Source organism: Thermobia domestica, chromosome 3, assembly GCF_964235325.1.
Source record: "Thermobia domestica chromosome 3, izTheDome1.hap1.1, whole genome shotgun sequence".
Lineage (NCBI taxonomy): Eukaryota > Metazoa > Arthropoda > Insecta > Zygentoma > Lepismatidae > Thermobia > Thermobia domestica.
The window spans coordinates 332959166-333082920 of NC_137456.1; the positions used below are offsets into that span (position 1 = coordinate 332959166).

Consider the following 123755-nt stretch of genomic DNA (forward strand, 5'->3'; position numbering starts at 1 on the left):
TACAGGATTTATTACTTTTTCATAAGACACAGGTGTATTTGTGTACCAATCTTAAATTTTGGGAGGGGTACATTTCTTATTGTCATATCAATAGTTGGTAATTGGATAGTATCTCATTCATTGGGTAAATCATTATGATCACGTGATCAGTTATTGACCTATGATGGGATTAGGAGTCCAGGACATTGGTACATTTAAACTTTGTAGGATAATTTGAGAATGCGTCATTGGTATTGATTATTACAGCCAAATATAAACGTAAGCAATACGATGTACCACGTGATTGACCTTGATGAGGTAGTGTACAGGGATACATAGCTAACCTTATTCAATCTTATGACTCATAGTCTTAAGGGAATACATGCTACAACACTGGCAAAGTTATTGTTGATGTAATTTGATTGGTTGATCACTATCTTTCGTGCAATCTGATTGGCTGATAACTATCTTTCGTGCAATCTGATTGGTTGCTGATTTTCAAATCTTTGCTGCATTCAGTTTTAAGTTTTGTTTAACATTTAAAAAGTTTGAAACTTTGGTTTGACATTTTTTCGTTTGATATTTTTAGTTTAAAAATGTTTGTTTCAGAATTTTGTTTGAAATTTATGTTTCAAAATTTTTTGTTTGAAAATTTTTAATTTTTTGTTGCAAAATTTTGTTTGAAAATTTTTTTTTAAATTTTTTCGTTTGAAATTTTTCGTTTTCAATTTTTTGTTTCGAATTTTGTTTTTTCAAAATTTTGTTTGAAAATTTTTTTCGTTTTAAAATTTTGTTTGAATTTTTCGTTTCCAAATTTTTTCGTTTCAAAAATTTTGTTTCAAAGTTTGGTTTGACATTTTTAAAAGTTTGTGCACTCATTAGTAAAGAACCGGAACTGTTTAGAGCAAAAACCTTTGACAACATTGTGGTGCAATAGTACACATCAGAATATGGGGTTGTACTTGAAATGAAAAAACACAATTCATTGAAATGGGTCATTTTATTACACTCCACATACATCCATACCAAATAGTGGTTCTGGATATTGTCGATACAAGGTATTTTGAACTTCTTGCACTAGTTTGTCTTTAGCATATAATTTTAATTCCAATTGAAGTCTTTTAAGGTCTAATGCAATATCAATTGGTGGAAACTCAATGTCCATTTGATCACAAATAAACTGTTTATCAATACAGATATGCACCCACGAACGATGTTGACAACCATCACAATATCTAGATACATGTTGTACAATATGCATAACACATTTTTCAAAATAGTACTTTTTCAGGAATATACTAGTTTTGTTGCACACTTCCACTGCATGTTTCACACATTGGAATACGCTGATGAATTTGTTCCATTCCGTTTGTGTTAGATACACCATGTTGCGAGGGACATGAAATGTACTCTTTTTACGTAACAGCACCATCTTCTCTTCGAGGACTGTACGCAGCACCACTTCATGATTTGAGCCTAATGATTTGACTATGGTCACATTTAGCTCATCATGAAAATAATCGTTCATTTGGTCGATTCGTGAACATAATATTTGCCATTCTTCACAGGTCAGTTGTACACCAAATTGTTCTGCTTTGCCCAATCGAATTACTGGTTCAAATGTTCTAGCACTGATACCAATCATCACATGTTTTGTTTGAAATATATTTATTGGATAATAGCTTGCGAAGATGAACTCTTTATCGTTAGAAGTACACATCTTTCCTCCTGCAAAGCACTTGCTCAAATGTTTTCGTGGGGTGACAGTGTATTGGTTGATTTATAGAACTACGGCTGACGTCATTGGAAAGGAATGTGCTGACGTTTGAATTCATGATTTCATCAGAGTTGCTGACGTCATGCCGACCAACCAAATTCATACAATTATGTCTGATGTGCTGACGTTTGAATTCATGATTTCATCACAATTGCTGACGAATCTGGCTGTGTACTAAATTCAAATTGATGGCTTCGACCCAAGAATCCTTTGTAACATAAAGATACAGATCCAGTATTTAAGAAACGCAGCAGTTCTTCTTGTTTTGATGCTTCCATGGGTAAATATCTTGCTGGTAAAATTATATTCTTATCATTTTCAAGCTTCACTACGATTCTTAATCCAAACTTTGTAGGGATCATTTGGCTAGCTAAGATTCTATAAGGTACATTCTGTTGTAAATCAGTAATCTTGGTAAATGATTTCATCACATCACGTGTGTTTAGAAACTGCAGACAAGTAGCCATGATGATGTTATCATGAATACTAACTCGAACGATACTTATATATGATGCAAAACTGATGACGTTGCATTATCATGTTCTGACGTGTACTATTGCACCACAATGTTGCCAGAGGTTTTAGTTCTAAACAGTTCCGGTTCTTTACTAATGAGTGCACAAACTTTTAAAAATGTCAAACCAAACTTTGAAACAAAAGTTTTGAAACGAAAAAATTTGGAAACGAAAAATTCAAGCAAAATTTTAAAACGAAAAAAATTTTCAAACAAAATTTTGAAAAAACAAAATTCGAAACAAAAAAATTGAAAACGAAAAATTTCTAACGAAAAAATTTTAAACAAAAAATTTTCAAACAAAATTTTGCAACAAAAAATTAAAAATTTTCAAACAAAAAATTTTGAAACATAAATTTCAAACAAAATTCTGAAACAAAAAAAATCAAACACAAATTTGAAACAAGAGTTTTCACACAAAAGACTTTCAAACAAAAGATTTCCAAAAAAAATTTCACGTCTCACGGTTAACCGTCAAACTTTATCCGGTTTTTAACTATTCGATTAACAAATAAACGGTTTTGACCATATTTATCAGTGAGTGCAAAATGTTGAACGAAACCAAGATTTTTAAATGTTAAATAAAACTTAAAACTGAATGCAGCAAAGATTTGAAAATCAGCAACCAATCAGATTGCAGGAAAGATAGTTATCAGCCAATCAGATTGCACGAAAGATAGTGATCAACCAATCAAATTACATCAACAATAACTTTGCCAGTGTTGTAGCATGTATTCCCTTAAGACTATGAGTCATAAGATTGAATAAGGTTAGCTATGTATCCCTGTACACTACCTCATCAAGGTCAATCACGTGGTACATCGTATTGCTTACGTTTATATTTGGCTGTAATAATCAATACCAATGACGCATTCTCAAATTATCCTACAAAGTTTAAATGTACCAATGTCCTGGACTCCTAATCCCATCATAGGTCAATAACTGATCACGTGATCATAATGATTTACCCAATGAATGAGATACTATCCAATTACCAACTATTGATATGACAATAAGAAATGTACCCCTCCCAAAATTTAAGATTGGTACACAAATACACCTGTGTCTTATGAAAAAGTAATAAATCCTGTAGTTATTCAATAATAAAGCCGGTCAATAACCTTTAAATTTTGAATATTTGGCCATAAGAGGAACACCAACATCTACAATGGGTCCTAGAAAACGTTTACCAAATTATGTTATTTTATAATTCCCAAATTTAAAAGAGAACATAAACATATAAAGGTAATAAACCATATAACGTGCTAAATACTTATCAAAGGGTCAATAACCTCCGAAATTTGATTTCTGGTAGTTCTTTACCCATGAAAGGGAACGATATGGACCATCCAAATTTATAGTGGTACATATTGAAGACCTGTACGAAGATACCAAATGCTTATATTAAACAATTTCTAAAACTGAGTGGATGAGTCAAGATACCCCTCCCAAATTTTTAAAGGGTGCATCAATGTACTCATGTCTTATGATAGGGAATGAACCTATATACATGACCATATGACCATATACGGTAATAAGACCGCATCAAACGGGATAAATTGGGCCAAAAACCAAACACGTGATACAACATATTGCTTATGTTTATATTTTGGCATTTTTTTTTTACTCATGAAAGGGAACAAGGTGGACCACCCAAATTTATCATGATACATATTGAGGTCATGTACTATGATAGCGAATGCTTAAATTGAAAAATTTCCAAAAATTTAAGGGATTGGCTATGGTACCCCTCCCGGGGTGCATCAATGTACCTATGTCTTATGATAGAAAATGGACCCCTATACATGACCATATAATCATATTAGGTAATAGGACCTCATCCAAGTGAATAAATTAGGTGAAAAACGAAATACGTGGTTGTACTAAAATTTGGCAATTTCGTACCCATGAAAGGGAACGAGATGGACCACCCAAATTTATAGTAATATATATATATATATTAGGGTCTTATACTATTATACCAAATGTTTAAATTGGGCAATTTCCAAAATAAAGAGGTGGGCCAAGGTACCCCTCCCAAATTTTTAAAGGGTGCATCAATATACCCATGTCTTATAATAGGGAATGGACCAATATACATAACCATATAATCATATAAGGTAATAGGACCTCATCCAAGGGGATAAATTGAGCCAAAACAAACACGTGGTACAACGTATTGCTTACGTTTATATTTTGACAATTTTGTACCCCTAAAAGGGAACGAGGTGGACCACCCAAATTTATCATAATAGATGTTATTGTCCAGTACTATAATACCAAATATATAAAATGAGCAATTTCTAAAATTTAAGGGGTGGGCCAAGGTACCAATCCCAAATTTTTAAAGGAGTGCACAAATGTACCTATGTCTTATGATAGGGAATAGACCCCTATACATAACCATATAACCATATAAGGTAATAGGATCTCATCCAAGGGGATAACTTAGGTCAAAACCAAACACGTGGTACAACGTATTGCTTACGTTTATATTTTGGCAATTTTGTACCCCTAAAAGGGAACGAGGTGGACCACCCAAATTTTACATAATACATGTTAGGGTCCAGTACTATAATACCACATATATAAAATGAGCAATTTCTAAAATTTAAGGGGTGGGCCAAAGTACCCCTCCCAAATTTTTAAAGGAGTGCACAAATGTACCTATGTCTTATGATAAGGAATAGACCCCTATACATAACCATATAAGGTAATAGAACCTCATCCAAGAGGATAAATTGGGCCAAAAGAACAAACACGTGGTACAACGTATTGCTTACGTTTATATTTTGGCAATTTTGTAGCCCTAGAAGGCAACGAGGTGGACCACCCAAATTTATTATAATACATGTTAGGGTCCAATACTATAATACCAAATATATAAAATGAGCAATTTCCAAAATTTAAGGGGTGAGCCAAGGTACCCCTCCCAAATTTTTCAAGGGGTGCATTAATATACCCATGTCTTATGAAAGGGAATGGACCCCTGTATACGCCCATATAACCATATAGGGTAATAATACCTCATCAAAGGGGATAAATTAGGTCAAAAACCCCCGAAATTTGAATTTTTGGCAATTTTTTGCCCATGAAAGGGAACGACATAGACACCCAATACTGATTAAGGTACATACTATGGTCCTAGGCTACCATACCAAATTTTTAGATTTGGCAATTTCCAAAATTTAAGGGGGGTGGTCCTATGTACCCCTGCCAAAATTTAGGGGGTGGGCCATGGTACCCCTGCCAAAATTTAGAGGGGGTGGTCCTATGTACCCCTAGGTCATTGACCCCGGCCAGGGACCATGGGTCCTGAGGCAGGGACCCAGGGGCCAAAAAGTTCGGCAAAGTGACGCGATTACTACTGAGGTGATGGAGAAATTGACAAAGGTAAAAAGGGGCATAATGAGATTTTGGTCTATTTTTCGTGTGCTTTTGGCCATTTTTGGTCACTTTCAAATGTTTACAAGAGACCAGACCAAAGTTGCTGGGGGTGAATAAATTGAAATAATAGCAGAATTTTGCAAAATAATTACAATAATTCGTATGTAATCAATTCATGTGTAATTACTGGGTAAAATAGTAGAGGTTAATTCAAACCTCTCTTAACGGGCATCTCTCAATAGTGGAAATCTTTATAAGATGACAAACTTTCTTATTCTTCTATTCCATAAATATATGTGTTGTGGTGTTATTAGAGAGAACTCTTCTATTTAGGGACACCTTTCATTTACCGACAAATAATCGTGTTCCACCGATGTCAGTTTCGAGAGGTTTCACTGTATTACTTAGTTTCATAATAATAATAATAAGAATAATAATAATAATAATAATAAATGTTCAAATGTGCGAACTTACTTTATTGAACCTAGCTGATATTATTATTATTATTAGTAGTAGTAGTAGTAGTAGTAGTAGTAGTGCAATAGTTGCGTAACAAAATATACTGTTTTCTTTGAGTTTGTTTAAAAATTTTATAACTATTCTCAGAGCACAAACCCATCATTTATTTTGCACACACCCTCAAGTAAAAATTTCTGGCGTACTTACTGGTAGAGCAGTTGTCAGTAGGAATTAGATATTTAGACTCAACTCTAAATCAACCCAAAATAGAAGAATTCCTTGGTTTTGTGGCTCTACAGGAACTTAATGCAAAGGCAATTGTAACTGAAGTTTTATCCTTTTTGTCAAATGTGACCTTGATATGTCGAAATTATGTGGACAGGGTTTTGGCGGAGGTAGGAGCGGAAGGGGGTGTGAACAGAATAATACAAAAACAATATCCTAAGGCTTTGTTTCTTCACTGTGCTAGCCATGAATTAAACTTGGTTATTAATGACACTAATGAAGTTAAACACATTCGAAATTCAGTTGCAACTTTGCAAAATATAATCAATTGTTTTCGTGAAAGCTCCGTCAGAAAAAAATCTTGTCCCTAATGTGCCTGACTTCTGTGGAAAATGGTGGTCTGCAAATAGCAAAAGCATCAGAGATTTTTCCATATTTTTGGAAAAATCTCTGAAATAATGAATTGCCTAAAATGGCTGCCCCTGGTGGAAATAGAAGCGCGCAACAAGGTGCTCATTACGTACTTACATTCTTCAGCGTCATCTGATACATTTATAATATCAATGCACATCATGGCAAAATAGTGGTATTTTAGAGCCAACTACAAATGCTCTAGTGACCCCGCGTAGCGTAGTTGCTAACGTTCTCGCCTTCGGTGCGAGCGGTCACGGGTTCGTTTCCCGGTAGGAACACTCGGTCGAAAAAGTGTAAAACGCTTTTTCAGGCCAGCCAAACATAAAAGTGCAAAACGCTTTCTCAGGCCAGTCAGAGTAAAACGCTTTTCCTGGGTTTTCCTCATTCACACCAGGCAAATGCCGGGGTGGTACCTAACTTATAGGTCCCAGTCCGCTTCCTTCCTTTCCCAATCCTTTCTTCCTTCTCTTTCCCTGAATAGTGTACTCGCCGAGGGACGTCATCCCTCAGAACGTGACGGGTTAAATGGCCTTAGATGCCGAAAGCACATAAATCTACACCCAAAATCCTTCAAATGCTCTAAAGGGAGAGGCAATAGATCTTTCTTTTTGGACACGTTGAACTTATTTTGGACACGTTTGAAAATCATCGCTTAGATGTCACCAACTTTCACATCTGGTACATGGGGTCCTTGGTTCGATCCCAGCTCGCGCCAAGTGAACTTTGTTTTGGATAAACACCGTGTGCGTAGGTTTTATCGGGATTCTCTCGTTTTCTCCCACTTTCTTCATTCCAAATTTAATTTATTTCTCATCATCGTCTCCTTTAGCCTAGCCGGCTTAATCGTGGGACGTAAAACTTAAAAGATTTCATTTCATTTGCTTTTACCAACTATACACAGCTACCGAAGCCTCCGCTGTCGCTATTGGGAGTGGAACAAATATTTCTTGCACAGTAGAACGTTCATTTAGTACGTTAATGAGAGTAAAAACTTGGTTACGCTCAAGAATGGAGGAGGAAAGACTCAGTGGACTGTATATATTATGTTCACCGAAAACATATGCTTGTAAATAAGAATGTGTTCATAGAACAAGCAATTACAAAATTGCAAAGGAGGGTCCTCGTCGACTAGAATTTCTGTTCAACAAACACCAGTGAATGAAATGTAGGCTAAGCAGATTATTTGTGTTGTGTCTTTCTCCTGTCAATACTATCCTAATAAATAATCTGTTGATTTTTTTTATATATACAGTATGTTTACTATATACTTAATGAAGATATACTATGTGCTAAAATAATTGATCAGTTTGACATAAAGGATTACGTACATACGTCTTTTGATGTAATTGTGTGAGAGTGCGATATATACAGTAGATTATATATAATGTGTGTGTGTGTGTGTGTTGCCCCTCCTTGGAAAAAATCCTGCGGGCGTCCATGCCGGCAGTACTATCACGCCCTCTTTAGAACCTCACAGAATGATCTACGCAAATGAATGTTTTTCAGCAGTATCGAGTGAATTTTAGTCTGTTGGAAGGTCAGGTGCAGTGGGTAATATCGATTGTTATATTATACCTTTTCAGGGGACCTAGTGTTTTGTTACGAGACCCTGAAGGAGGCTTAATATCACTACTAGTTTCTCCCTGTCGAAAGAAGCATTTACTACTTTTCTGGAGTACCAAATACTCTTTAGCCAATAGTAGACTTTCAAAACTATCGAATGAATTTCATCCATTCACAGGCAATGGAGCAAGAAATTGAAAAGTAACTCCATACGTATGTTCATATGACAATGTTACAAGAAGCGAAAGGTGTGTGTGTGTGTGTGTAAAATTCTACTCCAGGTTAAAATATGAGATGTGTTTCATCCAAGAAATAGATGATTCGATTTAAGGGAGAGTTCATTTATTCTAGGGAAGAAATTATCTGTCAGCTAACCTCAGCGGTTTGTGGGCTAAATTTAGCAATTTCAAGCTCGCAACTGTTGAGAAGTGGAGAATCTGAGTGGCTTTTACTTATCGTAACTGGAATTTTGAAAACTTTCCCTTTCTTCTGACAATATTAAAATCCACCTGTTGGAATTGCTCTATCGATAGTTATATTGTCTCGGCGGCCGTGCTGGCTTCTTATTGAAGAATCAGACACCTGCTGAAAAGCACCTATCAATTATACTCTCGATCTCCAGCCCCAAGTGTTTGGGCGAAATCTCCCAATATAATCCCCTTCCTCAAATGTAATAAAGGAGTCTGAAATTGGTTTGCGACAAAGCCCAGATAACAAGCTCTGAAGATTAGATATTGTTCAATTTAAGAGTTCTTAAAAGCATTATTGTAATTTCAGAGGCGGCTCGTGAAGGAAATCATAGACATGAATATCAACCGCATGACTATGTACGGCCCGTAAGTAATCGAGGATGAATTTTTCTCTACCAATACGTACGGTCCGTACGTAGCTGGTTCTAACGGCTGTAGAGGAAATATTCTTGCGTGTAATAGTCACGAAAACGTACGAATGATTCTGGTCGGGGAGGACCGAAGTCTACGTGTTGTTGTGACATCATTACAGCACGTGACTTTTGCAAGCAATGAGGAAAGCACAATCGTTATGCCATCTGTTGCTGCGAGTACGAACTATTGCTATTTATGAGACGTTTGTTTGTTTGTTTGTTTTTTTTTTGGCTTGTGTATTTTGTATTACGAAAGCAGTAGAACATGAAAATATAGAAATATTTAAGTTTTACGTCCCACGTTTATGCCGGGTACACTAAAGGAGATGGTGATCGTGAGAAATTAAGGAAATGGTGCAAAGAAGAAAGTGGTAGGAAACTAAAAACCCACGCACACGGTGTTTGTCCACCAGAAAGCGGTAGAACATGAGTTCCACGTTCTCACCACTGAACTAGAGTAGACCCAAATGTTAACTTCAATAATTTTAAAATAATTATGGTTGATGACTTGTTTACACTATTTGTTGTCTAATGCTCTCCGTTTAGCATGGTCGTGCGATTGTGCACTATCTACAGGGTTGGAATTCGTCCCACGTTATGCCGGTTAGGCTAAAGGAGACAGTGATGATGATAGATGAGTGAAATGGTGGAATCAGTAGAGAGTTTTTTCTGCCCGTAGCAGCTGGAGGAAAAGTTGCACTTCCTAGTCGTGACGTAATGTCACGTGATATTAGTCTACTTTGCACACAACTTTGAATTTAAAATAATACTTACGCTACAAAACATAGTTGAGCAAGCGTCAGTGGGCGAAGGGGGTTAGAAGCCCCGCAGGACTAGTTTTATTCCACCTTTATCACAATTCACAGAAAAACACCCTTCCCTTTGCAGCTGACACGCCGCCATAATAATACCACATGAAATTACGTCATGATCGGGTGATGCAACTTCAATGTAAACTTCAAGGATGTTATAAAATAGAGAATCTGCCCATACAACATAATCGTGAAGCCATACGTCACAGTTTTGCTACACCTACTACACCCGCTCCGCGCCACAATGTGTCGAGCCAACAATCATGGCGGAAACGAGAGTAGCCAATCAGACGTGTCGGCTCAAACGATGCTCGGTTGTTTCTTGGCTTCATTGAGTTCAGGATTAAGATACGTATGAGTAGATTCTCTATTTTATAACATCCTTGGTAAAGTTAACCTCACCTGGAGGAGAAGAGGTGGGGACTTTTAATAACTGAGCAGTGTTGAAAACTTTAACAGTGTTTACAATATTTCCAGAACTGTTTCAGATATTAAATTGGTGTAAACGTCATTATATTTGCATCTATTAAAAACTATTCCTGTGATTGAACGAGGACTTATCTAACTAGTTTTACGAAATAAAGGCTTTTGAAAGAAAGCAAATTTTCAATCCATTGTAACTGATCCTATCAAAATCCATCATCATTGCATTAGACACCTGACACCTAAAGACATCCAAAAGTGTCTGAAGTTTCTTTCACTTAGATATGCTCATCTCGGGTAAAAAAAATTTAAAAAAAAATAGAAAGAAATGAAAAAGGTAAAAATGGAGGCCCCTAAAAGTAAAACGTAGACAAATTTAACAGCGTTCAGAAGATACTGTCTACAATGCATTGATCAGAGTGGGTCGTATTTGGGTCACAGTAGGTCACGTTCTGTTGACCCACGAGCCACTCACTCTATCTCGGTACGGGGCCTTTGATCCAGATAATCTCCATATCCAGAATGAATGAGTACGTGCAATTTGACTTTTCATATATACGATACTGAAGATCACATTAAGATCGCTTCAGGACATTAGTAGCCTATGCTTATATAAATGTCTTACAGAATTATGGTTATCATAAACTGAAAGAGCACGGTGGCTCACTGATAAACTACTCATTTCTAATCTAAGAGGTCTTTGGCTCGATATCAGGACGTTAGTTTGGTGTGGACATTGTGGTTTTCTCGGAGTTCTTCCGTTTCCTCCCACTTTCTCATTCTTCCATTTTTTGATAATTATTCACTTTAATTAGCCGAATCATTAGTTTCCTTTAGCCTAAAGAACATAATTGTGTGACGTTACACAAAAGCGTTACTTTTTTCTAAGTAGGTTTGAATCCTAAAGGCGAATTAGAAATAATAAACGTATACCTTTTTTTCCGAAGGGCCTAACTGTTTCATTCTATGGTGCGGGGCCTCAAGAGCGAGATCTGGGACAACTGCTTCACTTTCTCCCTCTCCCATAGAAGAGCCCTGGAATTATTTTATAGTTTATACATATTATATACGTATATATAGGTGAAATCAAACCATTTTACCTTAAATAACCACATTTATTTCTGTTTTTTCTTTACATACAAAAGTATCAAAATAACACAATAATATAAATAACTAAACATTCAGCTATATTTTAAGTATATGATCTGAAAAAATATCACGTTATATGCAATGAAAAACTCAGAACATTTCAAAATAAAATTAAAGCTGGACTTCTTTCATAAAATATTAAGTAAAACAAAGAAGAAAAAAAGAAAATTCTGCACTTCAGAAACTTATTTCATTCAGTGCGTGATGATAGAGAGATTTAAACACATTATATTAAACCATTTCCCATTATTTCTTCCACTCTTTCCAAATTGTAAGAACGTGCTAAATCTTTGGATTGTTGTGGTGCATAAACACACCACAAGTTTATGCCACTTGAAATTTCATTGCAATACTTCACCAACTCGAAGATTTAATTAGATATAAAGCATATTAAGAGAAATTGTCATAAAACAAGCAATCTCCTATAAATTGAATACTGATGCAAAAAAGTTTTTGAAAACTTAGGAACCAATTCCCATATCTTTACAGTAAATGCATAAATAAATTATCATACCAGGTGTGTAATAGAAAATGGAGTTTGCACATGGTGCATTCTATGCATATTTGATTAATATGACGCATAAACAGTGTTGTACGAGTAGAGTTTAAAATGAAACTTGTGTTTGATTACATGTATTTCCAAGATCATTGTACTTAACGGTGTTAAGTACATCTGCACCGTATTTGCTTTTTAGGTTTATAAGGAAAAATTCTTTGTTTGAAATTAACAAATTTTAATTGTTTGATTTTACTAATTTGTTTTTCATCTAGTTAGATGTACCTTGCCTTTTCTAAATAAATTTGGATTATACATATGTTTAATGGTTTAAATTAACTTTAGTTTAAAGATGAGAATTACCACAAAATTTAATTTTCAGGAATTAAGTCAGTCATTAAATAGACTATCAACATTTCAGTTCCTTTTTTAAAGTGTAACTTCACATATAATAAATGGCCTAAATAAAAGATGGGAAACATACTCAATACCATTACGGGCCTAGTTTGTCTATTATTAAATTGTTTAACATCCATACAGATAGCTTCTAACATGCGGAGAAATGTAATACAATTACAATCTGTCCACAATACATTATAAGGCATAATCCGGTAACAGACACAGAAGTAAACAAGTTCAATTTTATTACTTACGTTGTCACAACGCTTTTTTTCTTTTTTTTTTTTTTTTTTTTTGGAAATAAACACTAAGCAGTAGAATAATAGAACCAAGGGATTTAGTTCATCACTAGCAGGTAAGACTGAATAAGAAATTTCTAATTTTCGCGGAGAAACTAAGAGCTATCTGAACAGCAAGTTACATTTTAAAACGGCCACGATACTCAGTTACCAACCCTTGTACTGTATGTTGAATCTACTTAACATTAACAATTGCTTCCTTCTTCGTTCAAAACCTAGCTATAATTAACATTATCACATAGTTATGAGATTTAATATACCCACAGCATCATAAATAACATTTCACGTTCCTATGTGCTTCATTGTGAGTAAAGTACCTGATGCTCATATTAAAGCTCTTGAACAATATATAAGAAATATTTCTATACCCTTTATGTATGATATACTTATTTAATATGAAAAATATTTTATTCTTTGGGTTTAAAATACACAATATAAAATAAAATTAGAAGTATCATAACTTTAAAATAAATATAAAACCTAGTACACTGGGTTGATACATACTTTATAACAAAGTTTCATCTATTTCCACACACACACAAAAATAACTTTTTAAACAACTTGAAAGGAAACACTGGATAGATTAATGAACCATAGTGATAACTATGGAAATATTCCGATCACTGGCAATAATTGCGTCTACCAGCGTAGGCGGTATGGCTAGGTAAGAAGTAACAGGTTTCGTAAAAATGTCCGGCATACAAGTATGAGTTTTTAACACTGCATTGTTTTTACTTTTAATCACAATCTTAAACTTATCTTTGGAAGGTGGATCAACAGAGTTCTTCAGAACCACCTTAAATCCAATATCTTTTTCGTAAGAAATGTATACTAATATGTCAATATTGTGGTGCAAGATACCCACACACTGCAGTGGCAATCGTTTTAGAATTCTTACCGGCAGCGTCACAGAAGTGTCCAACTCAAACTGGGGTATTTCCTTATGATTCTCCGTGAAATGTGAATGGAAGCCTGTCATTAGTACCATTGCTCGGCATTTTGGAACAGGGCATCCTACCAAACGGTTTATACAAGTTTGTTTCTCGTGTTCCCCTATTTGAAACAGACTCAGTTGCTGGCCGCAGTTTCTTCTGCACGGAAACAGCAGTAAATCGGCAAGGTTACTGGCGATGATGTTTCTGTTCTTAGTTGCTGTGGTTTGACATTTGGAGCACTTGGCCCCAGTATATCGGCAGTGGCTGCATATCATGTGTCCATTCTTACAAGCATAAAGGATCCCTGGACGAGTAATGCAGCCGACAACAGAACATTCAATCAATTGCCGAATTTCATCTCGGCTCATATTAATTAAAGAACTGCGAAAACAAGAAGAAAAGATTTATATAAATCAAAAGAATACTTTTCTATGATACTTTTCTATATTACATTAGAAACTGGAAACCATTTTTTTTAAATCTATTCACATCTTTATAATTTATGCAACAAAAATTGTGGAGCTCACAAAAACTGTTCGTGTGAATATTAGCATCATATAAGTATCATGAAAAAAGAAGCGAGTTAATGACGACTAATGGTTTACTTGTTTTTACACCAGTACGTACGTTCATAGTTGAATTTTGTTTCAATATACCTTCCATGAGCACCCTGTGTTTTCAGTCAGATGTTTTTAGATCACAAATATGAAAAATTATTTTAGTGTGTTTGTAGATAGAACTGGGAACTTACATCGTGTGCACAGATCGAAGAGGGAACTGAGACATAGCAATCCTTGAGCATAGAACTAATTGGATAGAATTAATTTATGACATTTGGTCGTACCATCCTTGACCAAAATCTGAATCCATTTCTCTGTATATGTGCACAGTCCAGTCAATAAGTTTCGCGACTATCTCGAAATAAAATGCTTAACAACGCTAGAAAAATGTATTACCACGTTCACACCTGCTGGACTGGTCGTAGAGGTTCAGGAACGAACGATGAAAGTAGTCTAGTGGAATACTGTTCAAGCGAATCTGACAGGGGTCCTGAACGCATGCAACATCCTCAAAACCCTCCGCCTTCAGGTCAGATTGGAGCTTACGGAAGAACATGAAGTCCTTGAGGGCAAATTGAAGAACGTTGCTTCATTCAATACTAACAGAGAAACTAAAACGGCACTGAACAGCATTTCAGTTGACTTTTCTGTGGCATTCCAGAGCCACAATGAACGGTCCCGTGAATGTGGTGTACGAAGAGATGAATATAGAAAACTGACTTGGTAATAATTTTTTGAGGCATCGTAAGTATTTTATTTCGAGGTTGTTCCAGAACTTACTGAATGCACTGTTGTACATCATAAACTAATGTCATTGAAATTCTTACCATCCATCTTTGATATCGATTTTGCAGCTGGTTTTCTTAATTACAGTGGCATATGCAAGAGCGTTTCCGGGTTTACTCCCCTTTAGAAAGATATGCAAAAAATGAGCATTTACTATATTAAAATATGATACAAAAATCAAGCATGTCTTGAAAGGATGAGATTAAGTGATTGAACCTACCCCTTCCTTTATTAAAATTCTGTGTACATCAGTACTTAATTTCGTTAGCCGAATTAAACAATCAATCCAGAACTGGTTATTCCTGAAATTAAGGTAGCCAAATAGCTTCCTCGCATCCGATAGTTACATATTAATACCTGAATGAATATGCCAGTTTTGGATATGAAGTGTCCCTTACTTAACAAGACTTTACAACATATTGTTAAACAAACAAACATTCCCAAATGAATGGAAAATTTCGAAGTTAATTATACTACTTAAGAGCCTGGACAGAGACCCCTTAGAAACTGGTGCCTACAGACCAATATGTTTACTAAAAAACATAAGCAAAATTTATGACAGTGTTATAGCTAATAGGATAAACTAGTATAGAAATACACAGAACGACACCCTACAATATGGTTTTAGCGCGGGAATATCGACCGAGGATACACTGAATGTTTTAAAGAACAAATACAAAATAGTAGCTACAAAAAAAAAATATATGCTCTAGTGTTGTTTGTTGACATTGAGGGAGCATTCGATAATTTATGGATACCAGCGTTATTAGAGAATTTGAAGAAATTAAGGCTTCCACAGTATCTGCAAAATGTAATAAAAGATTATTTCTAACACAGAAAAATAGTTATACAAACAGAAATGGGAGATAAAGAAATACAAAATGAAAAGGGCTGTCCACAAGGTTCAATCTTGGGACCCCTGATGTGGGATATACAACTACAGCCTTGCCTGGAGAAAATGGCAAAGAATGAGTCAATAGATAGAACCATAGCCTTTGCTGATGATATTGTAATAATAACCTCGGCAAATTCCAGAAGAGAAATAGAAACAAAAACTAACCAAGTAGTGGAAAGTCTATATAATTGGTGTTTTGAAAATAAATTAAAGCTATCAGTGAAAAAAAAACTAAGTATATGCTTTTTGGAACTAAATTAACTAGGGAACCACAAATAAAGATATTAAATCAAAAAAGGGTAACAGAATTTAAATCATTAGGTATAACAATTGATGAAAATTTAAACTTTGGGAAATATGTACAATATATAGTTGAAAAGAGTAATAAAATTGCCAACAAACTAATGACAATTAACAAAAATACATACAAGTTACCAAATAAAATATTAAAGCTATACTATGATACAATACTATGTGCGACTATAGCATACACTTCAAGTCTATGGGTACATCGAATTTTCGAGAACAAAAATATTAGATTCCATAAAAAAAGGCCTCAAAGAAATTTACTTATAGGACTAAGTGGAGCCTTTAACACATTGCCAAATGAAGCATTATGTATACTACTACACATGAAACCACTACATCTGGTAATACTACAAAGAGCAGCATTCTACTGGCTAAAAAGAAAAGAAAACGAAATAGATCTTCCAGGCAAAGCAGTAACAACAAAGAAGGAGATCGAAGAAACTATAGAAGAAATATGGAACTTAGGATGGACAAACTCAAATCAAGAAGATTATGGGGTATTATTCTAACAATTAATAAAAGGAAAAAATTAAAACATCTAGATCCAAGTCCAGGAGTCATTCACTTTCTAACTGGGCATGGCCCTTATGAAACTTATTTGTATGGAATAAAGGCCAAAGAGAATACAATCTGTGAATGCGGCGAAATAGGAACACCAAAGCACCACATCTTTTGGTGCCCTCTGACAGAAGATGTAATACCAGAGGGAAAATATCAGACGTAAAAATCCAATACAAATAATCGAAAACGAAAATGATTTTAATATCTTAAAGCGAATTGCAACCGTGTAACGTGGATTCCTGTCACCACGGCATGGCGCGTCCTCAGGTTACGGATCGAGGAGAAAGTCTCTAGATATAGAGGTTAGCTGCGAATATACTGAATAAGCAGTCGCGGACAGCCGACTAGGAGTGGTCCTCCAGCTTGGGGGTTTGGGTAGGGCTAACAACCCCATCCTGTAAAAAAAAGCACTTGTTCAGAAATATTCACAAAAGCCTCGGACAAGGACTGATAACTTGGCACGACCTCAGCTAAAGAAAATGGACATGAGATTTGGAACATGGAATATTAGGAGTCTTTATAGGGCAGGCGCGTCAAAAATCCGTAACGAGTGAGTTAGAGAAATACAGGATGGACGTAGTAGGAGTTCAGGAAGTTAGGTGGGAAGGAAATGGATCTGTGAATTCCGGAAATTTTAAGTTCTTTTACGGGGAAGGAAATAAAAATCATCAGTTAGGAACAGGGTTTTTCGTTCATAAACGATATTACCAGCAATTAAACGGGTTGAATTTGTTACTGACAGACTTTCTTTTATTACTCTTAAGGGACGGTGGTGTGATATTATTGTTTTAAATGTACATGTCAAATACTTTGAGAAAATGTAAGTGTTAAATTGATTTTAAGTATGTATGTTATTTCACATCTCAAAATTTTCGTAGTGACCCTCGTAGGGAACGAAAGTCTGCATAAGGAAAGTAATGACAACGGTGTTAGACTCGTGAACTTTGCAACATCCAAAAACCTAATCGTGAAGAGTACAAAATTCCCACATCGCGACGTTCATAAATACACTTGGACATCACCAGACGGAAAAATACATAAATCAAATTGATCACGTTTTAGTAGATAGAAGAAGGCAATCTAGCATAATTGATGTCCGGTCGTTTAGAAGGGCTGATTGTGACACTGACCACTACTTTGTAGCAGCGATAATACGAGAGAGGCTAACGTTGAATAAAGGTAATATTCATTGTACGAAAACGGAGAGATTCAATTTAAAGAAATTAGAAGAGAGCCAGGTAAGAGAGAAATACCAGATTGATGTTTCGAATAGATTCTCGACTTTAGAAGATTCGGAATGAACTAGTGTTGAGGATACCTGGATTGAAATTAGAGATGGCATTAAAATTTCAGCAAAAGAAAAATTGGGACATGAGGAAATACGTAGGAACAAACCATGGTTCGACCAGGAATGCACAAAACTAGTAGAGAAGAGAAAACAGGCAAAATTACGCTGGCTACAAAATCCGAATGAAATAAATACACAAAAGTTTGCAGATATTCGGCGGGAAACTTCCAAAACTTTTAGAACAAAGAAACGCGATTTTCTGAAAGCTAAAATTAAGGAACTTGAAGATAATAGTAAAAGTAAAAACATACGGGACAAGTATAAGGGAATCAACGAATTTAAAAATGGCTATCAACATCGTGCTTATATATTAAAGAAATCTGACTGTACAGTTCTCACTGACACGGATAGCATCTTAAATAGATGGAAAGATTTATTTGACGATTTGCTTAACACGCAACCAAAAACTAGTGTGCGTGGAGAAAAGGAGACACACACCGCAGATCCGTATATTCCAGAACCCAACCGAATAGAAGTAGAAACCGCTATAAAGAAATTAAAGAAACACAAATCTCCGGGTGTAGATAAAATTCCGGCTGAGTTAATTTTAGCTGGAGGCGAAATATTGTGGAACAAGATACACAAACTCATTCTCCTTATCTGGAACAAGGAAGAATTGCCACAAGAGTGGAAAGAATCAATCATTGTTCCAATTCACAAGAAAGGCGACTAAACTGACTAATAATTATCGAGGCATTTCTCTTCTGTCAACATCCTATAAAATTCTTTCAAATATTCTATTAGCAAGACTGACCCCATACGCAGATGAAATTATTGGAGATTATCAGTGCGGATTTAGACGAAATCAATCAACTATCGACCAAATATTTACCATTCGCCAAATACTCGAAAAAAAGTGGGAATACAATACCCCGGTAAATCAACTATTTATTGATTTTAGGAAGGCGTACGACTCGGTTAGGAGAGAATCATTATACAACGTTCTTACAGAACTTGAAATACCGAGGAAACTAATTAGATTAATTAAGATATGTTTAAATGAACCCCAAAGTAAAGTCCGGGTAGGAGAATTTTTGTCCACGAGCTTTCACGTAGAAAATGGCCTGAAACAAGGAGATGCGTTGTCGCCATTATTATTTAACTTTGTTCTGGAATACGCTATAAGGAAAATCAAAGATAGCAACCAGGGCCTACAGTTGAATGGTATTCACTAGGTTATGGCATATGCTGATGACGTAAATTTAATAGGGGATGATAGGAGAACAATAGAAAGAAATGCAGAGATCTTATTAAACGCTTGCAGGGACATGGGTTTAGAAGTAAATGCAGATAAAACTAAATACATGGAAGTGCGTCTGGACCGGAATACGGCAAATTATGGATGCGTTAAAATATTAAATAATACTTTTGATAAAGTGGATAGTTTCAAATATCTAGGATCAATATTAACAGACGAAAATCATATTCACGGAGAAATTAAATGTCGACTAAAAGCAGGGAATTCGTGTTACCATTCGGTTCAAAATCTCTTGTCGTCGCGAATTCTGTCGAGGAATTTGAAGCTTAAAGATATAAAACGATAATCATGCCTGTTGTTCTGTATGGCTGCGAAACATGGTCACTTACTCTGAGGGAAGAACATAGACTGAAAGCATTTGAGAACAAGATCCTGAGAGGAATATTCGAATCCAAGAGGAACGGGAATGCGGAATGGCGGAAACTTCATAACGAGCAACTACATAATTTATAGGGTTTGCCAATTTTGTTAGGGTCGTCAAGTGTAGGAGGCTTAGGTGGGCAGGTCATGTAGCTAGAATGGAAGAAAGTAGAAACTCTTTCAAAGTCTTGACTGGAAGACCAATCGGAAAACGACCATTAGGAAGACCTAGGCGCAGATGGGAGAACAATATTAAGATGGATCTCGCCGAGATTGAAATTCAAAGTAGAAACTGGATGCTGTTAGCTAAGGATAGAAGTCAGTGGAGAGCTTTTGTGAACGCGGCATTGAACCTCCGGGTTCCATAGGCCATAGAGTGAGTTAGTTAAAGCGAATTGCAAAGAACTATTCTGAAATAAGAACTTATTACAATGAAAACAAATAAGCATTGCATAAATGTAAATAGAATTAGAGTGGATGTGACTGAGTGTTTTTGAATGAATGAAATCTTCTGGACCGAAGAAAATCTATAGGATGGTACTGGTTTTCCATGCCCCCCGGGGGAAGAGAAGCGAGTGAATCATCGCATCCCCGGTTTACACCGGATGGAATTCCGGATGCGTATGGTCTTTTGTGTGTGTGTGTGTTGCATGTGCGCTTTTGTGTTCGTGGTTTCCGGGTTTTCGAGTTTTTGGATGTACCTCCTTGCGTCATGGACGATAAGTGAAGAGGAGGGTCTCAGAGATAGTGAACTTAGTGACCGCTTCAGTCGACCTTGACCGAAATGACGGTCCCAGTCTGGGTGTGCGGGCGGAAGGACACAACGGACCAGGACCTACACTAAGTGCTCTGAGTGGGTCCTGGACCTCAAGTCAGCACATACAGGACTGTGATATGGCATGGACATGGAACTGAAAACACTCACAAAATATTTCACGAATAACAATTAAAATTTAGGTCATATAAGATTGGAAGTTATTAGTGAAGTGAAATGTTAGTGTAAATTTTTGGTATGTTAGGGTAAATGTGTTCCGTGACCACAGGAGAGAACCAATCATACAGTGAAAAACCGTAGTTGACTGTTTTGTTGTGGAAAGTGAAGAAGAGTGCAGTTTGATAAACAATCATACAGTATACAGGAGAGGAACCATTGTCATACGGTGAAAACCGAAGAAAGAAGATGAAGCAACACAATATTTCAATTTAAATAATTAATAAAGTAAATATAAAATTAATTAAACATCATTATTAAACACTCATGTGGAATAATAAGTAGAGGAAAAAAGGATAAATTGTAGCCTAACTAATAAATGCATAAGATAATAAATAATATAGCAAACCATTAAATAAGAATGCGGAACCCATAATTAGAATTAAACAAATAAAATTAGAAACTAGGTAATTAAAAAACATAATACTACAATCTTTAAAAAAATAATAATTAAGAAAAGAAATCAATCACTATGAATTAAATGGTTAAGAACTATAGGGAAATAATATATAAAAAACAAATAATAAGAAAATAGAAGAGTAGATTAGATAATATAGATAGATAAGTAGATAATAACAATAGAATGTATTATTTAAGTATTTTGTATCGTATTTCATACTATTGTAGTTGTTGGATTAGGAATTGAAATACTAAGTAGTATAGTTCAGGATAGGTGCAGATATTGTTAAGCTGAGTAGCACTTCGCAAGAAAATTGTTAATTTTTTCATAGTTTATTCTAGTTTGTTTGTTTTGTTCTTGTGCTGTTGTTTCTTTGTTCTTTCCCTTTTCCCTTTCACCTTTTTCTTTCAAAAATGGATATCCAATAAAGATAAGAAAACAAATAAATGACAATGATGATAACCCGTTCCGGTCAAAAGTTTCAGATGCCGAATGTGAAAGACGGGCCTGAGCCAAAAAAGAAAACAAATGAAGTATGCACCCTGAAAATGTGTTTACCCAAAGCCGTATATACACAATTTAAATGCATATCGGTTGAAACCTTAAACAGGTTCACTGACACTCAGGCAGCGTAGGGATTACTCTCCATGTTTAACTGCAAAAAACTGATTAGGGTCAATCCATTTCAAATCACCCAATTTTAAATAAAATTATTGCTTAACATTCTTTATTTTCCGGATTTTTTTTTATTATGAGTTCCCTATAGGTAGGTAGTCACAAAACACTATTTAAAAAAATATATGCTATAGTTTTCTTTCTGGCAGCCATTTGTAAAATGGCGGTTGGGCAAATTTAATAAAACACGTGGTTCCCGGAAAGTTTAATTGCCAAGCTATTTTTAAAGATATCAGAATAACCCAAAAACCAGTGTGTTCAGCATGAAATGAACTTCAAGTGTATATTATTTTAATTTTCTTTATCATGTAAGAGTTAGTCAAAATCTTTATTTATTGTAAAAAGTGGAAAAAATGTATCAATCGTTAATTTTGAATATCATTAGTTTTATGAAGGAAAAGAGACTCACTAATTATATGTTATTTCTGTGTTGAATACTTGCATAGCTACCTGTAGTATAAGTTTTAGTCCTGAGAATGCACTCTTTTTTTTCTATAGTTGTTCAAAAATGGACGAAAGCCTGTTAATGTCAATTTTCTTAGGTCAATATATAAAAATGGACTGAATGAAAACAAATGGAAATTTTACAGAATGTTCTTAGTACAAATCGGAATATCTATTTTTAAAAATGACAAACAACTACATTTAGAGTAATAGAGCAGTGAATTTCAGTAAAAACGCTATCCTTCTACACGCTCGTGCAGTGCCAAGGTATCAAACTTGGGTTTGTTTAAATCATTACTTGAAGAAAGTTTTCTCCAAAACAACTTATATTTAAGTTTATAGTAAAGACAATAAAATTAAGATAATTAGCCTCTTGCCGAGATTATGGTGAAAGAAAAACTAATCAAATAATTTGATGCCTAAATACATGGTAAAGTTAACTAGGCAGCTAGTAAAGGATCAAGGTATTTTACCGCATCTTTCAAAAAGATAATTCAACAAAATAAGTGAAGTTATTATTAATTGTGTGACAGAATTTTACGAGGATGATGAAAATAATCTTCTATGTCCTAGTAAAGAGGAGTGTATTTCAACTGTGATCAGGGACGTGTAGTGCATATTACCGCTGTTACCGGCGGTAACGGTAAAATATGACAGTTTTCCGTGGTTTTCATATGTCTCTAAATTTCATCATCAACATGGGAAGATGTTTACATATTTTCCTTTTCTTTCTTTTTTTTTAAAAAAAAAAGTTCAGGCGGCCTATGCCGCATTTACAATGTGAATGAACACAACATGCTAGCGCCAAAAAGGAACATACTGTTGTTGATACCGCAGATTTCAGAGGTAACGCGAACCCCGATAGCGGTCATTCACTCCAGAAGTACCTTTCAACGTGCCAGCCAGAAGCATCCTGCGCGCTCGTATTTGGACGTTCGGAATGGCCCTTATGTTACCGTTCGGCTGAGTGGAACAGGATAAAATAGGAACGTTCCCTGTCAAAACAAGGAGAATCTAAAATATCATCAGCATGTTTACTCTACCCACTCTCCTCTCGCTAAATAGGATCGAGCTGGCAGTGATTTTACTATACTGTTTCGTTTGCTTTCCCATTCCAAGGACGGAAATTTGGCTGTAATTTCCATATTCGTAAGGTTATTATATTGTCTTAACAGTATACAATTTCAGACAAATATAAGTACCAGGCTTTTCATAGTAATAGCATTGAACACCTGCCACTGTGAGACTGTATGTTCCGAAGTGCATGACTTATATGTTAAAATATCATTTTCGCATGACTTTTTATATTAATATGTTACCTTTAAATTTGAATAATATAACAATAGAGAACAAGAAGAATATATTCCATAGGATATTCTAACAAACAAATTTAATATGTTTGCTTTGATTCAAAATAGTTTCTTACTGACTGTTAATTTGAGCTATGGGAATTTATTATTTATTATTATTTATCATTATTATTATTATTATTATTATTATTATTATTATTATTATTATTATTATTGTTGTTGTTGTTGTTGTTTTGATTCTATCTAGTAAAAAATGGAAGAACCTGAATAGCCACATTTTTCAAAAAGATCAAGGGAAATGAAGTGAGATTTGACCCCCCCCCTAAAAAAATGATGCCAATGCCTATAGTTTGAAATGGTTGCTACACTAAAATAAAAAAAGTACTAGATTTTCTGATATTGAAAAACTAGAGATACTTGTAACATCAACAATCGGTAACAATCGTCAAAGTGTTACGCCACGCAACTGACTGTGATTAACAATATTAAGATGCAGAAGTAAAAATAGTTAATTCTCCTCTCGCTGAGTAAGCTCTGCAGCCTCTATAAACTGAAATACCCAAATCACAAAATAGGCCGCTCTATCTTTTGCGCTCTACGACCGAAGTGATGCGTCCTTCCAGGATCATCAGGAACTCATATTGTATGCGTTTGCAAGCATCATCAAAACACAGATTATGATAGAAGGAACAAAGCTTAATGCAAATTAAAAAGACCTTATAGCTTTAATGGTATGCGATATTGATAACGTAATATGTATGCTTGGCATCTGTGCAGAACGTCCTGGACCAGATGCACTACTTGAGATCTTGAAAATGAACTTGATATATTGCCTCACGAAATAATTTTCAAACAGTGAGTACAAACCGATAGAGCTGAGCTCATTACATAGATAATGCCCGCCCAGTGACGAATTTTTGCATTCCCTTGTTGACAAGCTTCTGCTTTTAAAATCTCATCACTTTATCCCAAAAGCTGAAGTTCAGTGTTTCAAGGAAACGAAAGGAAACCTGACAAACCAAATGTTGATTGATCGGTGATTTTACAAAAAACTATACATTTACAATACAGGATTCAATTAAGTTTTCACTGGACTAATACACAAGCGACACTGAATCCGTTCGTTATTTAGTTTAAAAAAGGACGACAAAGTATGTTGGAAATCTATTTGTATACTTAGTGAGAACCTTGATCACAATACCACAACTGTATACACATTTCAACATTACCTTATTAAGGAAATTAAGAATATGCCTAATGTGATTTACTTTAGTGATGGCGCAAGCAGCCAGTACAAAAATAAGAAAATCTTTATTAATGTCTGCCAACACACACACATGCTTTTGGTTTACTTGCAGAGTGGAATTTCTTTGCCTCATTACACAGGAAGAATTCTTGTGAATGGGATAGGGGAAACAACAAACCGAGAAGTTACACGAACTTTCCTTCTAAAACCTTACACAGAACAGATCCTGACTGCACAAGATATGTTAAAATACTGTCGAAAGAATATTACTGGAGTTATATATATATATATATATATATATATATATATATATGTATGTTTCTTCAGCTGAAATCGAACACATGGAAAAAAAAACAGAGATTTGAATGTTGTTTACCGGTGAAAGGAACAAGAAGCTATCACAAATATCTCCCCATATGTGACGATCAAAAAAGATGTTTTCTTACTTCCAAAGGCTCCAACTTTCATGATAATCAACCCTCAATACTTTTTGCAAATTTATGTTTCAGAAATAATGCTTGTATATATGATGAGAAGTGGTGGCTTGGAAAACGAAGACATAATTGAAAATAATAGTGATGTTTTGGTGCATTTCTATCATCCTTCTGGACCAAGAACTGCCCTTTAACTTTCTAAAATTGATGCTGCTTGGGTGCTTGCAAAGGAAATAATACAAAAAGTTACTCCATTGAAACTCACAACAGTGACTGGTAGAATACACAATGTAGATGATATATACAATGAAATATCGTGTTTATTTAATCTATAATAAAAATTGCAGGTGGCAAGAAAAACTTTTAAATATCAATATATGAACATTATTGTATGTATACTGTATGTAAGTGTAGTACAGTAAAATGTATCGGGAAGTTAAGTTTAAGAATTAGAACTCTCACCTATTGTTAGCATTGCCCATTGTTATTTAAAAGTAGAAACATTTGATCATTTATTGTCTGTAATGCAGGGATGCAAATAAGGTACAAAATTTTACTAGCCCAAGAAAAAAGTTAGTAGCCCACATCCCAGTCTTTACAGTTTGAAATAAATAATAGTAATATTAAAAACTCGCTCACGCCGAAAAACCACTCTCCCCGAGAGGTTATTAGTGGGCGAGTGATTATTTGCATCCCTGCTGTAATGATTTAAATATCATTTGACCTTTGTCAATTATAATAATTCCAAGCCTTAGTTTGCTATCTTGGCACTGCATGGGCTTGTAGAAGGGTAGAGTCTTTACTGAAATTCACTGCTCTATTACTCTAAATGTAGTTGAGTCTCAGTCACAATTTTCTTGAGATATTCCTATTAGTATAAAGAACATTCTGTAAAATTTTCAGTTGTTTTCGTTCAGTTCCTCTTTAGATATTGACCTGAGAAAATTGACATTAACAGGCTTTCGGCCATTTCTGAACAACTCTAGAAAAAAAGGAGAGCATCCTCAGGACTAAAATTTATACTGCAGGTAGTGATGTAAGTATTCAACATAGAAATAACACATCATTAGTGAGTCTCTTTTCCTTCATAAAATTAATGATTTTCAAAATAAGGATTAATACATTTTTTTCGAATTTTTACAGTAAAGAGTTTAACTGACTCTTACATGATAAAAATTAAAATAATGTATACCTGAAGTTCATTTCATGCTGAACACACTGGCCTTGATTCTTCTGATATCTTTAAAAATAGCCTGGCAATTGAACTTTCCGGAAACCACGTTTTTTAAAATCGAAATTTGCCCAACCGCCATTTTACAAATGGCTGGCAGAAAAAAAATATGGCTTATAAATTTTTTTCAGTGTTTTGAGACTATCTACCTATAGGAAACTCATGATAGAAAAAAATAGGAAAATAAAAAAAATGTTCGTAACATTGGCTGGGTAATTTGAAATGGATTGACCCATTAACAACGTAAAACGGAGTAAGGTAGTGCAATGGAATTTAAGATTTATATTGGTAGCCTTAAGTTTCCCATGAAATTCACCATCTTCTATTCGCAGGTGTAAGAAAGTGACTCAGCTACAAATGTTACATACTACTTTTAGCTCTGATGTTTATTGAACCAAAGCGTGTCAGAGAGATTCGGAAAGTTTTGCCTAACACGCAAGTAGTGGCCCTGTGATCAAAACCAATACAACTCGCGCAGCACAAAATACACTAGTTTTCTTTTAGGTTTTCAAGAATTATTTTCTGGTTGACTGCATAGCTAATAGGATATCTCCATGTATTTGGTTGTTGCACAATTAATGCAGAATTTCGGGTAATTCCACTTTGAGACGTTGCTATGGCCATAAAACATACTGCCTGTATGTCTTAACACACATAACTCAACTGCTTTAGTTCTACTCTTTGTCTACTCTCATTGTCAAAAGTTTCAGCTCACAATTCATTTTTCAGAACTTTCAAAATAAGACATTTGCGTCCATGCAAAACCATGTTTATTGGACTGTTTTGAAAATAAACAATGTTGTGCATATAAAGATACGAAAACTCATGGTTCTTTACACAGACAAAAATTTTATTGACGAAAAGTGCTTAGCAAAACAAACACATAATGAACAGACAACTAACGTCACTCTGATGGTATCGTTCAACGACATCTATTAGAGTATAAACCCTTGTCAGTAAATCTCTCTCTACTTCAACGAACAGTTAGTATACGGTAATCAATCTTGTAATATCGCCAAAACTAGATGCAAATCTCAGATATGCGATCGTACTGTATACATTCGCGTGAACAATTTGAACAGTGTGAAGAATATGTAAATACTATGAAATACGGAAAAGATACTTAACTAAGAGACGAAGCACGTGTTCAAGTGGTTATTTTGAGAAGGGAGTTCGAAAAATCGCTCAGTGTTCGGGCGGAGCCGCGTGTCGGACTCTTTTAAGATAGTCGCAAAGTGGTGTGAATATTACACGGAAACACAATGATTGTCTAAAAATAATAACTTCTCTTAAGAACGAGTTCACTGGATAAACAAGTAAACGAAATAGACGTTAACCGTTCCGAAATAAACAGTAGAACTATGGAAGAGCTATTTCGAATCGGTATCAAATTATACGGTGACCAGCGCCTTTAGATCTATTATTTTCGTGGTAGGATTGCGATAAAGAAACTATTCCATAAAGGAGAAAACATTACAAAAATATACTACTGGACCAAAAAGAATAAAATAAAATGAAAATTGGAACTACGAACAATGGAAGAGAGCATTCTGGGCCTACTTACCTAAATTCCAACTTTTCGCCTTCCAGCGCTAAAGGTTTTAGCGTCGTTCCCGAAAAGCTTTTTCATCCTTACCGTGTATTAATTACATGCAGAAGTTGCTGAGAAGGTAGCGTCACTGCTTGGGTATGCTTTACGGACTACCAAGTTGATAATTCAGTTCGAATTATTGGAATAATGGACAAAAACGTGTTTTACAACGTTTAAGTCAGGCATGGAATTCCATCAAGAACGTGGATTTGGGGCAGTAGCTTTGTACTACAACAGAATTACCATCTCAAACATTCTTTCAAGCTACTGCCCCATATCTGCAATCCAAAGAAAACGCTTACATAACAAATTAAATAATCGTCACAGCTACCGGATTTGTTACTCATCGAGCTGTTGTAAGATGAACTTGACATGACACTCAGTAGATATATACAAAGGTCTTTAGAAAGCTCTTCAGAGCTACCGGAGTCGCAAAGCTTCGCAAAAGTTGGATAAATTAATCAAACATATGCCTGGAATTCGTAAAACTCTTATCAAGGCTAAGGGTCGGCATTTAATTGAACGCAGGGGGCGCGGTGGCTCAGTGCTAAAGCGTTCACCTCCGGTGTTTTGGGTCCTGGTTCGATCCCAGTTTTGCGCCGTGTGGACTTTGAGGTGGACAAACACCATGCTCGTGGGTTTTCTCGGGGTTCTCCCTTTCCTCCCACTTTCTTCATTCCACCATTTCACACATTTCTCATCATCACCGTCTCCTTTAGCCTAGCTGGCATAACCATAGGATGTAAAACTTAAAGATTTCATTTCATTTTCAATTGAACGCAAACATAAAATTTGTCTCAGTAGAAACAGGACCACATGTTTTAATTTCTCTATATGAGCAAAGAAGTTTATTTTACAGAAGAAGTAAAGATATAATTAATATACAAGAGACAGAGAGAGAAAACACGAATCCTGAATGGTTACTCAAAAATACAACAGCCGATCCTCTTATACCACATATCAAAAGGAAAAATAGAAACAAAAGTCGGTATTCCCCTTCCTCCTGTTGGCAATCAATATAGGCCTACATTCATTTCTAAAAGCCAGGCCTAATCTAGTTAGCAAAATAAGCTTTACAGTTAATTGCTTAAATATGAATATTAATAATATAAATTATCAACAAAAATAAACAATACTTAATTTAAAAAAAAATTTTAACGGCAAAGTCAGTCAAAAACACCAGAGCACGGATTCCAAAAATTCTGCTAGCGTTGAATTGTGCCTGCTACTGTTGGTGGCGAACTCCAATTTAAGGTGTGAAGATTAAGGATGGTGTGGCATTGATTTTCTGCCATAGAGCAAAATAGAGCATCTGCCGATGATGGTGCTGAGTTACAAATGTCTCGTGCGCTTTAATATACAAGCTGGGATTGCCAAATGTATGCCAAGATGGACAAAGTTCAGTTAACGTAACGTGATAGTTCTGGTGGATCCATAAACAATGCATACATAGTCAAACTTTTAACGAAATAAGGTGCAATACAATCTTAGGACAATGCGACCAGCACCCCCAGAAATATGAGACAACGCTCTTAAAAGACTGAGTTCTCGTACACAGCGATATTTTAGCTCTTGTAGATGGACTGCCCAAGACAGCCGGTGATCAAATTGAAGGCCCAGAAATCAGATGTCAACAAAAGACAAGCTCGTATGGTCCAGGAAAGATCTGGATGATGCGCACAATTGCGTAAGCGACAAAAGTAGACAATCTTGTTGATGGTAAAAATAAATCCAGTTGTCGCTGATCAAGGTCAAAGCTCGTTCAGCGCCTTGTAATTGTCTAGCAGCAACACAGAGAGTGGCAATAAATTGCCAGGTCGTCCACAAATATTCCATGATCGGAGGAAAGTATTTGTGCCATAGAACCATTTATTGCCAGAGCAAAGTTTGGATTTGATTTGAGTTTAGCATCCCGTTCAGCAGCGAGGCTATATAAGACGTGGACCTATAGCTTAACATGCAATTCGAGCCACATCAACTCCCGCCGGGAACCGAACCTGGGTCTCCTACATCAAAAGCGCGTATGCTGTCCACATAGCCAAGGGAAAAGTATCGATCTCCAAGAAACTGGTATTGAAACAAGCCCATACGGCCTCGTACTCAGCAATGTAGCAGCTGACGTAAAATTCTGTAACGCCAATTGATGTGGTAAGCTTTCAGAAGATCAAGCATACCGATCAGATGTTGGCGATGAGAAAAAGCATTCTGGATTGCACTCAAGAGGAGTAAGATGACCAGTAATGGAGTGGGAGTTCGGGAAATAACATTGAAGATTATAAAGGAAGAAGTATGTTTCCAAAGCGTACATTGAATCATCATCTTCAGTAACTTTCATGAACAACTTGTTAAGGAAACTGGCCTATAGCTGGATCTCTACGTAGCAGAAAAGAATCCTACTTTCAGATATGATTATAGGGATCTAATACTTGTAGATGTTTACAAGTGGCAAAGATTGAGAAACATATCACAGAAGTAAGAATATGGTCCACGTACAGTGACTTTAGTGCTAGTGAGAGCAGTGATAGTTCAGTAGCAGTAAAAATGCAAGTTCTAATCTTCATTGTTTGGTAACGTAAACTATAAGGGGTCTACATTCTGCTCCTGCTTTAAGGAAGCCAGGCGAATAATTAGCCGAACTAGGAATTGCATCAAAATGCTGACAATTCATTGGCCATCTGTTTTTGGTTAGTAACTAATTCGTTTTACACAAGTAACGCACAAAGTTCGACGGCAGTGCAATAGCCTGAAGATGAACTTTGGACCAAATAGCATTTACTAAACACCTGAAGTTAAACTGGAGACATAGTCGCACCAACTATGTGGTTTCCTCTCTTTAATCAAATGGCTCACTCTGACAGAAAGGCAACGAAACTGTGACAAATTGTCAGCAAAGGGACCACGGCTAAAGCGACGAAGTGCTCTGCGTCGTGCGAGAATAGCTTGACGTCTTTTTACCGACCACCAAAATACAGTACGTTTACGAGGAGCCCCATGTAACAATAGAATCGAGGCATTAGCAAGCGTGAAAGGTCTTAAGTTGTTCATTAGCAAACAGCTGGTTTTCTGGAAGACAAAGCTGAAAGAAAACTGCCCTCGGTCTGCAAGGCGGTGATCGTAACGACCGAAGTGAGTAAATTGTAAAGCAGGTAGCCAAGTGAGTATAAGTGAAAAGAGATCACTGCCACAAATCATGGTAGACATGCCTCTCAAGATTAACTGCAAGTGGTGGGCTGCAGATGAAGATCCAGATGTGAATACGTTGCTGTGGTAGTAGTAAAATGTGTTGGACTGCTATGATTTAATAAGGTGTGAAATATCGAGAAAATTTGCAAATTCTCGACCTCGACGCTCAGTATGAGGAGAATTTCTTAAGAATTCAAGTATTCCATTAGAATAACTGGATGTGGGGGTTGACGATATATTATCTAGATCAGCCGTTGTGAAAGCTCCAGGCGTTGTGATGTAGTTATCGCAGAAAGTAATCGATTGCCCAAAGGAAACTCCAATAGCTAGAACCTGGAAATCGCTGATCACCTGGACAGAAGTGGAATGATATTTGTCATGTATTCCAACTGCTGCTCCGCCAGCTGCACGATCATCATCATTGTCCTTGGCATGGCAGTAAACAGTGTGGCTGAAAACAGAAGAGCAAGTAGCACTAAGATGAGTTTCTTGAAGAGAATGACCGGCTGAATAACAGCTGAAAGGTGTTTAAGTTCTCTGAAGTGAGTAGAGTAGCCACTCATATTACATTGCAGAAGAACTATTATGGGATAGAATTAACAACGACTAAAGCCTTACTACGTTTCCTCTTTTTCGTTTTACCATTAAAAAACAAGGAAATTATTATGATCGTCCTCCACCATACATTCCATCATAGAGGTATCATTGTGCGAGGCTGAGTGACGATTTTTTTCTTATTCGGAGGATTCAGATTGTTGACGTAAAGGTCTATATTGGACAGTAGAGAAGGTAGAAGCACCAGGCTGAGATTTAACAGATTGCCTCACTGCATGACCCGATGTGGACTTTTGATTCTACATAGTAGGCTTTTTACATCGTTTTGACGTGGAAGCTGGTGTACTTTAAGAATTATTCCCTCAAGGACCAATTAGCACGATCCCTGGGAAGTAGTGCTGGTTTGAATAGCAATGAATATTGATGGATGCTATTGTGGGGCTTATACTAGAGCAACAGGAAGGTCGCATGTCTGAATGCTTACCTTAACTGTCTGTGTTCCTCGCGAACGATTAGGTTTCACAGCAGACGAAAAAGTGGACACAAAAGTATGTGCCGGTTTGATGTGGGGTTTGTCCTCAGCGGCGGAAATCTTCGGAGTCACAAGACCAAACCAGACGTGCTGTTTTAGAATTTGTACATTTAAAGGTGCCTATAATGGGTTGGACCATGTGCTGAGGCAGAACAATTGCCACAGTGACGTATGCATTGCATGGCGTAGATGAGTGATTAAAATGCTAGAATTTAAAGCAATAATAAGGAAGAGGGATATATTGCCTCACCTTTAAGCGATAATATGCTTCAGCAAGATTGACAGGTAGCTTTGATATGCCACACTTAACGATACAAGAATCCGTCGGTTGCAGCTCATCATTCTTGCGGGTATGATTCCCCTGACGTCCACAACATGCTACTCAAGCAATTCGTCCTTTACCTCGGCTTCCGACACGTTTCCAAAGCCAAAACAATTAATCACATCTTTGCTCATGTTCAGTTGATAATGTGTCTCAACTTGTATAGGAATTGTGCCCAATGTGGTGCATTTTAGTAATAACAGTGTAATTGACAGTCTGTATAAGGTAAGTTCCATGTCAATTTGCGAATATGTCCCGGTGGAAAAGTTTCAGTGGTTGTATGTTGCAAATCTGTCAGTAGAGTAAATTCTAAAAGTTTATTGAAACTACCAGCAGTTTCTTCCTTTCCATTTTTAATAATCAGATATCATGGGACGCGTTTCACGATCCTTTTCTCGTTCGCTTTCTCTAAATTAGAATTTACTTTTAAGTGGGTTTGATGCTGAGACATGCTATGAAAATACCATAATGCACTCCATTTTCCGATAATCGTTCTGTAGTACCAACGAGGCACGCAGATACTACCTACTACAACCCTTGTCAAGAAACTCGGCGATGACTCCAAACTCATTGTGCGAGGAGCCAGCGCTACATCTATCCTCGATTGATGGATACTTTTAAACAGACCACCAATTCATGGTAGAGGCCAGGTTTCTTTGGACGTTCAGCACGCCGCATTCCTACCTTTCTCTTTCAGGGTGTCACTCCATCAATACGGCTAGGTGTCAGCAAACTTCACTCAGCCGTTACAAGACTCAGAACATCCAAAAATCAGATCCAGGGTCATTGTCAGATTAAAATAATTTAAAAATGGAAATTCGGCCCATGAAACAAATCAGAGTCTAGAAGTCATTGCCAAGTCACAACCAAAATCAGGCTTTCTTCATCCGAGGCATCATATTGACTATCATTCCCCCGAGGTTACAAGGGGTACCTTGTTCAATATGACCTCAGTTACTACATAGAGAGCTGAGTGACAAGATTCTGTAGTGCGACCAATATGTTGGCAATTCAAACAAAGTAATGATATCAAAAATAGAACCATACTTTGAGAACATAGTAAAGTGCTTTTACTCGTGATGGCAGCTCCAACACCAAATTTAAGAATATAGGAAGGGGGTGGACGAAAGAACGCAATTCAGTTTTCTGTAAATTCGTTTAACATCAATTACCCGCTGCTGGTGATACTCCTTTTTTAGCTGCTTTTCACTGATGTTTTGAAGATCAAAGCAAGTAATGACGCCTTCACCAGTGTTGACAGTGGGCTTCGACTAAGAAATAGGTCCCAAAATTTTATATTTCAATAACAAATTAGACTGCTTGTTGGTTACAGTATGAACTAGTAATGTTCCATTGCGTAATTTTTCAATATGGCCAGAGGAAAAGGTATCTGTGGCAACATAAAGAGCTGCTTATGAATAACGAAAGGCGACAATTTGCCTAAACTACCCGAAGTACCATTCGATCGATTTTTCATTATTAAATACCGATAAGTAAAGTCCATGACCTGTTCCTCGAAATGATCACTTCCTGAGGAGAGTGAATTTTGATGCGTACCGACATGGATAAAGTAACTCAAATCCCCTCCACTTCCTCATCACGGTTCTAGGGGCCTACGAAACAATCGGTATCAATGTATCGCCCTTTGTCGGCAAGCTGGGTTATGGCTCAAAGCAAGAGAGCAATTGCAATAAGACAGGACCACTTGTATTCTTGACTGCTAAGTACTCATTGATAAGACGCCGTCCCACCAACTAAGGGAACAAATTATGCTTTATATTGGACTTTCCCAAGGCACAGTTTCAGCTGTCCATTTTAGGGCATCACTCCTTTCAGTTCGGCTAGGCGCTACCAGAGTTTGTCCCCAGTCACCCGACTCTGGGTTCGAACGTCAATGCGAAACATATCCAGAGCTCTATTAACCATAAGCCAAACTAACAGAGAGACACAAAGAAACACACAAAACATAAAATTGTTTGTCACATGTTCATTCCGATGCTGCAAGATAAAGAATTTCTGTGAGTGGGATCAGCCCACAACAGCCCCAATCTGGAGGACTAGATACTATTGTAGCGTAATGCTGCGAGATTGGAGCGTCAATTTGCCGACATCAGGAAAAAGGATCAAACGATATGGCTCAATTCATACTAATTTTGCTTTAATGGGAACCACCAGGTTAAGTTGTTAGACCATCTTAAACCGCGATTGGTCCCGCCGTAAGAAAAAACCTATATTTTTAGCTGTAACTTTTTCTTCCCTTTTTTCACTGCCTACTATGTCAGCACATGTCGATCAAACGAAGGTTATCAGTGCTCAAACAACAATCAAACGATCTGGACCAATTCTGATCAGTTTTGCTTCCATAAGGACCCACAGGTTAACTTATTAGCCCTTACAAAATTATGCGTATTACGTCACTACACGTGGTTTTCAAACGTTGATTGTGCCAACCAAACGCAACCAAACGACAATGAAACTATCTGGAACAGTTTCGATCAATTTTCCTTTACGACGAGATAACAGATTAGCTTTTTAATGCCGAACTAAATTGTGCGTATTAAGTCACTACGCGGGGCGATAAAATTATGATTGTTAACTAACAAGGATCATGCAATCTGGCTAAATTTTGATCAATTTTGCTTCCATTGGGACTAATGGGTTATTAACGGCTAACAAAATTATACATATTGCATGAATAATATGTATAATTCATAGTAGTTTGTGAATTACTATGAATTCACAAACTAGTTGTTGGCAACTAAACGTCGATCGAACTATTTGCCCCAATTGCGACTAATTTTGTTTTCATGGGGGGGGACAAACACATTTAGTCCGCCTACAAAACTATGCGTATTTAAACACTACGAGTGGTGATTTAACGCGAACAACTATCGGATCAAATTTCGATTAAATTAAATTCCATGGGTGACTACTGGGTTAAGTTGTTTAGCTCACCTACAAAATTATGGCTATTGCGAAATTAGGAGTGTCGATCAAACGATCTAGCCCAATTCCGTTCAATTTTACTTTCATGAAAACTGAGGTAAACCAGTTCACCCCCTTACAAAATTATACATATTATACCACTACGTGTGATCAAACTATGATTGATACCAATCGAACATAATAAATAAACCGACCATCAAACGATCAGGCTGAATTCCGCTCAACTTTGATTCCATGAAGGCAAACAGGTCAACGTGTTTATTCCCCGTACAAAACATGCATATCACGTTACTACACGCTGCGATCCAACTATTTGGTTTAATTTCGATCAATTTTATTTTCACGGAAGACTAACAAACTGTCCAAAGTTCGCAGTGAACCGTCGAGTAGTTCTTGAGTTTTTTTTTTTTTTTTTTTTTTTTTGTATCTTGGATGGACGGACATACAGACAGGGTATATACAGTGGTGCAATCCTAATTTTTTAACAACCGGTTCTCTCTCTCTCTCTCTCTCTCTCTCTCTCTCTCTCTCTCTGTACATATATATACACGAGGCGTATTCCAAAAGTAAGGACCGTCAACATATAGTGAAATGAGATAGGCTGGAACACAATTTGACGCATGAAACGCCAACGACGGACTATTGACGAAGCCACTGCAGTGGTTGTCTTGAGTCGGTAGGAGTTTGGCTTCCTGGAAGGCAGATCGCAATGGCCGCGAGAATTTTTTCTGCTGCTAGTTGTCAAGTGCGCGGTGTGATACGTTTTTGCCTGCAAAAGAAACTTTTGCTGGTGATATCCATTGATAACTGTGCGTAGTGTATGAGCCTACAGTAATGAGTGCAGGACAGGTTCGCAAATGGTGTCGCGAGTTTCAAAATGGCCGCACCAACGTGCACGATCAAGGCCGGAGTGGCAGGCCTAGTAATCAGACGAATGACCTCACGGAGCAAGTGAACCCAAAACTGCGAAGTGATCAGCAGTTGACGATCAATACTCTGCCTCATAACTTTCCCTACGTTGCACGAACTACCATTTACAGGATTGTCACAGAAACGCTTGGATATCACGGTGGAAGGTGGGTGCCGAAAATGCTAACCGATTAGCACAAAGAGCAACGAATATGCAGTGTGCGACAGTTTTTGGATCGCTATCGAGAACAGGGAAATGATTTGTTTTCTCACATTCTGACGGGCGATGAGGCGTGGATCTCATACACCAACACCGAATCCAAACTACAGTCCATGGAGTGGCGCCATTCAGGTTCTCCCAAATCAAAAAAAGTTTAAGCAATCCCCGCATTCGAGTCGCAAACTGATGGCTACTGTCTTTTGGTACGACAAGGACGTCCTGTTGGTTGATTTTTTGGAACGTGGGACAACAGTTACAGCTGACGTGTACTGTGACACGCTCACTAAAGTACGACGTGCAATGCAGAATTGACGCCGCGAGAAACTGTCATCCGGAATCATCCTCGTTCACGACAACACGCGTCCTCATACCACTGTCTTCGTCGAGAAGATTCAAGATTTTCATTAGGACCTGTTTGATCATCCTCCATACAGTCCCGACCTTGCATCCAACGATTACTTCCTATTCTTGCGTTTGAAACAGTGGCTTGGTGGACAACGGTTTGGAAACGACTAGGATCTCAAGAGGCCGTTGCCAACTGGTTCCAATCTGAGGCGGCAAACTTCTACAGAGGGTTCACGGAAGATGGTGCAGCGTTACGAAAAGTGTTTGGAACGAAATAGTGACCATGTGGAAAAGCAAAGTAGCTCCGTAGGCACCTATTTCTGGCAATAAATCCCGTTCTGCACGAGCATCTGCTTTTTTAATCATCAAACGGCCCTTGCTTTTGGAATATGCCGTATTTTTTATATATATATAGGGTGTCCCAGCAGGAAAGGGACGAAATGACAGTATGAGTCATGACAAGCAATCGTCCGAGATATCGAAGAAAAGACCAATATTTCGTACACATTGCTTCAAAGACACGTATTTCCGGAACTGATGAAGATACCGGAATCGTACGAAAACAAATAGGTAGCTGTTGTTGTTAGTTTAGCGTCCCTTTCAGCAGCGAGGCTATATGAGACGTGGACCTACTGATTAACGTGGAATCCGAACCACATGAGCTCCCGCCGGGAATCGAACCCGGGTCTCCCACGCCAAAGGCGCGTATGCTAACCGCTTAGCCACGGAGGAGCTCAACAAATAGGTAGCACACGTAATAGGCATTATATATGTATCACATTCATTACACTCACAGGTCCAGGTATTCTGGAGGAAATTCCGGAATTCGTATTCAAATTTTGTCTGTCTATTGAACTGAAATAATTCAAAGTAGCTTGCTTTCACAACAATGCAAGCAAACTTGAAAATAAAGAGGTGTTTTCATAAATTTGTTTGGAGTCTTTCTTTCACTCTTGGCTAGGTCTTGCGTGTGTATGTGTGTGTGTGTTTATGTCTGGGTATAACAAACGGTTCTACGAACTGGAAATATTTTAACAACTGGTTCTCGAATCGGCTGAATAGCACCATTTGGTATACGTATATTGTCACTACGCGTTGAAATCAAGCGCGATAAAAGAAAATATCTAGCCCAATTCCAATCAATGTTGCTTCCATAGAAGGCTAACAGATTAGATTGTTGTCAATGTATGATCGAACGATCTGGACTAATTTCGATCAATTTTCGTCGATGGGTCTAAGACGTTAATTTGTTATAATAAATTATGCTTATTACGTCACTATGCATGGTAATCAGATAATTGTTGTGATCAAACTACGACAAGACGATCTGACCCAATTAAGATCAATTATGCTGACGTAGGGAGCTAACATGTTAACAAGTTAACAATTGTGTATATTACATCATTGCGCGGGGCGATCAAACGCGACCAAACAATGTAGTTTAATTCCGGCCAATTTTGCTTCCATGTGGGGTTAACAGGTCACTAATGTGATATGGTTGAAAAAAAAGATAATGTAAGTGTGACTCGCTTTAAGAGCAGCAATGCATACATTATATAGGCCCTATACTAAGGGCTGGATTAGCCATTAAGCAAAATAAACACGTGCTAGGTATCGTGGGGAAGTAGCAACACAAACTTGTCATAACCGAATTTCCCATGGCCATACGGTGTACTAGCGGAAATTGACCAGCTCGATCTGCGTCTACAAAAGAGGCCCCGACATTCAATATTAAAAAAATAAAAATACGTACAGATAGATACAATAATAACAAGAGCATAGTGCAGACCATGGGCGGAGTTCTTGGGGGGCATTGCCCCCCAAATTTTTGACAAAAAATACAAAAGCCACCTATGAGATGGCCACCTGCCAAGACCTCCGAGACCGACCAAAAGGTCTGCTCCCACTGCCCCCCAGCAGACAATTCCTAGCTCCGCCTATGATGCACACCTCGGCCAAAGGTCACGGAATCGAAGGGGAAAAGTAACGTAAATAAAACGCAAATAAAAGCAGAGGATATTTTGTTTGCACTCTGTGAAATTTGTCTACTTTTGTGTAACGTCACTGGGATGAAAAAAAAACATTTAAACAACCGCCATTGGCGAAAATAAAAATAATAATACTAATGCTAGAGACAATTAATAAGAGTATGGATTGAAGATGTGATCAAATCTATAAGAAAACTTCTCAAATATAAAGTGGAAAAATACAAAAATAAATATCCATCTTACTGCGAATTTTGCTAATTTCAATAAATAAATGTATTTCATGGTTTATTATTATTTATGTTTTGAATGTCTAATGTTCTGGAAGGTTCAGCGCCTTTCTTTATGCTTGCAACACGACACTAAGCCAAGGATGTTATAAAATAGAGGATCTGCCCATACAACAAATCGTGAAGCCACACGTCACAGCTTCACCACACCTACTCTGCCCACTCAGAGCCACTAAGATCGCAATGTTTCGAGCCAACAATCATGGCGGAAACGAGAGTAGCCAATCAAACGTGCCGGCTCAGACGATGCTCGGTTGCTTTTTGGCTTCCTTGAGTTCATATGTTGAAAATACGTATCGGCAGATCCTCTATTTTATAACATCCTTGCTCTAATTACTGTTCGTAGGTTCCCGTGAGAAAATTTCCCTCGACTTTCTCAAAATTTTCCCTTTTCGTATCAAATTTTCCCCAGTTTGTTAAGCGTACAATTCCTATGACACAAGTTATGTGATAAGATACATTTAGCTATAATTAAAGGAAGTACCACCCACATTTGTTTTATTCATTTCCTTTTTGTTCCTATTTTTAAAACCATTTCCTTAAATTTTTAAACCAAAACTACACACAAATATACCTAGCCAACAATTGGTGTATATTATACTACTTTGCATAGACACACACACACTCAAACAATTGCTATTGTATTTTTTTTATTTCTGAAGACTGAAGAAAATTTTAAGCACTTATATTGGTCAATCAATCAGCGAGAGAATTTCCCTGAGTTTTTCACGTTTTATCGAAAATTTCCCTTTTTGCTATATTTACATATGGGATATCCCTACATTAGGGAAATTTCCCACAAAGTACGAACACTCGCTCTAATTCTCTGTGCATCTCAGCTACCTTCTTCGCTGAAGCTCGTTCACATTTCCCGTGGGTTACGGAACAAATCTTGAGCGGCGAGTCTTGAAGCTTCAAATCTAAACCAATCATAGAAATATTTTGCTTGAGCTCCGATACACCGGTATATTTCGTAGAGTCGCATCCCGAGCATACACTTGGGGAAACGTGAAACTGCTGAATTTACCAACAATGTTGCCAAACTTTGCAATCATAGTAAATGAGTATTTTAAAAAAAGAAAACATCTAAAAACTACGAATAACAACATTGCAGAACACTAACCAGTGTAACAATTATTCTAAAATGGTAACAATAACACGAATAGTAAGAACGAACATATAACGCAACAAGAAAGCAATTACAAAACGGAACTTGGCGTCAATCTAACAACACTATACTCTCGAGAGATGTCTTAAGTATAGCGCGAGAGACGACACTGACAAAATTTAATGAGTGGGGAATGACGAGCGGAACACATCCTCGCGTTCTATTGGGTGGTGAAATCGGCAGATATAGGTCAAGCTTCACGACTTGGCGCGAATACTATAACAACTAACAAAATCGACTACTAGAATAAATCAATATAGGGTGTTTAGAGTAAATTTTTGTCAATAAAACGCTAAACTATGTTTACTGTAAACAAAGTGCAATTGTATCTATCCGCCGTTCTCGCTAAATTTTAAATAATATATGCTAAAGCGTGCCAAAGTAAAACATGTTACAAACATTTTACAGTCTTTTGCAACTATTGGAGTAGAGCCAGCGATTGTTGAAGAGACTTAGTAATGACGTAATACACGAGTCTTGAAATTTTTCATTAATTTACCTCCTAATGATGTAAAAAGACGGACGCTGATCCCGGAAGGCCGAGGGGACCCGGGTAGCTCCAAAGTTTGCTTGGCCCCTCCAATAGGGACTCAAGGTGTTATGTCGATGTCGTTTTATCTATCTACAGTAATCAGCGACGCAAGTATACTTGCCGCGACCTTATCCTGATAGCCGAGATACGCAACTTCAATTCGGGCGATTCCGCGCATGTTACATAGTTCTTCACGTTACACACGTAAAACATTACTTAGGAGATCAATTCAAAGAGCTAATTGAGTTCAAGTATATAAAAATAATACAGAAACAATATTTAAAATAAAAGGTACTAGATTTATTAGTAACGGGTTATGAAAATAACGTCACGACTCAGAGTCGGAAAGAGAGAAGGAAAGAAAAGAGTGAAAAGGCGGTAGCTAAGATGCGAGTCTCTTGCAAGTGTTGCAAGATTATAAACTTGAAAAATCTTATATCAAAAACAGAAGACCAGTAAAATTAGTTAATTGATCAATGTTAGAAATCGTCCACAATGGATAGGAAATGGCTTAATATTTTTATATGATATATAAATTAAATAGAGTAGCTATCCCTTAAGAAACTTCTATGCCTGCTGATAAATGAAACAAAAGAAAGAACGGGACTCACATGTAACTTCTGCAATTTTTGTGCAGAGAGTAACACTGCTGTGACAAATATCGTCTTCGCGCGTGTGTTAGTGTGGGTACGTGGGCGTAGTGAAACTGAAACCATGGAGAGTGTTAAGCGCGAAATTGAAATCATGAATGAATCCGAATTATCTTCTCAGTATTATCGCAAACACGAGGAAGGGAAACCTATTTAAAGTCAAGCAAAGTAAATTGTCAACAATGTGTATTCTCGACTAAGAGAAAAATATGCAGACAAAACTGTTGAAGAAATTGTTGATATGATTGTTGCCGATTCGCAGCTGGTTTACTCATTGCTAACGTAGAGTTGCTGTGCTTTGAGAAAAAAAATCGTATTTTAATTTATTTTGTGGGAGGGTGGCTGCTTGTGTGTTTCTGTTTATGATTGACCTTTTCCAGGTAGATATATGAGAGTAACTTCATTTCTTATCCTTTCTTACCTTAATCAATTGAAATGAATAATCAAAATAGTTTTCATGCTCTCGAGTTTTAATTGTGAGGATTGCAAATACATCACGTGCGAATTTCCAGTACATTTATTACTATTGTCGTGTCTTCATGAATTATCAAAAACAAATAAACCAAGAAGCATTTTTCGCAGCGGCAGGAAAAGAACGAGAAATCACCGCTCCGCGCATATCAGCTGAAACCCAGAGCAGCGCCAGTTGAAACCCTGGCGAATGAGAACCCAACCAAAACACACACACACACACATACAAAGGCTTCACTGCGAAAAGGTTCGCGCGCCAACATGTACTAATGCGCTTGTGATTCGGCTCTCAAGTTAACATTGCGTTTAGTATAGGCTAGTTAACGCCCGGTGCAAGAACTAGCCTTAGCGCCTCCCTTCCCCCCAGACAACCAAACCAGAACTATCCCCGATTACACTATATTGGCATTACACAGTAATTCTCCTTTTCCATGTTTTCTTTAAGTGGGAAAGCTTGATTTCAAAATGACAAGATAAAATCTAGATTGAGCGGGAAAAACAGTATAAGCCAAAAAACCCAGGTTTTCAGGAGGCGATTTTTTATTTTGCCAAGCATAAGTATGGTTCACTTACACTAACAGTACCAAGATGCGATTGTTCAACTCACATTTAGAATTGACTTACATCAGTTAACTGGAGGTGGAGCATAAAACATAGATGTCTAATCTTGACTTCTCATTTTGGTCAATTTCTGATTTATACTTTTTCTCCCGCGCAGTCTAGAAATATAAAAAAATTAGTATTTATTTCCCAAATAATGCCAGAGTAGCATCCTTGACATATTCTTTAGAATCGAATATTTAATTATGACAAACGGTCAAGTTGTTGTCTCGAGCATTATAGCTGCTTTAGCCTACATTTTTCAAATCTCTTAAATCGATATGTTAAATGAAACAAAACAAAAAAAGAAAAAAAAACTGGAATCTAAAACTTAATTTAACTCTTTTGGCTGCAAGGATTTTTACAATGTTCTCAAAAGATAGCTTTGAAGCTAGTCTACGCTAAGGTTGGTGAGGAGTAGTTCTGTTAAGACATTTTTTTAAAAATGATCTTTAGTTTGCTAAAACTCCTTTCGTTGTTTATAGAGAAAATAAATATTTGAACAGCTTTGTGCCCCCAAATCCGGCGCCCGAGACATAAACTCCGTTCAACCCCCCTTAGTTACGTCACTGACAGCAATCGTCATTCGTAAACGTAGGCTATAAGAATCAGTTACTTGCAACTAACTTACGGATGATCAAATTGCTTACACCACCATTGTACTAAAGCACACATTTCATTGAGAGACGTATCGATTGCAGAATTCCATTCATGAAACCGGATAAGATAATTTATTTCAATGAAAATGGAGACATAAATGTGTATTGTTCAAGGATGAAAACAATTACGTAAACAAAGGAACAAACATTCTCCAATGATACATCACGAATTTACGCTAGGGTTGCCACCTTTCCTGATTTTGGACTGTGGCTCCATCGGGACTTAAAACTACCCCATCTTTCGTATTTATTAATGAAGTGTTTGGAGCTTAGTTCTAACATTATTTAATAGAGCCGTCAAAACAAAAGGAAATCTTACAAGAGCGGGAGATACGGAGCAATGTGCCTGGCAATAAAGCCTAAATTCAATTTGAAATTCGTGAAGGTTGACTTTTCACGGCAGCAACGGGTAACCAGAAGTATGTATTTAGTCCAGTCAATGGTCATGGTTCGGAACAGAAGTTTTGATTTCAGGGCTGTGTTTGGAATAGTTAGGAGGTAAACATACTAAAAGTCCCCGGACCTAAGAGGTGAGCGGGGGGCAGGAGAAGGTAACTTTTTTCGGGTTTTCGCTTATATCTCGAAAACGGTGCGTCGTAGCGAGAAAGTTCTTATGTTCAAAAAGAAAGCTGAGAAACTTTCCTACAAGATTGTTTATTTCTTTTTTCCCTATTCCTAATAGTTTTTCGAGATATTCGCTCGCAAAAATTGCAAATTTTCAAAAATCGGTTCTCCTCTCATTTCTATAGACAAACTTTGCCTTTTAGTACCTCATCCCTTAACTTCAACGAAGTCCTCAAGAAAAAAAATCTTAGAACTAAATGACGTGTAACGACTAACATTACTCGACTACAGTACTGTTAATTTTGAATAAAAGAATTAAAAAAAATGGGAAACTGGCGAGAAAAGTGAATGAAATGCGTATTATTGAATTAGCTTTATTAACAGAGTTTAAAGAACAGCCGCTTTGATTGTTTTTAACAAGAAATTACCCGAAAAATAAAACAAAGTATTTTTGGAAAAGTGGAGCTCAGTCGTGGCTAAGTGGTTAGTGCACGCGCCTTTGGCGTGGGAGACCCTGGTTTGATTCCCGGCGGGAGCTCATGGGGTTCGGATATCATGTTAATCAGGAGATCCCGTCTCATATGCCCTCGCTGCTGAAAGGGACGTTAAACTGAAAATGAATTCAACTTTGGAAGGGTGGACAGGGGAGGGGAAGTTTCCTTTAAAGTCCCCTTCTAGTCATGCATTACTCTTGAGTCCAGTTTGTTTTTAACGCGTGTCGAGTGACATTGCTAAAGATTTTCTTTTGATTATAAGAGTGCTTTTATATTTCCTGTGTGATTCACTTTCGCAATGACTACTGTTAATAAGAGTTTTGTGTGTGATGAATCAACGGATGACGTTTCAAGAGTGCTAGAAAAGGGGAATTTTTTTCGCTTATAAAAGCAAGTAAGGAAATGAATGACAACAAGAGCTTCCAGATGCAAGGTTTGAAATCCCTCCAAGTTCACACTTCATGTCAGAAAAATTACTCAACGACCCAAGCCATTGTGGCTGATTTGAAGAGAGATGCTGCATCAATAGTAAGGTTGACAATTTAGCCACTCTGTGGCTAGATCTGGCCATTTTGAGAACCTGGCTAGCTACAAATTTTCCAGAAAACCACTAGTGGTTTTTCTAATATGCTGTTCGCTTTTAGCCATTTCTAGCCATTTTCTGAGTTAAGCTACTTTTTAATATACTGTTTTCTGTATGTAATTTATTTTGCTGTTTTCTGAAGTTTGATGAGTTCTCCAAGTTGTAACATTTTAAACCCACTACTGGAATTCTCATAAAATATGGCATTGATGATTCACAGCAGAGAATGAGCTCAAAACCTGAAAGTTACCAGTAGACATTGCGTAAAATTTTCAAGGAAGACGTATGAGTTTTGGTAAAAACTTCTGTAAAAAATTCAAAATAGACTTCCTCATAACAGACATCCTTCAGATGATGTCGCTTTACAGTGTTAGTAAGGATTGGAAACCGATGAAACAGTCCTTTACTGATTTAGCTTCAGCTTTCACTCTGAAATTTGATGATGATATCGACAAAATTGAAAATCAGTGGTGAACTTAAATTTCGTGAAATGAAATTTTAAATCAAATTTAAGGAGTTAGATGCAATAAGGGCGTAAGCCTGAATAATGCAGTTGGAGAAAAACGATGTTGAAAATTTAAGTAGCTTTTTTTATTTTTTATTTTTTTTTTCTTTGTTTGCATAAAATAATGTAATATGCATTTTATTCCGATATTGAATTGAAATGTTACCAGGAGACTAAACAAGTATGGCAAAAGCCACAAATGCGTTTGATGCAAAAAGGGGGTAAACTCGCTTACGCCCTTATTACATCAAACTCCTCAATTGAAGAATATTTGCAAGAAGTAAATCGATGGAGGAGAGAATCTATTTTCAGAATTACTTACATTTTTTTTTTAAACACTGATTCCACATTCAAACGCGGAAAAGAAGGATGTATTCAATCAGGTGATTAAAGTCAGAAACAAACTCAGGAATACGTTGATAACGAAAGCACTTTCTTCAATTTTAATGGTGAGATTTGTGTTGCGCCGTGTGTAAAAGTTTTATTCTCGATACGAAACTTCATCCACAATTTTGCAGCTAGTTGAAACAAAAGGAACCCTGTACAAACAATTGAAATAATAGAAGTTTTACCTCAATCTGTAGACGATGAAGGTATTTATCTCCTGAGAGAGGAGTTTTGCTTTAATTTCATGCTCTTATAAAATTCGGATTTATTTACCTTTTGTCTCAGCGCGTTAGCTTGCTTTTTTCTAGCAAATTCTGGCCATTTTTAGCTATTGCTTTTAGCCTCTTTTTCTCGTTGAGTGTTGGCAACACTAATCAATAGCATCACTGAAATGGTGAATTTGAGTTGATCATTGAGTTGATTTTTAGTTTAGCGTCCCTTTGAGCAGCGAGGCTATGTGAGACGTGGACCTACTCATTAACGTGGAATCCGAACCACATGAGCTCCCGCCAGGAATCGAACACGGGTCTCCCACGCCAAAGAGGTGTACGCTAACCACTTAGCCACAAGGGAGCTCAATGGTCAGTTTCAGATTTTCATTACAAGTTTTTGATTACAAAAATAATTGCTTTCTATGTGCTGACCCTGTTGAGAACGAGGTAAACAACCCCTGTGACAATCACGCTGTCACGCAAAAATTGAACACCCCCTCTTTCCTCAGAGTTCATCCATAAAAATCAACGATGAAAATGTTACAGTGGATCCATTCCTGCTTTTTCAAAACATTTCAGTAATGAAAAAACAACAGACTTTTAGAATATGAATTGACCCCATTCTCGTTAGCCTTGTTCAATGAAGGTGGAACGAGAAAAAACAAAAAAAATCAGTCCTATACACGATGCTTGATCCAACCACCAAGAACATTTGTTATTGGAGGATTTCTCATGCACACAGGATCTTCAGTTTTCACATTTGTGAAGGATGTGTGAAATTTGTCAAGAACCATCATCCTGGAAAAAAGCTGCACTGTAAGTGTTTGATGGGTACGCAAATTCAGCGAACAGTACAAAGACAGCTGAACAGGGGCTACGCTATCGAATGAAGAACTCCGTCGACATCAATTTCAATTCAAATTCTGAAATAACAGTGAAGCGAGACCAATTCCTCTCTAATGAGTACAACAAAAGGAAACTGATTGACCTGCTGAGATCAAAACACCACGACAGTAAGATTGAGACTCTTCAAGCATGAGATGATGCTGACATGTTGACTATTACAACAGCCATTAATCAAAAACAATCAGTGCCGCTGTCATTGACGAGGAGTTTGAAATGTCAGTTCTCCTAATGGCAGAAACTCCAGGTAACGGAGATATTGTGTTTGTGAAACCTGGCGTCAAGGAAGGCCAAGACCAGAGTCAGGCACCTAGCCAGGATTTCGTAATAGGGGGGTCCGTGACGAAACACTGTGGTTATCACACCAGGGGCTGCATCGTTCTAAACTATTTTACTGGCAACATATATTAGTTTGTTTAATCAGGATTTCGTAATGGGGGGGGGGTCTCCAGTAAAATAATATTTTAAAAATATTGACAAAAAAATATAGTCTTTCAGGTCATTCGAACTCGGTTTGTCTTGTCTTCTTTCTTCTTTTTCTTATCTTCGTTTAATGCTGTCAAGGATAGCAATGAGATCTCTTTGACAGTAAAGTCATCCTATAAAATGGATTAGTGTTGCTGCGAACTTGAAAATTTCTTTAACACGTGTAACTAGAATCTATGTTGCCAGACTCATATTATTGGTGATTGTGGGCATTTCTTAAGTTCTACCTGAGAGTCTATCGGATCGAACCAGTTTATCGTCATTTGTAGTCCATAGGATTAGCATGAAGCTAGATGGAATTCGGAATGCTCCGTTCCAATAATGTCCATTTTAAACTTGAACCTCTTCCGTTTCCTCCACACTAAGCTCCTCATAAAAAAGAGTAACCAAACGTTTGCTGTAGTTTTATATTTTTAACTCTGATTCTTCTTTTTCTCGTTTCTTTTTGTTTCATCGTTCCTTAATTTTTTCATTTACGGTTTCAAACGGGGGGGGGGATCCGGACCCCCCGGACCCACCCCTTGGCTACGTGCCTGCCAGAGTATATTCCACTCAACAGATGCAGTAGTTAGGACTAAAAGACATATTGCTCCTGCGTGCCTTTACAGGCTGTGACACAACGAGTGCAGCATTTCGGAAAATATAAAGTTGGTTCCGTCAAACTTTACCAGCAACACCCATACATTCGCAAAACAACTGAAGTCTTCTCGAGCCTTTTCTCATCACAAGCAGAAATTAAGGAAGGTGGTCACAAATGTATTCTGACACGGTTTGGAGCTCCAAGAAGGGAAAGATCCCTTAATCTCTTCCGTTACCAGTCGTTAGTCAAATCTGTAGGAAACATCAAACCTGACATCTCTTCTCTCCCATCAACTGAGAGGGTAGTTAAGAATTCCTTCAGAACGTATCACCAGGTCCAGCACTGGTTAGGAAACGAGTTACCATCTGAAGTGTGGGGTTGGGAGAGTAAGAGAGACAACCAGCTCACCCCCGTGCAGAGGAAAGACCTCTTAGCACCAGAGAAACTTTAGAAGAGGATTTTCTGCCGATGCACCAAAGACTCTAGTAGCAAATATGGATGCAAAAGAGCCTCAAGGAACTGTTCTCTTTTATGTCAACACTGTCTGAGAAATTGTTTCAATGGCGTCCACGCGTTGCACAATGAGAAAGACGAGGCTGAGGAGGTAGAATCCCTACCCATCCCAAGAGAACCAAAACAACAAAATTCTCGTATGAATAGCTTTCCCATAATATCAATCAAGAGCTGAAGATAAAATATTAAATAATAACTAATTTCAAAGAAAATTTAATGTTCTACCATTTTTTTCTCCTGATGACCGCTGAAGTTAAGGGATGAGCTACTAAAACGCCAAGTTTGTATATAAAAATGAGGGGAGAAACGATTTTTGAAAATTTGCAATTTTTGCGAGCGGATATCTCGAAAAACTATTAGGAATATGGAAAAAAGAAATAGAAACAATCTTGTAGGAAATTTTCTCAGCTTTCTTTTTGAACATAAGAACTTTTTCGCTACGATCAGGGGTGTAGCCATGGGGGGCCACCGGGGCCCGGCCCCCCCAAATGAGTTCTTGGCCCCCCCAAATGACCAGCTTATAAAACATCATCGTAAGATTACCTCGCTTCAGTCATTTAAAAATAAGAAAGTTTACATATAATTGATAATTTTCGGTAAAATTGTATTTTCCATACAATTTTACCATACCGATCGAAAAATAGTGTGGTATCCAGGGGCGTCGTTAAGGGGGTAAGGGTGGAGCTCGCCCCCCCAAAAAAAGTTCTCAATTTCTTCACAAGTTGGCAAAATAAAATACCTAGTTGGCAATTTGAAGAATACCGCTTTGTTCGTGCTGCAAATCATGATCAGTTCTTTTATAGACTTGGCATAAATTTTGTGTAGTTTCCTATCTTGAAATAAATTGATATACCGGTATTCGTTGAAAACTTCTTTACTTGTTGGAAGTGATCAGTGCCGAATTTACTTACAAGCTAAACAAGCTATAGCTTAGGCCCCCACTGTCTTGTAGGCCCCGGAAACCTGAAGAAAACTGGATATCCATTTCCAATGTATAAGAAAATCAATCAATAAAATAAAATTTACATATACGTAGGACGTAGCAACAGTGCTTACTGTTGTGTAGGCTACTATGATGTAAGTGATGGTGCCCCTTCTGCTAGGTTGCTTCCTAAAATATCATTAGTTTATCCATTTCTGTATACAGGGTGCCTACGTTCACTGGACACGTAAAGGGCCCCACTAAACCTAAATCCGACTCTGCAAGTGATCACACTTCACTTTTGTTCATTTGATATTCCTAAACATTTTGAAGAATCTTTAATGAAAAATCGGGAAATTGTACCACTGACAAAAGCTGAATATAGGTGGCGTGCAAAATTAAAACAAAGACAGACAGAAAAAGCGTTTCGGTTGCAGGTAGAGCATTGGACGCAAAAGCATTTGATACAAGAGCGTATACAAGACAACACGCAGATTGTGGAGATTAATAAGAGAATAATAAAAACTAATAGGCCTATTAATAAAATAAGAACAAGTCAGTGACTGGTTAGTATAAACTTTTTACTATGTATAGTATGTAAATTTGACAAATTTAGGAGTTTTTCCCTAATAGTAAAATATCAAAGGGAACTAGATTTTGATACCAGAGTGAATATATTATGTAACCGTGTCTGCTTTGTGTGTGAATAGACCTTTCCCTTTGAAGAAAAAGTGATCATATTAATACGGAGGAAAACAATAGATTATTTCAGATGTTTTGCAGTAAGACTCTATTTACAGGGCTTTTCGAGTAGAGAGAATTGAACAAAATGTGTTTTGGGAATGGTATCACATTAGATTTTTGGGGGTGTTCGGTAGGTAGAAAAGCTACAATGGATGTCAAGCAGTGCCGTGCCTTGGGTGGGCGACCACCCCGGGTGCAGATGTAAAGGAGCACAAACTTCGGGAGAAAAATGCATGTGCGTACACATGTATAAAATGCAAGAAAAAAAGTAATTAAAAGTGCTCAAAATCAAGAGAAAGCAGGGTTTGATTTTGAAAATTTTCTACCGCTTCGCGCCATGCATGGTGGCGCTTCGCGGCTGGTCTGTCGATCTCACCCATATGTACGGCGGCACCGTCGTATACTCTCCCCGGGCGCTGACTTACCACGGCACGGCACTGGAGTCAAGTCATTTCGTCGCTTTCACTGTGAACCTGTGAACCTAAGTCCAAGATTTCAAAAGTTTTTATTCAATTTTTCAGTCTGGATTTCATTCGCTTTTTTAAAAATGCTACTTGGTGTAAAACAGGAAGTAAGATATAGCTGTTAATAAAATAAATGTTTGTTCAGTCACGAATAATAAATAAATATTTTTGTTAGGAAATCTTTAAGAAATTAAGTACAATTTCAAAGAAAATCAATCTTATGTAGATAGGTTCTGTGTACAAAGGCTTAAACTGAAATAGTTACGCACAAAGGTATAACATTTGGTCCGGGACAGTGGTTCTGAGTTAAATATAATAAAAACCATCTGGAATATAATTCATGGAGAAAAAGTATAATAATAATAATAATAATAATAATAATAATAATAATAATAATAATAATAATAATAATAATAATAATCTTAAAAAGCAGTGCTTTTAGTTTTCCGGAAGGAAACCAAAATTTTCCGGTTTTTTTCAGGCCTCAAAAACACCAGCTGCAACACATTTTTTTTGGCTTGGCCCCCCTTGAAAAACGACGGGCCCCCCTACATTAACCTGCTGGCTACACCCCTGGCTACGATGCACCGTTTTCGAGATCTAAGCGAAAATCCGAAAAAAATCTACCTTCTCCCACCCCCTCACAAGTTCAGTATGTTTAGTAACCTCAGTAGTTCGGTAACCTCCGGACTTTTAGTATGTTTACCTTCTAACTACTCCAAACATAGCCCTGAAGTCAAAAATTCTATTTCCGACCATATCCTCTACACCCCCGATTTGAGCCTTCGTTGACTGGACTAATTTAAATATGAAAAGCATACTTGCAGATCCACGGGGGAGGATGGTAGAGGCGATCATCCCCCCCCCCCCCCAAAGCTATCTTTTTAAGCCTATTAATCGTCCAAGAGGTAATCCAGCCCCAACGACTTCTGGATTCGCTGTGGAGCAGCAGAAGTAGTAGCCCTAGGAGTGCAGCAGTTGAAGGAACAATAAAATGAAAGCTTTGAGTTTAACCTCCCATGTTGTGCCCTCTATGCTAAGACGAATGATTAAGGAAAGTCAATGATGAAAGAATTGCTGGAATGAGATTGTGGGAGGAAACGGGAGTATCCCGAGAAAACCCACGGACACGAGGTTGACCATCACAAACTAACTTGGGCGGAGATTGAACCAGGGACCACACGCATCAGACATAAGCGCTCTACCACTGTACCCAAGAAATAACAACAATATTGTTCCTACACAGGCCGGTAGGGGGGACCCGGTAGAAGTTAGGGGGGACTGACCCAATCATATTATAGTTCATTTGCAAGCCTACCGTGAAAATTTTAGAGGGGGCCAGTGAAAATTTGGGGGGACGGCCCGCCCTACCCACCGTGGATACTTACCTGTTCCTACAACAAAAAATTATATTAAAGTACTTGGATAGTTAACTATTTCTTTTTTTTTTTTTTTTTTTTTTTTTTTTTTTTTTTTACTTTCCATGTGTTTAGGTACGTATTTTATAAGCCTATACATAAGCTACGTTATGTTCAAATTCGCCATATTTTTATTATATAGCGCTTGTCATTTAAAATGTCACTTTCGTTTTATCAATTAAAAATATATATGATCAGTCATCACTACTGAATGTTGTTATTACGGGAAAAGAAATGCTAGCAATCTTCCCCTCCCCCTTGGGAGTAGCTGAATGAAGTGTGTGTATAATTTGCTTTGGGAAAGTGGCAAACGCAAGAAGCTTCCCGATATTTTGGTTTGGAAATGTGGCAACCCCAAATTACGCCCACGTATAATGTTCATAAATAAAAACAAAATCTGAGAAATATTCATAGGACAAAATCTTTCCTGCGAAATACATAGATATTTGTAAAACAATGTGTATGCAAGGAAATCGTGTGAACAAGAATAATCAAGAATCACGTTGGATTAGAGCGTTCCACTAAATTCTCAAAAATGAATCATGAGTTAATGTACTTTTATTGGTTCTTACCAGTCAACCACGCAAGGGCGCCAATCCTGGGGGTAAGGGGGCCCGGGCCACCCCAAAGCTCATGTAGGCCCCCCTCGTTGTTTTTGTAAATTTACAATATTTGGCATAATTTGAATGCAATATGTCTTAAAATCCTCATATATGGTTTCCGCATCTGAATGAGCCCCCCCCCCCCGCAAATTTAATGAGAAATGGGCGCCCTTGCAACCACGGCAAGCAGAAAAGCAACGAAAAAAAGAAAAATAACATGAAGGCATGAATTGGCTTGCATAGCATACACGATAGTAATATTTTTGTTTTTGCAGTTTAAAGTTTAAATACCACACATTCTATCTGTACTGAACTGAACTGAAATAAGAAAAACGCTTGGTATGACTACAACAAAGCAACAGCCAATGCGAACTGAATGAACAAGGTGAGAAAGCGTGGCCATCAAGATTGGTTTTGTTTTTACTTTCTATATAGCTTCCCATATAGCTATCTACAAACTCACTGAAACATCATTTACCCAAAGTGTCTGGTGGGGGCACGGTGGCTCAGTGGCAGAGCGTTCACCTCCGGTGATTGGGGTCCCTGGTTCGATCCCTGCTCGCGCCGTGTGGACTTTGTGGTGGATAAACACCGTGATCGTAAGTTTTCTCGGGGTTCTCCCGTTTCCTCCCACTTTCTTCATTCCACCATTTCACTCATCTCTCATTACAGTCTCCTTTAGCCTACCCGACATAATTGTAGGTCGTAAAACTGAAAATTTCATTTCATTTTTCCAAAATGTCTGGCGTATGGAACATCGCGGACTGGCCAGGGCAGGAGGGCAGGGATCCCTGCCGGGTTCCCTCTCTAAATTGTATAAATAGACACATTTAGATAAAGATGACCGCTTATGGTGGCAACAAGATGATACCCCGCCGCACTAGCTGATAGACGTAAGGGAATTTATTGAACATATTTTCCCTGAAAAGTGGATAGTCGTGGTGGACCAATTGCCGGCCGCCGCGTCTCCAGATTACACGCCACTTGACTTCTTTCTGTGGGGGTTTGTGAAAGATAAGGTGTACAATCTTCCCCTACCTGATAATGTTAATGAACTGAAACATCGCATCACAACAGCCATCGCGGACGTTACCCCCGAAATGCTGGCTACTGCTTGGCAGGAAATAGACTTTCGTTGGGATGTGTCCAGGATGACCGCAGGTGCACCTCTTGAACCATAATGGATTTGTCACAAAAAAAAAAGTGTTTTGCAGTATAATGAATTATAAACCAAGTAAACCCTATAAAGAATTACCCTGTATATACAGAACCGGCAAGAGCGCCGATCCTGGGGGACCGAGGGGGCCGGGCTCCCCCGAAGCGCATGTGGGACCCCTCATTATATTTGTAAATTTACAATAGTTGGCATAATTTGAATGCAATTTGTCTTAAAATCCTCATATATGCTTTCTGCATATAAATTCCGCCCCCCCCCCAAATTTACAAAGAAATTGCCGCCCTTGAGAACCGGTTGTTAAAAAATTAGAATAGCACCACTGCATATAGGCTTCGAACAAATTCACTTTGTAATAAGGTTAACAGTATTTTTTTTTTCATTCATTCGGCGTATTAACTGCATGATAATAAGGGTGACTTTTATAATTTTGTGCAACATTTAATGGTGGCATGAGACGTATAGCTTCTAATTGGGATTTTTATAGCTTTAGGTTTTAACTTTTTGAATCTTGACACTCCAAGAAACAGCGAGATTGTTGCTTTTGCCAAGCCAATATGAGTCAGTAAACTGAAACATGAAGATATAACTTTTCAACATTATCGTCAATCATACGCGCCGGCTACGTCGCTGCTCCGACGCCCACACAACCCAGGCTTGGACCCGTTTCTTTTGCGTTTAAATCAGTCGTGATACCGATTAAGCTAGGGCAACCCGAACTTATAGTACCAGTATATTTTACTTTATCACAGCACAGCCCTTTATGACAGTGTTCATAAAAAAAAAATTAATTAAAAATAAGTCAATCAAATATTGAGACTTCCCTAAAAACATATACGTAGGCTAACACGTCCCACCATCGATATGCTCCCACATAAATTTTGGAAAGTTGTCGTCGTTGTCGTCAATGTGTAATCGTAAAGTTTTGAGTTTATAAAAATATGTTTATTACATTATAATTGCGAAACAAAAAATTTACACTTCTTTAAAATAAACCATCTTTGTTACGAATGACTTTATGCACCATAATATCAATGCATGTGTATCATGTAAAAGTGTGTACTAATCGTTGGTATAGTACAAAAGTTCGAAACAACTAATCTTAATCTACAAGGGGTCCTTGGTTCGATTCCCGACCAAGTAACTGTGGTGGACATCATGTCCGTCAGTTTTCTCCCACATTCTCATTGCACCAAGTCTATCACCATTCATTTGCTTTAATCACAGCCTGCCTTAGCCTAAAAGGGCACAATCATGGGACGTTGAACTGAACAAATTTGTTTCATATAACGGAGCGCGGTGGTTCTGTGGTACGAGCGCTTACCTCTGGTGTGTGGGGTTAATGGTTCGGTTCCCGGCCAAATAAGTTTATGGTAGACAACATCGTGCTCGTTGGCTTTCTCGGTGTACACCCGTTTCCTTTCACTTTCTCATCCCACCAATTTTATAATCATTCACTTGATTTAATCATCGTCTCCCTTCGCCTAATGCGTGGGATGTTAAACACTTCATTTTCATTTAATTTAAACAAAATCGCAAACTACGGTAATTCGCCTCGAGATCCACAAAAGATGAAAGGTCATGGTGACAATTGGTAAGGGTTCGGCTATTGCATGTAAATAGAAAATGTTATTTTTCTCGGGTTTTAATTTTAGGCCGAAGAACTATGAATCTTAAGTTCGTTCCAATTGCCAAACTCCTAGGCTAGACCCAAAAGCCGAACCTTAACCGACAATTCTTAGTAAAATAACTAAACCTGCACACCACATTCACAGCAAGTATCTTATTTCATCTAAGAAGGCGGGACAGTAATTTCTGTTACCTTAACAATATCGATAAATTGCAAATGACAATGTTATCTTTTCAATCAACTGAACACATGCATATATATTGTCTGTAACAATTAAATAGAAATACTGTTTACTTATTTATCCTTTCTTCTCAATAAACAACATTATTTAAAAGTACCATTATATAACAAAGCAGGAAAAGTGTAAATACTCAATAACTTACTCATTCGACAGCGCTTTTGCACACATGTTTTCCTTGTGAATCACACAACGCCGAAGAAGTAGCTGCGATACCAACAGCAGCAGGAACAGTTGTGCCTTCATAACAGCGTTGCCAACCTCGGAGAACAAAATTATCGATTTTCGTCCTTAAAATTATCGTATATTACAAAAAAATATCGTATATTCGTTATAGGCGTGATAATTTTAGAAACAAGTATAATATAATTAATAATAGCAATAATATATAAGAAACTTACCTAGTAATCTTCAGTTTCGAACTCCATATCGGTGTCACTATCCTTATCATACTTAATTACGCAAAGTAATTACGCGATACGTAATTTCACTTGCCACAGAACGATTCTAACTTCTTTGTTTTTCACATCCAAACAAAGGCACTAACATTCACGTGAGCGAATAATAGAGCCATTTGTCATGAACAAACAATATTGCCACCTCCACGTAAATGTGATGGATGCAGGGATGCAGGGTTACCAATTCTCAAATCGTTATTGATTTATTTTGGCGAGAATGACTGTTAAAAATGTGTGTTTTATAATTCTTTAATGCACACCTACAATTAATTTGCACATTCAGAAAATTGCTAAAAAGTGTACGTTCTAAAATTATCGTATTTTCACCTATTATCGCAATGTCATTATCGTATATCGTATTAAGGCTTAAGTTATCGTATATCACGATAAATTATCGTATGGTTGGCAACCCTGCTTCATAAACCAAAGCCTTTCGACACAGGATTGCCAACCAGCCTTAGGGGAAATTTACGATCTTTTACTCAAATTATCGTCTTGATGAAAAAGTAGAGGATTTTGAGGGAAGTCTCTCTTTCTCTGAGTTTTGATGCTCCAGAAAGAGGTCCAATGAGCAATCCAATCGGTAAAATGGGGATCTATTGAAGGAAGTCATGTCGGTACAGAAAAATTACAATTTTGTTGTGGTGCATGCTAAAGGAAAAAACTCAACTAACATTGTAATTGTTGTAGGTATAGGCCTATAGGTATTAGGACTTAATATATATATATTTTTTTTAGCTTGTAGCGAATACTGTAACTTTTTTTTTTTTTTACCGATATGACTGTTTCCATTAGCCTTAAAGGCATAATCGTGGGACGTTAAACTGAAAGATTTCATTTTCTTAGTCATGTAGCTTCCCTTAAGATCCGCCACTGGGATGTAGGATTGCCAAATTTTCCAGAGAAAACAGGAAGATTTTTTAAATTATTATTTTAAGGTGTTAAATAGGAAGATAGGCCTACTTGATGTTCAGAATTTCAGCAAACACATAGGCTATAGAAATATGGTTTCGCATAGTAACATGAAACGATTTTAAGTGGGAACTGGATAAGTTACATTAAAAATCATTGAAACATAGAAAACAAATAATGCACAGAAAAGTACATTGCAATTTCTGGTGGGAAATCATGTGGTTCGGATCCCACATTAAGTTACAGGTCCCAGTCTCATATAGGCCTAACCTTGATGCTGAAACGGAAACTAAAATTTATATAGCCACAATTCCTTCCCACCGACGATGTCATAATGATTATGATCGAATGATCATAATGTCCATGTTATCTTTCATTACTCCATAAATAAATTAAATCAGTACTTTAACCATCCACAAATAATCCTTTCCACTTAGTGATGGGATTTTTACCGGTAAATATTTTTTTGGGTATTTACCTTGGGTAAATACCCAGGTATTTACCCAAATTGGGTAAATATACGGGTATTTTTCATTTTCAATACTATATGTGGAACAGACGTTTTTTCGCAGTACGTAAAAAAAATCAAAATGTAGGAGTTGATCCAGTAGAAACCAGAACAAGTATTAAAAGGCAGTAAATTTATTATTTTGTTTAATACAAATGATTTATGTTGTTGTTCCTGTTTTGATAATAGTAACATAAAACAAGTGTGTTTCTCCAGAAAGCAAATTTTAAAAACTGATGACTGAAAAAGACAGCATTTTTTTCTACAAATAAAGAAACTAAAATAATACATGAAACGTGGATAAGTACTTTTCTTTCAATTTACATTTTACAAGTGACTATGGGGAACATGTTATTAATATTGACATGATTTGAAATATTTTTCTGTCACATCATGTATGCTTTATTAACTAGAAATGAAACGGTAGGAGTATATATGCGGGGACTTTCACACTTAAACTACACTTGCTAGCTAAACATCAAAATGTAGTAAAAACTGAGCTGTCTGAAGCCAAATTGAAGTAACTGTATTTTCGTTTTTTGCGGAAAAAAGGCATTCTTGGAAACAAAATAGATAAAGGGCCATTGGAAAATGGGTTTCAAATGACAGTTACGTCAGTTTCTTTAATTAGTTTCTGTTTCGGTGGCATTAGATTTGTACTCCTAATTGAAATGATTTTATGCTTTAATTCAAAATTCGGCAAAATGCAGTTAGTTCACTCTGATTTCAGACATCTCAATTGGCAGCATCATCCACGTCATTTCTATCATAAACCTAATAAAAGAACAAATGAAATACAGAACATTCAAGATTTAGCAGCATTCTCCAAATATTCTATACACATAACTGAAAAGCGTTATCTCGTTATGGGAGAGGATTTCTACTAAGATTACTCATCAGATTCATCGGATATATGGAATGAAAATATGGAATCATCACTGCTAATGTCTTCATCTATGTCGCACACGGAAGAAATGTCACTGTCACTATCTTCTTCAGAGGCTTTCCTTTTCCTTGGTACTATAGTGCATTTCAAATGGGATGAACTTGTATCTTGCGGTAACGTATTTTCTAAGCCTTTCTGCTGCTCTGACTCAACAATCTTCTCTGTCTCTGTACGGTGTGTTGATACTTTCGGCTTTTGTTTCCGGTGAAGCAGTTTCCAGTTATAAGCTATATACGTAATTTTTCCGGCTCTGGAAGTAGTCAGTCTATTCCTTGACTTAGTGTGAATTTTTGAGAATGTACTAAAGGATCTTTCTGTGGCGGCTGATGATACCGGTGCTGTTAATATCCGCTGTGCAACTTCAGATAAGTGGGTATTTCCACACAAACCTTGCCACCAAACTACTGGGTTCATTTCCCCTGAACTTGTCCAAATGAACTTCTTGCCCCACAAATCTTCTTTTGCCTTGTAGTGTGCGAAATCCTTCATCACATTTACAAGATTTGCTTTCATGTTTTCTGCAACCTTGTGTATGAACTCCAATCCATCAACATGTTGTTCTGGAGTCAAGTCAAACCCCTGCGATGATGAATCTAGCAATGCTGCGGCATAGTGAATCGGTTGGAGTGCTGTAACTTTTCTGCTTTCAAATTATGAAGAATATTTGTTTCTTCTGCTTTGGACAATGGGAATTCGGGAACAGATTTTCTTAATTGCTCTTCGATTTCTTTGACAGCCGGAAAAACTCTGTGTATGTTACATTCATCAGATTCTAATACATTTATCCAGGATATTATTGGTTTGAGAACGCGTATTAGCTTTTCAACTGTCACCCAGAAACCTTCATCGTCAAGTAACCTTGCTTTGTGGTCTTTGATAAATGCTGTATATCTTGCAGTGGTTTCGTGAACAGCTAAGTTCTGTAGGGTGACTTTTGTAGCTTTCAAACTTTCAAGAGATTTTAAGTAGCTTCCCCAACGGGTTTTACATGGAAGAGTAAGAGAAGTGTGTATGTTTTTCTCATTGTTGATTGCATGAAAAAGTGCATTCAAGACCTGAGTATTTCTAACTGTTTTAATGATGTCTATAATATTTGTCATAAATGATGAAATTGAAAAACACTTCAAAATATCACTGCAGATAAGGTTCAATGTATGTGCTATACATGACTGGGTTGCAAATGGGGGTACTTTTCTTGGACAAGAGAAAAAGCCTTCTGCATATTTGCTGCATTATCGCCAATGAGAACAAAGAACTTACTGGGGTCGTATTTTTCAATTACTTCAAATACTTGATCTCTAATGTACTCAGCAGTAAGACGGTTGTCTTTCGTGTTTATAAAGTGAACAAATATTGGATGAGGGTTGGTAATAATGAAATTGATTATTCCCTCATTGCGAACATTACTCCAACCGTCACATTGATGATTTAGATATTTCGAATCTTGTAGCTCTACACGCAGCTGTGTTTGCATTTCATTAAACTGGGCATCAAGTTGCCAAGTTGACAACGATTTTCTATCCGGAAGTTTGAATGAAGGTCTTAGACGCTTGAAGAAATCTATCCAGAGAGGATGTTCCACCATGGACAATGGCGCTCCAGTTACGTAGGCAGCTTTCGCTAGCATTCTGTTTAACATTGCCTAGAAGATAAAATATAAAAATATGTTGCAAATAAACCATCATAGGTTGAACACGTATCTTAACCTATTCCACTAATAAATACATAAGATTATTTGCACACATAACCAGCATGCATTCAATTTTCACTGTAGGTACAAATTTATCACATGGAAAAAAATCAGCAACAGCTATATCTGTTACGTGTTCCCTTTACGGAAAGTTGTTAACCTAGAAATCTAGAAATGGAAAACAGTTTCTGATCTTAGCCAAGTACAATTCAACCATTTGTGTGAAGATTGTGCGTTTGGTTGGAATTGGTTTTTAAAAGATAATATTAAAATCGAAATAATATTTGAAATTATGCCCTTGTGCTTAACAATTCTATATTTCATAGATTTTCTATAAGTGTTAGGAAATGACGTCACATTTGACAATTGTCGTTCACCCCCATGCAACCATCATTTTCTAAAAACGTACTAGCAGGAATATGCACTTGTTTCTCCTGAAAAAAACTGCTGGTATTTCCTAGCTTTCAATATAAATTGCTGGTACGCTGGAAATTGATCCAATACACACATGCTTGTGGTATATGAGAAATTTTGCTGGAGCAAAGTGAAAGCATGAGTTTTAACGTGAGAAGTGAATATTGTACATATTTTTGTCAATAACGAAGTTCATTGTACACATGTAATGAAAGTAAAAAGATCAATGTTTAAAAGTTTTCTGCTAGAGGTAATAACCCAGATAAGAAACTAATGAATAAAAGGTGAAAAAAGTAAAGATGAATAGTTCTGGAATCAATTCACACATTAAGAATGTCCTTCCATTTTAATTCTGAACTAAGCGAGTTGGAAAAGGTCATTCTTTTAAGTAATTCATTCGTTTAATTTCGAGGGAAACAATGGTAACAAAATTTCTAATAAACATTACTTACGTAGTGATTAACGTGAACCTTGGGAATTTGGATGCATGTCTTAAGCTACAAGTATCATACATTTCTTACATAAACGTCAATATTTTCTTGGATAATGTTCTTAACACTCGACCATTACTTGACTTAACCATTTGAACATTATTTACAATATATAAACTGTGTGAGAATATTTGGAATGTGTTTGACCAATCAATTTTGATCTGTCGTTTCTTAATTCATTCCACAAGGTCACATGACAAGCTCTTGAGTTATATGAAACAAAATATGTAATACAATTAGTAAAAAACACTTGCGTCATTCATTTTTTTCGACTCTTCGATTCCGTGATTTGTTCTTTCGGTTTCGCACAATTTTATAAAAAATGGTAAAAACTTCCCTATTCTTAAGTTAACCTGTTCCTACCTGTACTTTACTTATCAGTATCTTGCTCTACTCTACCCTACTCTATTATACTACTCCCTTTTAAAGCGATCTTACCTTTGGATGTGCAGTTGGAGCATTGGAATCGAAAGAAGAAATCACTGAATCGAAGAATTGAAAAAAAATATTGAAATGGCTAAAGTAAAGACTTCCCGTTACATTAATTACACTAGTTAACTGTTCCTTGCCATTTGCAATTTTTATCTGATTTTTGAGACAAGTTGTAATCACTTCGGACGAGCAAACTACTCCCTTCTTGCTCTAAACAAAACGGAACTTAATACGTGATGGACATGTGAGCTCATTAACCCATTAACTTACATGTGTTACGCTATGGATATGTATACTTACGTTTTCATCAGTTGTCATTGTATCTATTAAAGTAGCAATGCTACTAGATGAACTTTGTTCATTCGTTAAGGAGCTCCTCTTATATGAAACTGGCATCAAAGTTTTATCAGTCACACTCGTCACTAAAGAGTCATCAATGCTCTTATTGGTACTACAACTTAGCGTAGGTGGTGCACTTTCATTCAGTTGTTCCGTCCCAATATTTTGCCAACAATCCGACAAACTTCTTCCTTGTAAACCTTTTAAAATTGTTTTCTTCAAACTTTCAGGACACTTGAAACACTTATTCACATGATCTAACATTTTATTTATATTTGCGTGTTTATAATTTTTAACACAGTACTTGCAGTTTACTGATTTATCACTTCGTACATTGTATGCGCTCCAAACATAACTTTTCCTTCTACCCATTTTCAGTTTTTTCTCTCTCTGAGTAAAATAAAACTTAGGAAACTCAATTAAGGTAAGAGGCACGTTTACTGTCAACAAGTCTCAAAGCTAATATCAGTAATGAACTAAATTAGAAACGGGTAAGTTTGAAACAGTGTTACTAGATATAAATTGAGTTTCCAGTGTTGCAAGTTTGCATCTTTCTTTAACCACATTTGTGCCTGGAAGATTTTATACTGTTATTTTAGAATCCACTATGTCTTCTTATTATGTAATCTTGCAGTTTGTAATAAATACCCATTTTTTGGGTAGGTAAATAAAATTTCGGTATTTACCGGGTATTTACCCAATTTTTATTTACCTACCCAGTGGGTAAATACCCAAGTCCCATCCCTATTTCCACTCTTATTGAGTTATTTCCTCTAACTTCCCATCACTAAAAGAGAGTGTACCGTTGGGGGCCGCGGTGGCTCAGTGGTAGAGCGTTCACCTCTGGTGTTTGGGGTCACGGGTTCGATCCCAGCCCCCGCCAAGTGAACTTTGTGGTGGACAAACACCGTGTGCGTGGGTTTTCTCGGGGTTCCCCCGTTTCCTCCCACTTTCTTTATTCCACCATTTCATTCATTACTCATCATCACCGTCTCCTTTAGCCTAACCGGCATATCCGTGGGACGTAAAACTCACAGATTTCATTTCATTTCACAGAGTGTACTCTTCTTAGAGGTAGCTACTTATGAAACTAGCATTTAAATAAAAGAAAAGCAGAAACTAAACCAATTAAGTATATTACACAAATCTGTGTTGTGTTTTAAGTTAACTGTTCCACATCTCTTTTTGTATGTTCAAAAAAATCCTTGTAGGGCAGGGGAGCATCCACGAATGTCTGAAAAGGTAAGTAGAGTTTTGAAATTTTGAGGTCTACTGGTTTCGGACCCCCTCTTCCCCCAAAGAAAAATCGTAACTTGGGATCGGAACATTTGGGGACTTTCTTAACAGAACTATACTTGTTTAACATTGATCATACGTCTTCATCTGTATTCTTTCATTTCTTATAAAAATAATTTAGTTGTATCATTTTTTCTAATAAAAAAAATAGGTGGCAGTAATTAACAATTACTTATCGTCTTTTCGGGTGCAGAATAAGATAGATTCAACATTATATGGCCTATTGGACTCCCTCTCCCAAAATACTTTGGACTGTTCCAGTAAACATTTCCGGGTGCACGCCTCGCCTGTAGCAGGACATTCACAAAAACTTGGTACTCTGCTTTTATTTGTTCTTCTTCTTCTTCTTTTCCTAACTTCAGTGTACAAGAATCGATCGAAACTGTGACATGATCGAAAAAGCGTTAACAGATGACGACTAAGTTGCCAAAAAGCAAATTATTCTTAAACATAACGTTGAGGCGCTGATGTCGAAGACTATTATTGTTATTTATTGAAAAAATAGAAAAAAGATATCGTTTTAAGGGAAAAATAAAAATCTATAGCGTGAAATGTGCCAGAAAACCGTAAAATGTACGGGAAAAAAATGATCTGGTAACTCTACTGGGAAGGACAAAGCAAAAACACGATTTGATTTTGAGTTTTAGTTTAGTGTCCATTTTAGCAGAGACGCTACATGAGACGTGGACCTACAGCTTAACGTGGGATCCGAACCACATGAGCTCTAGCCGGGAATCAAACTTGTGTCTGCCACTCCAAAGGCGTACATGCTAACCGCTTAACCATTAGAGAACTCGTAAACACACGACCTACCACGACTCGAATTTCATTTAGAGAAGCGAAGCATTTCATTGAATGTTCTTTTGAAGAAGAAAAATTCTATTTCACTGGAAATCAAATGTCAGGCAAAACTACATAAAAGTAGGCAAAGGCGTCTTGAGAGCAGTGATGATTCCACAGGGTGACCGGGATGGATTTTTCCCCGAAGCAACGAAATTCCCCACCGGAACATTTCTTCGAGGTTACTAGAATTTTCCAGTACTATTTTCACTACCTCCCCTTATTCAAAGCTTCCCTCCCGGACTGGTAATCTGAAATAGTGACTGCCTGGAAGGACGGGAGCATTACAAACTCTTCTGGCCCCTTAGAACAATGCTTCAAACACTTCAACAAAATTTTCCTAAATTCCCGTATTAAAACATTTCGTGTAAACTTATTTAGACGGGAATAACTTATCATGAAGAATTTGTTAGAAATTGGGAATTAGATTTCTGGGATTTCGCCATTTTTGGCTATGTTAGCACGTCACATATGAGGGATGGAGTCTCTCGGCGATCATACTGCCGGGAATTGGGAGGAAGAAAGGAATGGGCAAGGAAGGAAGTGCCTGGGACCATTCTTAGGTACCTCCCCGGCATTTGCCTGGTGTAAGTGAGGAGAACATCACTCAGGATGCCTAGGGTCTGAAAAAGCGTTACAATGTTTCGACTGTGTGTCCCCAGCGGAAATCGAACTCGGGCTAGCTCGCACGAAATGTGAAAGCGGTAGCAACTACCTTTCACGGGGTTATTGATGAAGAATTAGTGTAATACTTGTTAAGGTCCTGAGGCCGTGGTGGCTCAGTGGTAGAGCGTTCACCTCTGGTGCTTGGGGTTCCGGGTTCAAACCCCGCTCCCGCCAAGTGAACTTTGTGGTGGACAAAAACCGTGTGAGTGTGTTTTCTCGGGGTTCTCCCGTTTTCTCCCACTTTCTTCATTCTACCATTTCACTCATCTCTCATCATCACCATCTCCTTTAGCCTAGCCGGCATAACCGTGGGACGTAAAACTCAAAAATTTCATTTTTTTGTTAAGGGCCATTCACCAGAGTTTAGCTTCTTTTCTATCACTGAACAATTGCGTCTCCTGCGAAATAATATCGCTAAAATCGTGACTTTTTAAGTGCATAAATGTCTGGATAGACGCTTGTAAACTGGAAATGATGCCAGGGATCACGAGAAATTTCAGCTATGAATATTGAGAGTAGGGCTATGGCTTAACAGAGCATATGACAATGGATGTCGATCCTGAAATTTGCGTGGGCTTACGTTTTTACATTAAAATCCATACTTATATGATGTCTTCTTAGATATGTGACAAACTTAAATGTTACGAAAATTATACTGAAATTAGCTCCACTATGTATGACCTCTGTCGTATCATGGCCGCCGTCTTCAAGTCCACCATTTGAAAACCAGCTGTTACATATATAAGAGACGGTCATCTGTTATATCATTTGAGGCTACAAAGTAACCACAAACATGTTTTCAATATTAGTTCATATCTAACTTTATTTTTCTAAGAGTGATTTACAAGATTACCAGTTGCAGTAGAAGCTCAAATTAGTAACAGTTTGCTCGAAGCCAGCGCCGTAACATACATTTTTCTTCTGGGGGGCAAGCATTAATGCGCGCATTTGGGCCCTTAGGAAAGTTGTTTTTCTAATTCTTGGGTCCCTCTTTCCATCTTTTTATTACCCTTTATGGGCCCCCCGGAGCCTGTAGTCCCTCGCGCATTTCAAGGTCTGCGGGGCCGTTAGTTGCGCTTCTGGGCCCGTTCAATACATGACAAATTAAGGGGACAATATTGACAAACCTCAAAGCCATATGAGTAAATATTATCTCTAGGGTACCTAATGGTAGACATTTTTTACTGAAATGGTCCGACTACCCATTTTTGTTTTATTGGCCTTTTGTGTGCTGTTTTGTTTATGTAATGTAGTGAACCTGTTTGATGCTTCATTTTGGGGCCCCTCGAACGGCGGGGAGCCCCCTGCTCCCACAAGTTACAGCCCTGCTCGAAGCATAACGCAAGACACTTTTACAGCCCAACAACTCTTCTGAGTACATCAGTATCCACACTAGTAGACGCGCGATGATGCACTTCATGGGCGTTGCCGATTTTGATCTGTACACAATTAATTGCTTTTACGTGTCCGTGAAGTAAAACGCCGGGGAGTGTCGCGCTAATTTGCGTCTGCCGATGCAGTAGTGAGGGGACTGCAGATGCAGTTATAATCGGACCTGTAGCTCACAGTATGGAGTCACATCGCCATACTGAAAGTACACTCATGTCCAAAATTATTGTCGCATGTCTATAAATACGTTTTTCTAGGAATATAATTTGATAACGAATTCGCCCGGTATTTTTTATAATGTTAGTATATGTATAATCGGCAAAGACATGAACGTGGCAAACTTCATGTCAAAAGAGCAGTTAAAACGAAAATAGAATTTTCTTGTCCATTTGGCAACATTTTATTTTACTCATTATAATTTTCGTGTTATTAATTATTTTCCTATGAAATTTACTACAAATATACATTACCCGGTTATACACATAGTATGAGTATTAAAAGTACCCTGCAAAATCATTACCAAATTATATTCTTACAAGAACACAGTTATAGCTATGCGACAATCATTTTGGACATGTGTGTACATATTTACAAGCATCGGTCCAGTGCGGATTTTCGTCTAATCAATATTGGTGCTTGTCTTCGTTTATTTCGTCATTCAGGAAAAAGTGTCTCGTCACTGAACAACAGTTTAGGCGCGAACTGTATATTAACTTGGTATTATTCCAAGATCCTTTGACGGAATTCTAATCGCCGCCGTAGTCGTCCTTGATTAGCTATTAATGTAATTGCCACTGGTTGCACTGCTAGATTCGTACGATTCGACTTCGACTTGCAGCACTACTAACACGCTACCAGAGTATATGGAATATATACGAGGAATTGAATGCCAATCAAGAACGCTGTAACACACCATCAGCTAATCCAGATGTCCAAAACAATTCCAAGATATCCTCCAAATAACTGCTATGCCCTTACTCACAAACTTCCATCTAACACTGCAGACCCCACTACCGCTACGGCGCTGATGAGTTTTAGTAGTACGGGAGCGTTAGGGATGCGCACGAGACGAGTCGAGACAGAATTTTCCTGACAAAATTCGAGTCGAGACACAGCTCTTCCAATAAAGAATACATTTTTCGAGTCGAGACATCACTTTTACAGCACATTTACGAGACGAGACAGCCTCCAATCTTGTCTCGTGCGCATCCCTAGGGAGCGTATTGCTCAATGAGTTAGCAAAAAATGGGGTGCCTTAGCCCAGGATCAATGACCTAGAGGTAGGAACCACCTGCTCTAAATTTTGGAAGGGTTACCTTGGCCTATTCCCTAAATTTTAGGAGGAATACATAGAACCACTCCCTTATATATTGGAAACTGCAAGATTTTAAAATTTGGTATGGTCATATGGGACCGAGGTATGTATCTCTATAAATTTCGGTAATTCATCTCGTTCTCTTTTAAGAGTAAAAAATTCAAATTTCGAAGCTTTTTTTTTTCACCTATTTACCTTTGATGACACTTTATTATCTTGTATGCTCATATGGATGAGTATTGAGTTCATTCCCTTTCATAAGATAAGTGTATATTGATGCTTCTCTCTTAAATTTTGGGAGGGGTACTTAGGGTCACCCCGTAACTCTAGAAGTTCTCAAAAAGCAATAATTAGTGAATGTTGTATGGAATCCTAACAGGGATCTATACACAATATTCTGTAAATTTCGGTGATCTATCTTGTCCCCTTTCAGGGTATTCAATTGCTAAGAATTGATAATTTGGAAAATTTTGACCTAATTTATCCTCATTGAAGTGGGTTTATCACGTTATACGGCACGACTCAACACTGATGTTTTTGCAGTGACGAAAACGTGCTGACTGAGGTCAATTCAAGCTGCGGTCTCAGAATGAAAAGGCTTTGAAGATGTCTTCATCACCATTAATGGTGTTTAATAATTAGTGCACCAGCAACTTAGGTGATGTGTGCTAAAAATGTGAGATTTTTGAATTATTAGTATAGAAAATTGAATTCTTTTATAGGAAATTGCATAAGAATTTTACAAATGGCGGACAACGCCATTTGCGTTATTGGCCGACATGTGAGTCGTAATGCCTGAATTATATATTTAAAAAAATTAAAGAAGTTAAAAATAGAATTCTGTGTAGTCATGATTAAATAAAGAAATTTCAAAATCAGGTAAATCGAAGAATTATCGTAATAAGGGTAAATCAAGGACAAAATCGGGAAGAATTTTCAACGCGATGAAGAGGGCCAACTATCCAGATGGTCAGGGTGGAAAAATTGAGAAAAGTGAAAAAAAAATGAATTGAAAATGTGTAGTATATTTGTGGATAAACGTCGATGTATTTGTGATTAAGTGTAAATGTGTGTAAGTATTGTGAGATGTGAAATTTTCACTTAATTCCCTCCCTCTTCTGCACACCACACTAGAGGATGTTGACACTACCACGATCACCGTTGAACTCCCATCTTTGAAGTCTGCATCGAATATTTATCCTTGAATTGTCGAGGTTCGAAGAAGAAAACGATGGAGAGAGAATTCACTATCACTTCTACAGCTATTCATTGATCTTTTTAACATGAAGTTGCTGCATTGTGAGTGTAATTAGTTATATTTTTTTGTATATAGTTTATGGCAAACACGATTCACATTTCCAATTAGAAATAATTTTAGTGCATGAAGAATTAAGTAAACAAACCACAGCCACGGGAGCTATGCATAGGAAGAATCTAGTTCAATAGACACTGATATATTAACTCTTAATAGGAGTCAGTCGATACGAAGTGGTCCAGAGGTGGTTGTTTGACCATCTCCGACAATTATAAAAATTTGAGTGTGATTACCCTTGTGTATGAGAAGGTCAATAACGTCATTCACGTTGTCGTGTGTACAAGTGTTTCTGAATGGCGGTCATCTTTGTTGTCGGTGGAGTGTCAATTTTTGCATTTGCAAGCATTTACGAAACCTACAGTTGCTCAGGACGTACGAAGCACACGAACACCAAACAAAAACGAATGTTTACAGGAGAGACTAAGGTACACAGAGAACATAAACTTTTGCGTCTAAATAAATATGCAGGGTTGCAAACCAATACATGAAATCACCAAAAAACTACAAAAAATTACACTTTTAAAGGGGCTGTATTTTGGAATGGCATAAAGTGGGGGGGGGGGGTTCATAAGTTTTGTGCTGAATACTATTACATGTAAAGAGTCTGCAGAAATATCCTCGGCTATGATACTACTGGCACCGTAGATTTATGGGGGCGAAAGTTGAAGTTTGCGATTTTAATGCCATTTTTTGGGAGGGCGTAATATCTCAGGAGGGCAAAGTGCTAAATATTGCTGCTTATGCCACAAACTAATTCTGTATGTGAATAAACTATTGCAAAAGAATCATGACTGATATTACACGCAAAAAAAACATAAAGACATGGTAAAAACGCGAAGAAAACACGTGTGTGACGATGGTTGTAGCCCGGAGAAAATTAAATGTTTGGATATGTGTCATGCTAGATCTCAAAACCTATGCATAATACAGCAATTAGGCCCGCTTTTGTTTGCGTTCAGTTGTGCAAAAGCTTGCGAGTAGCGTTTGTTTCATCTGTCTACCTCTTTTGATCATTGTCACGTCTACATGGTAGGGGAGGTAGCTCCCCCTGCTCCTACGATACCCATCGTCGAACTGGACCGCAGTATTAAGGCATTTAATGTATAGCAAAGTATCATTGAAATCCAATCCCAGTTACGGAAGTTAATATGTTCATAAAGTTGTGTTACATAGGATAGACAAGTCTTTGGCTAGCTGGAGACTCCGCCCCTACACCCCCACATTTTCTCGGCCTACGGCCTCGAATCTCTAAACCCTATAATTCTACCAAATTTCAAGTTTCTTTTTGTATTTCAACTATCTAGAAAATAGGATTTTGTGTCACAAGAAAACACCCGTTTAAATAACATGGGTATTACTTCATCCCCCTAATAGATACCTTTAAAACTACAAATAATCACTTTTGGCAATTTTCCTGTTGGTAAGTTCCGGAAGTCTACAATCATGCTAAATTTCATCATTCTAATCCTGCCGGAAGTGCGTAAACATTTTGGGGTGTAGAAGATGTTCCATATAAATAACATTAAGAAGACTTTTTAGTTCCCCATAAAACCTCTCTACGGTTGAACTTTTTTATTTTTGATGATTTACTTAAGTAACGCTAATGGAAACGTACAGGAATGAGGCAGCATCCTTGTCGAACTCCCCTTCCAATTGTACTCTCTTCCGCCAGTTCTTCCCCTATCCTAATACTTACTTGTTGGGTCATGTATAAGTTTCTCACGAATCTTCTATCTTTCCATTCCAATCCTATCTTCGTTAGATCTCCCAACAACAATTCTCAATTCGCATGGTCAAAAGCCTTTTCTAGATCAATAAATACATATACCTCTTTCCCTTTTTCTATAAATCTCTCACCGTTTGCCCTTAATAATCCAATTGCATCTTTTGTGCCCTTGCCTCTTTTGAACCCGAACTGCTCCTCCTCAACTTCTTCATTTGTTCTTCCATATAACCTTCTGTTCAGTATTCGGAGCAGAAGTTTAGCTGCATGAGATATGAGGCTAATAGTTCTATAATCCTCACATCTCTTTGGGTTCGATTTCTTAGCAATCGGTATCATGATCATCTTAAGAAAGTCTTTTGACCACTCTCCTGTTTCATATATTTCATTGCATAGTAGGAACAATTCTTTCTTTCCCTTGTCTCCCATATTTTTAATGAATTCGATTGGTATGTTATCTATTCCGGTTGCCTTTCCATGCGTAGTCTCGGATATAGCCTTTTCAAACTCATCCCGAAGAATACTAAATAATTTATCATCCTCTCCTACTTCATTTTCTACTTCAACATTTAGGCTACATGGTCTATCCCTACTCTCATATAAGTCTTCAACGTATTCTTTCCACCTTTCTATGACCTCATTTCTCTCGCTGACTACTTTCCGATTCTTATTTTCTACTGCCATCGTAATACTCCTTGTTTCCTCCGAAATTCCATACATTTCACCTCCTTCTACATTTCCTGATACTTCCCAACTCTTTCTAATTCTTTTATGTCCTCGCATTTGCTTCTGTAAAACTCTTCTCTCGCTCTGTCTCTTTCCCTTCGTAATTCATTATTTAACTTTCTGTAACTCTTTCTGCCCTCTTCTGTATCAACCTGTTTCCACGTCTTCCTTTCCCATATTTTCTGCAACATCTGCTCTATAGCCCATGGTTTCTTAGCCGTTTTGTGTTCGCGATAATCTACTGTTTCTTCTGCAGCCTGCTGTAAGCAACGTTTAATATGTTCCTACAGAGCGTTACTACCTGCACCTATCCTTTTCTCGTTTGAACATTTTTCTTCGAATTTTTCAACGAAAAGATTTTTATTTCCTCGTTTTTCAACTTTTCAGTATTCAACACTTTGTTGCCTACTTTTCTTCTGCCTACATTTTTTGTTGAATATCTACTTCAGCCAGCACAAGATTATGATAAGAAAAAACGTCAGCCCCGGGAAGGGTCTTCGCGTTCTTTAAGCTATTCCGATACCTGTCCTGATTCATAACATAGTCTATCTGATATCTTCCGCCACCTATTGGTGATTTCCATGTATATCTCCTTCTCTTGTGCTGATTGAACCAAGTGTTCCAATTACTAGTGAATTCTGTCTACAGAAATTCACTAGTCTCTCTTCCCTTTCATTTCTTTCGCCTAAACCATATTTGCCTACGATACTATCTTCCTGCTTTTCTCCCACAACTGCATTAAAATCTCCCATTAGAATTACGCATGCACCTCTCTTCTCTCTATCTATAATTTCTTGTATTTTCTCATAATTTTCCTCTACTTCTTCAGTTGCATGCGAAGTCGTCTGTGCATATGTCTGTATCACCACTAGATCCTTCGTTTTCCCTTTAAGTCTTAACATCATAACTCTATCAATAAATTCTACTTTCACTACCTTCTCCTTGAAGCGAATTCCAAGAACTATTCCTACGCCATTATCACCTCCCTTGTCATTACCTGAGTAAAACATTGTATATCCTTCTCTGTTCAACACCCCATTACCTTCCCATCTAACTTCACACACTCCTACCAAATCTAGATTATTTCATTTCTTCTTTAAGATTTTTTAATTTTCCTCCCTGTAACATAGTACGTACGTTCCATGTCCCTATCCTAAACCTTTTGCTCTTCCCTGTCTTTATTTCTCTGTCTATCTTCCCCCATTGTTACTTTGTCGTCCAATAATCCTTCCCAAGCCATCGCCCTGCCTGAGATCTGAATGGGGAGATATATTACCTCTGGAACTATATATTGACTGCAAAAGACTATTGTACAGTTCTCTTTCTGCTGTCAGCAAACTAGGGAAAAATAGAGTGCGGTTACCCGTTGCCTTCCACCCCGCAGTATCGCAGCCGTTAAAGTCACTCTGACCACGCCTGGGACTATTGTCCAAGTTGCCCTACCAATCACTATGATTTCCGCCAACTTGGCTACTGGAAAACTGTTGCCTTCTGCCACAACACTCTTCGTCTGGCTACTCCATTTAGACCAATTCGGTACGGGTGGGCCTTCTGGTAGTGACCTACCACCGACATAGCTCTAAATTTCACTGTAGCACATAATCCTCCCCACCCGACACACAAGTGTCTTCACAAAGGTGGTGTTTATCGGGGAGGGGAGTTCTGAAAGCAAAACCAAATTATTGGGATTTTATTGATCCCTTGTTTTCAGAGGAGACAGGTTGTTAAAAGTGAGTTAATCTAATCGGGTCTTTACCAAACATTGATTAGTATTGGGCGGATCTAAATTTAGCATATATTCGCTAATTATCCAACTTTCATATTTACTAATTATCAAACTTTAAAAGATTGCCTTTTAAATAGAAGAGTACGGGCGAAAAAGGAGGCAAGTCAGTTTTTTTGTAACTTTACACAATGTTTTCCACTGACTTACCTACTTTTCCCCGTAGGCGAAATCTTTAGCATTAGATTTCATAGTGACTAACATTCCTCTTACTGTGGAATTTAGTCGAAGCAAACTACACCTTTCAGACTACATTATTGTGCTGTTAACTCATTTTCGACCATTTTTTGACTTATTTCCTTTTTCCCTGTGGTCTGCAATCTAGATAGTTTACAAAATCATTATATTAGTGGTATAAGTCTTATTAGAATTACTAGTGTTATTTCAGTTATAACGCACATAAACAACCATGAGTTCCCGAACTTCATTCTGTTTTAGATACGAAAGCCATGCTAGGAATTTCTTGACTTCGGCTTATTTTAACGCGAGTACATAAAATATAATATAATGTGTTTACAATGTATTTTAATGCCAGCACAGGGGCAAGTTTCGCAGGCAGTTTGTGCTTCAATGTACACAGAATAAATTACGAGTTCTCTGGCTTTGGTGTGTTTAAACACACACAAAGTGTATCACGAGTTACTTGCATTTGGGATGTTCCAATGCTGTAATATGCTCTTCCACGCTGCGTAGAGTAGAAACCTTGCGCAAAAGCATTAGAATACGCCACGAAACTCTTTGTATAGTCTGAGCACGTTAAGATGCTCTCGTCCAGGTAAGAGCTAGAAGTATAGAGCTTTATGCCATCACTACTGTATTTGCATCAAATCTATTGTATTAATTGTTTCTGCTCAATAATGTTTCGTAATTATTTTCTTTCTTTTGTTTATGTAGCAATATGCTCGCGTTTTCAATATGCAGATACTTGGGCCCTGGTCGTGTCTTTTCTTATGGTGTGTGTGACAGTTTCCACGTAAGTAATGATTTAATAATTTAATGTAGACAGCAGTTTCGAAAGTTTCATTCATGTATTAATTAGTGCATAGTGTATTCTAAGATGAGTTTTAATTTAACGTGAGACGATTTTTGTTAGGACGAGGGGATGGACAAGAATCCTAATTAGTTTCTTTTGCCGAAGGACACAATGTAATGACTACTGACCGGATGTTTAGACATTAAAAACGTGGAAAATAAGCAGGCAAATAGTTACTTAAAATTTTAAAAAGTAGGCAGTAAAATAGGTCCTAAAATGCAACTCGAATTAATGGAGACAAATACTCAATATAGAAACACACCTGTTTGTTAATATTTTATTGTATATATGAAAACGAACCTTGACATATATTCCATGTATATTTGATAAATACATTCTATGCAGTACTTTATCACTACACATAACAGTCCGAATTTTATACACTTTATCAGTACACATGACAGTCCAAAGTTTCACAGCACTTCATCAGTGCACATAGGAGACCAAAGTTTTACGGCATCTTATCACTACAAATAACACTATATTTTTCCGAAGAGGCAGAATCCTTTCTTAAAGTACTAAATTACAGTGACTCACATTAATATTCGGACACCATTGATATTACACATAATTTGCTTGCTGTACATGGAAAAAAATATAAATGGGAAACCAACGGAAAACAAGCAAAAAGGCAATGGTTTAGTCGAGAAAAAAATGCTATCAGTTAATTAAGTTATGCAATCTAAGTCCACTTTATGAGCACGCAATTGTAATATACTGTATTTTGAACGCCACTTTAATATTCGGACAGTTGTTTTGACGTTTGTTTACCAATAGCAAACGACGATAGCAAAGGAGTTCCAGTTGAAGTTTAAGTTGTTCCAAGACAGGAGGTGTGTAGCTGCTTAGTTTACTAGTAGTTAGTGTGACCCAGAGAAAGCATAAAAGGAAGATGGGACGGAAGGGGCCAAACACAACGTTTTAGCAACGGCAGTTAGTAATTTTTCACCATGCGAAAGGTCTGTCTTACAGGAAAATTGCAAAACTACTCAATATTTGCAAAAGCATGGTTTATGACATTGTACGAAGATATAATAAAGAGGATCGAATCGAATCAGTGCCTCAAAAAGGTCGACCTATGAAACTGAATGATCGAGAGAAACGCAAATTGATTCGAAAAGTGAAGGTAAATCCCAGAATAAGTGCGCCGAAATTAACAGTAGAGCTGTATGAAGACACAGGAAAGACGGTTCATCCTGAAACTTTGCGGCGAATGTTGCGAAGTGAAGGCTTTAATGGGAGAATAGCTAGGAAAAAATCTTTTATTAGTAAAATTAACAAAGGGAAAAGAGTTAAGTTCGCTAAAGCTTATATTGAGAAGCCCACAGCTTGGTGGAATGACGTGTTATTCACAGACGAATTTAAATTCAATCTGTATGAGTGCGATGGCAAGGTAATGGTGTGGCGAAAGCCAAATACAGAGTTAGATCCTGCAAATCTTCAACCTACCCTAAAGCATGGAGGAGGAAGTGTGATGGTATGGGGGTGTATGTCTGCATCGGGAGTGGGAGAACTGGTGTTTATTGAGGGGATTATGACAAAGGAAGTTTATTTGGATATTCTCCGGGAAAATCTCCACCGAAGTGCTGAAAAATTAGGAATTAGGGGGACTTTTAAATTTTACCAGGACAATGACCCGTAGCATAAAGCGTATATGGTGCGGGAATGGTTGCTCTATAATTGTCCGAAAGTGCTTGAAACACAACCCCAGAGTCCCGACCTTAACCCTATAGAGCATATCTGGGATGAGCTACAGCGTAAGGTCTAAAGCGTACAAGTAACGTCGCGAAATGATTTGAAAAGGGCTCTCCGCGCGGCATGAGATGACATTTCGCCCCATTATACCAACAAACTTGTTGCAAGCATGCCCAACCGTTTACAGGAGGTCATGAAACGTCGTGGATTTCCTACTAAGTACTAGTTAAGTTTTTGAGAGCAAGAAACAACAGATACAAACTATCTAAGTAGTGGGTGTCCGAATATTAAAGTGACATTGCAAATACGCAGTGTCATCAGTATCTGTATCTTATTTATGCTTCTTTCGTTCAAGACGCCGTATGTGTACTTATTTTCTTTCTGTAAGTATGTGGATATCCATATATCTATTTTTTTCACTCACACGGTTCTCATTTATTTCATAATCCTTCCTACTTTTAATACAATTCAAGTGTCCGAATATTAATGTGAGTCACTGTATATATTTTTCCCAATAAAGTCTTATTTTGAAGAAAGTGCATAGAATAGGCAGCATTAGAAACAAGTAATTATTTAGGCAGGAAGGGGCGAAATAGGCAAACTAAAATTGGCTTAAATTGGAACCATAACCCCCATATAAACTTTAAAACGTTTTTCATCGTATCTTTAATATTCAAGAATAGACATTTTGCCTAACATCCGGTGTCTAAGTAATGACAATTTCATTTCTACGTCGATAAATATTGCGGATTCTGTAGACCATATGAGCTTTTTGATTCTGAGTGTTATATAAGGTTGTCGAAGCGTTAAATCAGGTGCCTTTTCTTCTTTTCCTTTTTGTCTTCTTTTTCTCATCTTTCCGTTCTTTGTCTTTTCGCTTCTTATCCTACTTTCCTTTATCTATCTTTCTTTTGCTTTAAATGCAAACGACACCCATTACAACAAAAATTGGATTAATCTTGCTGTACACAATCTTCTTGCCCTCTAAAATTTTGCTTAGCCTTCTAAAAGTTAACCCCTATATATTAGATATCAGGATGCCCCATAAATTTCCAGCTATGTCACAACATGAACTGCAGGCATCTCTGAAAACATTAGTAGTTAACAGGAACATAGCGACGTGTATAGCCAATGTATAGAGCAATTCTTTCCCTGGTATATATTCATTAACCCCTTAAGGACATATCCCGAGTTATCTCGCTTTATTAAAATTGTAATTATTTTTTCCCGAGTTATCTCGATGCGTTTGTAACTTTCTAATTCCTTTGAACTTATCACAAAAGAAGACGCCTATTAGTGTTCGAAGTAATTATTTTGTCCAACAGATGCCTCCAGGGGTATTGTAGAGTTTCAAGAGGCTTTGTACTGTAGCGTTACTAGCAAGGATGTTATAAAATAGAGTATCTGCCCATACGTATCTTCAACATATGAACTCAATGAAGCCAAAAAACAACCGAGCATCGTCTGATCCGGCACGTTTGATTGGCTAGTCTCGATTCCGCCATGATTGTTGGCTCGAAACATTGCGATCTTGGTGGCGCGGAGTGGGCAGAGTAGGTGTGGCGAAGATGTGACGTATGGCTTCACGATTTTGTTGTATGGGCAGATCCTATATTTTATAACACCCTTGGTTACTAGTGTATCCGTATAGTTTTTCTCTGTGTCACTCTGTATCGAGAATACTCGGGATAAAAATCATGATATCAAATAGGAAATTGGAAACGTTTTATTTTATTATGTATTGCATAATACATTTTGTATATCATTTAGCAATAAATATGGTCCTTTCACGAATGTTTCTCCTATACCTATACGTTCCTATACCTTGTTATTGCTCCGAGATAACTCGGGATAAAAATCTGCAAGTTTTAGCTTCTTTTTCTACACACTTAACAAGATTTATGAAGGAGTATTTGTTTGCCAGAAAATCTCCTGATAATTAAATCCTTAAGGGGTTAATGACCGTCTGTAGTCTCGTGGCAAGTGTTTTTATGATCTGAAATATATAGCGACAAAGAATGCTTATTCGTGAGTTTCTACTACATGACTTTCAATTAAGACAAACAGCACGAAAAAAACTTGATTTTTAGCTTATATTCTATTACATACGAATAGTTTTTAATAGCCAACGAGGAGAAAGCGGTTTACGGTATTTTGCTTCTCTTTTGCAATTTCACTGATGATTGGTTACAGGGAGCGAATCAGCGTTCAGATCGGTCTGACAGTTTTATTATTATATCAAAATGTAACTCTTGTCTCTCTTCTTTTGTACTGTGTCTGATGAAGCGAAGAAATGTTGAAACTAACTGTAACACTGAAACTGTATGGTGAAACTGTGACACTCAATTATTTTAGTGAAACGATGTGCTTTCGTCAGAGACTGCTTTAATTCTACTTTAAGTTACTAACACAAAGATATTATAGACAAGATAGTATCAGAATCTCAGCTTAAATTTAGTTGCTGTTGTTGTGACAAATCTATCTTTTTTAGTTAGCTAATGAAGTAGTAACAATAAAAACTAGCCAAAGTTTTACTTAATGGAATTAATGTATGCTATTAATAAGACGTTTTGGTAAAATTTGAACAAAATTGTTAAAATTTGACGTTTTGGTAAAAATTATTGTGGACAGTTTTTTTTTTAAAATAATACAGTTTTATATTTAAAATGTTGCTGAGGTGTTTAGCTTGATTTTATAGCTTAATTGACGTAATTGCACTTTAATTACACTTTAATTACACTCTGATTTTAGTTTTATACAATGTGATTTTTTACAGTATACTATACACAAATATATTTTTGTCACATAATTATGTATTTTCTAGGTGGATATGACGAAATTTTTATATAAATTTTAGATTACATACAAGACAAAATAAAATATTAAGTCAAATTTTAGCACAAAAGAACTACTGTCTGCATTTCTTTTAAAATTAATACTAAGGAAACAAAAAATCTATTACAATTTAAAATTTACCATAGGAATAATAATTTAAAAATAAAGCATAGAATGATTAGCATTTGGATTTTATTTAAGCTATTCATGTTTTCAGGTATATTTTGTCAATATCACTCCAACACATCCAGCCATTTTTTCCGAAGATCAGCCACACGGGAACCCTACCTCCTGAGAGCTGTGTTTTTTCAGAGCTGGTTAATCTCTTGACTATTGCAGGTGAGAAGATAAAATACATTTAACACTAAAACAGAACAAACACTCTAACTGAGTAGCGTAAAGAAAATGTATTATTCTTTGGCTTTATTCCGTACCAGCCTTTGCAAGAATTGCAAAGCGTAACGCAAAGGAAAAGTTGCCAAAATCAATTTATTTTATTAACTTACGAACTTAACTCCAGGTGTAGCCGAAGGGCAATTTACACTAAAATATCTAACAAAGCTATGGGATAGTAACATATTGCACTAATAATAATAATAATAGTAAAAACAAAAACAGTATCTGAAGGAATAACAAGAAAGGTTAATAATAAGATACGACAATTTATCCTGTAAAATGACGTCATGGTGTAGAGTTATACTCAGCTTCAGAAATAAGTAAATCTACGAGTGTTGGTGACATTTAGCTGTATCACTTAGGAAATCTATAGAACAGAGAACGTTGAACTATTGAAAGCATAGGTCGTACTATATGAAAAACATGTATGCTACGTGTTTGTCTTAATGGATTAGGAAATACAATTCTGAAAATAGCGTTCCGGATTTGAGTTAGTCATCCGTGAGTTTATAAAGGTATTTGAGATCACTAACGTTATGACGAGTGTCTGGTAATTGAATAATTAGTGTTCGTAACAATTCGTGGCTTACTCTGAAACGCACTGTTCCAAGGAAAAAGTTAGAACTGAGTTTAACCGGAATAGGTTTGCAGAAATTGTCATTATCCAGATAGGTAAACAGTATTCCATTTTAGGAGAAATTTTACTAGCTACTATGGCTATTAACGCAAAGTAAAGCGCAGATTTTGCGTAGCGTTGACGCAAATCGTTACAGAATCAGGCTTTTTATTCTATACTGCATGTCAAGTTAGAGATCAGCATAGAGGAAATCGTTGTTGAGAAACGTTCATTTAAAATTTTAAGAAAAATATGTTTGGAATATTTATACCAGTCAGGTAGCAACATAGGCAGTAGGTCCAACAATGGGAGGGAAATATTTAGCCAACAGCCAATGTTGACCCTACTTTGTAATTGGTTGTTTACCGAGGATTTGCTATCTCAATTATCTTCCCTTACGAAGAGGTAAAATTCTAGTAAGTAGTGAAAGATCGAAACTGTTGGATAAAGTACAGCAAATGATTGGCTAACCAACATTTACTTTTAAAGTGCGAGGAAACAACTTAATTTTTGAACTTTATGTTTGCACTTATAAACCATACCGACCTGTAGCCTATCAAGTATGTTGCCAGCCACTTAAGCATGTAAACCCTAAATAAAAATTATGTAAGTTATAAATACAAAGCACAACATTATAATACACTTAATTTAAAATATTACTTTTTCTGCTAGCAGTGGCGAGTGGTACTGTTTCCGATCGGGTAACAGGTCGTGAATAGAAATATACCCTTCAGCATTATCAAACATAAGGTGATATTAGGATGCGTTTGACATAGGAAACACCATGTTCATAGGTATTCCTGAGGTTCTCCCGTTTCCTCCCACATTATCATTCCACGAATTATTTCATAATCATCCGTCTTCTTTAGAGGTTAAAGATTTGGCTTTATTTTTACACATGCTCGGTAAATACTGCGGTTGATGAACATTTCCTCTGCTACAGAGCTGCTTAAGACATTCTGAATTCTATTCGAAGTTTTAGCAAACCGTACTTACGTTCAACAAATGTTTGCAACTCTCTAATCATATTTCGCAATCAAATTCAGCAGTTCAATGTAGTTCCTCTTGTTCATTGACTTGCTACCTCCTTATGTCTTCTATGTTCCAATCCCTGATTTGTTAAACAAAAAGTCTGGCACTAATCAGACACTCTCTTTTTATGTTTCTTTTAAATTTGTTGTTATAGGTTCTCATAGCAATGTTGATAAGCTACTTGAACGTCAATCATTGTGTAAGCGTATGTCTTTACGCAATACTTGGATGGAGATGGTTCTAGAACTATATGACACCCACTCTCTATATAAAGAGTGATAACTGAATTGTGAGACATTCCAAATGTCTTTCCAGTAACAAAATAAACATCATTAATTTGGAAATGTATTACTTGATTAACTATCCGTTAACCGTTTCGTAGAATTATAGTGACTACTTAGAAAATGAAGGATTTTATTTTCGTTTTATATCATGTAAGGCGAGAGGTAGGTTGTCTGCTATTTGAAATCATTTTACATTATAAAAATTCAGGAAACCAAAAGGACACTATTTCATACGCTTACCATTACTACGTTGCACTATCTGTGTGAGTTAGTAAATTATTACTCACATTTCGTTTGATCTATCATACGCTGGCTGGTTCATATCTGTGCAAGACGATATTTTCGAATTCGTGAACCTAGAACAGCTATCACTCATCTGTTCCGTTGTCTTGTCATTTACACAGGTTTAACTAGCAGTATGGAAACCTAAATCTTCCTAATTTTTATCAAAAGAGTGACACAGTATCACATACAACGTTGTACAAAAGGGCGAAAAAATCCTTTGCAAATTAAAATTACATGAGCAAATTGAACTGTGTGATGTGCTAAATTCCTAGATAGCCAATACAATGGAAGGAAGAGGCCAACGCACAGTTTCTTTTACTTCCTCACTATGTTCGTAGCTACTAGGTTTTAATTCGGAAGAAAACACTTTTCTCATCACCGACAGCAATTGGACTTTAACCTCAACGGCGTTGCGTCATTGCAGAGCAGAGACATGGAGCTTGTTTGGAGAGGAATGAATTCAGATTTCAGAATATTTTAGATCTTGTTTAGAGATGCATAAAAGGAGGGGAACAGCATGGAGGAATTGCCGCTGTGTGCTATGTAATAATTGAGTAACTTCCACAGATAGTGTAACCTAGGACTGATAAGAGAGTTAAATTTGCATTTTGACCTGCTGTAATATGCCACAACTAATCGTAAATCATATACAGAAGTAATTCCTGTAAGTTTTATTTTGTTTTTAGAAGGTGGAGCAAGCGGAGCTGCATAGTTATCGTTACGGCACTGAATAGGCTAGCTAACTGTGAACATTGACCTTATCTTGCAAAGACTTTGCTAAACATTTGACAATCAATTCAACTGCCAATATAATCCCTTCTAAATATTAACAGTGTGAAGGATAAGTGATAGCAATCGGTTGTTGACCAATGTACACATTAAACTGTGAATGGTCAAAGCATTTTTTACCTTTACTTTTGCAGTGAAAAATTGCAAACCATGGAAAACATATGCCCACACGTACGGCTTACCAAGTGTATTACTATTGCATATGGTCGCCCAGTCACAGTAAAATCTCGACATGGATTCCAAGTGATGACTGTCACAAACAAGGAGCCGGACTTTCTTTCAGGAAATTTTCGCTAGTTGGCTCCATTACGATACTATTTGCTAAAGATTGATATATTTTGAGTTTAACATTCCTTTCAGTAATGAGGCTATATGAATCGCTGATTTGAGAAACATCATAAGTCAGCCATATGCCTAAAATGAGTTTACATTCAGCTTTGGTTTTTCACAGATAGCTACACCGTTGGGTTGTGATACTAGTTCGTGCATTATTGAGCTGCAATAAGTGTCCCTGAGTTCAGAAACGTCACAAATCATTGACTTACGACATTACTGGTATTACTGACTTACGACGTTTCTCAAATCAGCGATTCATATGAGACAGCTTAACGTGGAATCCGAACTATATTAGTTTCCGAACCCGGGTCTTCCGCGCCAAACGTATGTATGCCAACGACTTAGCCGCGAAAGACCTCTACTATTTGCTAAAGAACGTGACCAAAGACCCTAAAGTTACATGTATTTGCAATTTAATATTTTAGCTCCTGGATTAGTGGGAGAGGGGTGCAAGCACAGACAAGAATACACACAAACATCATCCTATACCATACGATGCGGGAATTCGTTTTGATTCTCTTCACAGCAAAAGAACAAATCAACCTTAAATTTCGTTGTAAGGAGTTGGCGCTATCATCGATTTTACACGTGACGTCATCGGTTGTTAGTAGTCAGCGTCAGAAAGTTCAATCTCACTTTTTTCTGCTACTGTAGCCATCACTAACTTAAATAAAAGCAATTATGAATTCATTTCCGTTCAAATTCTAGATAACGTTCGACACGATTCCGCTCTCAGAAAGAGAAAAACCGTCTTCATATCATCCTAACAAGACAATGAAGATTGACCTTGGTCATGATGCACAGTTTGAAAATAGGTGCTTTATATTTTATGTATAGCAGCTGCCCAGTGGTATAATACTAGAATTTTTGATTGGTATACGCTCGTCAATTTTGAAAAATATAGCATATACCCACTCCTGTATATGCCGTTTTTTTTCGTAAAAATTAATAATATATATTGGACTATAAACATGTTCGATTGACGCCTATACTCGTGTATATATTGCATCCCTATTCCCATCGATCATTTTACTAAACATATCATTACGTTACATTATGAGCTCTAAACGCTCCTGTTCTCATTATGGCCACTAAGAATTGTCATGAGTTGAAATACGCGTTTGGTACAGTCTCACCCGCTGCTGCGGTACTGTTGCGAAGTTATATATGACTTTTTTGGTTTGTGACTTGAAATACATTTCTGTCTCACTCTTTAAAATTATACATTTGAATTTCTTGCTTCTTTCAGCATCTGTTGTTATATACTTGAGATACAGGTTTATCCGATTATATTTGGAGAGTCACCCTTCATTCGCTATGAGGATTTACGCAATACTTACCATCTTGAGTGGGACAGTCCATGCGCTTGGGTTCACTTTCGTAGCCAACTTCCAATTAACCACTGTTTTAGATATGCATTACGCAGGAGTCGCATTTTGTTCAATTGGTGGCTTCGTCTTCTATTGGATACAGGTGAGTACTGTTAATATTTCATATGATATAATTAACTTTTTTTTTAGCTATCTCTGCTGATGTAGTGGGTAGCGCATTTGCCTTTGGGGCACATGGTCCAGGATTCGATTCCTAGTGCAAGAGCATAAATAATTTAATTTCGCTCTCGTTTACTTAAGTTAACAATAGCTTAAACGGCATAAGCGTGGAACGTTGAACGTTGACATAAAAGGATTCTGATAACCTCTAGATCAGTGGTTCTCAAACTGTCCGATAACGCGGATCGACTGTTCATTCGGAAAGTGATCTGCGGACTCCCTTGCAATGCTATCTGAAATTTCACATAGTATTAAACAATATACTAATTAGAATTATCACTGATAAGAAAAAGATCAAGAAAAATAATGCAATAAGTAATTTATTCAAAAGATGCATGATTGTTTGCTTGGGAACGAAATTTCATTTGAAAATACAGTAATTTTCAGAAAATCAATTTTTTTTTTAAGAACTCCACTTGATAAACAATGTTTTCAAATGTGGGGCCACTAATGTGAGGAATGAAATTCCTTTTGATTTTACATAATTGCATTGAAATCTAGAATAAGTTTTTGTCACCATCAATCTTAGGTCCGATCCCACATTAAGACGATTTCGCTTTAAAATTTTAATACCGCAAAGAGCAGAAAAGGTCTGCTCACATAAGTAGGTGGTAGTGAAAGGAAACATGAAATATTGCAGTTCCTTTTTAGACAACTCTTCATACATGTAGGGCAGAAATTTATTAAAGTAGAGAAATATTTAAATTTACAAACGCAGATATTGTTTTCTAATTTACAAACGCAGATATTATAAACGACTAATTGCTTTCTTTTTAGTAACTGGAAAAATATCTCTTGCAAAATAGCGTGAGTTCTATTTTATTACGACACATTTCAATTTTTAGGCTAGGTCCCGTGGACCCTACTCTGAGAACTACTGCCCTAAATGAATTAAAAAACATTAAATTACAGAACGAGACGAGATAAAATTAGCAGACACGGTGAAAAAAGGTTTTCCGAGAAATGAGATTAGACGAATTTAAGAGACGAGACGACAAAACCTTATTTTTCGTCTCGTTGGGTAAGAGTATTTCAGTAAATTTCCACAGAGTGAACACATACAACGTACTTGGATAAGCAGATGACATTTTTGTAACGATCCCACACAGTGCATATACTCACACCATATGTATAATGTACACACACATACGTATGTACATTATCATTACGTACATTATACGTATCAAGGATGTTATAAAATAGAGGATCTGCCCATATGTATCTTCATCATATGAACTCAATGAAGCCAAAAAACATCCGAGCATCGTCTAAACCCGCATGTCTGATTGGCAACTTTGGCTTCCGCCATGATTGTTGGCTCGAAACATTGTGATCTTAGTGGCGCGGAGTGGGCAGAGTAGGTGTGGCGAAGCTGTGACGTATGGCTTTACGATTTTCTTGTATGGGCAGATCCTCTATTTTATAACATCCATGATACGTATGCTTTACTTACTTTATTCTATTTTCCTCCTCTTCCATATTGCTGATGTTAGCGGCTTCAGAGTATTCACTGTTGAGAGCCACATTTATGGGGCCCACTTTTCGATTCACCTGGAAAAGAATCGACTCTTTTCCCCGATCCACGCAGTCACTGGGAGCCGCATTCCAGTACAACCCGCATGTTCTGGGTTTGACCGACGGAGTGTGTCTCCATTCTGAAGTGCTGTTTAGTGATGACATCTAGCTTCATCAGCTTGTACTACGCTTGCTATAGTTTCGCTCTTTTATTTACGTTTTGTTTGAAATGAAATATTTAAAATTTATTTTAGTTTTTTGCAGATCTTATGGTTCGGCTTTTCCATCCATGTATTCTGGAAAATCTTGCACATTATTTTAGGGGGTGGGCAAGTTCCGTAACCCATCCCAGAGGTTCCGGATTCGATTTCCCACGATCAGTGTTGGGAAGTAACGTAACGCAAGTAACGCGTTACTTGTAACGCGTTACTTTTTAAGTAACGTTTCCTAGTAACGCGTTACATTTTTTCCAAAGTAACTGTAACGGTAACGCGTTACAAATTTTTAAGTAACGTACCTAGTTTGCGTTACTTTTTTCGCGTTACATTTTGGATGAGTAACTACAATATATGTATATATTTTTTCGGAAAGAAATGTTTCTTTCCTGTAAGTGAATTTCTCAGAATAAAACAATCGAGCATGAACTACGCATGTCAGTGACCGACAGTCACAGACACACAGAGAAACAGATAAGTTGGTAGTACCACTTGCTGTTTTCTGAAGATGAGGACAGCCTTAGGGAAATCACGTGTACTGATTGCAAGCACCTGGAAGATTTTGTCGTAGATTTTAACAGCTCCAAATCAATACATTCGGTGAGTGAACTAGCAGTGCAATGATACCGGTAGTCTATTTTACTTTGATTGGTGTTGTTTTTATAAAGATGGAGAACAACAATATTTTACTGTTTGAACATTTGAAAGAATACTTTTTTCTTAAGAGCTGAAGATGATGGTGGACAGAATTTAAAAGTAAAGTGTTTGAAGTGCCCCGACGGAAAATATTTATCAACAACTAGGGTGCCATAATTAACAATTTACAGTAAGGTGTTAATATGAATAAACTGTGTTCTGATAAGCAAGCCTACTTTATTACTAGAAAATAGTTTGCTGATGGTATGTAATATTGGAGTTCTTTCAGATCAGTTTGCTTATCCTAGAGTCCCGTTGATTATACCTCGTAGAGTAGTGTAATGTTTCTCTATATTCTTTATTTTTAATTTTACATAACAACAGTGTTATTATTATATAATTATTTTAACAGAATAATAATAAGCAACCATTTTTTCTAACGTATAGGGATGAGCACGAGTCAAGCTAAAACTCGACTCGACTCGAATTCAAGTCGAGTTTCGAGTCAAGTCAAGGGTAATACCCTCGAGTCGAGTTCCGAGCCGATTCAGTTTTTCGCATCGAGTTTAGTCGAGTTTGATAAATGGCTTGTTCGTTTTAAGTCGTCTTGAAATCATGGCCTGATTACACTGGAAAACGAAAGCCATGAGAAATGTAAGCTAAACAGTAATATGGAATACTTTTAGTGTTGCTCACGAGAGTGGGAACGGCTCGCATCTCGTCTCCTCTTGATAGCAAGACCACAAGAGATTTTTTATAACAAGCTCAGCTCGGCTCGGCTCAACTGAGAAGATGGCTCGAGCCGGCTCACTTGGGGTGAACCACCGACTCGAGCTGGCTTGGTAGGGATGAGCCATTTGCTCGGTTCGGTTCAACTGAGCTGAGGGCGCTAGCCGAGTCGGTTAGGTGAGCTGTTGGCTCGGCTCACTTCACAGTTCGGGTCAATAGTGAATGAGCTGTGAGCCGAGCTGCTCGAGTCGTTGACAATTCTAAACCCGGGCCAAGCAGTTTTGAAGATATTTGGCCAATGCCCTCTAACTTTTAACAGTGTTTGGCTCGAGCCCGAATACTCAACCTAGACCCTCAACCCAAATTCAGAAGCTCTTGAACAATGTTCTTGACTCCTAGACTTCACGACTACCGAGGTTGGCAATCAACTAGTTTTTTTAGTATTCATATACAAACCGCCTATCTTTTTTTATATACAGTGTTGTTATAATAATAATAATAATAATAATAATAATAATAATAATAATAATAATAATAATAATAATAATAATAATAATAATAATAATAATAATAATAATATAAGTTATAGTAGTAGTAGTGTCATTGATAATTATACTATCTATGTAATATACTTGAAGAATGTACCCGAAAGTACACAGCGGATTTGGCTAGAGTCGACTCGAACTCGACTCCAATTCGAGTCGAGTTGAAGGAAATTTTTCGAGTCGAGCTCAAAGTCTGTTTCTAGTCGAATCGAGTGTCAAAGAAAACTCGCTCGAACTCGCTCGTCCCCATCCCTACGAGTAACGCAGTATGGCATTTTATCAATGTTACATTATATGAAAATGTTCATATATCAAGTAAAAATTTGTCCTTGCATTTACATAAAGCGATTCAGAACGTGCAATAATAATAATAATAATAATAATAATAATAATAATAATAATAATAATAATAATAATAATAATAATAATAATAATAGCGCTAGTAATAATAGTACGGAAAATTGAAGTCATAATTTTTTTCACACTTTTAAAGTTTCGGACCTAAAAGTAACGCGTTAGTAACGCGTTGCTTTCGAAGTAAAGTAACAGTTACTTTTTGGGGGAAAGTAACGCGTTACTAACGCGTTACATTTTAACAGAAAGTAAAGTAACTTGTAACGCGTTACATTTTTACAAGTAACTTACCCAACACTGCCCACGATGTACACAAGGAAGATTTTATTTATTTATTTTTTTCTCTTTCAATAATTGTTGTAGTCTCAAGGCTCGTAGAGCACGCTGTAATTTCTCTTTTTTTTCTGTTAATAATAAATGACGGCACAAGGCAAATGTCCTTTCCTACCCAAGCTTCCGCAAAGCTAGTTAACATTTTACTTCTGGATTCCTTCATCATTTCCTTGTCTGTCCTAACTTCCCTGTAGGTTTGCATTCTTAAGAAATGCTGAAGTATTGATCTAAAGTTCCTGTTTTGGTTGTCTACAAAGAAGATATAACTTGCTGAACTGCGTGTCTTCCGTGTTTATGATTTGATGCTGCATTTAGGTTTTTCTTGCTTATATGTCAGAATTTTGTACCAGGTTTGGTGCCCGCTTGTGTGGTCAATCCCCGGACACGTTTTGCAAAAGATCAAGCTGACGTTGGGCTTCATGACGTATGTGGGAGGTGCCAGTTTGGACACCATCGTCCCATGTTCGGATTAGGAGGAGGATAGAGACGGAGTTTCAACTACACCCCGGAAATGAAAGATGAACAAAATCAGGAGGATGGAGAACAATCGGGGTCTTGGCGATCAGTTCTTGAAGGAGGCATCGCACGCTCAAGGAACCTTCCTACCCATCGCATGATGGAACTTCATCAAGTTCAAAAGGTAAATCACCGCAGAAACAATCAGGAACGTATACACCAAAAGTCTCTCTAAGTTTGTTAAAGTCAAATCTTGCCTTAACCATTTCCTTAACGTTTGCCGTGCCAAATATTAAAAAATCAATTCGAATTAATTTTATTTCTAAAATTAATAAAAACAAGCTACATCCCATAGTTATGAAGAAAATAGTAATTTATAAGTGTTACAACTTAAGATTAGAGTCTGTCTGTTATAAAATTTCAGCTAAATAAGGATAACATTACCCTTTCCCCTATCCGAAGATTGGTAATGTTTCAATAGTTTAGATATCCGCCTTCGTGATGTATATTATACGCAAATAGAGTCTGTTTCTTCAACACAATTTATATGCTCAAAATTTCACGCTATCACTGCGTTTTGGAGGTTACAGGTTCAGATTTACCGTCAGTTACTCGGTTTTGGTTCCATTTTTAGTTTAGTGCAAATGCAGTGCAAAAATGAACATTTTCACGGCGAAAATCTCACCATAAGGTAATCAGAACAAAAATAGAGTTAAAACCACACAAAAACACTACTACTGTAGCATATCATTTACATGTTATTTCAACACCAACGTTTTCTTTAATGCTAGTTCGTGAGCTAGTAACCTCTTAGAGGAGTACGCCCTCTTTTGGGAAAGGGATGTGAAGGAAAAGTTTGTATTGGGAGAGGATCTAAGGGATGCATAGGTTACAGTTTTCAATGTTTATTTTACTTTATTTCATCATTTATTTACAGTACATAATATAGTCATTCTTATGTAGGAACATCATGATTTTTGCGATTATAAACACACTGACTGATGGATGCACAGGTAATAATATAAACACATAAGAGAAAGAAATCACAAAGAATGTACAATAGAATCGGCAGAATGGAAATAAATTATGAAACTGTAAACATAACAAGACGGTAGAGTATGGTAGTTGTAAAAAGATGCGATGAACATGAAGGATGAAATGAAGTGCAAGCGCGTTACAACACGAGGGAAAGGTTAAATCAACGAATGCTGTTATCTTCTGCCTAGGGTCGACGGTAGGCTGATGAAGACTGGGGGAGCCCTGTTAGTCACAATGGAAGATCACTGTGCACTATATGAAGGGAAAATGTGAGAGAGATGAGCATGAATACGATATTCGTCCAGAACTTCCAGATCGACCGAACGTATAACAATAAAGTGTGAAAAGGAGATGCAAAGGTGTATAGTAATAACGTGGTCAACATGGGTGAAGTGAAAGGTATTGCATAGTGTCGAAAAGTTGTGGGTGGTGACGAGTGTAGCGATCGGTGAGAAATTTCTGGCGTAGCGTTTCTAGGTGAAATTTAAGAATAGGAAATGTAATACGAGAGTAAAGGTCACGGGTGAGACTGGGTAATGAAATGCGATAGCCGATGTGAAAAGCGTGTCGTTCAAAAACTGCGAGCTTGGCATAGTACGATGGTGATGCTGATATACAGGCTGGAGAAACATATGTAAGCGCTGGGCGAAGGAAGACTTTATATGTATTAAGAACAGACCGGGAAGAGAGACCTCAAGTGTTTTCGGTTCGCCTTTGAGTAAATTAAGTCTGTTATATGCCTTAGTTTTAACAGAGTTGAGATTAGATGTCCAAGTGAGGTGATGGTAAAAAATGAGCCCAAGATAGTTGACGGTTTTAGAATAATGTAATGGTATATTACGGACTTTTAATGAAAGAAGTGATGAGTTGCGATGGAGTTTTGTGCGTTTGCGAGGTGGTATGAAAATTATGACTTGTGTTTTATTAGCATTAACTGTTAAGTCCCATTTCCGACACCAGTGTGTAAAACGATTTATAGCTTCCTGAAGTGCAAGATTGATTTGCGGAACAGTGCGACAAAGAGCAAGAAATGCCGTGTCATCGGCGTATTGAAACAGATGGACGTTTGTTGGTAGATCGGGAAAGTCAGCAACGAAAAGTAGATATAATAGGGGTGATAAAGCGGATCCCTGTGGAACGCCACATAAAGAAAAATTGGAAATGAAAGATCAGAATTTATGGTGACGTAAGTAAGACAGCAAACAAGAAAATGATAGATGAAGAGGATATAGATCATAAGAAGCTGGAATCTGACAAGCTTGTAAATTAATGCTAAATTCAATACTTTATCAAACGCTTTTTCGAGATCGAACAGGACTAGACAAGACGGTTGAATCATGTTATAATGGTTTGTGATTAGTGTCGTGAGACGAAGCAACTGGTCATTAATAGAGTAGCCAGGGCGGAAACCAGCTTGATGGATGGGGTGAGATGTCGATCGTTTAAATAGGGATGTAATCTTTTAACGATGATCCTTTCAAAGATTCTACTGAATGTGGACGCTAACTGGATGGATCTGTAAAAGAAGACGGCACTCCTTATTCATTAGGTTTCGAAAACATGAGACATTTTGAAACTTTCCAGTCAGTTGGGTAGAAGTCACTGTGAAAAATGAATGTAAATATTAGGGCTAGAGATTGGAACAATGCAGGTAGGCTTTTGTTTGATATACCTGTATGTTATGTCATCAAAGCCGGGAGCAGTATTTTTCTTATGCTTAATCACAGCTGATATTTCATTCGAATTGATGGGAACATTTAGGACGTGGGGTGTTAATGGATGGTTGGCGTCCGGCTGAAAGTGGTGTGAATCTGTATTTACTTTGTTAACAGGATGAGAGTGGGAAGTAGCTTGTGCAGGAGGTGTAAAGATGCCTTGAATGTGCTCTGCAGAAGCGTTCACTTTTTCCAGATCAGAGTGCAACTGCTTGTCATCGAAGAGAAGAGGATATGGAGTGTTGGTAAGTTTCCCACACAAGGCGTTAAACCGCTTCCAATACAATGTTGGCTGGGTTGTGTCGGCAAGAGTATTGCACGTTTTGACCCACTGCCTTTGCTGAGATGCTATAAGAGAATTTCGGACAGTTCTCTGTAAGTGGTGGTGATGAGGGAGTGCATCTGGGTTTCGTGTACGAAGGTATTCACGATATGCTTGTTGTGACTGACGAAACAAAGGACGATAAAGCGGTGGTAATTTTGGACGATATGGTATGGACTCTGGAGTATGTAGAGAGCAGAGGCTTGTTGGATAGCACAAGTAATATGTTCAACTTGAGTGTTAAGTTCATCTTAAGTAGTGGGAGTTTGGTAAAGTACAAGAGCAGAAGAGAGGTAAGTACGGTAACGGGACCAGTCTGTTTTATCGTAACGGGGTGAGAGACTAGGTGGTGGGAGGCGTTGGTAAGGAGCAAGACCTGTATGATAGGTAAGTTTTATTGGCGCATGATCGCTACCAAGTAAATCGAGAACTATAACAGTGCAGCGTGTGGTGAGCGTGATTGAAGTAATTGCAATGTCCGGTGTGGTGTTTGATATGAGCTGAGTGGCCGTTGGAAGATCGAGAACAACGTCTGTCGTATGGGTCGTGATATGATCTGTAAAGCGGGGTCGGTCTTGAGCGGAGCGAATGTGGAAATTGATATAAGCAAGAATGATATACTGGCGGTACGTAGCTGAGATGTGAGAGAAGAAATCCAGAGAAATTTGATTGCCTGGTCTGATGTATATTGTAGCCAGAGTGATCGTGATGTTTTTAAAAACAGAGTAGTAATGACATGCTCTGGTAAATGTAAAGTGAGACATTGTTGTTGCCTGCATGGAATATTGTATTGCGAGCCTATACCAGCTCCGCCATTAGCTCGCAATGCTAGTAAGGGACTATCACAGCAAAGTAAGATGTAATTAGAATTGCGGCAGGAAATAGTCTTGGTCAGAAAAGTTTCGTTGATAAGGAAAGCTGTAATGCGTTCTTCAAGTAACAGGGTTTGAAAGGGAACTTTGTTTTTGGGTAGAGATATGATATTCAGAAACAAGAAACACAAGTCCATAGTATTAAAAAAAATTAAAGAGTTGTTTCGTATCGTGCAGTGTAAAAATGGACATAGTTATTGGAGTAGGTAGCGTACAGAGAGACGTTGAAAGGTGATTTGGTGGCAAGAATAAGTTGTAGAATGAACACCAACGATTTTTTGTCTACCCGTTTAAAGAGTTGCGCCCTTTCTTCGGGGAATACGGACGACATTGCCTTCCGATCATATCAGAAATAACTAGTAACTGACAGGGAGAATTTGCATTGTTTTTTATTGTATGCTATAACCTAAACTTTACACAGTATATTCAGCATTTATATTAAGTAACGAATAGCGTGCTGTTTTCTGTAATCGGTCATGAAGATAGTTTTGTAAGCATACGAACTGTCCAGCAACATTTACATGAGTAGCAATGCTGCAATCTATTGTTCTTAATTAATAGGAACTTAGTGCAGTAATATAACAAACAATAGGTTTTAACAAGCAATGGCGCCTGAACCTTGACACATGCACACCGTCTAGTGAATATATAGTCCAAATCCTAACGAAATACTTGTTCATGCTTTTTTCTTTCTTTCAGACGTTTGCTAGCTACGAAATGGATCGTTCATATTGCAGCAGAAGAACGGCTCACTTTCGTCTTTTCCTAGCTGTGACTGTTTCGCTGTGTCCAGTCGTAGGTGTACCAATGACAAATGAATCATACGTTCATTTCCGGGGTACAGGTACGAATGTCATAATCTACATTACCGATTTCTAATTCAGAGCTCTCTTACATCATATGTATAGTTTTCTTCTCCAATTATCTATTAACCAGGCGAATATACGAATACATGAACAGTAGACAAAGAAGTCTGTCGATTGGCAAAGGCAGTGATGATCAAAGTTGGCCAATTTGTGTCAGTCTCGCTCAGGGTTGTATTCACTAAAGCGTGGGGCACAGTAGATGCGTCGATGGGACGTAACCAAGGAGGCTAAAATAAAGGATTTCACATGAATATGTATTATCTGTCAGGAAAGTAAATGTACACCTATCTTTCGAGTCTGGCATTCCTGCGCTCCATCCGTGGAGAGTATGAGAATTAAATCAATCAAATGTTTACTGAGGGGCAAAAAGAAAAGTTTAATCTGAATAAGACATTGCAAGGGGCACAAGCTATGAATACGAATAGTGCATAGTGTAAATAAAGGACGACACCGAAAGAGAAAGCCAGAAACAGCTGTTAAACTTAGAAAAAAGAGTAAAAATTGTCGAAGTGGGAACATAAAACACAATTACAACAAATACGCCGACAACTAAACGTTCACCATGCCATGATCTTGGTGTAGTGGTTAAGATGCTGGCTTACAAATGGAAAGGTCGGCAGTTCGGATCCCCGCCAAGGACATTTTTTAAAATTTTTGTTCATAATACATACAGCTCATGAGAGAGTAAAAGAGGTCGTATTTAGTTTTTCGTAGCAATTATTATTGGTAATGTTTAGTACTGATAATACTTTTTGTCTTTGCGTATTGCTTTTATTCTTTTCTTCATTTGGAAAGAGAAGAATATCCGAACAAGTGCCACCAAAATTTCTCTTATTTTGAATTTAAACGCCATTTGCGATTAGTGAAGAATGAAAATTGAACGTTCCGAAGTAGCTGCAAAAAGTGAAAGAAAAACATGGAAATTGACCACACTCATGGTTACTAAAAATACAATTTCTACATGCCTTACACCTCCCGACCACATTTCTACGTTAGCAAGTAAGAGGCTTGTGTTTAGGTTAGGCTGGTCAATACGTTTTGCAAAGGGGCCCGGTTTAGCTCTGACGCACCACAGGTGCGAGAAGGGAGCAAAACAATTTCTCTCTCTCTCTCTCTGTGTCTATTTATCTATCTATCTGTGCATATATATAACGTTATTTGTGAATGCTATAACCACCCTAATTTTCAGCGGATTGAGACGAAACTTGGCACAAACATTAGTTGTTGAAATATATTGATGCATTCGTTAACCAGAATAATCAGATGAAAATGTTCAAAATGGCGGCCCTTCAAACTCTTAAAAAGTTCCAAGGGAACCAAATTTCGCCAATAAATAGGTATTCAGAAAGTTTGAATAACTTTTCTTCTTTTACTGAAATATTTGTGTGCAGGGACTTAACCTCTTTTATTGAAATATTGGACCCGATTAATTGCCTAAAGAAGGTTCACGCCCTTTCGCTTCGGGCAGGCTTTTTTTTTTTTTGCAGGAGGGGGTTATTTTCGTATCGGAACAAGATGATTGTTAGTGATGATATGAAATTACACATTGAAAGTGAAGTAACTTGTGAAACGTGGTATTTGAAAAAATAATATAATAAATGTGCTTTCCTCTAACACAGAGAACTGTAAATCATGTATTTCGAGTTGAGTTGAGTTGATTTTGAGTTTAACGCCCCGTTCAGCAGCGACGCTATGTGAGACGTGGATCTACTGATTAATGTGGAATCCGAACCACATGAGCTCCCGCCGGGAATCGAACCCGGGACTCATCTATTTTGAGTTCGGGAGCGTGAATGGCGAGGAGTGTTATTGGATTTCTTTTTAGTAACACATTGCAATACAAATAAAGGTAAGCAACATTAGTGGTAAGTAAAATACTACTACTACTACTACTACTACTACTACTACTACTAATAATAATAATAATAATAATAATAATAATAATAATAATAATAATAATAATAATAATAATAATAATAATAATAATAATAATAATAAGTGTTGTTTGTGGCAAGGCAATATCTTCCTCAATTCTTCTTCAAACGTAATGATTGTAACGCCACATCTCCCTTACAAACAAAATATTAGCAATTTATATAGAGAGAACGGGAAATTGTATAGTGATGGGAGCAACGTTGGACAGTATGCACTCATAGTACTTAGAAAAGTAAGCGATATCAATGCAAAATGAACGAAGAGTCATTGTCATGGGTAGTCATGGGGCCACGGCAAAGCCCTCTTTAGGCAAAATGTCGATAACTTATATCGAGAGAACAGGAGGTGATAGTGGGATGGGACCAATTTTGGACACCATGGACCCATAAGGCGCATCGAAAAAATTAGGGGGCGGACGCCAGCCAGCCTTACTTATTTCTACATAATAATATAAAATTATATTGTCGAAATACACACACGAGTTAGCTACTAATATTTCATATTATTATTATTATTATTATTATTATTATTATTATTATTATTATTATTATTATTATTATTATTATTATTATTATTATTATTATTATTATTATTATTATCATCGACAGCGTCTTTTCATTACGTGAGCATGTTTGACATGAAGCCAAAGAGAAGATACATGATTCGTAGAAAGAATAAGAATAGCCAGTTACTTTAACTGTGAACGACGGCGAAAAATACGAAAAGAGTGACTACCTGGAACAATACTTTCTCTCAAATGGATAAAAGATCAAGCCGAGATAGATTCGAACTCGCATGGACGGCGCGAAAAGCAAGTGTTTTCTCCACTTTTTTTTAACTGACTCACCGAACGAGTTTCAGCAACTTATTTATTGCTAATTTTAATTGCTTCACTCGTTTAACTTGTTTTTTTCTAATAACATATAACGACAGGAACACGAACACAGAAACATCGAGAACAGTTAAAAATTATAGATTCTCTCCCGCAGGGAATCGAACCCGGGACCCCATACACCAAAGGCGCACGTGCTAGCCACTAGACCTTTTTTTTAAAAAAAAAAAAGTTAACTGACTCACCGAACGTGCCTCAGAAACTTGAACTACTTATTACTAATTTTACTTGCTTTACTCATTTTACCTTGCTTTTCCAATGATCTAGAACGACAGGGACACGAACACAGAAACATCAAGGACAGTTAATATCACAAAGGCTCTCCCACCGGGAATCGAACCCGGAACCCCATACACCAAAGGCGCACGTGCTAGCCACCCACGTAACACAAACCGGACCATGAACGTCTTTTTTTGGGGTTCGAATTCAAAATGACGTCTTTTGAAAATTTGGAACGTCTTTATCACGTACCAAAATGGTAGTAAAAATGACGTGTCAAACATGACCGAAATTGTATGTGTTTATCACGTGCCAGAATGGTTGAAAGAACTGACGTCTCAAACATCACCTAAAAAGGACGTCTTTTTGAGGTGCTAAAACCGCGGACGTCCTTAGAACAGTGCATGCTGGGAGTCGTGCTTGATAGAATCACATGATAGAATAGCGCGCGTCCATCATTTAGAAAGTCGCGTAGTGTTAATTTAATTTTTAGTAGTAAAAGTACTCGTTTTACAGCAAGATTGTCATAACAGACCACTGTGCTACTATACCGGAGGAGAAGGTAAATTATCTCATCTTATCTTTTCAGAACATTGCACTTAATTAGGGTGAAGAAGAACTATGTATTGTGTCATTGAGGAAGAACCGGAGATACAGTTGCCTGAAGGCAATTCAGTTATTATTGCCAACGAAATTTGGCTCACTCCACGAAAATGTGAAGTTCTATGGCCTCCATATAAAGTGTCTACTCGTTTCGAACGCGCGCTTAAAACAGGGGAACAACCACAAGAAAATTAGCTTCCTGTGAAAATAAAAAAAAAAAACATCAGATTTAAGACAAGTGAGTATTTGCATTGAATTTCCCGTACAGGTTTACTTTTGGCACATGACTTGAAATAATTGTTGATAAATTATAAATCTTTCATTAATTTCCTTCTTATTGTTTCTTAAAAGCTTTCCACTTTCGCATAGATACAATTCAAGGGTGCCACCAGAATTGTTTTAAAAATTACAATTAGATATATGTCTAGTAGAAGAGGTACAGCAATTTTTTCTAAGAAAAATGTTACAATTTTGATGATTTCTTTTCACATTAGCTTAGGTTAGATTAGTTTGTTAGATTGTTACTTTAGGGTCCAGCATAATTTTCGAATAAATCATAGAATTTCACTTATTTCTGTTAATAATAGGTTTGGTTAGGGTTATGTGAGGTCTAAGTACTTGCATCAACCCATTTGTATAAATTTTATATTTTTTACGTACCTCTGGAACCCTTCTGCTAAACATACCCCAACGATTGTTTTACGATTTACTTATTAATGCGGCTTCTAGATGTGTAGCATAAAACTTTAAAACTAAACTAACCTTTGCTATGTTGCCACTAAGAAGCACGAATACTATCTAATCAACTCAGGGCAGTGCGAACGCGCGGGAATGCGTCCGAAGGGAGCAGGCACGTCAGCGATTATGGGTACACGCGCTAGTAAGGGTAGTGGAAAGAAGTGGGTTTTTGGCAGTGATACGAGTTTTACTAGCACTGGTCATGGTTTCATAGGAACGCTCCAATTGTAAACTTAAAAACACAAGTGGCATTACTTGAACACGCGGTTCTACCAAATTTTGACATCTTTCTTACATGATTACCAATGGGTACCAATATAACCAAAAGGGTACCTGAAGTAGGTACCAGGATGACGTGATTGAGGTTAAAAAGATGACGTACCATGATGGTACCATATAGGTCATCAGTAGACGTCTACGGACGACGAAATCAAGGTGAAAGAAATGACGGTGCACAAATAGTCCTCTGTAGACGTCTACTGCACCTTACAGAAGACGTCGCAGATCACGTGATATTTGATGACATTATCACCAAAAAAATGACGTCATGTGATACCTTTTTAAAAACGTCTTCTGTTCCAATTTGTGTTACCTGGGCACTAGACCAGCGGGGAGGGCGACCAGCAGGGAGGGCACGGCTCACTCCCTGTGTCGTTAGGGATTAGGACTACTGTATTGCCATCTATCACTTCTGTGGGTTGTATACTATGATCACATGTTTCTTCTTTGCTGGAAGAGTTAAAAATACATTCTATGTAAGACATGAGGTATTTAGACCTACATGCTCTTCATATAATGTAATAAAAGGGTCAAGCTGGGAATAAGAAAAATAACATTCCTTGGACAAAATAGAAACTATTGGCATCAGAAATATTTATCTACGAGGCATGCGCAGTAGTATATTTCAGAATAGTTACTGTTTAGCTCAGTAAACGAAGAGAGGGGTATAAAAAAGCAAACATGTCGCGTCAACGAGTAGTAAGCTTTAGTAACAGCTATCATATAGTAAGCTTTAGTAACACGATCATATAGACACAAATTGATGTAACTGTGAGTACTACAACTTGGATTTAACGAAAGCCGTTTAGATATTCAGTGTTTTGCAGGGTTGTGTAAGACACAATACATTCTTCATACCTCAGCTTCCAGTAGCTAGATACATGCAATTTCTGGTTAGATGCTGAAACTGCTGTCGGATTTTAATACTTGAGGTATTGCAGGATACAAAATGCTGTGCATTACTTGTTTGTTTGTAGACAGCTACTAGCTTAGTGTACTGAAAGATTGTTATAAACTAAGGATAGCCAATTCCGGAATTATTACTTTTCGGACTCCCGAAAGTAAAACCGGACAAATTCCGAAATTCGGAAAATTCCGATTTTGGAATAATTCCGGAATTCGGAAAAATCCGGAATTTAGAAATTTCTGATTGCGTTAACATTCCGGAATTCGAGAAAATCCGGATTTTTTCGAAATCCGGAGTTTTTCTCAATTCCGGAATTTTCTCAATTCCGAATTCTTTCCGAGCTCCGGAATTCTTCTGAATTAGGGAGTTTAAGTGAATTCCACAATTTTCCGAAATCCGGAAAGTGAAAGTTCCGCTTCCGAAAAATGAATTTATTTTGGTTAATATGAATCGTGGCGGAAATAAGTCTTTGACCTGGTAATGGCGACTGCTTTGAAAGAAATGGAGAGTATGAGAATTCAATCTGTCATATTTGTAGTTTCGTGTGGAGAAGAAAGAAAGTTGTGAACCAACGGTTTAGGAATAACTCAAGTTATTAATGTAAACTTTGCCGACATCATAAAAGAAATACGAAAGACATTTTGAATCGAAGAAATATAACATACAAATTTGCAAGCGGAGACAAAGAAACCTAACGTAACCAGACTAAAAACGAATCGTTTACCGCGTAGCGATCGCGGTTCAGTGGTCGAGGTGGTTGTGCGAATGCACGTTGTAATTTCTTTTTTACTTTAGGATTTTTGATGGCGATTGATCCGCGATAACATACGTTTTATTATATTCAGATATTTGAATACTCGGATGCTTCAATACTTGAACTATCAAATCTTCAGGAATAATAATAGTAATAATAATAAACTAATAATAGTTATTATTATCTCGTAGAAGATTAAAAGCTAGAATCTAATTATCGCTCAGGTCATACCATTACAAGCAGAAACGTGACATTTGGAAAGAATATTTCGGTTTGGTTTAATGTTGCTCACGAGAAGAGGAATTTCTCATCTTGTTTCTAAAATAAATAAAAGAACAAGAGAATTAACAATTTACGTTCGAGACAGGGCAAGGCTAACTCAAAATTTTCGTCTCTCTTTCGAGATGAGAATCAAGACGAGAAGAATAGTATCGAAAACATTTCCCGTCTTGTCTCGATTCTCGAAATAGTGTATGTCCATTCTTTAACTAACAATTGCTCTGTAGACTGAATGTCATAGGCTATTTCGTTACATTCTATTTCAGAGCTCATTGAATTATGCTCTGTGTAGGTATTTTGTAGCAAAGCTTTTATATTTACCTCTGCATATCCTAAAAATTAGTTTATTATATGCCTTACTGTTGCATGATATTCAGTTATATTTATTACAGTTATTTTCCTTAAAACAAACAGTAGAATACTTCCTACATGAAACTTCAATGGAACGTTGTAGTTTAAAATGTTGGTAGTTGCAGAGGTGTGTCTTGAAGGTACGGAATCCTTTCCCCGAAATCTCTGTTTTTAAGAAAGTTTTGCCAAATTTCAGGGCAAGTTTAAAACTTTTAATATTGTTATTATTACTATTACTATTATTATTATTATTATTATATCAACACCGTGTATAATCTTTAAAAGTATATTTAGTTTGTATCTGAATAGTAGAAGCTAATTGCCTGTCGACCTTGGCGTGAAGAAGTCTTCAGGAGGCAAGGACATCGGTCACGTTCTGGGTTTGAGTTCCGAATGGCCAAGTATTCGGGCTCGAGCCAAAAATTGTTAAAAGTTATAGGCTTCAGCCAAACATGTTCAAAACATTTGGAACCGAGTTTAGGCCTCTCAACGGCTCGAGCGGCTCGGCTTACAGCTCATTCACTATCGAACCGAACCGAGAAGTGAGCCGAGCCAACAGCTCACCCAACCGAGCCTATTTGAGCCATCGGCTTAGTTGAGCTGAGTCGAAACGTGCCGATGAACTAGTTTCAACTGGCTCGTACCGGTTCACATGAGCCGAGTAGGTGACCCATCCCAACCGAGAAAGCTCAACTCATCGGCTCAATTGGGCCGAGCCGACGGCTCATCCCAACCGAGCCGACTCGAGTTGTTCGCTCAGTTGATACGAGACGAACCGGTTGATATCACTACCCGAGTTGGTCTTCTGCTTGGGCTCAAGAATTCGGCCGTGCAGATCTCAGCCTTGATTTTAAGAATTACAGTATATACTTATATTGGTGATTACGACGTTTGAGGCTGTCTCGTAATAATAAAAAAACTCTTGTCTTCTCGTTATCTACACGAGACGAGATACACTAAAATTGCCCCACGAGATGCATTAAAATTACGAGACGAGACGCACCCCTGTTGTGAGCAACACTAAAAGTATTCCACGTTACTGCTTACATTTCTCATGGCTTTTGGTTTCCAGTCTAATCAGGCCATTATTTCAAAAACGAGTTAAAACGAACTGAACGAGCGAGCGAGCCATTATCAAACTGAACTCAACTCGAAACTTGACTTCGAAAACAGCGACTTGGCACGGAACTCGAACTCAAGAAAATTACCTTTGACTCGACTCGAATTGAACTCGAGTCGAGTCGAATTTTGGCTCGACTCGTGCTCGTCCCTATTCGTATTTGTATTTTATGTTTCCACTTCAACAACTTCTACTCTTTTTTCTCCGTTTACATGCTGTTTCTGGATTTCTCTTTCGGTGTCGTCCTTTATTTAGACCATGCACTATTCTTATTCCCAGCTTGTGACCCGCTTCAGTGTCTTATTCAGTTTAGGCTTTTCTCCTTACCTTGACTACACATGTGATTGATTTAATTCTCACTTTCCGCGCCGGACCGATGAAAATTTATTATTTTTATTATTATTATTATTATTATTATTATTATTATTATTATTATTATACTATTGAACTTGCACGGCGATATTACTGTATAATACGATATCATTTCTGTAATTTTACTCCATTGTATGTTATTTAGTTTATTAATGGGCAACATGTTTGGAACGAATCAATAATGTTTCTGTAATGATATTTCGACCAAAGTGCATGCCGTAGTTAATTTATTCGTTGATCTGGAGACAATTTAGTGCCCATTAATAAACTAATAGAGTAATATTACAGAAAGGATATCGTATTATACAGTAATTTCGCCGTGCAAGTTCAATAGTATAATAATAATAATAATAATAATAATAATAATAATAATAATAATAATAATAATAATAATAATAATAATAAATTTTCATCGCTCCTGTGCGGAAAGTGAGAATTAAATCAATCACATGTTTAGTCAAGGTAAGGAGAAAAGCCTAAACTGAATAAGACACTGAAGCGCGTCACAAGCTGGGAATAAGAATAGTGCATGGTCTAAATAAAGGACGACACCGAAAGAGAAATCCAGAAACAGCATGTAAACGGAGAAAAGAGTAGAAGTTGTTGAAGTGGAAACATAAAATACAAATACGAATAGGGATGAGCACGAGTCGAGCCAAAATTCGACTCGACTCGAGTTCAATTCGAGTCGAGTCAAAGGTAATTTTCTTGAGTTGAGTTCCGAGCCAAGTCGCTGTTTTCGAGGTCGAGTTTGATAATGGCTCGCTCGATCGTTCAGCTCGTTTCAACTCGTTTTGAAATAATGGCCTGATTAGACTGGAAAGCGAAAGCCATGAGAAATGTAAGCAGTAATGTGGAATACTTTTAGTGCGTCTCGTCTCGTAATTTTAATGCATCTCGTGGGGCAATTTTAGAGTATCTTTGTCTCGTCTAGATAACCAGAAGGCAAGGGTTTTTTAATTATTACCAGATAACCTCTAATGTGGTAATCACCAATATAAGTATATACTGTAATTCTTAAAATCAAGGCTGAGACCTGCACGGTCGATTTCTTGAGCCCAAGCAGAAGACCAACTTTGGTTGTGATATCAACTGACTCGTCTCGTATCAACTGAGCGAACAGCTCGAGTCGGCTCGGTTGGGATGACCCGAACCGGCTCAGTTGGAACGAGCCATCGACTCAGCTCCATTGAGCCGATGGGTCAAGCTTTCTCGGTTGGGATGAGTCACCTACTCGGCTCATGTGAACCGGTTCGAGCCAGTTGAAACTAGTCCATCGGCACGTTTCGACTCAGCTCAACTAAGCCGATGGCTCAAATAGGCTCGGTTGGGCAAGCTGTTGGCTCGGCTCACTTCTCGGTTCGGTTTGATAGTGAATGAGCTGTAAGCCGAGCCGCTCGAGCCGTTGAGAGGCCTAAACTCGGTTCCAGATGTTTTGAACATGTTTGGCTGAAGCCTATAACTTTTAACAATTTTTGGCTCGAGCCCGAATACTTGGCCCTTCGGAACTCAAACCCAGAACGTGACCGATGTCCTTGCCTCCTGAAGACTTCTTCACGCCAAGATCGACAGGCAATTAGCTTCTACTATTCAGATACAAACTGAATATACTTTTAAAGATTATACACGGTGTTGATATAATAATAATAATAATAGTAATAGTAATAATAACAATATTAAAAGTTTTAAACTTGCCCTGAAATTTCGCAAAACTTTCTTAAAAATAGAGATTTCGGGGAAAGGATTCCGTACCTTCAAGACACACCTCTGCAACTACCAACATTTTAAACTACAACGTTCCATTGAAGTTTCATGTAGGAAGTATTCTACTGTTTGTTTTAAGGAAAATAACTGTAATAAATATAACTGAATATCATGCAACAGTAAGGCATATAATAAACTAATTTTTAGGATATGCAGAGGTAAATATAAAAGCTTTGCTACAAAATACCTACACAGAGCATAATTCAATGAGCTCTGAAATAGAATGTAACGAAATAGCCTATGAGATTCAGTCTACAGAGCAATTGTTAGTTAAAGAATGGACATACACTATTTCGAGAATCGAGACAAGACGGGAAATGTTTTCGATACTTTTCTTCTCGTCTTGATTCTCATCTCGAAAGAGAGACGAAAATTTTGAGTTAGCCTTGCCCTGTCTCGAACGTAAATTGTTAATTCTCTTGTTCTTTTATTTATTTTAGAAACAAGATGAGAAATTCCTCTTCTCGTGAGCAACATTAAACCAAACCGAAATATTCTTTCCAAATGTCACGTTTCTGCTTGTAATGGTATGACCTGAGCGATAATTAGATTCTAGCTTTTAATCTTCTACGAGATAATAATAATTATTATTAGTTTATTATTATTACTATTATTATTCCTGAAGATTTGATAGTTCATGTATTGAAACATCCGAGTATTCAAATATCTGAATATAATAAAACGTATGTTATCGCGGATCAATCGCCATCAAAAATCCTAAAGTAAAAAAGAAATTACAACGTGCATTCGCACAACCACCTCGACCACTGAACCGCGATCGCTACGCGGTAAACGATTCGTTTTTAGTCTGGTTACGTTAGGTTTCTTTGTCTCCGCTTGCAAATTTGTATGTTATATTTCTTCGATTCAAAATGTCTTTCGTATTTCTTTTATGAAGTCGTTTACATTAATAACTTGACTTGTTCTTGAACCGTTGGTTCACAAGTTTGTTTCTTCTCGACACGAAACTACAAATATAACAGATTGAATTCTCATACTCTCCATTTCTTTCAAAGCAGTCGCCATTACCAGGTCAAAGACTTATGTCCGCCACGATTCATATTAACAAAAAAAATCATTTTTCGGAAGCGGAACTTTCACTTTCCGGATTTCGGAAAATTATGGAATTCAGTCAAACTCCGGAATTCAGAAGAATTTCGGACCTCGGGAAGAATCCGGAATTTAGAAAATTCCGGAATTGAGAAAAACTCCGGATTTCGAAAAAAACGGATTTTTTCGAATTCCAGAATGTTAACGAAATCAGAAATTTCTAAATTCCGGATTTTTCCGAATTACGGAATTATCCCAAAATCGGAATTTTCCGAATTTCGGAATTTGTCCAGTTTTACTTTCGGGAGTCCGAAAAGTAATAATTCCGGAATTGGCTATCCTTAGTTTATACACAATCTTTCAGAACACTAAGCTAGTAGCTGTCTACAAACAAACAAGTAATGCAAAGCATTTTGTATCCTGCAATTTGTCATGTATTAAAATCCGACAGCAGTTTCAGTATCTAACCTGAAATTGCATGTATCTAGCTACTGGAAGCTGAGGTATGAAGAATGTATTGTATCTTATACAACCCTGCAAACCACTGAATATCTAAACGGCTTTCGTTAAATCCAAGTTGTAATACTCACAGTTACATCAATTTGTGTCTATATGATCGTGTTACTAAAGTTTACTATATGATAGAGTCTGTAAGTCTTTCTCTGCTCTCCCGTAAAGTTGTGATACGATCTACTACATAATAAAGAACCAATTATCAATTTAACCAAGTTGATGTATTGCTACACATCTGCTTCCGCCTCTGTCAACACTGGTCGATCTCGTTGACGCGACATATTTGCTTTTTGTTATACCCCATTCTTGGTTTACTGAACTAAGCAGTAACTATTCTTAAATATACTACTGCGCATGCCTCATATATAAATATTTCTGATGCCAATAGTTTCCGTTTTGTCCAAGGAACGTTCTTATTCCCAGCATGACCCTTTTATTACATTATATGAAGAGCATGTAGGTCTAAATACCTCATGTCTTACATAGGATGTAGGTTTAACTCTTCCAGCAAAGAAGAAACATGTGATCATAGTATACAACCCACAGAAGTGATAGCTGGCAATACAGTGGACGTAATCCCTAACGACAAAGAGAGTGAGCTATGCCCTCCCTGCTGGTCTTGTGGCTAGCACGTGCGCCTTTGATGTATGGTGTCCCGGGTTTGATTCCCGGCGGGAGAGAATCTATGATTTTTAACTGTTCTCGTTGTTTCTGTGTTCGTGTCCCTGTCGTTATAAGTTATTAGAAAAAGCAAGTTAAACGAGTGAAGCAATTAAAATTAGCAATAAGTAAGTTACTGAAACACGTTCGGTGAGTCACTTAAAAAACAATTGGACAAAGCACTGGCTTTTTGCGTCGTCCATGCGAGTTCGAATCTATCTCGGCTTGATTTTTTATACATTTGAGAGAAAGTATTGTTCCAGGTTATCACTCTTTTCGTATTTTTCGCTGTCGTTCACAGTTAAAGTAACTGGCTATTCTTATTCTTTCTACGAATGATGGATCTTCTCTTTGGCTTCTTGTCAAACATGCTCACGTAATGAAAAGACGCTGTCGATAATAATAATAATAATAATTATTATTATTATTATTATTATTATTATAATTATGGATGAGTGAAATGGTAGAATGAAGAAAGTGGGAAGAAACGGGAGAACCCCGAGGAAATCCACGAGCACGGTGTTTGTCCACCACAAAGTCACACAGCTCGAGCTGGGATCAAACCAGGGACCCCAAGCACCGGACAACTGAGCCACGGCACCCCCAGCCATCCATGTGATTTCTTTCTCAGAAGTATATAAGATACATACTGAACACATTCCCATGTACCTGAGGGAACATGATAGGCATATGCCTGCTATGTAATTGTGCTGTTAGGGTTTTAATGTCTTCGATATTTGTTAAGACAATAAAATGTTTTCCAGTAGGGTAAATTTTAGTATATAAATAATAAGCATACTTTTCTTAATTATAAACATTACAAACAGTAATTGTTTGTTACTCCGCGTTGATAGCTAAAAGCAACAGCGGTGCTTTCCCAACATCACGTACAAGCGGATTGATATACTAATTTAAAGTTTACACGATTTTATCTGTTAGAAATGCTTCCCCGCCTGCGAAGATCAACGACGTGCTAGTAACGAAACTGGCTTTCGGGTGGTTCAAACCCGGTCCAAGGGAAGTTTTTTTTATTTTCTTAAATTTTCATAATTCTTTTTATTAAAATAAGATGAAAATTACACTCAAAAATTGATTTACTTACTTTTGTGTAGATAAGTAATAGTAGTAGTACTAGCGGTAGTATTAGTAGTAGTAGTAGTAGAAGGAGGAGGAAGAGGAAGGGGTTAGAAGCCCCACAGAGCTCGTTTTGTTCTAGCTTGACCCCTATGATATAAATTTTGAGACAAACTTAGAACAGCTGGCTAGAGTAGCGCGCCAAAAATAGTACTTCCGGGAGAATTACTATCCCGAGTGGGGAGTGTATTTATGGGTTGAAAACTCGAACAAAGGATACCAAACAAGGAAGAGAATATCTAAAATAGATGACAACACTTCTGCTAATGTAAATTTCGTCAGCAAATTCATACGCATACAAAACTATTTGGCGTATGGTTCATTACTTAGCAAAACTATCGAATATACCCATTAGCGTCGATTTCTGTACCATTTCATTTTCTCTCTGTCTGTTGTTTTGATGTGTTAGAAAAGAATATACTTACATTGTCATCAAGAAAACGTCTACAGTTATTACAAAATTTAAATACATTTGTGTAACGTAAGAGTTACACTAGGAAATCGTGATAAGCTCTAATGAAAACAGACATCTTTCAGTTAAAAGAACATAAAAGGTAACAAATAATATTAGCCTATGCGTGAGCCGTTACACAGTCTTTCCAAATATGTTTCTCCTTTCCTCTGAACTTTCAGTAAATGTATTCACAACATCATTTACATCAATTTGATCGAATATGTCCTTACGCAGTGGCACAGTGCTACAGCTACAGACGAAGAATACATCTATTTGTGTCTGCAGCATTCAGCCACCTCTGGGACATTGTACTACGTAGATAAATTTTGAGGCGCTGCAAAGAGTTAAGTTGCTTTTGACTTTAACGTCCCTTTCAGCAACGAGGCTATATGAGACGGGACTTACTGATTAACATGGAATCCGAAACACATGAGCCGCCCGAAATCGAACCCAAAACCACACTGTGTTTCGTGTGCTCTGCGAGGCAGGTATAGTTGTTATTAAAATAGACGTCATATCTCCTCCCCCCCCCAAAAAAAAGAAAGCGTAGGTCCCATAATGCAATATTTTAGCTAAAATAAGTAAATCGTTTTAATAATAATATTAAGTACATATATAAGAATATTTAAAAGTTATATCCTTGAGAGGTATGCAGAAAAAGAAAAGAAAGAATACGATAAATGTCTTTCAAAAAATGTTTACTAATTTTCCTCTAATCTTGTTTCTTAAGGCTTTTCTCTGCAATGAACTTATTATGCGCTTAAGTAGTAGAATTTTTTTATATTGTTTTTTATACGAATAATTAGGAGACGTATTTAGAACTGGAAGCACAGAGAGCAGAATGAAGTACTTTCAGTATTCTTCTTCGACTTTACTATAATGACGTAAAATTAAAGTAAATGAGCTAGAAAACTAGAAATTAAAGAGCATCCTACCAAAATATTATTTTTTTACTTATAAGGGAATGTACCCAGGTCATATACGCCGATTTTAATGAAACCTATGCAGTGGACACTAGACAAAATAAAGAGCCCCGTATGTTGTTACCGTCGGGTTTAAGGGAACAAAAGTGTGAAGGAAAAGGAAGGCAGCACTTCTATTAATTACGTCTGATATGAATATTGCAAGACATATACTTTGACCTGCCTGAAGAGATTAATGCATACTTACGTGTTATCAATAGCATACGGCACAAGAAGTTTGGCCATAATATAAGTGTTTGGTTAACACTTAATAAAGTGTAAACAATTGTTATATCGGAAGAGTCACTTTACGCCATTATATAAATAGATCTGATAATAGTAGCATTCCTATTATGCTACTATTACATGAAAATCCATACCTCTTGATTAGGAATGAACACCTGTAAATTAAACAATAAGAGATCACTTGAAATAATAAAACATAAATGGTGTTACAATGGCGTTTGTTATCTTCACATCATATTTCAAGTAATAACTTTGATCGGTGATTCTAAACCAATGGCAAACATGTACTTGCATTTCGTTACATTTAATATAAATTCGTACACAGCTAACCACACACACGGGTAGTTGCACCGGACCGATTGTACACATTGGCAAATGCGCGTCGATCCAGCGTATGTTATAGGACTAATGTAGACGTATTTTACCAGTATGATGAACCTGCAGGAAACTAGTATCACAAGCTATGAAACTCAAATAGGCAATCATATCCAGAACATGGTAGCCGCAGGTATGAAAGGGTCTCTGCCAAGATATGAAGACGTTACCACAGTTCATTTTGATGAAGCTGATGACATGACACGTTGTTCAACACACTGGAGAACTTTACCAACAAGAGCATAAACATGATAATAGAGTGAAAGATATCGGGACCTCTAGTCAAGGAATCAAACCAGTAAATTCGGAACAGTACATAGTTGCATATATGCTCTGACCAGCTGGTAGTAGTTGCCGATGCACGATGCCGCGAGCAAGCCACTAAACATATAGGAGGACTTTCTTCTGGTGCAGTGCTGGTTTCGGCTGTTTTGGAACCAGTTCATGGAATGCTAACAAATTATGGCGGCACCGTGGATCTTCCTACATGACCCACTTCTCATCACATGTCAACACTCTGTCCAGAAATGGCTCCTTCCTCAGACGAGACAGCAAAGAGGTACAGATGTCTGGTCGCGTTGCCTTCTGACCTGGAGTCAAATTATGTGGGACCCGTTGATCCAACTTGTAGTGCTTCCCAAGTTGATGGAGATGCTGCCGAATGGTTTCTCCACTCACACTGAATTGTAGTCCCAGATCCTCACATGTCTGACCACTGTTCGCCTCAATTCCTGCCTGAAGATCTTCATTTTGCACATATGTTGGTCTTCCGGCACGTGGTGCGTCTTCGAGTGTTTCATCACCGTCCTTAAACTTGTTAATCCCCCTCACAGTCCGCGTAGTCACGACACCCTCACCAAAGGTCTGGTATATCTTCCACTTCACTGCAGCGGCGTTTGACCCCAGTTTGAACTCGTACAGCATACACGCCCTTTTGATGCTCTGTGGAGGTCCCATGTTCAGAGTGAGTCAGAGTCCTTACGCAAGTTCACGGTGTAACTGAATTGCTATAACCAGGTGTTATGTTGGATATACTTACACCAACAACTGATCTTCGGCTTATCTCTATTCGTATTCAGGTCACAGTGCGAGGGCCAATTGAACACAGACCTCCACAAAATGCTACAGAACTTTCTTGGTTACCTTTACAATTTTGCCCTTATTCGTTATTGTTCAGGAATCAAACGGTGACTTTCACTCACAAATGAAAGAAACATTGTTCCGTCCTATCTACAGTGGTTGTCATACTGGGACCACTGGCCTGTGTTAAAATTGAATTGTGTTAATACCATCGTGATTTCTGTGTAGACAATACTCTTTTATTGTTAAGTAAAATATATTTTACTCGTAATTTTTCCAAATATTATTCAATTGTATCTTTCTAAAATGCATATTAATATTTCAGATCTCGGCTATTTATACTGGAAACCAGAGGACGGAGGTTATGAGCTCTACGTCGGTAGTAGTGTTGTAGAATGGCTGGCGATGCTTGAAGTTGCTGTATTCTTCTCAACCTTTGCTCACGAATTCAAATACGTCCGATTAGAGGCTCCTGAGGTAAAAAAAAAAAAAGAAAAAGAGATAATTATGATTGCCAAATATTTTAAGGGAATGTTTTTATAATAAGTAGGATTTAAAATCGAATAGAAGAAATATCTTGAAATCAATATATAAACTTACGAAAACCATTAACATGTACGGCTGCCACCTTTCCAAAGCAAATTCTAATACTTCAATCATCTAATTCAATGATGTCTTTATTCCTGGCTCAGCATTTCTAGTGGAGAGAGAATCAAATTTATCTAATGGACAAAACGAAAGTGCGACAGTTTATGTCCTATAGATCTCACATCATATAGATTCATGAGCAACTAAATCACAGATAGCTGCCGTTCTCTAGCGCTGAAAAAAATGGCGCTATGCTTGGCTTCGTTATCCAAAATAATCCTTCAAGTATGTAAGGTAGAACCAAAACTCACCTAAAGCATCTCACACGTACCAGGTATCCAGATTCTTGTAAGTTGGTGCAGATAAAGTAAGCAGATTATACTAATATGGAAACTCACTAGTTTAGTACAAAATATAAGCAAAATAATTATCAATTAAAGAAATTAGTAAAGACTTTCATATTTCAGGAGAGAAAATTTTATATCAGAACTTCTATTTTCCATTTCAGGCAAAATCATATCATCAGTAGTTTTAGCGGCATACAGCAACGTTTCCAAAATCATTTACCATACTTTCATATGTATATACGACTCTAAAAGTGCATTACCACCTACAATTCTACTTTTCCTGCAATAGCAGGCAACCCAAAAAGCTCGGCGGTTGGGTTGGTTGCGAATTCGAAAGGCGTTGGACCAAACCTCAATTTTGTAACAAACATATCAGTGTGGCAAACTGCAAATAAGAGAATAAAACAAATTGTTAAGACAATGACAATTTTATTATCGTGATGGAGTTGGATGACATGAAAAGTTACAAAATGATCTTACTTAACCAGTTCAAACAAGATGAATGGTAAGAAACAGATATCAGAGGAAAGCATTTCTCTCGTCCCCCCAAAACAAGAATCTTATAAAAAAGAAAAAACTTACATAATGTAAAGGTTTAATATAAAAGCCCCACCCTAAATTTTGAAAGTTGACACCCGAAAGGCATGAACATCTGAACCGAAGTGAATTAAATTGTGCATAGACATTGTAGACATAAAATGAGGATACGAGTTTCATATTTTCATGGAGAAAACGATGTGTAAAAGACATGAAGAATTGCAACATAACTTTGTGTATGGACAATGCACAAAAAATAAAGAAATACGGGTTGTTTTATTTTCTGCGGAAAATCGGTTTTAGGGGAAAAAGGACTCACCCAAAATTTTGAAAGTTGACGCCCTAAAGGTAATAACAACTAAACTGAAGTGAAATAAATTTTGCACTGATATTGCAGACACAAAATGAGGGAATACGGGTTTCGTAGTTTCCTGGAAAAACGGTTCTGTGGGGCACGGACCCCTCCAAACATTTGATCACGAAATATCAAATTTGCTAGTAACAGCATGTCAGATGTGTGTAAAAGACATGTAGAATTGCAATATAACTTTTTGTATGGACAATACACAAAAAATAAAGGATTACGGGTTTTTTATGATCTGCGGAAAAACGGTTTTAGGGGGAAAATGCCCCACACAAAATTTTGAAATTTGACGCCCTAAAGACAAGAACAAGTGAACCGAAGTGAATGAAAATGTGCACAGATATTGTAGACTTAAAAGGAGGAAATACAGTTTTCGGATATTCCTGGAAAAAGGGTTGAATGGGGCACGGACCCCTCCAAATCTTTGATCACGAAGTATCAAAAGTTCTAGTAACAGTATGTCAGATGTGTGTAAAGGACATGAAGAATTTTAACGAAACTTTGCGTATGAACAATAGTCAAAAAATAAACGAATACGTGCTTTATTTTCGGGGGAAAATGGTTTTAGGGGACAAAATCCCTCGTCCAAAATTTAGGAATTTGACCCCGAAAGGCAAAAAAAGTGGACGGAAGTGAATGAAATGTGCATAAATAATATAGAGGTAAGATGAGTGAAAATGTGTTCGTATTTTCCTGAAAGAAAAAAACTGTTGAGTGGACCGAAAGTTGAGTGGCGGGAGGAGTGGACCGAAGCGAATGAGATGGTATGTAGATAATGGATATGTAAAATATAGCCTTTCGTATTTCAGAAGTGTCGTATCTCCACCCGATTTCTTCAAATTTGGTATATCAACTACAAGCACAAACAGTATAGCGTATTTTATAGTTTTTCAGGAGGCACCTTTAACCCTTACAATGTTTTTGCACATAAACAAAAACACGTGTCGATTTATTTCCAGTTTGCTGTTGATCTGTCTAATTTGAAGCAAAACGGATAGAGCAATTGAGAAACACGAAAGGCCGTATTTTACATAGGGTCTATATAATATCTACACACAGTTTCATTTGCTTCGGTCCACTCTTTCCTGTGCTATTACGGCAATATTTACTTTTTTCGGATGGGGCATAGGCCCCATCACTGTTTTCCCGCAATTATTAAAACACGTTCCATTTACTGTTTTGCAAATTGTCCCTATACGAAGTTTCGTTGCAATTCTCTATATTCTTTACGAACTTCTGACGTATGCTTATTTGCACTTTCGATATTTCGTAATCAATGGTTTAGAAGGTACTTGCCTCACTCAACCGCTTTTTTCCAGGACAATACGAAACCCAATTATCTTATTTTATGTCTACAACACACCTGCACAATGTCATTCAATTCAGTGCACTTGTTCTTGCCTTTTGGGCCTCAACTTTCAAAATTTTGGGCGGTGGCATTTGGCCGCTAAAACAGTTTTTCCGGAGAAAATATAAAAACGTACTCGTTTATTTTTTGTGTTTTGTATTGTCTCTACACAATGTGTCACTCCAATTTTTCATGTCATTCAAGCACTTCTGCCATACTGTTATTAGCACTTTTGATATTTCACGATCAAAGTTTTGAAGGGGTCTCTGTTCCACCTAAAGGGTTTTCTTTTTTCAGGGAAATAAGAAACGCGTATTCCCTCATTTTATGTCTACAATATCTGTGCACAATTTCGTTCACTTCGGTCCACTTGTTTTTGCCTTTCGGGCGTCAACTTTCAAAATTTTGGGTGTGGGTTTTTGACCCCTGAAACAGCTTTAACGGAGAAAACAAAAATACACGTACCGGTATTCGTTTATTTTATGTGTAGTATCCACCTACCAAATTTTATCAAAATCGGAGTGTTACATTTGGGAATTATAGAATTGTCAGTCATTGTAGAATTATTTTCCCTGTTCCTTCATCAATAAGAAATTGTCTGACAAGTAAAGGGTCCAAACAGATGGATCGAGTTGCGAGATGAGACGTAGTGCGACTGATAGAGGATGTGGAAATATGTATATGTGCAAAGTTATAAAGGCAGGTCATAAGAAACGGACGGGGTCAAAGTAGATGGGAGATGGGCTATGCTATGTTATTGAAATACATAAAATAAAATGTTGCATCGTGAAAATAGTGAAAGATAGACAATGTAAACTGTGTTAGTGTCAAATATTGACAAAAAAGAATCGGCAGAGTAGATCACGAACCTCCGGCGCCAGCTTGAAATCCGCCATTTTGAAATCTATGATACTTTTGGAAATGAAAATGTAGTGATGTGATATATCAGTTAGGGCCAGCGTGTTCTGAAAAGTCAATTATGAAATTTATTGATCCTTATCTGTACTTATTTGGAAGATTTAGGATAATCTTCATAGTTATTTACGAAAATCTAGGAGACTGATACTCGTATGTTGAAAGTTTGGACTATCACGAAAAACATATAAGTTGAACATATCCAAAGCCAAGAAAACTAACCGCGAAATTTGATATCCAACTTGTATATTATTACATTTCACTGTTGAATATCAAATTTCACTGTTAGTTTTTTGGTTTGTAGATATGTGAGCTATTTCTTGTCCATAATACGACTAATAATACTAAGAGACTCACAAATCGAATTTAGTTAGTACTTTTAGCATTTCTTACAATAAACGTACAATTGTAGTTCTCAGCCTTTCGAAAATTATGAACCCCAAAGGTTCCTTTTTCCTTACAAATAATAGTATCAATAATACTACCTATTAAAGGGTAACCCACCTACAAACTGTAAGAAGCCCCTGTAAATTGAAATGAAGTATTTCATTTTAACGAACCATGATTGCGCTCTTTAGGCTAAGGGAGACAATGATTAAGGCAAGTGAATGTTGATGGAATATAGGATGGAATGAGAATGTGGAAGGAAATTGGGGTATCCCGAGAAAACACACGATACGATGGTGTCCATCACAAGGTTTTTGGCTGAGGATCGAACCAGAGGCCCCACGTACCAGAGGCAAGCTGTTTACAATTGAGTCACCGTGTCCTCTCCCAATCTCCAAGAGACGCGGGCATCTAGTTAAGAATAACTGACATAGAAAAACGCACTTACCATTTTCGCACGAAGCAAACTCCACGAATCCCACATTGTTTGTACTTCATACATGTTGGTTTATCACACACAATATTTAGTATATCGATACATCTGTAAGAATCAGTGTTTCCTCCAAAGCAGGGGCAGGGTGACTTAGTAATAGAGCGTTTACTTCTGGTGTGGGATGGACCCCATTCGATCCCAGACTATAAAAGTTTGTAGTAGATACCATCTTTCGCGTGAGATTTCTCGGGATTATCCTGTTTTCCCCTACATTCTCATTTCACGAATTATTTCCCAAAATTTAGATTACATCTATTATCTCTATTATTGGATCGGATTTCAATTTAGCATCCCTTCGGTAGCAAAATTACATGAGACATGGAGCTACGAATTAACGTGAGATCCGAACTGCTTGCTTTCCCGCCGCGAATCGGAGCCGGGTCTCCTATGCGAAAGTCGCACACGCTACCCCATAGCCATGCATGATCTCTCTGTCTTCATTAGCCTAGAAGGCATAACATTTAAACTTTATGCACTTCATATAATTAGTTTTTCCTCGACAGCGAATTTTATACTGAGATAAAGTAGATCAATCAAATTTGTGCATTTTCCCTTTTCTTATAATTTTAACGATGTTCTTGTAACTTCGACCGTGTTCTAAGATTCATGTTGAAATATCGTTTTTAATTGTAATTAACATGTCTGTCAACGTTTCATAAAATATTCCAATAATTTTGCCATTTCTTTAGGGTGACATTTGTGCGGCCAATGTACCATATCCAGATGTGCATTAATGGAAGCTATGGCTAAAATTAATATACATTTCCTTTCCTCCGACATTTTGTACTCGAGTTACGGCTGTTTTGGGCAGTTTTCCGACAGGTTTTTGGCTGGTCATAGCGCCAAAAGAAAGAATTTATGCACTCAGGTCGTCTTATAATGGTCTCATGAATCAGCTCCCAAACGTTGTCGGTGTTGTTTTGAAACACCCTGTATGTTTCTATCTTGTTTCTGATTATCTCCTCTTTGCCAATCAATTTCCAGTATTCCCAAAACAAACCAAAAGTGAACTAAGTTCACTAAATCGCCTCCCCCTAGGCTTTCTTCTTGTATAATACTTATATATTTATATTGTAGTTTACAGATTGGCAATATTGATTGAAATGTCTGTTTAAAATGCTAGTAGAGAAATTTCCTCTTTAGTACAGAAATTCCCCCTTCCACCCTACCGCCATTTTAGGCGATATGGGATTAGGCAATATGGGAATTCCCATCTCGCCTAAAATAGCGGACATTCTCATCTTGGAGATATAAGTGGCTGATAAATCGTTAGGCGAGGTGGGATTAGGCAAGATGAGATGGAATCATCTGAAAATGTAGGGGGATGGTAGGTAGTTGCATGACGTTACGCTGTCTCCATGACTATCTTTGCCCATTGTAATTTCTTAGGAACTGAGGGACGCCGTACACATCTTTTGGAGGTGGGGGACAGGGTCCCCCGCGTTCCCACCCACTTTTACCCCTGCTGCTAAGTATTAATTGCTGTGAGGACTAACGAAAAATATTGTAATAATAATAAGACCAATACTACCACTACTACTACTACTACTACTACTACTACTACTACTACTAATAATAATAATAATAATAATAATAATAATAATAATAATAATAATAAAGTATCTAAATCATAAAGATATTTTTCAACTTTCTATTACAATTTCTCTGCGTTTCCGTGTCTGAATATATTGTTTTTATAAGGAATAAAGACGCTTCAAACAACAAATTGGCAAATATGATTTGAATAAAAGAAAAAAGCCTTATCACTTGTTTTACAAAGAATTAAGCAACTGACATCTGACTTTGTGTTTGTTTTTCTAACACAATGTTACAAGGCAGAGAAGCCACGCCTGTGGGCAACTTGCTTTTCTGCTTGAGGGCAGCTTCAGTACTAAAATTAAGACTTTCATTCTGTCAATTTATGTGTAGCTATCAGTCAATTACACAGGTTCTTTGGAACTCTGAATTTTACAAGAAAGTTTTTTTCATCGCGTAGGAAGCAAAGTCAATCGTACATTGTAATCCCTCCCATCTTTTGCACACTGTGTGAAATTTAACTTGTAAACTTAGTGAGTTACAGAAAAGAGAGTGCTATTTTTTTTTAAATGACATTATCAAATAAGATTACGGTACGAAACTGTATGGTACGATACCAAATCATCAACAGTACGAAATACGTCTGCAATGCAACATATCAATCATTTCCAATTCTTTGCTCTGTGACCTAGTTTGCTTTTCATGTTTTCAGTAAACTAGACAGACAAAAGAAAGAATAGAGACTTCCTTCCAGAAAATTGTGTTCGAGAGTGGGGGGGGTCATACAGGCCCGTATCCACGGGGAGTCTAGGGGCGGGGTCACCCTACATTTTTACATAAGAATGAAATATGAGCATTAAAGTAGTCAGCCACTAGGATTTTTTGTTAGAATGATACCAGATTCGACTCCTGTTGTACGCTCAACTTTCAGTCCTGTCATTTGTAGGTCTCGTATAATGTAGATTCGCTGAAAAAACTCTAAACATGTGCTATGACTAGTATACGAACTAAAAAACTTTTTAGCAAAAGAAATATAAATTTAATGCTTTAGATTCTTCTCTGTAATCCAATTTTCCTGGAGGCGAGATGATATGGTTGGGAACGGGCTATCAGATTCAATCTCCGAACCCACATTAAATAGATCGTGCTTTATAACCTTGGTGTTTTATAAGGACAAAAAACAAAAACATACTGATAGCTCCAGTAACAAATATTGTAAGATAGAGATTTAAAAATAACTGGTTTTTAAATAGAAAAAGGATAGTACCCGAGGTTTATTAGTATTACTAGCATATATTACCCACTTTGCTGGGTTGAAATGAAAATTTAAATGCACAACTCCGTATTTCATGTGTTTAGTACCCGTGAAATATGCTGTTTTCGTTTTTAATTGCATCGATTTAAACAGCATCGGAAATATCATTGATCATCACAGCGACTCCAAAAATCATTGATTCGACACTAATATTGGTCATTTTCGGTTATTTATATTTATATTTCCCCCTCCTCCATATTGCGGGCCATGGCATGGAAAGTGTCACTGTTCATCTCACAGACTCCCCAAAAATGTAGATTCAGCCCTAATATCGGTCATTTCGATCATTTTTCAATATTTCTTCCTACACATCCCCAAAAGTTGTGGGGTTGAATTTGAATTTAAACAGAATCGAAAGTACCACTGTTCATCTAAGCGACTCAGAAAACTATAAATTCGACACTGATAGTGGCCATTATCGATCATTTTTATATATCTCTCTTTCCTCTTCACGCAAGTGGCGGAGCTGATTTTGCATTTAATCGGGATTGAAAATGTCACAATTTATCAGAATGATCCCCAAAACTATGGATTAGACACTAATATTGGTCCTTTTCGATTACTATTATATATAGCTCCCCCTCCACCGTGCTGCGGCACACGGCATCAGAATTGTCACTGTTAATCTCAGCTAATCCTAAAACTATTGATTCGACACTAATATTAGTCATTTTCGATCATTTTTAAATGTTTAAACCCCTCCCCTCCATTGTACCCTCCCCTTCCCCAAACATCAGGACTGGACTTGGATCCAAACAGCATCACAAGTGTCACTGTTTCAAAATTAGCCGTTAATTTTGGGCTTGTTTTGCAGGTGGTTTGGCACTACACAGATGAGCCAGATGTTAGCAATATTAACAAGGTTGTGTCCACTGATGAAGACGCCAAGATAGAAGAGGAAATAGTTGAGAACGAAGGAGATATTGCCATTGAATAATACCAAGCAAAGACATAGATTCCAACTGAAATTGATTCTCCCAATTAGTCAGTTCAAATTAATAAATTGGATACTCGAAATTACCATTAAGCTAAGAGTTATTTCTCAAATATCGACGATGAAAATTTTCTTTTCAAAGACAAGGAATGTGTGATGTTAAGGAAATGTTTCTTGATAAAAGGATGGAAATAAAACAAAAGAATGAATAAAGAGGGTGCGAGATGTTCCAAATTGTAGGAGTATCAGTAGTATGTTTATTATTGTTATTGTTATTACTATTATTATTAATATTAGGGTTAGCACTACTACTACTATTAGTAGTAGTATAAGTTACTACTACTACTACTAGTAGTAGTAGTAGTAGTTGCGCCCATGACTTCCACCCTTTACAGTACACTATAGGTTAAAGTTTGGATCAAAACCTGTAATTCTTTACCTAATAACAAACAGCAAAATACATTAATACTATCAATTTTGAAATAATTAAATTTAAACAATGAAGTTTTATGTTGCAATTAAATCGTAACTATAGCTCTAAATCTACAAACTGCCTGAATCGTGGCGACACCTGTTGGCACATAATAAGACTATTGCCTGGATGCGGTATTATCACGAATTAACGTGACTCACACACTTAGGCTAGTTTTAAACGGAAGCATTTATCGTAGCATTTCTCGTAGCAGATGTGTTGCCAAAAATCTCTATTATAGTATTCTATCGCATCAAAAGTATTTGGTGCTATTACCTGGTAGCATTTTGATAAGCATCTTGCCGTGACGTAGCAAACAAATCACTCTTGAAGAGCGCAATTATGGCTCCGAACTAAAAACAGAGATTTCAGTCGCTATTTCTTCTAAAGCCCTTTGTCGCATATGCTTATTATGATACAAAAGACTTTTAATTTTGTACAAACAAGGAAGCTCCTCATATTTTTCAATCAGCATAATAATAGCATCCCTACTTCAACTTATTTTTCTTTACTACAATTCAATTTCGCACACAAAACAAAGAGCATGGGTATTTGGCACAAAATTTTTCGCTTCCTTTCAACACACCATAGCACTGCAATCGGACCAGAAATGCTGGGGAAAATGCCAAGAAATAAACTAGATTGTATGGACAAAAAATGCCATAAGATATGCCATGGCATGGGAAATGTTATAGCATGTGCTACTTTTCACGGCAGGATATCGATGATTTGATTTTTGCTACAAGAAATGCTACGATAAATGCTTCCATCTAAAACTAGTCTTACATGTTTTGGAACTCTACGAGTACATAGGATTATGGAATGTATACTGTAATACCCTACATAAACAACCGACTCATGCCCTTATTGACAAACATCAATCATGTGCGTCTTACTACAGATTACTATAGTTGCAGACAACAGGGACAGCACTGATCATGTGACAACGAAGGATACCAGCACCACCGCCTCACCTGGATCACCTATATATAACCGAGAGGATTTCAAGGAGAGGCATCAGTCTCTGGCTGGTAACTATCCTTCCTCCGCTTGCAATGAAGCTTTAGAAGCACCATACCTAAACCCATGCCTTTAGGTTACACTGGCCCATTCTTTCCCTTCTGGCTTGCAGTGGAGCCTTGTGGAACCTTTACCTCTTTCTCTGTTTGCTGTGAAACATTGGGAGATTCCTTATCACCATTCCCGCCAAGCTTGCAATGAAGTTTTGTCGGGACTATCCACTCTGCTTGTGGTTGAGCATTGAATGTTCTACTCCTCCTCAGGTAGCTTGGTTCGTGAGGAATCCTTCCCAAGACCGTCAGGACGAAGAAGACACTTATTTTACCCAAATATTAGAGAATTTGTACTTCTTTGTATTATAGTGAAATTTTGTAATAAAATCTGGTAGTGGAAGAATCCGGATTGTAATTTGCTCTACATATACCATTCCTGCTTAAGTACATCACAATACATAGTTGCTATAGCGAAATCACATAGCTAGCCATTATAATACATATTTCTAATTACGTGTTATACACTAGGGCTAATGTTGCCAATTTAGCCATTTTGTAGTCATTCTCATGTGTGGATTATCTTGAAAAAAATTAGTATATACTTTTACCTAATTCGAGGCCATAATCTCAAAATTTTATCCATTTATTCTTAGTAATAGTTTAATATGGTTATCCAGTCAAAATTACTTTTACAAAAAAGGAACTAGAAAAAAATGTAACTTGCTGTTTTTTTTTTAATATTTTAATGATATATTGTCACATCAGAACAGACATTCTACTTTTATCACACTCCTCTGGATCAATATGTCATGATTTTCACAAATAATTTGTGTGTGATTTATTCCTAGTACATTTTAGCATGGATTGTGTACTTTTAGGGTGATCTATCTATAATAGCACAAAAAGAAATTGGCTGAAAAAACGTAGTAAAACGTACTACAAACATTTTAAGTATTAAAACTGAAAATGTTTGATTTGAGATTATCAGTATATGGACGTCACCTGACACCTGCTACCTGAAAAATCGTCTTTTTCATGGCATCCTGATAGCAATGACTCAATTCTCCAGTGTCGCACGATATTGATGCCACCCGTACAGCCCTGCTATGGAAAATTGAACACCCCGAAAACTCGTTCTCTTTTAGACAGCTTTTGGGAGTGTACTCGTTCTCTTTTACGAACCCTTCTTTCAATCCCTATTTTAACACAAGACTATGAACACATATTCCAATCAGAAATTACACCACTTATCTTTCAGCTATGGAAAATTGAACTCTCCGAAAACTCGTTCTCTTTTATGACCCCTTTCTGGAGGTGTACTCGTTCTCTTTTACGACTACTTTTTTAACTCTCATTTAACAAAGCAGAAATTATACAGCACAATGAACGCACATTTCAATCAGAAATTATACAGAGACTACGAAAACATATTTGCATAAGGCTATGGGAAATTTTCGCAACCCTCATGTAACATAGCAAAGCCGACAAAAGAGTATGACCATCTTTTTAACCCTTATGTAACATAGCAAAGGCTACTAACGTAACAGAATAATGGGTTTGTAGTCGTTCTCTTTTTCAACCTCTATTTAACATACCAGAGATTACGTAAGGTTATGGCACATAATAGAAATTCCAACCCGTATGTAACATAGCAGAGAGTGAAGAGTACGAACACATATTCCAACACAGTAACCTTTAAACTCCTATTTAGCATATAAGGGTGTACTCTTTTTCGCAAGCCCAATTTAACATAACAGAGATTACGAACACATAGCAAAGGTATACTCGCTCTCTTTTAAGGTACCTTGTTCAGCCCCTAATTAACATACCTGATTATAAGACTATAGCTTTTGAAACTCCTATTACCAAAGGCTACAAGCACTGTTTTTAACCCCTAATTAGCATATAAGCAGAGACCTCGTTTTCTTACAACCCTTATTTGACACAGTTTTTTTTAACATGCTAATACGAATATTATATTAGTTTATGTGGGAAATGCCCTTTTAACCTATTTGTATGAAGCTCGGCATATAGAAGTTTTCGAACATGCTGATTACGAATATTATATTTGTTTCTTTACTTAGGTCTTATAGTTTTTGTGGGAACGCCCTTTCATAAAAACAAATAACCGATTTGGATTTTTAACCCTTTCAAAGTATATTTTATAGTCTTTTTTGAATGTGCTTTATATTGGTCAGAGGTGAAACGTCAAAAATTTAGAGTGTATAATTCTTAAACAGTACAACATATAGAAATTGTTTTCTTATATTTGGTACGAGAGCACTGAAAAGCGCTGGCCTTCTGTATTCAACATAACCTACATAGTAGGGCATATATAAAAGGCTATGAACTACTTCTCTACAATGAGAAAAACGATAACGACTAAATTTATACAGCAGCCAAAGCGCCTTATGTCCACTAACATTCCCTAATTGAAAGTAGCTTTAATATGGGCTCATTTAGTTAGTGTAACATTTTTAAATTTTAATTTTAACTTGCTTAGAAATTGGTTCTACTTTCTACAATTTGTACCAATCAGATCAATTTCAGAATCTAACTAGCTCAGAATTTTGTACCTTTTTGTGCCATTTAAATAAACCGAGAAAAATTATTTTAAAATTTGTGTGGCCTATTTATTTATTTTTATCAAACAGAATAAATGGTATTAATTAAATAAACGAAAAAGTATCATTTTAACTAACTCAGAATTTTATACTTTTCTACTATTCAAACAAGCGAAGGAATAAATTTGAGTAGCCTATTTCTTTATCAACCAGAAAATATTGTATTATTTAAATAAACAAAAAATGACATTTTTAACTAACTCAGAATTTTATATTTTGTACTATTCAAATAAATGAAGGAATAAATTAGTGGCATAATTATGTATCAACCAGAAAAAATATAATAGAAATAAAGGAAGAAATGCCATTTTAACTAGATCATAACTTTATACTATTATACTATTCAAATAAACGAAGGAATAAATTTGAGTGGCCTATTTATTTATGTATCAACCAGAAAAAAGTATAACTTAAATAAACATAGAAATGTCATTTCAACTAACTCAGAATTTTATACCTTTTGTACTATTCAAATAAACGAAGGAATAAATTTGGATGACCTATTTATTTAATAACCAGAAAAATGTATTATTTAAATGTAGAAATGTCAATTTCAGTAATTCAGAATTTTATACTTTTCTACTATTCAAATAAACGAAGGAATAA

The 123755-nt window shown here is 37.0% G+C and overlaps 2 protein-coding genes across 3 annotated transcripts; one reads left to right on the forward strand and one right to left on the reverse strand.

The window, feature by feature from the left end:
• Positions 1–11530: 11530 nt before the first annotated feature.
• Positions 11531–56449, reverse strand: LOC145681222 (E3 ubiquitin-protein ligase SIAH1B-like). Of its 2 annotated transcripts, none has more exons than XM_081752763.1 (2): positions 56301–56449; positions 11531–14095 (listed from the first exon to the last, which is right to left on the reverse strand). In XM_081752763.1, the coding sequence occupies exons 1-2, from the start codon at positions 56348–56350 to the stop codon at positions 13363–13365; spliced, it is 783 nt and encodes a 260-aa protein (XP_081608889.1). In that variant the 5' UTR covers positions 56351–56449; the 3' UTR covers positions 11531–13362. The 2 variants fall into 2 exon arrangements, with proteins under 2 accessions (XP_081608889.1, XP_081608888.1); XM_081752762.1 differs by lacking the exon at positions 56301–56449 and adding an exon at positions 56045–56174.
• A 12370-nt stretch (positions 56450–68819) lies between these two features.
• Positions 68820–119265, forward strand: LOC145681971 (DNA damage-regulated autophagy modulator protein 1-like). Its single transcript, XM_081753571.1, has 7 exons — positions 68820–68894; positions 74037–74115; positions 78923–79044; positions 83693–83916; positions 93423–93567; positions 110602–110753; positions 118921–119265. Exons 1-7 carry the CDS (start codon positions 68879–68881, stop codon positions 119041–119043), a joined length of 861 nt encoding a protein of 286 aa, XP_081609697.1. The 5' UTR covers positions 68820–68878; the 3' UTR covers positions 119044–119265.
• Positions 119266–123755: the final 4490 nt, after the last annotated feature.

Excerpts from the sequence above, each read along its gene's own strand:
- LOC145681222 (XM_081752762.1), bottom strand. The coding sequence starts at position 56,145 with ATGAAGGCACAACTGTTCCTGCTGCTGTTGGTATCGCAGCTACTTCTT. Across the intron at positions 14,096-56,044 it reads GCAAAAGCGCTGTCGAATGA|TTCTTTAATTAATATGAGCC; the intron begins GTAAGTTATTGA and ends TTGTTTTCGCAG.
- LOC145681971 (XM_081753571.1), top strand. Across the intron at positions 93,568-110,601 it reads CGTTCATTTCCGGGGTACAG|ATCTCGGCTATTTATACTGG; the intron begins GTACGAATGTCA and ends TTAATATTTCAG. Across the intron at positions 110,754-118,920 it reads TCCGATTAGAGGCTCCTGAG|GTGGTTTGGCACTACACAGA; the intron begins GTAAAAAAAAAA and ends CTTGTTTTGCAG.